Source organism: Schistocerca serialis, chromosome 4, assembly GCF_023864345.2.
Source record: "Schistocerca serialis cubense isolate TAMUIC-IGC-003099 chromosome 4, iqSchSeri2.2, whole genome shotgun sequence".
Lineage (NCBI taxonomy): Eukaryota > Metazoa > Arthropoda > Insecta > Orthoptera > Acrididae > Schistocerca > Schistocerca serialis.
This window is the reverse complement of record NC_064641.1, coordinates 120355087-120484597: the sequence shown is the minus strand read 5'-3', so window position 1 is coordinate 120484597 and position 129511 is coordinate 120355087. Positions and strand designations below refer to the sequence as shown.

The 129511-nt window shown below is 39.2% G+C and overlaps 1 protein-coding gene across 1 annotated transcript; it reads right to left on the bottom strand.

The window, feature by feature from the left end:
* Positions 1–12666: 12666 nt before the first annotated feature.
* LOC126473202 (folylpolyglutamate synthase, mitochondrial-like) lies at positions 12667–94436 on the bottom strand. Its single transcript, XM_050100105.1, has 9 exons — positions 94337–94436; positions 94121–94248; positions 87269–87515; positions 74939–75075; positions 67323–67506; positions 52627–52780; positions 35549–35759; positions 16103–16245; positions 12667–13149 (listed from the first exon to the last, which is right to left on the bottom strand). The coding sequence occupies exons 1-9, from the start codon at positions 94388–94390 to the stop codon at positions 12911–12913; spliced, it is 1497 nt and encodes a 498-aa protein (XP_049956062.1). The 5' UTR covers positions 94391–94436; the 3' UTR covers positions 12667–12910.
* Between the last annotated feature and the right edge of the window lie 35075 nt (positions 94437–129511).

Genomic DNA, 129511 nt, shown 5'->3' with positions numbered 1-129511 from the left:
CAGTTTCTTGAGTTGCATCGTCCATAACTCTTCCTCTTTCATACAATTATCACCCATGTTACATTTCAGCTTATTGAACTTTGGCAATTCTGGAGAATCTAGGACAACTATTTCTCATTTATTTACACTCCACACTGCATCTGAGATAGAAGGAAAAGACGAAATGGGAGAAGTACATGAAAATCGCTCTGCTTCATAAAAATCAGGACCTAGACGTAGTGTCACAGTAAGATATCCACAGGGAATAGTTTTATGATAACAATCATGAGCAATATGAAAGCAAGGCAAAAGTCTGTGAAATGAACTGCTGAACATTTTGAATGTATCTAAGGTATTACATTTGTATCTAAAAACAAAGATGATGTGACTTACCAAATGAAAGTGCTGGCAGGTCGACAGACACACAAACAAACACACAAAATTCAAGCTTTCGCAACAAACTGTTGCCTCATCAGGAAAGAAGGAAGGAGAGGGAAAGACGAAAGGATGTGGGTTTTAAGGGAGAGGGTAAGGAGTCATTCCAATCCCGAGAGCAGAAAGACTTACCTTAGGGGGAAAAAAGGACGGGTATACACTCGCGCACACACACACATATCCATCCACACATATACAGACACAAGCAGACATATTGGGATTGGAATGACTCCTTACCCTCTCCCTTAAAACCCACATCCTTTCGTCTTTCCCTCTCCTTCCTTCTTTCCTGATGAGGCAACAGTTTGTTGCGAAAGCTTGAATTTTGTGTGTATGTTTGTGTTTGTTTGTGTGTCTGTCGACCTGCCAGCACTTTCATTTGGTAAGTCACATCATCTTTGTTTTTAGATACATTTTTCCTACGTGGAATGTTTCCCTCTATTATAACCATATCATTAAGGTATTACATTTGATAGATTAATAACAGATTCAACAAAAAAGACTAATATAGCAGAAAGATTGCCAAAATTTCTAGTTACTATTTAAACACGAGGGCATTCTATGACTACATTCTAAAAGGAAGCATGAAGATATAATCAGTTTGATAAATAATGAACCTTAACTGTTGATCACAACATTCAACACAAAAGGAAAACAGATTTTACAAACAGAAGTCTTCAAGCCTTCTGGTGGATATAGGGTATTGCTTCAATTTAACAAATAATATTAATACTGCAATTTAACTCTGATATCTGTATCAGACCTCTACCAAAGACTATGCTCCTTATTTTTACAGATTAAGTATTTATACTATTCTTTTGCTGTTCAGAATAAGACTCCAGCACTGTAGTGCAGATTTACTTCTGTTATTACAAGAAATTATACACCATATAGGTGAACACTAGTTTTTTAACAACATTAAACAATGGGATGGAATAACAATATGAATTAGGACAGACCAGTAAAACACTGATTCTTCAAAGAATCAAACTTCCTTGTGCAAAACTACTTTAAACTTCTGTTTACTTTAGAAATGAGTTAATGTGCTAAATATTCCACATTAAGGATGTAAGTGAGACAATGTGTAGAAAAATGTTTTAAATTATGGTTAAAGTTTGTTGGAAGTTGCCAAGTGCTCTCATTGTCAAATACTAGGTTAGAGTCTACGTCATTTGTACATCGTGAGCTATGCTGCCTCAAGACATATATTCAGTTTCTAAATGTAATACTTGTCTTACTGTGTTAAGCCTTTAATGTAAGAGCATGAGCAGATTCTGACAGCATTTTAAATTTGGTCAGTAATTATATGAAATGCTGAAATTCAAATTTTTGTTACCCTGGAAGCCATTAGATATGCAAGCATCAACTGGGTCTGCACACCATGAACCACCCAGTGTGGAGGCGACCATGGCACTCTCTCTCTCTCTCTCTCTCTCTCTCTCTCTCTCTCTCTCTCTGTGTGTGTGTGTGTGTGTGTGTGTGTGTGTGTGTGTGTGTGTGTGTGTGTGTGTGTGTGTGTGAGAGAGAGAGAGAGAGAGAGAGAGAGAGAGAGAGAGCGAGCGCGAGTGTCCTAATTCATATTTTTATTTGTACTGTACCAGGCCAGGACACACAATAATGAAGAGATTCGTTGATACCTTACCTATGAAACTGTGATCCATATTTTGTTTTACCGTGATGTATGGAATTATGTTTTGTCAGTTTACATGTACAGTTTACTGATGAATATGTCACAATTTATTACTACACAGATAATGTTTCATTAAAAGTATAATAATTATGTTGAGTGTACTGAAAACATACTTGTATTTTACGTTTCAAAAGTTACTTGCGACAATTTTTACACTAAATGCAACCAAGTGTTGATACGAGGTGACAAAAATCTTAGTATAATTTATGACTCAGTAATTGCATCTATAATTAAAAGTAACATCTATGCATTGTGATTACAAATTTTTAGATTTTTCTGATGAACGCTTTCTATATTGCATGATTTTATGTAATTAATCTCTGCATCATGATAGTGTTATTCATAAATTTGTATGTAAAGAACAGCCATGTGACCCAGGACTGGAGCAACTGAATTACATTCTCTGCCAGGGTTTCGACTACCTCTCAACCTGCCCTGAAATGAGATATGTCCTACCCATTATCCTTCCTACTCCTCCTGCAGTGGTATTCTGCCGCCCACCGAACCTACACAATATCCTCATCCATCCATACAGAGCCCCTGCTCCCAACACCTTGCCTCATGGCTCATGTCCCTGTAATAGATCTGGATGTTAAGGCCTGTCTCATACATCCTCCCACCACTGCCAACTCCAGTCCAGTCACAAATATCACCTATCCCATCAACGGCAGGGCTACCTGTGAAACTAGTCTTGTGATCTCCAAGCTAAGCTGCAGCCAGCAGAATTCGTGGTTGTGTGTGCGCTGAGTTGTGGTCAGTGGGTGTGTGTCTATTTTTGACAAAGGCTTCGTTGGCCAAAAGCTTATCTTGTGACAGTCTTTTTGTTGTGCCTATCTGCAACTCAGCATCTCTGGTATATGGTGAGTAGCAACTAACCTTTTCATAATATTGGCAGACAGCTCTCAAATGCATTTGTTGAGCTGAGGGATGGTGAGAAGCATATAAAATAAACTTCAAATATATCAGATGGAATAATGTTTTGGGTTAACTCCTCTTTATGAAAGGAAGTGTTCAATACTAAAAAACGCACTGTAAGAATATTATATGGTGCTCACCCATGATTGTCTTGTTGACAATCTGTTTAACGAGTTGCGCATTCTGACTACTGCTTCGCAGTATATTTACTCCCACATAAAGTTTGTTGGAAATAATCCACTACAGTTCAAAAGGAACAATGAAACACATATTTACAACACTAGAAGGAAAAATGACATTCATTACTCCACTAAGGTTGTCCTTAGCACAAAAGGGTACATAATGCGGCAACAAAAATTTTTGATAACTAACCCTGACATAAAATGTCTAACAGAAATTAACGTAAAATTTGATAACAAACTTTTATCCTTGACAACTTCTTCTATTCTATAAAATAATTTCTATTATTGTAATGTAAAAAATGTGGTGGGTAGGAATACACACACACACACACACACACACACACACACACACACAGGCAGAGAGAGAGAGAGCTTATAAATATTCAGCATGTAACCATATGTACAAATTAATTTGCAATGTGTATGTAAAGTGACTCATTCCATGCATTATGATTTATCGAGCAAATGATCCATGGAACATGAAACTAACTAACTACGAAAACAAAAGACTGTAATATAGAATCATTTTCATTATTTATTGCCTTTGTGGGTTCTTACTGAGATTGTATCATGGCTGAAGTGGGTCACTGGCAATTATAATTCTTAAGGGTACAGCTGAAGTGTGTGGCCAAGTTTACACAGCATAACCTGCACAGACAGCACTATACAGAGCTATATGTTGAACTCTGGAAGTTGAATGTAAAATCTCTTTGTATATGAAATGTTTGAAGTTTCTATGTACTTTCATGAAATTGTTTTAAAGGGCTTCATTATCATCGTTGACTATAAATTTGTTTATTGATAAAATACATTTTTATTGCAATTTTAGCAATAAGACAATCATCAAGTGAAGTTCTTTGAACCTGCAGACCCTGAACGTACATACAAAATTGCAGTTATATAACTGCCATGTGCACGGCAGTTATATAATAAAATGACATATTATTCATTTTATGCTTCAGCACATGTAAAAACTTAAAAAGACATGTAAGTATGTCATCTCCACAATTTTATGTTCAGTTTTTAACTAAAAACACTTCTACATTAATCGAGACTGAGACTCTGTACATAATAAAAATGAGATCATTTACATGCAGTGTTATTGTTGCTATAATCTTTTACATAAATTACATCAAATAACTACACATATATAGTGTATTAGCTGCCATTAACTGACTTTCTGTCCAGACACAAAAGTGATGTTGCTTCAATCAAATGATGCAATGCTCTTCAGACCACAAAATTAGAAGTAGTGTTAATTGAAGAGCTATCAAACACTAGCACAAATCTTGAGCACTGAAGAATACACACACACACACACACACACACACACACCCACACACCCACACACAAACCAGGGAATACAGAGTGTATTAGCATTTAATGTATTTTTACAAATACAAATACTTCAGTCACCTCCAATTTTAACATCATGGCCATTTTTGTGACGTGTTTGTGGTAGGAAGTAGTATGATCATGTTATATATATATATATATATATATATATATATATATATATATATATATATATATATATATATATATATATCATCCAGAATTAAATAATCAGAAACTCTCAAGAACACTGCACCTCACCTAATTAACAACAAAAGGAGCTTATTTCTTGAGAATGGGAAGCAAATCATTTCAAATTTAATAAGCTGACTGTTAAGTCATTACAGGTTCTCACAAACACTTGTGGCATTTCCAACTCTGCTCTGAAATGATGTTGTAGACAAATTTGAAAGTATTTAATGGGAGTATTATGCAAGTTAATATTACATGAAATATTACTGAAAATATTTTTTTAATAATGTTTATTTAACATAAAATATACTATTAAAATGTAACATATAACAAGACTTCTTAGTTTCTATCCCAATTATAAAAAGCTTATATTAATTTTAAAATTAATCACAGAATACATCTCCTGTCACCTCAAATTTGTCTGTAAAAAATGTCACAGAATATTGTTCTTCCAGATTTGTCTGAGGCACTAATGACACTGCTGGCACCCTCCTCGAGTCACTCTTAGATATGCAGCACCTTGTGTATGGTAGGAGTTTTCATGCATAGATCCACTGTATATTATTGAACAAATGATAACAAACTAGATCTGTTGTATTGACTGGTTCTATAAGAGACTTCCACATTAAAAAAAAAAAAAAAAAAAAAAAAAAAAACCTACAACTGCAATGTCACATGATTTAACATAGATAAGTACACTTACTATACTAATAATGCCTCACTGTGCGAGTAACACATTTACAAAGCAGCCATGTGACTTAAACAATAACAACTCACTTCCCTATAAATGAGTCTTACAACTTTTATAATGAATTACAAAATTACAATATGTCTATTACACTTCCCACATTCTTAGTGCTATAGATGATCACACATTGACTCTTATCACATTTTGATAAAAGAGTGATTCAAATGATCTATGGAACAAACTAATCAATGAGACAGCAAACATGAGACAAAAGAAGAGTCTTCTTGCATTCAAAATGACCATTCATCATCATTTATTGCACATGCAGATAAACAGGCCATTTAGGCCAACGGTAGAAGACAAAATATACAAATACATAAACATAAAGCATAACAAAATGATCAACGCATACAGTCCACAAATCATGAGTAAATACTCATAGAACAGTAAAATCATAAAAATTGATAACATATGCTTGCCCATTTGATTTCAAAGAATTATTTCATTTTTTGTTGGGTGATTGCAATTACTATCTAAATTCCTGATGATATATCAATGAAAGTAACCAGTTTTTGAAAATGTAATGTAATTGGTTAGATAAAAAAATCTACTCAGGAAGTGGCAGCAGGAGAACACATATACAAAGGTATTAAAGTTCAATCCTTTACACATGTGTTCTCTTGCCACTGTTTGGTGAGCAGACTTTTTATCTATCCAATTACATTATAAATTCCTAGGGAATATGACAAGAAAATACTGTGTGATGATATCTGTTTCAGTTCCAAGAAGTCTACACATTAGAGTCTGACGCCATACAATGTATCATGCTTACATTATAACAGCATAAAATAAAACACACAGATAATTAACCGACAAGTAATACTGATGACAAATGGTATTGTTTGCTACAACTAAGAACCTTTAAGCTTCTACAGTTGTTTCATAAGGCACATATATTTTTTTCCATACAGTGTATGTAATTCTGATGAGAAACTGTTGAGCAAATGCATTTATCATTATACATCAGAGTAACAGTTTGAATGAAGAATAAACATTAATAGCATATGAGATAGGAAAGTTATGTCTACCTATCAATTGCTCAAGCAGACACTGTTGGAGAAGGGTTGATATAAATTAATATAACTTTCCAACTCTTTTACTTCACACAGTTGACTAATTATTTCATCGATTCTGCCACCTCACCATGGGTGTTTTGGCACGAGCATAGTTATATCACCAAAACCAGTCACCAAGTAGAAATAAATAATGATTTTACCTGTTTTAAGATAATGTTTTGATTATCGCTTACTGAAAGCTCAAATCCAAAGACTGTGTGTTGCTTAAGTATTTCCTCTGGTCATTAACCAACCTTTGTTATCGAACAATACTGTACGACATTACTACCAACTGATAAATACTGTATTTCATTTACCGGTGCTGTGTTCAAACTGTATGTGCTAGAATGAGTGCTGGAGCAGAACAAGATCCTTCTGATAGCACTTATGACTCCTCTTAAGAGAACAAATTCACAGTGCACACTGTCCATAGAAAAATAGCAAGAAAATTGTAGCTAGGAAGGGGGTGGGGGGTGGACATCTGTATGAATTGTAGAGGAAGAACAAGATTTGCCTGCAGTCAGATGGATGCAAGTTGCAGTAATTATGCAAAGGTGAACACTGCTTAGGACAGGGTAGCATAGAGCTTATTCCCTCTGTCACACTCCTCTTTCTGTAGTAGTCCACAGTTTATTGTTAAATCAATTTCAGAGTATATGGTGATACATGTGTTCAGAAGTATATGTAATGTGGAGTTCACATGAAGTTTAGAGATATCTGTTTATCAATTGATAATGGTCATAGAGAACAAAATCTGTTGTTTATGTTAAGCCGTACACAGAGTGTCCCAGGAGGAATGGTCAATGTTCAAGAACATGAAATGAATGATTATTCAAAGTGCAAAAGCCTAGTAAACACTGACTTTCAAATCCATATCTTAAGAACTATGATCACTTGTTCATCTCTGCTAATGTGAAACACATCTCTTCTACTGAATAAGTGCCCATAACTCTTAAGGTATGCACTTTAGAGCCCATGTTTACTGGACTTTTTTTACTTTGAATGATCTCCCCTCTCATACCCTGGAGTACTGAAATTTCCTCTTCGGACACCCTGTAGACATCTGTCTAATAACTGAACTCTATTAAAGAATGTCTGCACAAAAATGTGACTGCAGTTACACAAGTGAAGGACATGAAAGGAAGTAGTAGCTGAGAAGACGACCATCGTCAACGAATATGGCGGCGACCTGGGGAGAGGTCCCATTCTTACAATATTCTGGAGAGCCACAGCGGTGTTACCCCTGGTGTCAAAGTGTGGGAAGCCAATGCGTATCACTTCAGGTCATGGCTGGTAATGATTGTGGGAACTCTGACGGAGACCACAAATTACTGGTGGGATAATGGAAAATGAATCAGTGTGTGAAAAATAGAAAACAGAAGAAAATTGTGAGGATACAGGATTAGAAACTGAAGGAGAGTGAAAGTGCTGTGTAGTATGGAGAATTAATCACACAAAAATTTCCAAAAGAAGTTTTCTGCAATGCAGAAAAAGAATGGAGTTTCTTGAAAGAGAATTTAGTCGAAGCAACACAAAATGTACGTGGTAGAACATCTGGAAAGGAAAAAGTAAGACAGGCTAGTCGTTGGGATGATACCACAATCCAAGCAGTTAAAAAAAAATGGAGCATGGAGAAAGTGCTGGAAAACTAAAAATAACAAGGACCATAAAAGATATATAGAGGAAAAGGAGACGTGCAAAGAAATAGTGGAAACAGCAAGGAAAAAGGCATGGAAAGAGTTTACAAAAAAAATTGAAGAAGATGTAAACAGCAATAAGAAAATGTTCTATAAAATGATGAAAAATGAAAGGAAGGCTTCTGAAGTACCAGTAAAGATGGAAACAGAGGACGGTACTGCGATTGAAGATCCAGGGAATATAACAGATCTCTGGAGAGAACCTTTTAAGAAACTGTTAAACACTGAGAAGCACGTACACGAGGAAACAACAAATAGTGGAGAAATTGAGAGAAGTTGGGAAGCGGAAGTACGACAAATTACTCGGGATAAAATGTAAATAGCTGTGAAGAAGATGAATGGGGGGAAAGCCCCAGGACCTGATAAGTATCTGTGGACAAGATAAGAGCAGCTGGTCCAATGGGAATGCAGTGGCTGTAAAGAGTACTGCCAAGTGACGATTGGCAAACAGGAGACAAGTTCCCATCTTCAAAAAAACGGAATAAAAGACTTTGTAAAAACTACAGAGGAATAACCCTTATGAGTCATACAGCCAAGATTTTTGAAAGAATTTTGCTAAATTGAATAAGTGAAAAGATAGAAAAGGACCTGAGTGTAGAACAGCATGGGTTTAGGGTAGGAAGAAGCATGATCTACCTGATGTTTTCTATCCGTCAACTGATGGAAAAAAGTTGGGAGTATAAAAAAAGGGTGATAATGGTTTCTATAGACCCAGAAAAGGCGTATGACTCAGTTAACAGGGAAAGACTCTGGGAAGAAATGAAGAAGATAGGTGTAGAAGATAGATACATTAAAGACAATATACAGAGGACACAATTGTAGAATTAGAACATCACTGGGGAACTCTAAATACTTCTAAATAAGACAAGGACTTAAACAAGGAAGTATTCTATCCCCTGAACTTTTTAGTGTTGTGATGAATGGAATGAAAAGGGCAGTTAAAGATATAGTAACAGAAAAAGGCAAATAGATGATTTTTGCAGACAATATGGTGATATGGGGCGATAAAGAGGTAGATGTACAGTTACAAGTTGATGTGTAGAAGGTAATAATGAAAAGGTATGGATTAAAAATAAATAAAGATAAGAGGGAAGTAATGGTGTTTGGAAGAGACAAAGGGATAAACAGGAACATTACTTTGAATGGAGAACCCCTCAAATGGTAGACAGTTTCACTTATTTAGGGAGTGAAATGTCTAGTGATGGAAGAATAACCAACGAAATTAATGGGAGGTTACTGAAGGGAGGCAATTTCTACTGCCGGCCGCTGTGACCGAGAGGTTCTAGGCACTTCGGTCCGGAACTGCGCTAGTGCTATGGTCGCAGGTTCGAATCCTGCCTCGGGCATGGATGTGTGTGATGTCCTTAGGTTCGTTAGGTTTAAGTAGTCTACGGGACTGATGACCTCAGATGTTAAGTCCCACAGTGCTCAGAGCCAGTTTCTACTAAACAATGAAACACCTGATTTGGAATAAGGAAGTTTCAGAAAAAGCAAAACTCCTTATGTATAATAGTTATTATTTCCCTATTGTCACCTATGGAGGAGAAACCTGGACAATGACAGAAAGGGACTAAAGCAGACTGCAAGCAGGGGAAATGAAATTTCTCAGAGCAGTTAAGGGAAAAGCAAGTATGGCCAGAGTAAGGAATGTAGATATTAGAAAGGACCATAAACAAGAAAGTATGAGAAAAAAAGAGATTAAGATGGCACAGCCATATTAAGAGGATTTGTGGGCGGAGACTACCCAAAATTATGGAAGAACTAAAGATGGATGGAAAAAGACCAAGAGCACGGTGGAAAACAGGAGTGAGAATATCTGTGGAAAGGAGAGGTGTGACCTGACAGCTAGTGGAGGAAGAAACATGGTTGGGGGACAGCCAAATGGAGAGGACTCGTCAGCACCCAGACCCGGCAGTAGCTGGATAAAACAAACAAAAAAACAACAGGTATCCAGGATGTCAAGCACCAGTTACACCAACTGAGAGGCAGCTTCACACAGGAGAGAATAAGACAGCATTACAACACCCTTCCCAACTGAATCAGTGCGTGCATCCAGGCCAGAAGGGGTGCAATGTCATATTGATAAGTAGGCTCATGCTGACAAGTTCCTAGTAAACTAGAATTGATTTTATAATGACTGAAATAACATCACATATCCTCTCAAGCCACAGAGTTATTTCTTTTCCTCCTCCCCTTCTGGTTGATTCATTTCTTTTGCAGGTAGGATGCAACTAAGCTAAAAGGGGACAGAACAGGAGGGGAAATCCCCTTGCTGCCGACTGAGACACATAAGAACTACCTCAGTTTTCAGAACTGCTAAGTTGTTTCCTTATGGTGGATTAGAAAGGAATGCTAGAATTACTCAAACCCCAGGATGAAAGGGCGCTACCATCTCTGACGTTGAGACGAGACGGTTGAGAGGAAGGTATCAGAGAGTTGGATAACATTGCAGACAATGTTCTTTTTGTCTGAGCTAACCAGGCACAACTCAAGACATGCCCTCATGGCTTCAATTCTGCCAGAACCATTTTCCTACTTTTCATACATCACAGAAGCTCCTATACAGTAGAGCTCTGCTGGATTACCAACTGTTGAAGAAAGCATATTGTGGAGAAGTGGCTTACTGTTTCCAGTCTTTCAGTCTGCAGCCAATTGGGTGCTAGGTATGCTTTCTCTCTTACATAATGCAAATGATTTTGCTTACTAAGGACAAGCCTTTAATTAGCATTTTTTGCCTTCTTTACTGATCTGAAAAAGATTGCTAACAATTGAAACTGGTTATGAGGCTTATAGTAGTCATTGTTATGATTAATAGTTAAAATTATTATAAAATAAATAAAGGATTACCAAGGAGTGTGTTACACAACAATATCGAAGACAGCACAACCAAATGACAAAGTAGAGACAGTGAACACTAAGGTGTACCACAGTACTTAAGTATTTTACACCCCCCTATGCGCTGAAGATCTACTGAAAACCAAATCAAACGTGAAAGTAATTCCAAGGGATTACAGCACAATGCAATCAAATTTTGGACTACAATGAAGTCATTTAAAAGACAAGCAGTGACAAAGAAAGAATAAATATAGGAGTCTGTGTGTAAGGTATACAATATGCCCCACAGATAAATTTTAAGAAGAGAGTTCTTGAAGGAAAAAATTAGTATTTTTAATCTTAGTAAATAAAACCTGTCTGTTTCATTACTTCTGTCTCAATCTTGTGCTGCAGGACACAACAATATACAGACTGATACTGTAAATTCTCTTTTAAGAAATGTGTTTACTAAAGGCGATATACATTCCGAATGTTCACAATGTAAATGTCCATGCTGTAAATGTTTACTGGATCATGAAAGTCTTTAACAAATGCTGTTAAAAGAGAAAATGGCTACACAACATGAACAAATTATTGTATTTGTTCTGGAATGAATACTGACTCCTTTCAGTGTTTTAACTTGAGGGTATACAAGTCTGTAAGACAGCCTAACAATAATCCCAAAATAGTATTCTAAACTCTTAACCTGGAGCCAAAAATAAGTCAGGCATCAGAGGGCCGTCGTTTAGTATTAATAATATAAGTGACATACTGGACAATGAAATAAGAGCTCTTATATTGCTTTTTAGTGTATTTACAGGACATGGAAAAATATTTTGAAAAAGAAAAACAGCAGAAAAATCTACGATGACTTGCACAGAATTTGGATTTTTGTAACAATGAGCATTATTTTAACTGCTGATAAAATGGGGACAACGCACATAATGTAGTTACAGTATGTGAAATAATGAAGATGAAAGGCAACCCAAATTTCTCAATACTGAGTTAGATTCAGCTTTCTGGAAAGATTCCCAAAAATATTTTGCAGAAAAGTTATGTAATGCATATCAAATGTCTGAGAAGATCCTTATTTTAATGTAAATAATGAATTCAGGATGTAAGCTTAAAATCTGAATGAGAATGGTACAGAGTGGCTAGATAATAACGGTGGAGGATGAATGTAAATTATAATCACCAATAAAGTATTGTGAGGAAAAAGTTACCCTCAAAATATTTTGTGCCTGCACCTTCCCATTTCACTTGGAAAACAAGTATAATATCACAAAAACTGAAGCACATTTTTTCTGTCAGTGGACTTCATACTCATTAACACATTTCTGTAAACACTTCTTCTGTCCAGAAATAATGTGTTGTACATTAAACTTTTTACCTGAATTCCTTTTTTGGCACACTTTTCACCTCTCCAAGAACATGTAACAAGATAAAATAGTTTATATGCTGGAACTTAAGGTTACCTCATTTTGAATAGTTTAAACACAAGAACATGAAGTACATAAAGAACGAGGGTACAAACACTGAAACTGCAAACTCACAAATCAAATTAACTTTCACTTTTAGAAGTATTTACAATGTCTTCTCATTTCACTGAAACCTTTATCATGAGCCCTCATCTACTTAAACACAACACAAATGGAATGTTTTTATTTTCAGCAGCAAGGCAAATGTTGTCAACATGTGCCTATCAGAGACAACATTTCTGTCAGAAGCATAACTTGCAGTATTCCATACTACGAGTTCTTGAAAATAACCGTATCAAGATATGCCTTCACGATCCATTGCATTGTACAAAGCTTTATCCTGTTCTGAGTATACACATACAGCCTCCTACTTCCTCAGATGCCGCTACATCACTGTCGGGACTGCAGCAGCTGCTCCTCTGGGTCCAGTAGGCTGAGTGCAGCCCCTACCAGGTGCAGGGATCCCGTGACCAGCACGTGGCACGGACCCAGAGTCCTCACGTGGGACAGCGCGTCCTGCATGCAGTCCAGCCGGCACACACCTGTCATGCACAGTGAGAGCCACGCCTCGCAGTTGTGATCGCAGCGCTCCAGTTGCTGTGCCAGTGTAGTCATCAAATTAGCTTGGTCTAAAACAAGGAAATGACAGTCAGAAGCTGATGCATAAGGTAAGTTCGCTGAAAATGCAATTACATCCCAAATGGGGACATTTATGCACTGAGCAGTAAAATGAAACTTTCTGAAGGGTAAAAATAGGACGGGTTTGATTGTGGTTGAGTCAAGAAATACTGCTGTTGCTGTTAGAATAGTATTTATCACATCAAAATCATCTAATTGCTACAATATCCACCTTACCAGATTTGAAAATTTGTTGCCATCTCCAATTGTGATAGTTAACCCACAAACAAACTTCATCATTACGTACAAAAACTCAGGTTACATGCATTCTGAATATCGTGAAATGACATAAAAGATGTCAATAAATTATACATTGTGCTGTTAAATGGTACGAATAGATATGATGTATAATTCATTGACCTATTTTGTGTCATTTCTTGAGGTTCAGAATGCATATAACTTGAGTGTACACAATATGGCAAAGCTGTTTGTGGATTAATTATCACTCCTGAAGATGGGAATATACAGCAGAAACCGATGATACAAATACTGTAATACTTAGATTGTCCTGATGTAACAAATTACTATATAAACAATGATCTACTTTTTTCTAAATGCAAGCATTAATCCACGAAGTGATGTTATGAAACCGTGAAACATATTCCTGATGTGGACCCATAACACATGTTTCAACCTTCGTAACATGTATCTGCAACAATACAAACTGAGACACAAATGCTTAAGTATCTCATGAAAATGCCTACTTCGCCCACAATGGACCACAAATTGTCCACAAATTGACAGTATAACATTAATGCCAAAAGGGTGGCAGTGGTTGGACAGGACGCAAAATACTGCTTAGCCGAAAGTCTTCAGACTACTGACAGTCCAACAATCAAGTGATTTAGAAACAATAAGTAAAGTTTGCACTCTTTAACTTAAGGCATAGAGGAAGCAAATATCTCAAGCGAGAAGAGTGGTATGGAGGTAGTGCATAAGCAATTATCCTCACTGTAGGCAGTGAGCTCTCTTTACTGAGTCATTGTAGGTAGCACCTTCGATGGACCAAAAACTACTTTGCCATTCATTCTGGCATACATACAACCCAAAGACAGAATCTTTACTCACCCCACAGCCCAAAAGATTATTTTAAGACAGCCACTATACAGAAAGTGCTACATGGAGGGTTTTCTGTTAGTTTTTACTTGAGGAAAAGTTAATTTCCTGTGCCTGAAGTGAGCCAGGAATGTCATTTTATGAAAGATTAGTTTAACACAAAAGAATGAGATGGTGTCAACTGCTGCAGTTTTTAACACGAAGGAAGGAAGAAGGAAGAAAGGGAATTGGGGGTTTAATTTTTTGTCACTTAGAGGTGGAGCACAAGTTCAGAGAGGACAGGAATAAGTAAGGAAATTGGCCGTACTTTTTTTCAAAGAAACCATCCCAGCACACAATTCAGTGAAACAATGGAAGACCTAAAGAAATTTCTCCATTTACAATCAATGATATGAAATAAACGCCTAAGTGTGAATTTCAGTCAGCAGTGACCACCTTCAAATCTGAATACAAGCACAAAGTAATGAGATAAAACATGGATATGCCAGCATAATCATGTAAGGTAACAACATATGCACAGTGCGATGATGATAAAAATCATGTGTTTTCTAGGACTGTTACAAGCATACGAGATCTGTTCGAAAAATTCTGGAACTTTACCTGCAAAATTTTTCTATGCTTATCTTTTACTTTCTTTGCATGTCTCCTTCGAAATACTCTCTTTGACAATTGATACTCTGCTCCCAATGCTGTTTCCACTTCTGGAAGCAGTATCGGTATGCCTCTTGCTTTATCTCATTTGTTGCTGCAAATCTTCATCCTTTCAACAGGGTTTTCCAACTTTGGAAATAAAAAAAGTCTGCCGGGGCCAGGGCTGGAGAGTACGGAGGATGAGGCAGCACAGCGATTTCATGTTTTGTGCAATAATCATGCATGACTCACGAGCCATGGGACGAACTTGGCAGTAACGCAATGCATTCCATGATACTGTGTCAGGATTTCATGAATGATCCAACTGAAATGTTACATTCTTCTGCAATCTCTCGGACAGTCATTCTTTGATTGGCCAACACAATTCCTGATATGAATGTCGTCGGTAGACGTCAAAGGGCGTCCTGAATGAGGGTCATCTTTAACTTTAGTTCGGCCATTTCCAAACCATGTGAACCATTTGTAACACCGAGTACAGCTTAAGCACTCCTCACCATATGCTTACTGTGTCATTTGGTGTGTCTGTAAAGGTTTTCTTGAGTTTCGTGCAAAATTTAATGCAGATGTGTTGCTGCTCTAACTCTGCCATCTCGAAATTCGCAAACTGTGTAACACAACATTCACTCAATACAGCACTGAACAATAACTAACAGACATACAACAATGAAACTTCCGACAGTTACACATTAAATACAGGTGTGTGCAGGTATGCCAATCGCATTCTGCTCCAACACACCACTGATACGAAATTACGAATGTGCCAGAATTTTTTGAACAGACCTCGTACATTACAGACGCTACCTGCAGTTCTAAAATGTTACTTAGTTAAATGTGTCATAGATCATTTGAACGATTCTTTTATCAAAATGATATTGAACAAGTCAGTTTACAGGATACATACACATGATTAGTATTAACATCAATGAACACATTATTTGTAGTTCTTGTCGGGCAACTACTCTTTTTTAACTGGATACTAGTTTAAAAGTCAATGAAATAGAAAGTGTTGTCCAGTAGAAATGATTTTAACACTTGCTTCACACTCTGTCAGACATGTTATGTTATTGGGAAAATGCACAGAAGTGAGAATGTGCTGTAAAATCTTCAGTGTACACAATGACCAATATTTTTACAATACTAGAACAGTGACTTAGAAATTTCCATGATTTAACACATTTATGCACCTCAGCAACTAACCTGATGAGGAATCTACTGTTTTGCAGACAAGATTGGGGCAGAATACACACAAATCAAAGTTGCACTCTGTTAATGGTGCCAACAGTTGCACTGCATCTCTATCACCAGTTGCATTGAAAATCAGAACTCGCTTTGATGCATCACTGAAACAAAGAATTAGTTTTTAGAAAATCTGACAGTAACAGACTTGGAACAGAATTACATTAACTGTAGCACAATAAATAAATGATATACAACAGTGACAAGTGGACAGTACTAACTGAATTAAAGGCAAATGAAACGACCAAGTGGTTGGGAAATGGCAGATAGAAAGGGAGAAAATTATATAGTGTCAAGCAGTTTTCTGGAGATCAGTTCACAGAAATGAAATTAGAAAAAGAAGACTACGCAACAAAATTGAGGAGAGATCTTTCAGCATTTCAGATAGACATATATGTAGATAAAACACACACACACACACACACACACACACACACACACACACTGGACTCGCATTCGGGAGGACGACGGTTCAATCCCGTCTCCGGCCATCCTGATTTAGGTTTTCCGTGATTTCCCTAAATCGTATCAGGCAAATGCCAGGATGGTTCCTTTGAAAGGGCACGGTCGATTTCCTTCCCAATCCTTCCCTAACCCGAGCTTGCGCTCCGTCTCTAATGACCTCGTTGTCGACGGGACGTTAAACACTAACCACCACCACCACCACACACACACACACACACACACACACACACACACACACACACACACACACACAGAGGGGGGGGGGGAGAGAGGGGGGGAGAGGGGGGGGGGAGAGAGGGGGGGAGAGAGGGGGAGAGAGAGAGAGAGATATTTGGGGGGGGGGGGGGGGACAGAAAAATAACCATGTCTTCCCATATTTTGCGTTGATCTGTCATGAGATTCTCACCATCACGTTTCAGAATTCTTTTGAATTTTTACATCTTATACTTGCATTCTGCTGTCCCTTAAACTTAAACAGTATTGCTTTAGTAAAGATGCATCTAACACTTTTTTAGTCAGACAACCCCAACATAGTTGCTCTTCTACTTTCTGAATTCAAGGCATCATTTTTGTGGTGTATACTTGTCAGCTACAGAAACACCAAAATTTCAACAGAATTCTAAAATCTAAATAGCATTAAAATTTCATACTGTGCATGAATCTGCTTTACTGTGCTAATACAATAACACAACAGGCAAAAAAGAGCTTTGGAACGAAGTGCCTTGAGAGAACAGATGGATACATACTGTGGTATAACATGCTGATAAAAGTTAACTTATTTTCATTGGAAGAACACCTTAGTAAACTATCTCCTTACTTCAATTTGGTAACTTCCCATTCCAGTGTGAAAATAACAGTGGCATTCTTATTTTCATTAAAAACTATATTAAACTAGAGGACACAATTAAGGAAAATCTATCAAGCAGCTGTCGAAACAAGAACAAGACAAAAATTAACACACACCTGAAGGATTTCTAGCTTGTAGAAATCACAAATGGTAAAGACTGAAAACAGATGAAAACAAGGTTAAGATTATGATGAATTTTGCATGTGGTTCATTAACAACAACAAGAAGGAAAGGATAGGTTGCTACTTGCCACATAGAAGAGGCACTGAATAGCAGACAGACACAATGAAAAAGAATCTCTAAAATGTTATGTTTTCAAACTACACCCCCCATGAGAAGTAAAAAACACACATCCACACAAGCACAACTCTCACACACACGCACACATTGCTATTGTCATCTCCAGATGCTAAGGCACGACTGCAACTGCATCTGAGGTGAGCAGCAACCTAGCTGTGGTAGGTGGCACAGCCTCACCTATCAACCCTATCCTATCCCACCACATCCCTGCATGCTCCCACAGGCACCACTATCATCTCCCCCACCCTCCACCCTATTATCCTTCCTCCTTCCCACCACACACCTCTTCCATGCCTCCACTACCCACAACAACTAGATTAGTGCTGACTTCAGTCACAGTTGCTTTGGGCCTTTTCTACCTCTGATGAAGGATGTAATCTAAAAGCTAAACATTTCTAGAATTCTTTTTCATTGTGCCTGTCTGCTACTCAATGATGAGTAGCAATCTATCCTTTTCATATTGTTATTCCTACGTGGAATTTCCATAGGTGGTTCAATGCTAGAGAATACTGAATCTCCTTCGTTCCTTTTTCATTTAAAATAAATGCGTGGGCATTTCTGTGGGTAGGAAAGTATAGGGTTCTTTGGCAATGTACCACTCTGAGTTTATCTGTACCATGATGAGGATAGTATGCATGACCTTGTGTTTACACTTGGTTATGCATGAACATCTATCAACTTAACAATGACAACAGCAATATGATGCAAACAGTTTCTAAGTAATGTAAATTAAGTTCGTCACTTATTAATATACTGTTTTCTGGACGCATCACTTCTGTACAGTGGCTATCATAGAAAGAAGAATCTTTGGGGTGGGGGTTGAGTCAATGCAAACATTAAAACAGAAGTAGATTAGCACTGTGTTTTGGGCTGGAGCTTGAATCTTTTGCACCCAAGAGTTCTACTGATTGAGCTATCCAAGTATGATTCACAACCTGCCCTTACAGCCTCAGTTCCGCCAGTGCCCAGAGATGGCAGTGGCCGTGTGTGTGTGTGTGTGTGTGTGTGTGTGTGTGTGTGTGTGTGTGTGTGTGTGTGTACGCGCCTCGAGGGATTAATAATTCTCAAAGAAAGGATACAACAAAGAAATGACTTAGCCATGGTCTAGGAGATTTTTTTCTGAAAATGTTTTCACTTCACAGCAAAATGTGCGCTTTGTTTGAGTCACAGCTTGCACACAGATCCAGTCTTCTATTGTCTTGATTCATACCTTCACTCACACCCATATTCCAAAAAATCCTTCTTTCTAAGACTGACACAATGAGCAGAACTTGCGCATCCATAAAACAATGTGTAAACAAATGATGAACGTAATTCGTATTTTCTAGGAAATGTGTGCATCATATTATTGTTATCATTATTATGTTAGCTTTTCATACTTGTAGAAAGTTGTAAAACTGTTAGCTTACGGGGTCGCAGGTTGCTTCACACACAGGAGAGGAAAGGGTAGGATGAAGAGGAATAGTAAGGCTCAAGGCCACAAGACAAGTCACCCAGGATCCCGATGATGATGACGACGACATTTTCAAGGCACTCAATGGCACAGTTATCAGCATCCTTGCAGAATATGAGATAAATGCTTAGTGAGAATAAAGTCTTTCCTCAAAAGCAATCTTCTTAGTATAATTGTCCATGGACATGCCAAGAAACTTGAAGACTCTGGTAATGGCAAAAGATTCTTACTGATATATTACAATCATGCACGAGAGTGTGAATGTGTATCTGTTGATTCATTCCCTACCCTAACAGTTAGGATATAATCATACTCCATAAAATGACAATTAGCAGAAAAAAATGCTGCAAGTTAATCCCTGGGTACAGATGTCTTGCTGACTACTAACAAAAACTGAGAAACATCCAGGTACTCGGAGAACAGGTAAATGTTGGATAACAGTTAAATACCAGGCTATTACAAGGGCTTCAATAAAACCCTGAAACTCAGTTAATAATGTACATCAAAAGAGAAATCAACAAACAGACAATCAAAATTGTAAAACTGTGATTCACATAATCACAGCTAGTTTGATTACTGAAAAAGAAAGAGTGAGCCAGTCACTCAGAGATACATTAAAGTAGTTTACCCAATTGGGACAGAACTCCATACAACACAAAAAACCTTAAAAATTATTTCCCACACCTGTTTCATTGTTATTTAAACAGTAGACAAATTGTTATCAAGAAAACTGCAGCCTTCTTGGCAGATTACAAAATGTGATCAAGTAAGCTGTGGCACACCGACAGCAGTATACAACAAGCACTGCACTCCGGTGGTTTTTCCTGCCAGAGGTGATGCCTATATGAAAGAGGACTGTGCCCTATTTGCAGTTGTTTCCAAGTCACTTCTTTCCATTTGTGTGGCTGGAACAATGTTCACCATGGCAAAACTGCAGGCCTCACCTGGCCTTAATTTGTTATTTTATATCTGTAAGCACACTTTCTCCCACCATGGATACTGAGTCAACTGCCACTAAGGGAACCTGGTTGCAAACTCCATGGTTTTAAATTTGTCTACATTTTCAATCAACTACCATTTGGTGAACAGCGTGTCTTCTAGTTACATTATGAATATTTTCAATTCTGAGAAGATGTTAATTAAATGTCACATTTCAAAAGATACAAATAATTATCTAATTCAAACACAGATCATGTCATTATATTTTAAAAGCACGCTAGAGGCTTTTCCCTATATCATTTCACCATTTAATTTTAGCTACACATGATAATCCTTTTGTTTTCATCCAAGTTTACCACATTTTCAAATATTCCACCAATTGCCAAAATTAATAACATTTCAAGAAACTGGCAAACTGTTTTAGAAATCTGATTACTGTCTGTATAGCAACCCTGTCAGGGTGTTTCAAACATACTTTCATGATCTTTGGGGACAAGCTCCTTACATCAAAATGAGAAAAAAATTTCATATAAATCCATATAAAAAAATCCTGCATGTCAGAGTTACTAACGAGAGTTGACTTTCATCACCTTCCACGGAAACTTCTTTACATTTGTCTGTCTTCAATGTGTCCATTGTGCACTTGTAATACAGATAGTGAGTTAACTGCCTTTTGTGTTGTGTACTGTTGCATTGCCGAGACAGGACCTGTAGCACCACAGATTATGGACCGAGGAATACCGTGCGTTGCTCATACAACTGACTGGGAAGTTCTATGGGCTGTTGAAGAAGAGTCAAGTATCAGTGCAAGAAAAATGGTGCTAGCATATGCTACATCTCCCAGTTCAGCACGGAGAATACTTCAGGAGCATCTCACGTATCCGTGTGGCCTCCAACATATGCAGGGCCTTCAGCCAGGGAGTAAACAAATTTCCAAACCAACACATATGGACCAATTACAATCCTCATGCTACAGTACAGGTTAGACATCAACATCGTTAAAGATTGATGTGTGGGGTAGAACTGCAGGTGACTGGTAAGGTCACATGTTTTCTCAGCACTTCTTATAGAACTTTTCTCTAGGGACAACTTAAACAATTGGTCTATGTGGCACACAACAAAGATACAGAAACTTAATGACATGTCACAGAAGTTGCGGTATCAGCCCTTATCGTGTCAGCCGCACTTACTAATATGTTTGCCGTGAGTTACACCACCGCATTTCCTACAGCCACCCCCGTGGCACGAGGATGCTGACACCGACAATTGTGCCACTGATGATGAGATGCAAGTGTTCCTTCTTTGAAGCTCCGGCAACAGGTCTACTCGAGTCTGAACATTCGTGCACTGTGCCCATTTTGTGTGTTTGCCAGTTGAATAACATTTACAGACTTTCATAGTGACCACAGCTCGATATCTTCTGAATAGACATTGCATTGAAAGAGTGCCAGTTTTATAAATATTTTTACCCGTGTATATTTCTACATTCAAATCAACTGTTCACAACTGACGCTGCAAATACAGCAACAAGATTATGCATTATTTTTTCTATTTGATATTAGACATAGAATAAATTAATATCCAAATTCTTTGATCATGAATGGCATCCACATGCAACAAGATATTTGTCAATTTACACAGTAGTATGTCACATAAAAGGTTAAACTCCTCCAAATTTTTACTCACAAAGAATATCTTATCACTAAAGAAGAAGTGGACTGTGGCCAAAAGAAAGACTGCGGCTCTACTGAGAGCTGGCTTGGTCAACTGACTACGTACAGCACCATCCATTTAAAGCAGGGCATGTTGTTACAAGCCTGCTGCTAATAACATTAACTTTACTAGCTTTGCTTTCACCTTAATTAGGTTGGTTACAAAATAGATAACAAAGAGATAAATATTGATTTAATTAATATACAACATGTGTATATGAATTTATTTATTATGTTATGATTTACAACATTTAGAGTGATACTTACCATATGAACACTGGTAACAGAAATTTTTCTTGCACCTTGAACACTGTATGGACAATTTCTAATAAAATGAAGGGGAAAACATATGTCATCAACATACCACAATATTGGTTTCCCTATCTTAATTTTGCAGCAAAAAACCAGAATCTAATGAAGTCAATGAATGGTCTTTTTCTTATATTGTTGCACACATAGTTAATTTCTTGGAGGGGGGAGGCCAGTATGATATTATACAAACTGAAATATCTAACCACTGTTAATAGGGTGTCCGTTTTAATGGATTGTACAAGAACTTATCTTGTCCAATTTTGGAGGATGGTCTCTCCTGTATGATGTGTGAATAGCTTTAGTGAGAGACAGCTGGCTCCTAAAGTTACATCACAATTCAGTCTGTTCTCCGATCTCAATCCCTGAACAATGTCCTGTTGTTAGAGGAACTGTTCTCTTCATGAAAGATTTTTTTTAAAATGTGCCAGAATGAACAATTTATTATGTATACAAGAGATGATACAGTTCAATAAAAAAGGCAAACTACAGTAGATCTATACAAAAACATGAGGCATGAGAATTATGATGGATAGTGTCACAGGTGGCAGTGCACCACCTGTAAGGAGAATGAGTGTATGCTGTCACCGCCTCCTCTCATATCTTGAGCATAAACACAACAATGCTACCACTCCGGCCGTGTATTCAGTCTGCTTTTCCGAGTAATAGGTACACTACGTGATCAAAAGTAACCGGACACCTGGCTGAAAATGACTTACAAGTCCGTGGCACCCTCCATTGGTAATGGTGGAATTCAATATGGTGTTGGCCCAACCTTAGCCTTGATGACAGCTGCCACTCTCGCAGGCATACATTCAATCAGGTGCTGGAAGGTTTCTTGGGGAATGGCAGCCCATTCTTCAAAGAGTGCTGCACTGAGGAGAGGTATCAATGTTGATCAGTGAGGCCTGGCACGAAGTCGACGTTCCAAAACATCCCGAAGGTTTTCCATAGGATTCAGGTTAGGACTCTGTGCAGGTCAGTCCATTACAAGGATGTTATTGTCGTGTAACCACTCCGCCACAGGCCGTGCATTAGGAACAGCTGCTCGATCATGTTGAGAGATGCAACTGCGATCCCCAAATTGTTCTTCAACAGTGGGAAGCAAGAAGGTGCTTAAAACAACAATGTAGGCCTGTGCTGTGATAGTGCCACGCAAAATAACAACGGGTGCATGCCTCCTCCATGAAAAACACGACCACACCATAACACTACCGCCTCTGAACTTTACTGTTGGCACTACACACGCTGGCAGATGACGTTGACCAGGCATTCGCCATACCCAAACACTGCCATTGGATCGCCACAATGTGTACCGTGATTCGTCACTCCACACAACGTTTTTCCACTGTTCAATCGTCCAACGTTTACGCTCCTTACACCAAGCAAGGCGCCGTTTGGCATATACCTGTGTGATGTGTGGCTTATAAGCAGCTGCTCGACCATGAAATCCAAGTTTCCTCACCTCCCGCCAAACTGTCATAGTACTTGCAGTGGATTCTGATGCAGTTTGGAATTCCTGTGTGATGATCTGGATAGATGTCTGCCTATTACACATTACAACCCTGTTCAACTGTTGGCGGGGTATCTGTCAGTCAAGAGACTACATTGGTCTGTATGCTTTTGTGCTGTAATTTTTTTAAGAGCTGTTCACATTACAAATTTTCTGTTTCAGTTTTTGCTTACTTGGACTATCATCATCATCATCATCATGCACCATACAGAGTTTTCTTTTAATTTGTCCCAAATGCTTTTTTTTTTTTTGTTTGTTTTGTTTTTGTCTGGAAATGCTTCATATTTGTAGCATTATGTTGGTTTCTGCCAGAAGGTGACTAACTCCACTATATGTTGTTCTTGGTGTACTCACTTTCAATTCATGTGATGGCAGATTAAGCTGATCACTAGATCCCTCACATACTGCTGAAGAACCAGTATCAGATGTAAATTTTAGAGACACTCCTATGTGTGTAAGCTGTTGCTTTCCTGCTGTTCATGAATGCTTTCTCTTCAAAATGAGCACCACAGAGGTGTCTGTTGTGCAACTTTTCTGGGTTCATATCCAGCAGTCTGACACAGCCTGTAATGATAACTGTCTACCAGAAAAATCAAAATATAATTTATATTTCATTAATAACTTTAAAAGCTCAAGCAGTGTTAGCTTCATGAAAAGAAATCTTTATCACGAATTTTCTAAGAGTTCTTTATTTTCACGCCTTGTTGTAGTAATTTGAATACTTTGATTCCCAGATCATTACATAATTCAATACACATTCTTCAAGACTCTGTCGTACATTACATTTCAGTCTTTCAGTTCTGGAAATGTTATCTCTACTGCAAGAATATTTTAAGCCTGGTTAATAGTAAATGCTGATTGCATTCTGTCATGTGTAAAAGGTATGCAGGTGTTAGCAAACTACATTCAAGTCAAATTCTGCTTAGTAGTTCACTTGCTATCTACCATACATCTGATGTTTCTGAAAAAGTTAAGAAACAAGTGATTCCTAATCTCTTCTTGTATGTGACATTACTTACTTCATAGTGAAACAAATTCTGTTTATAACATGTTTTCCCTTTAGTTCTTACTTATTTCTTAGTGGGAAACAGTCCAGTAGCTAATGCATAATCTCAATGTTTGCAAGCATTTGCGCGATGAAGTCCTCATTTTGTCGTATCCCCTTCCATTCACTGGAACAGACACAAAGTAATAGAAAAAAAATGGCAGAGAACACTAACAAATTGCTCAATTTGAACAAACAAGTATCAGTGAATCAGAATTCTATAAGGTACGCAAGGTGGGTGAGCGTTAGAAAAGACTCCTTCATGTCTGGTACTCATTCACTGCTGTTCACTCGTCTGCAGCTAGTTGTTGGCCTTTTCATGTAGCTTCAAAGAAAGCTGCTTTGACACTATGATCACGAAAAGTAGTCTTCCGTTGCAAACTAATTTATTTTCACTGTGAGTAATTAATGCTCTGTTTTTAAATTTCCTCCTCAACTATAATGAGGAGTCAGTGGAAGGCATCAACTGAAAAATGTATAAAGTTTTGGAATGATGCTAAAGAAGGTTACAGCTGCAATTCAATTTTAAGTGTACTATTTTGATGTGTTTCACAATTATGTAGGAATTCAGAAATGTACATACCTATTTTCCTATTCCATTTAGCTTCCTTCATCAAAACACCAGGCAAAATAAATCTATCTCAACATCAAAGATTTACATGGTAGCTATAACTAGTGCTGCTATCATGTGAAACTTGTGTGATGATTATTACCAGTGGGGGAATGGGTGTGGGGAATATGCAGCATCAGTAGAGTTAGCACGCTATGCTCATTCTTTCATGTTCTCCTCCCATCCATCTATTATAGAGTGGACGCTTGTCCACAGGTACAAACGACTGCTAGTGAACACTGGCAAATTGTAAATGGTTGTTCACTTGTGTTCACTTCCCTTCGCTGGGCTGTAAATGAGGCTGTACACTAGTTCAGTCAAGTTCACTCCAGTATACACCAGGCTTTACAGTAGGGAAATGATGTCATATGATGATTTTTCCTTGGCTGGGTCCCATAACCATTACATACTTTTTAAATGAAATAATTGCTGCCATTTGACAGTAAGTTTTTATTATTCATTTATTTCAATATCACAATTTCACCTGTAGAGCTATTTTCAAGTGCAATGTGACAACTCAAGTACTGCTCCTTAACCGTTATCACATTATGCCTTGCACTTAGTTACCCATATGTTTTACAGGTTTCAGTTCTCACCTTGTACCTGAAAATGGCTCTACGGCCAAAATTGCAATAGTGAAATAAATAATTAAATTCAAATGACAGCAATGCTTTCAGATTAAAATGCCAGATAGTTCTTGTGCAGGTAGTGCAATTGCTGCAATAGTTCAACATGTAAGCTCAACATAATTTAGACAGAATTGAGTGTGTACGGCTCTTTATTAATTCTTACTTGTAACTAGTTTATTTATTCACCTGAATTCCCAATCCACTTATATAACCTTTCTTCATATTTGACAAGAAATCAGAAATTTTTACTCTGGGACTTGTCTGTCTGCTCCTTCTACAGTTAAGGTACTTCAGGCACTAGCAATGCTTTTTTAGCTGTACTTTGCAGCCACTAGCCAGCACTTAGGGGAGCCTTGCCTTTGCACAAGGTTGCTGTTTATTTCACCAAACGGAATGCCATCTAGTCGCTGGTGCAAAAAGTAAGTGTGCAATGCTGTCGCCACCTGGAGGCTTTCACCGCTCAGGGTTGCCTGTCAGAATAGGTGCTCAATCTGTTTATTACCTGATCTGGGGTGTCATAAATCAGCATGTGTATAAGTTAACTTTAAGGAAATTTCAGTTTCAATAACAATAAAAAATACATAGAAGTTCGTAATTACATTTGTAACGTGCTATACAACAAGCAAAAAACACAGGCCCGACTTCTCTTGTTGGCATGACTAGAAGACCAATATGGCACTTATCCCTTCTATGCCGCACCAGCTGCTGCAAATACACTACCTGACAGAAAATGTGAAGCACCCAAAAGACATGGTTAGACATCAGCGTAAATTCACACACATACACATCATCATATCTAAATGAATATAGCTGTCATTCTCTCTGACAGGCAGAATGGTTGCCAGTGTGTGTTCATGCTGTTCCTGTTTGGTGTTGTTTCCAGGACTGGTAGGGTATACAAGGGATGTCCATAGTATTACATGATGTGTGATCATTGTGAAGGGCACACACTGCCACATACTTGTGGGAGGCAGCATAATCAGCTTCTGACAAGAGTTTTACAGAATCCTCACTGTGGATCTCCTTTTAGCCAGCTGGTTGAAATGTGCAATATAAAGATTTGTGGGGCATTCGGATGCAACAGTGGCCGAATGTTGGACCATGTGGTAACGTGTCGGCAAGCATACTCATTGTCAAGGTTCTGGTCGACCACGTCTGACCACAAGGGAGGATAGGCATATTGTTTACCAAGCACATCATAACCCTTTCAAAACTCTGCTTGCCACCTGAGAACAAGTAATGGAGTCTCTACAAACATACTGTGTCGTCCTGCACCTTTGGTTGAAGACTGGCAGTAGACGGATTATGAAATTACCGTCACGTGCTTAGACTACCATTTCCAACACAAACAGCTGCATTTGGAATGGTGCTATCACCAGGAAGCACGGACTGTTGATGAACAGCATCACATTGTGTACAGCGGTGAATCGCGTTCTGCACTACCCTGGATGACTGCAGCAACATGGGGAGATGTCCCATTCTTCCAACATTTTGGAGAGGCACCTTGGTGTTACTCCTTGTATCATGGTGTGACTCAGGTCACGGCTAGCAGTGACTGAGCGAACTTTTGACAGCACAACAGAATGTCTATTACCTAACATGCTACAATAACATGGACCATTTCACCCACACACGACACCTGCCTCTGTGAACTGTGCGTCATGTTGAGGTATTCCCCTGGCCAGTAAGATCACCAGAAATGTCCCCATAGGACACATGAGGGACGACCTTGAACGTCAACTGTGCCCCAGTGCCAGTGTCCAGCGAAAAGCAGCGCAATTCGTCATGGGGACATTTAGTCAGCGCGAGAGCGTTACGGAGATGCTGAACAAGCTCCAGTGGCGGACACTTCAAGAAAGGCGTTACGCAATACGGAGAGGTTTATTATCGAAATTACGAGAGAGCACATTCCGGGAAGAGATGGGCAACATATTACTACCGCCCACATATATCTCGCGTAATGATCACAACGAAAAGATCCGAGAAATTAGAGCAAATACGGAGACTTACAAGCAGTCGTTCTTCCCACGCACAATTCGTGAATGGAACAGGGAAGGGGGGATCAGATAGTGGTACAATAAGTACCCTCCGCCACACACCGTAAGGTGGCTCGCGGAGTATAGATGTAGATAGAAATACAACAGTTGTAGGCCAGCTGGCCTCAGGAGAGGATACAACAACCTTATGACACCATTCTGAAATGAATCTTTGGATGTATCCAGGACGGAGGGGGTGCTATGTTATACTGATAAATCAGCTCATAGTGTCAAGTTCTTTGTAAGTTTGACACGATTCTGTAATCCCTGCAATAACATCACACTCCCTCTCAATCTGTGAAATTTCATTTCGGATTCTCCTCCTCTCGTGGATGTTCTCCTCCTCTTGTGGATGCTTTTCAATTTTTTTGTCAGGCAGAGAATTTGGTACAGTTTGCTCTCTCCACAGCTACACCGTCTCCCACACCTCTCGTGTTTCAATTCCACTTTGAGTGCCGACATAACCGAAAACTAGGAAGATGCAGCAAGTTGTGCACCTCCTCATACATTTTGAAAGCCTTTGGCTGTTTCAAAATAGCAATCTAAATATGAATGGAAGAGGAAAGGAAACGACTGATAGTGGTACAAGATAGGCTCCGCCCACCGCACATGGTGGTTCGTGGAGTATGTATGTAGACGTAGATTTCAGTAATTTCATAAATTTCGGAACTTCAATGAACTTTTCTTACATATTTGAACAATAATGACCTCAAGTTTTGCCTTCTACTTGGTATGCTTAAATAAATATCATTGTTTCAAAAAATATCTGGCTGAGTTGGCTTTAGTAACTAGGCCATCTTCATGCTGCACCTCTGAACAGTAAGTTCCTTTCTTGCCTACGAGTCATCAACTCACATGCACTAAGAAACAAATTACCTATTACAGCAGCAGTACCCCTAACTTCACTGTGTGCTAGTTCTCCATGACATGGCTCTCCCCACAACCAACAGTTTAATTTATTCCTTTCATAAATGAACCTTATGGTGCAGTCAGAAACATTATAATATGATTGAAATCTTCCTTTACGTAGCTGGATAAATGCTCTCAGTATGCAGCCAACACAGTTCCAAGTACACAACTGAAAATTATAAACCAGAAAATTCTTGAGTATGGGGAATACTATTACTCAGAAAAATATAGGATGAAAGGCCATTTGGAGCTAAGCAGTTTTTTTCATTAAGTAATTAGGTGTTTACAAGTAGCCAACAATCACAACAGTCAATCAAAACAGCTAGTAAAAAGTTAAAACTGTGTACTGGACTAGGACTCTTCACCAACAGCTTTGCTTTTCTCAGAAAATTAGCTGCTAGCTGCTTGATTTGTAGCATACTGCCTATGGAAGGCACGCATCCTGGTTTGAGTCCTATTCTGGCACACAATATTAGCTTATAGGGACCAGAAAAAATGGTTTTATTTTTTGGCCAAAATCTATGTCATTTTTTGCTCAATTTGGTGTAATTGTTTCACAGTTTTAGTATTATTTTCTAAAGACTTGTATTCCAAGTATGTTCTTTATTTCTGTCTTATTTATACCTAACTATCACATTATACTTATTGGCATCACTATCTCATTTATTTCCATTATTGTAAAAGCAGCTAAATGGAGGTAATCAGATTATAATAGGGGACCTCAATGCACATGTTGGCACAGACAGGAAAGGATTCGAGGAGATAATGGGACCAGAGGGCTGGGGGAACCGAAATAGAGAAGGAAAATTGTTGCTGGAATTCTGCAAGAGGAATGGGCTGACGATCGCTAATTCCTGGTACAAGAAGAGAAGTAGTCACAAAATAACTTGGTACAGTGGGGACTGGTCCCAAACTTCACTAGTAGACTATGTACTAGTGGATAGGCAGATGATGAGCAGCCTCACAGATGTTAAGGTCATTCCATCTGAGGCCTTAGACAGTGACCATCGGCTGTTGGTAGCCACCCCGAGAGAGAAAAAAGATAGGAGGGCAACAGATATACAGGAGAAAAGGTTGAAGACATGGATGCTGAAAGAGGATGAACGGAGGACCCAGTACCAGACACTGATCAGGAAGAAGCTGCCAAAGGAAGATCAGAGAACAGTGGAAGAAGAGTGGGGGGATTTTAAGAGGGCCCTAGTTGAGGCAGCTGAGACTGTGTGCGGAAGAACTAGCACAAAGAGGAGAAGTAAGGAAACCCCATGGTGGAACAACATATGTAAAGAGGCAGTACTTCGAAAGAACAAAGCCTTCAGAGAATGGTTCCAGACCCGAACAGAGGAAGCTAGGGTAAAATATAAGGAAAGCAAGAAAGCGGCACAGACCATAGTAAGGGCGGAGAAGAAGTAGTGGATGGAAAAATGGACAAGAATGTTAGAAGGGGACAGTGAAGGGAACAAAAAAGTACTTTACACCATGGGAAGAAATAAGAGGAACGACAGAAGCGAGTGCCTGAGGATCATGGATAACAATGGAAGAGTTGTGGAGGAAATGCATGAGCTCAAAAAGATTTGGAAGGAGTACTTTGAAGATCTGTTGAATGCCGCCAAGTGGGTAACTAACAGTGATGGAGAGCCTAAGGCAGTAGACGATGATAATAGTGGGGAAATTGATGATCTAACTTGGAATGAAGTGGAAGAAGCCATAAAGAGGATGAAAGGGGGCAAGGCACCAGGTTGGGACGAAGTAACAGTGGATATGATACGAGCAGCAGGAGAAGTAGGAACCCAGTGGCTATACAGAGTGCTGAGGGTGGTGTGGAAGGAGAACAGAATTCCTGAGGATTGGAAGAAAGGAATTATAGTCCCGATCTTCAAGAAAGGGGATAAAAGGAGATGTGAGAACTACAGAGGAATCACCCTGCTATGCCACTGTGGAAAAATCTATGAAAAGATCCTGGAGAAGAGAATAAGAAGCAGTATTGAAAGTAGACTGCAAGAGGAGCAGTACGGTTTCAGACCGGGAAGATCAACAACGGACCTCATATTTGCGGTAAGGCAACTGCAGGAAAGGCACTATGAGTACGGAAAGGACTTAATCATGGCCTTTTTAGATATTGAGAAGGCGTATGACAGTATCTGTAGGGACAAGCTCTGGGATGTGCTGAACGCAAAAGGGATAGATGAAGAGACAACACGAAAAGTCAGAAAAATGTATGAGGGAAGTGAGAGTTGTGTGAAAGTGGGGAGGGAACGTACTGCATGGTTCAAGCTGGAAAATGGGCTGCGACAGGGAAGTGCACTTTCGCCTTTATTGTTTATTATTGTTATGGATAAAATCCTACAGCAAGTGTCAGATGCAATTGGAGATCATAAAATGAAAGCAGTGCTTTTTGCCGATGACCTGATGTTATGGGGAAATTGCGAGAAGGAGGTGCAAGAGCAATTAGATGCATGGGAGGCAACGGCAGCACAATATGGAATGCATTTCTCTGCAAAGAAAAGTGAAATAATTGTCACTACAAGGAAGACGAATAGGCCAAATGTGGATATAACTTGTGGAGGGGAAAAGCTACAAGTGGTAGAGAACTTCAAGTACCTGGGAAGCGTGATTGAAAGTAAGGGGGGAAACGCAATGGAAATAAATGAAAGGTGCAGAAAAGCAGGGCAGTTCTACAAATGCATTAGGGGGCTTATTTGGAGCAAGGAGGTGCCACAGAAATCCAAGGGAATTATATACCGAACCTACTTTGTCCCCATATTGGCATACGGAAGTGAGACATGGGTAATGCACAAAAGCGACAAAAGTAGAATACAGGCTAGTGAAATGAAGTTCCAGAGGAGCAGGTTGGGTGTAACAAGACGAGACAGATTGCGAAATGTGTATGTGAGGGAAAGACTAAAGGAGGAACCAGTACAGGACAGGATAGAAAAATCAAGACTGCAGTGGTATGGACACATGAAGAGAATGGATGAGGGAAGAATTCCAAAGAGGATGTTTGATCTGCAACTGGAGGGGAAGAGGCCCAGAGGAAGACCAAGAGATAGATGGGTGAAGGGAGTGAAGGAATGTGTGACGAGAAGAGGAGAGAACTGGACGAAGGTGGAAGAGGGGGAATGGTGGAAAGACAGAACACGATGGAGAGGCTTGTGTTCCCGACAGACCCAGCCAGTGGCTGGAAACTGTCCAAGATGATGATGATGATTGTAAAAGGAAACCATGTTAAACCTTTCAAATACAATCCATTGAAGAATAGTAACTCTGCCACTAGACAAAGCTGAAATTTTTTTGAAAGAAAGTATTGTCATAACGCCCAAGTTCTCTTGTGAGAGACAATTCCAGCAACCCATGAACACTTCACTATAAAGTGAAAAATGCCACTCGGAGCCTACATTTAAACATAGAAGCCTCGATCACAGCAGTAGATATTTGAAGTGTCCACAATAATGACCACATCTCCTGCTGGCATGGAAAACCGCTTTTTCACTAGATTCCGAGTTAAACTGTCATATTGGATGGTTTTTGTATTTATACTTGCATTTCACAAAAATCTGCAGTTTCTCCGATGCACCACACTAAAGATCAGCTGCAACTAGTGAGTTAGTATTGAAGCCAGCTTACTCTCCTTCAATTATTATTCCACTGTTCCACATCACTCTGCACTCAACACAACACTGAACAATCAAGCCCAGATTTTGATTTCAACTCAAGTTGTTTATTGCTCACCATTCATTAATATAGAATTACTCACTACAAATAGGAAATATCACACACTTTTAAACTGCTCCCTACAACAATGCATAAGTGCAGAAGGTGCGAGAAGTCAAAAATACTCTCTCGACTTAGCTACAGAAATTTTATAAAACCACACAATAACATGTTAGGTTGGTGCATTAGTTTGTGATGTTTCTCATACGTTTAATAAACACAACAGATACACATAACAAGAGACTTTAGTCATCAATAACATAATCTCCTTCACTATTTACAACAGCCTGCCAATGCAGGGGTAACTTTTCGATTCCACAACGGTATAAATCATGAGGTTTTGTGGCGAAGAACTCTTAGAGCTATGTTCAGGTCACATTTTCATCTGGAAAGAAGTTCCTTGAAGGGTATTCGATAGATTACGGAAAAGGTGAAAGTCTGATGGCACAAGATCAGGTGAAATATGGTGGGTGCAGAATGACTTCCCAACCTAACTCCTATATAGTGTTTTTCGTCAATATAGCAGAAAGCGGGTGGGCATTATTCTAGAACAGCATCATTCACATAGTGTTTCTAGCCATTGTTCTTTGACTGCAACTGCAAGATGTCTCAGTTGTTGACAGCAAATGTCAGCAGTGATGGTTACACTTTGATGAAGCAATTCATTGTACAGCACATTGTTACTGTTCCACCAGATGCATAACATTATCTTTTGTGGGTGTGCGCAGATCTTTGTATGGGGAGTTACTGCTTTTTTTAGGCTCAACCATTCCTTTCTTTTCCTTATGTTAGCATAAAGACACCACTTCTTATCACCAGCAATGAGAAATAGTTGGTGTGGTTCACAAGCGAATTGATGACGAGCAAGCAGACACACACACAAGGCCACACGCTGATTTTCATGATTTCGGCTTTGAGCATGCGGTGTCCATGCACCCAGTTTTTGAACCTTCCCCACTGCATGCAAATGGTTCATAATAGTGGAATGATCACAGTTCATCACATTTCCCAGTTCTCTACTACACTGACATGGATCATTGAGAATAATTAATGTGATTAAATGATCTCCATCAAGCCCCACAGGTCTTCTGAATATGGAGAGACACTAATGTCAAAACAATTCTCCTTAAAACAAGCGAACCATTTATTGCTGTGCATATTATCCCCACACACAGCGCAAATCTTTCTGGTTGTCTCCACTGCTGGCATCCCTCTCTTGAAATCAAACAGAAGATTGTTCTGATTTCTCCACCTAGCATTCCATTTTCTGGCATCAACAGCTCCACTCACTATGTCAAAATGACAAAATGTAAACTCAAATAGTAGCAGTGAACCACAAATAAAAAATGACAATGATAAATAAACCCATTAGCAATTGGAATAACACTAAGCAAAACAAAATCTCTACAAACTTATGCACCACCCTAATAGTATAGTAACATTACCTGCAAAGATTCATACTGGGGGAAGGCACTCTTGATGTTTCAAGGCGACTGGTTGCCTTTCCCTAATTTTATGTATTGTTCTATCCTGGAATTTCCTACATAGTGTTCCTACCAGGAATTTCCACTATTGCTGATCTTTACATACACTACGTATGCCTACCTAGAGCTCAGAATGGAGTTCCATATTCTAATTGAAATACCTACAACACGTTTCCTGTAGAGATAAGGGCGAAAACTGAAAATCTCCAAAAACGAAGTAAAGTCATACATCTTATTGACAATTGTACCTATAGTTTACCAGACTGTTTAGACACAGTACTGTAAGTTACAGTAAATCCTAACTTTCATATTTTTTTGTTTTACTTTTCATTTTTACAGGTTGAACCCAATCCCTACAAACAAAATTTTGGAGATTGTTCAGGGATACTTTCTGGGTATTTTCACATAAGTAACCAGCTGTCTCTGGCAGCTCATCACAAAGTAATTGCATTTAATTTGATTTCTTACACAGCCATGCAAATGTTGGCAGTATGCACTGTGTGTCTTGTTTGGGAACAAACATGGTTCTTTCACTCACAGTACTTGATGTTGTCCTCAAGTTTTCATTCAGTAATGCCCAGTTCTATCTAAGGTTTGTGTTTCTGGCAGTGTTAGTTGTGTGTTGACAGTGATATACAACAGTATGGGTAGTTTTACTGATGAAGTATTGGCCAATATACATCTTGTGTCTGGGTTCACCAAATGCAATGGAAGAGGAGGACAACAACCCCAAACTGAGAAGTTCCCACAGGGATGGCAACTGAATCAGAATACTTCCAAAAACTGCAACGTTTCATCAGTAAACCTATCCTTATTATTGTCAATGACTGTTAACATACAACTAACACAGGTGGAAAGACAGTACTGATCAGTGCTGAATAGAATTTGAAAGCAAAGAGTGAAGTGGGCATAACTGTTGTCACCGTCAAATGGAGAAAGTTTCCATACAAAATCTGCAATGCAAACAACTGACATTTGCACTGTTGTGCAGATATTTTCACTACAATACAGATATCAAGATAATTGAGGAGCAAGAAATTAAATGAGATACAATTACTCTGTAATAGTGGATCCTATATATCAAAATATTCAGGAAATATCTCTGAACAACCTCCAGAATTTTGTTAGTGGAGTTTGGATTCACCCTGTGTAAACATTTACAGTGGTCTCTGAAATCAGTACAGTTACATAAATGTTTCATTTGGAGTGTCAGATAAAAACAGCAACTGAAAGTGGCACTGGCTTTTTTTAAAGTAGCTGCTTGTGTTCAAATCTTTAACTATTCATGTAACTTTACTTGTTCTACACCTATTCAGGCTCTTCTTCCTGACGGGAGTTACAGAACATAAAGTATGAAACAATAATGCAAGGAGTAGGAATTTTCTATCTTGTCTACTAGTAAATTGCTAATGTTGCCTTTATCAACTTTGTTACTGCTTTTCACTTACTAATCTGGCTCCTTGGGTGAAACATTTCGGAACCACTGGGAGCAGAGAGCCATGCTTTCAGCTGTGTGGGCTCCGTCCAGGAAGAAGGTGATAGGGGGCACCCTCAGCACCTGCATCCTGCCCGGCCACTGACACTGCGTTAGACCCCGCTCAGTGCTGCAGGAGATGGCAAACGTTGGAGCGACTGGCAGCATTGTTGACTGCAGGATGGCTGCAAGCAACCGAGCAAACGGCTAATGTACAACGTGACTGAGAACACCATAGTGCAAACTGCAGAGTTATATTATAATTTTTTATACTCATTACAAGCAATTTGTTTTTGGCACATTGAAGAGTACACAAGACAAGTTTTTCACCTTCACTCAATCTAGTCTGTTCTGAGGAAACAACAACAACAACAACAACAACAATAATAATAATAATAATAAAATAGAACAAAATTATCAATCAAACTTTTCCTGCATGTATCACAGAAATAAAAATGACAATACATGGATAGAAACTTTCCGTTCAAAGGAAAGATGAAACCTTAGCAACAAAAATGTGAAAAACCAACTACTCTAATTAGTTCTAATGGACCAAGAGATCAGAATGAACCTTCACCTCCCATGAATTGCAAAGAGTTCAAACACAACATCGACTAAGAATCAATAAGCCTGCTGGATCCTATAATAGCAAAAATCGTGGATCGTGGAAGTTCGCGCATGAAGAAGCAAAGATGTACACAAAACAATAATAAACATATGTGAGAAGGAAGAAGTAAAAGATGACTGGAAAATAGCCTCGATTCATCATCTGCATAATAAATGCATAAATACATAGGTGAATAACTACTGTGGTATCTCACTACTTCCAGTAATGTACCAGACATTGTCACTACTCACCTTAAATGACTATAACAAAAAGGCGAGCATAAACTGGGAAAATATCAAAGAGGATTCCAAACAGGTCAGTTGACAGTAGAACAAATATTGAATCTGAAAACACTAAGAAGGTGGAGCGCACTGAGAGCAGTTCCTTGCTGGCCTCAGTGTCATGCTCCGCTGATTGCTCGTAGCTCACTTATACATAGGATGGCATGAGCTTCACTTTCAATACTGACTGATCTGATTGCCATGCATGTATGATTGTTTTTAATTAATTATTATCACCTGATGATTGTGTAATGCTCTGAACTTGTCATGCAGTTAATAAACAAATTTTCATTACAACTGACGCATATTCTTACTTTATATGTTACTCAGTAGCAGATGTCCACCACATCAAATCCTTTGTAAGAAATTGAAGGTAACATGACTCTATATGGTGAAAAAAAAGTACACTTTCACCATAACAATATGCCAGCATATTTTCTTGTTTTCAAACAAAGAAATGGAATTTTGACAGTATTAGGAAAAGAACAGTTTTCTGTTCAATGTAAAGATGACACATTGAGTTGAAGACAGGCACAACAAACAAACTGCAGTCTGAGCTGCCAGATAGAGTGGTCATGCATGCGTGCATGCCTTTTCGTTGTCTTACACAGCACTGCGTCAGAGGAAGCTCAGTTGAAGATAGTCATCCATTTTTGATGCACAAAAAGTAAATTAAAATTAAAGGAACTGTCTGACTGGCTGTTAAACTGGACAGTGGGAGATGTGCTACAGTCATACTGTAAACACAGTGGTTGCACTACAGGCAGTCAACAGTCTTTTCACCTTGCACTCAATCTAGTCTGTTCTGAGGAAACAACAACAACAACAACAACAACAACAACAACAACAACAATAATAATAATAAAATAGAACAAAACTATCAATCAAACTTTTCCTGCACGTATCACAGAAATAAAAATGACAATACACGGATAGAAACGTTCCATTCAAAGGAAAGATGAAACCTTAGCAACAAAAATGAGAAAAACCAACTACTCTAATTAGTTCTAATGGACCAACAGATCAGAATAAACCTTCAACTCCCATGAAGTGCAAAGAGTTCAAACACAACATCGACTAAGAATCAATAAGCCTGCTGGATCCTATAATAGCAAAAATCATGGAAGTTTGCGCATGAAGAAGCAAAGATGTACACAAAACAATAATAAACAGTCTCTTCAGTCTTTTTATTGTTCCTGTCTACACCTCAACATGTCATTTTTACAGTGAGTGCTAATCTATTCTTTTCCTAATATTGATGATATTACAACCTGGATTTTTCATTATTTGAAATGGAATTTCGATGAGGCCTGGGTCCACAGCCTTAGTGCAGTTACTGAATCAAGCTGTTGAAAGTACTTATTACAATTGTAAATCGACATTTTGCCACTGTCAAGCATTCTGGGATGCTACAGACGTCTTTGCCGCATTCTGTAACGAGTGCTGCTCTGTTGTCAGCTGACAATGCTACCTGCACTGAGAGACCACGTGCGGGCCACTCCTGTAACTGGTTTTCCTGCATAGCCTGGCTCTCCTTTGCTGAATATTTTTGGTGCTGGGTGTGACAAATTTGTTTGCTGCTCTGGGTTTCGCCACTATTGAAACAAAATAAATATAGTTACTCTGACAGCGAATGTTTTTCATTTAAATGCTCCTCTAGAAATCCAATACTGCAGAGATAAACACAAATGTAAGTAAATATTGTTTCCTGCCTCAGCATTACATTTTTCCTGTAATTTTTAGCAGAATTTTAGTAGCTTGTTATAATAGCAATGTGTTGCTTCAGAGTAACTTCAGTAACTTGGTGTTCTTGCTTAGTTACTCTTCCATGATACCTGCTTTCCTCTAAATATCCCTCACTCTAATAACCCAAGGGAAGGAGGACTCTACCTGTGATATCGCTCTAATACATTGGCAGTCACTGCGAACAATAATAACAACTTTTTTACTTCACTTTTGTTGATTGCATTTCGCAAGCCGTCTTTGACAATTTCACATACAATTTCTTTCATGTATGATAATAAATAAAATGCTTTTGTCACAGGAGGAGGACAAATTGGCTGCCTGTAGTGCAACCACTGTGTTTACAGTATGACTGTAGCACATCTCCCACTGTCCAGTTTAACAGCCAGTCAGACAGTTCCTTTAATTTCAATTTACTTTTTGTGCATCAAAAAAGGATGACTATCTTCAACTGAGCTTTCTCTGATGCAGTGCTGTGTAACTCTTAGTTTTTTGATGGGAAGTCTTGAAATAAACACTGTAAAAGTGGAAAATTCAAACGTTTCCTGTTTGTCTGTGCTAATGCAACAGTAATCCAAGCAACTTTTGGGGGACACATGTCTCTGTACTGGAGAATTCTTTGTATGTTAAGAACATAAACCCAACAAAATTTCTCTAGGCAACCTCCAAAACCATATGTTTTCAAATACTTTCTATTGGTGTCCGAATAATAGTTGCATATTGGGAATAGGCTGTCATATATAATTTTTTACATTTAATTTTTGTACTTCATGCACTAAATACATATTACGGCATCTGGAACCTATGATGGTTTTTGTGAGCACAGTAATTCACCTGGAGAGAAGTTCTGAAGTCAGGCTATGTAAGTGTTCAGGTATTTTTCATGCCTTCTGTATATATGAGGGTGAATCAAATGAAAACCTTAAATTTTTTAAAAAATATTATTAATTGTGCAGAAGTGGTACAAATCTGTATCACTTTTCAACATAATCTCCGCCATGCTCAATGCAAGTCCTCCAGCGCTTACAACGTGCATAAATTCCTTTAGAAAAAAATTATTTTGGTAGTCTGTGCAACCACTCATGAACTGCATGGCGCACCTCTTCATCAGAACGGAACTTCTTCCCTCTCATTGCATCTTTGAATGGTCCAAACATACGGAAATCACTTGGGGCAAGGTCTGGTGAGTATGGTGGATGAGGAAGACACTCAAAATGGAGGTCTGTGATTGTTGCAACTGTTGTATGGGCAGTGTGGGGCCTTGCATTGTCATGTTGCAAAAGGACACCTGCTGACAGCAATCCACGTTGCTTTGATTTGATTGCAGGCCGCAGATGAGCTTTTAGGAGATCTGTGTATGATGCACTGGTGACAGTGGTCCCTCTAGGCATGTAATGCCCCAAAATGACGCCTTTTTCATCCCAAAAGAGGGTCAGCATAATCTTCCCTGTTGATGGTTCTGTTCAAAACTTCTTTGGTTTTGGTGATGAGGAATGGCATCATTCCTTGCTTGCTCTCTTTGTTTCCAGTTGGTGGAAGTGAACCCAAGTTTCGTCCCCAGTAATGATTCTTGCTAGGAAGCCATCACCTTCTCGTTCAAAGTGCTGAAGAAGTTCTTCACAAGCATCAACACATCGTTCTCTCATTTCAGGAGTCAGTTGCCGTGGCACCCACCTTGTAGACACTTTGTGAAACTGGAGCACATCATGTACAATGTGGTGTGCTGACCCATGACTAATATGTAAACATGATGCAGTGTTCTGTGGAGTCACAACTCGTTGGACCTGACCTGGACGAGGAGTATCTTCCACTGAAATCACACCATTTGCGGACTTCCTACTCTATTTGTAGACTTGCTGCTGTGACAAACATGCATCACCGTACTGAACCTTCATTTGTCGATGAACTTCCATAGGTTTCACACCTTCACTACGCAAAAACCGAATAACAGAATGCTGTTCTTCCCTGGTGCAAGTCGCAAGTGGAGCAGCTATCTTTATACTGATACTGTGACACTATGTGTGCATCTGCACTATGCTGCCACCTACAGGGCATTCTGCATGCTGTTCGTAGCACACTTACCAACTTACAGGATAACGGCGCAAAATTTCGATTTGTTATTACAAATTTAAGGATCCTCCTTTTGGATCCAGGATTTGAATCAGCACTAGAAGTTAAAAATATATTTTTATTTTGTTTTTGTTTTCATTTATTTTTAAACACATTTTACTCTAATGTCATTTTTCCTGTGCTATAATCACAGTTAATGATTTTTTTTTTGTACGATAAGCCTCGAAACATGGCACAACTTACAATGGTATACTGCACGTTCTGCATTCATAGCACATTTCTCGAAGCACTTTCTGTTTGGAGCAAACAGCACATTTAAACATTGACATACTCTTCTTTGGAAGTTCACTCTCAATAATATTTCAAAAATGCCTCCCAGTAGATCGTAGGGGATTACCATCATCAAAGCACTTTTCTCGGACAACTTTCCTCCTTTCTGTGGGATAAGCTTCAACAATTTCTCTTACCAGAGACAGATGAAAATCTGCTACTGACGTTTTTTGCCCTGTTACTACCTGATGGAGAGCACGAGTATTTAAAATGCACAAGGTGAGCAAGTGCAAAAATAGCTTTTTATACCACTTCGCCATCTTCCACATTGATCTGAGTGAACTCAGTAATATATCAGTATGGTCAACTGTCCCCATACTCTAGTTATAATGTGTAACACACTGCAGTTTTTTGATTCTTACACCTGTCTTTCTATTAGTCTTTTCCGTCTGAAATATTTCTATAGTATTACAGGTGGTCAATATCCATGTTTCTCTTTTTGTCACACCTTTTCAGGGCAAGAATTATACCAGTGGACATAAACTGGATGTCTCCTCATTTCAGCTGTGTTGCGCTAATGCCACAAACTTTCCCCAAATTCTGGAAGCCAATTTCTGCAGTTAGACCTGTAAACGCAATAAAATCCAGAACATAACCAGTCCAACAGTCACACAGCACAAATATTTTTTATTCCAAATCTACTGCTTTTGGACAAAATACACTGTTTGAAAGATAATCATCCTTTACACAGCAATAGGCTTTCATCAATGCAGAGCTTCTGATATGCATGAAACGCACTCTGGAATGGTGTGTGAACTTTACCCTTAATGTTTCTAATATTGAATAACCTGTCTCCTTCATTGTTGGTAAAGTTTTCACTATAATGAAGCATTTAAAAAATTAAAATAAAATGTTCTCTGAACATAATTTTGCCGAATACCAGTGTGTTCAAGAGTATGTCCTTGTACCAACAGTCACTAATTTTCAGCTTTTTCATACGAGCCATAGGCAGATAAAGAGCAATGAAGGACTAGAGTTCCACAAATTCCATTTCTTTCCATCTTGAGAGATGAAAATGCACCAAGCATAATTGCATTGGTCTATCAGTAAAATCTGCTGGTTTCAATTGCAAAAGATTTCATTAGATCTTCTGCTAACTATATGGGGGAAAGTGTCATACTGCTGCAATTTTGAGCTAATCCACACTTGTGCCCTGGAGCTGAATTGCCAAACGCATGCACAAATGGATGAAAATCACTTTTCTTCCAGTCAAACGTGTCGCTAAAATGTTCTCTTTTTCCACACATTTTGCTCTCACAACCAGAAAACTTCAGGTTCTGAAGAATTTCCATGTCTTGTAGAGACAGAGGGACACACTGGTCAGCTGATTTACTTTGCTCACAACTGCTACTTCGAGACTCTGTAGAAGAGTCATCTATCAAAGATTTCACTCTCACTGTTGTTTCCCATTAGAATCTCCACAATTTCTTACTCCATATAATCATGACAGTGTACCATTTTCTCAATCCAAAATGAAGACGAAAACAGCAACACAAATAAGATCACAACAGAAAATGCACTACACAGACTAAACATTGGAAAGCTACCGAGGACTTGGGCAGAAAATGCAGCTACTTGGCCACTCTACCCAGCCATTGGGTGCCTTGCACATTAATGTGTCTGGAGCAAACAGACCTGAGCAGCAGCCCATCTCGACACATCGGGAGCAGAAAGGTATTGGCAAGTTGGCGTGTGTACACACCTTCTAAAGCACCTGACGGGAGGAACAATGGCACACGAAAACACGTTCAGAGTACCTGGGGACAGCAACAGTGGCATGTGTTAGCAGATCTAGAGCAGTCAAAGGTTAAACCCAGATCTAGAACATTATAACCTGTTGGAAAACAGTTCACAGCAATCAAACCACATATGAATGGTGGTATAAGTATACTCACTGTTCCACATACCATGTGGGCATGAGCCATGTCATGCTACATGGTGTATGTCAAGATGAAAAAAAGAGCAATATCATTCAATTAACTGCTTCTAGCTTTTCGATGGGAAAACTTTAGACGAGAAAAAATGACATTCGATGCCGTTTATGGTAACATCTCAGTCCCTCACATGGTGTGTGGGACTGTAGGTATATTTATAAAACCATATGTATTTGGTTTCAGACTTCTCCAGCACCTCGTCTGAACTGCCCCAGCATGTAACAACTATATGTTGTAGAGTAGGCTTGAACATCCCACAATGCTTGATAATAACAAAATGTCAAAACTGCAGTTGGAGTAAATATTTTTAACAGCAATTTGTAGAATGACTTCATTCAGTAAAGAAATGAATCACAGGTAAAAGACGTCTGATTAAGTGCAGGAAGGGAGGGTGGTGTCATCACTGAGACACTATTTTGAAGAGTTTGACAATTTCTATTTTTGGAGACATTAAAAACTGACTAAAACACTGGGAAACATATATACACTGACGAAAGGAAATCAGAACGCTAAGGAGGAGTTGAGGAACATAAATGAAAGTTGGTAGGCACATTCCTACATCTTAAAGACGATGTCTATTCAAATTTTGATTCATATAACAACGAAAACAATCAATTATTGATAAAATTATTTACCTGGATAGATAAAAAAATCTACTCATCAAGCTGCGGCAGAACACACAAATAAAAGACTGTTGTGATTGGCAAGCTTTTGGATGCAGTGGCTCCTTCTGCAGGCAGAAGGGTTGAAGGGGAAAGAAGAAAGGTGTAGGAAATGGACTGGTGAGGTCTAGGAAAAGGGGTAGATTTTGGGAAAGTCACCCAGAACCGTGGGTCAGGGGAGACTTACCGTACGGGTTGAGAAGGAAAGACTGACTGTTGGAGAATGCATTGGACAAGAATTGAGAACCTGAGAGCTTAAAGGTGGATGACAGGGTAATATGCAGGGCAGAGATTACTACTAAAACATCGTGCTCGAGTGAATAATAGTGAGAAGCTAAGTGCATTGTATGTAACAGAGGTGGGAGGGGGCGGTGAAAAATAAACGGAAAAGACAATGAAAGATGTACGAAATTAAAATGGAGTGAAGCAAAGAGTAGCTACAGTGAAGGAAAGCTTTTCTTCTCATCCCATATGGCAAGTCTCCCCTGACCCGCGGTTCTGGGTGACTTTCTCAAAATCTACCCCTTTTCCTAGACCTCTCCAGTCCTTTTCCTTCATGCTTCTTCCTTCCCCTCCCGACCCTTCTGCCTGACGTTGAAGCCACTGGCTTCAAAAGCTTGCCAGTCACAACAGTCTTTTATTTGTGTGTTCTGCCGCCACTTGATGAGTATTTTTTATCTAACAAATTTCGCTTAAGTCGTGTAAGAGTGGTGCTAGTAGTACCACTATGAGGAAGCAAATCAGGTTTGCTTTAAAAACATACTGTAACAATTGTGAGCCTCAGGCTACATCCTACGTAAGCAATGGAAGCAACCAACAATGCGCAACAGCTTCAGATGACAAAATACAACCGCAAGTACGGTTACGGAAGTGTCCTAGGTGAGTGACGTCCGTGGTGCTGCCTGTCCTCTGCTACACCTTGTGATGTTTGAATTTGCTGCAGCACGCATGACAATGAGAGCGACAGCTACGAGTCTTCTCGGCAAAGTACTGGATCAGACATGCTAGCTGCTATGAAATACACTCCTGGAAATTGAAATAAGAACACCGTGAATTCATTGTCCCAGGAAGGGGAAACTTTATTGACACATTCCTGGGGTCAGATACATCACATGATCACACTGACAGAACCACAGGCACATAGACACAGGCAACAGAGCCTGCACAATGTCGGCACTAGTACAGTGTATATCCCCCTTTCGCAGCAATGCAGGCTGCTATTCTCCCATGGAGACGATCGTAGAGATGCTGGATGTAGTCCTGTGGAACGGCTTGCCATGCCATTTCCACCTGGCGCCTCAGTTGGACCAGCGTTCGTGCTGGACGTGCAGACCGCATGAGACGACGCTTCATCCAGTCCCAAACATGCTCAATGGGGGACAGATCCGGAGATCTTGCTGGCCAGGGTAGTTGACTTACACCTTCTAGAGCACGTTGGGTGGCACGGGATACATGTGGATGTGCATTGTCCTGTTGGAACAACAAGTTCCCTTGCCGGTCTAGGAATGGCAGAACGATGGGTTCGATGACGGTTTGGATGTACCGTGCACTATTCAGTGTCCCCTCGACGATCACCAGTGGTGTACGGCCAGTGTAGGAGATCGCTCCCCACACCATGATGCCGGGTGTTGGCCCTGTGTGCCTCGGTCGTATGCAGTCCTGATTGTGGCGCTCACCTGCACGGCGCCAAACACGCATACGACCATCATTGGCACCAAGGCAGAAGCGACTCTCATCGCTCAAGACGACACGTCTCCATTCGTCCCTCCATTCACGCCTGTCGCGACACCACTGGAGGCGGGCTGCACGATGTTGGGGCGTGAGCGGAAGACGGCCTAACGGTGTGCGGGACCGTAGCCCAGCTTCGTGGAGACGGTTGCGAATGGTCCTCGCCGATACCCCAGGAGCAACAGTGTCCCTAATTTGCTGGGAAGTGGCGGTGCGGTCCCCTACGGCACTGCGTAGGATCCTACGGTCTTGGCGTGCATCCGTGCGTCGCTGCGGTCCGGTCCCAGGTCAACGGGCACGTGCACCTTCCGCCGACCACTGGCGACAACATCGATGTACTGTGGAGACCTCACGCCCCACGTGTTGAGCAGTTCGGCAGTACGTCCACCCGGCCTCCCGCATGCCCACTATACGCCCTCGCTCAAAGTCCGTCAACTGCACATACGGTTCATGTCCACGCTGTCGCGGCATGCTACCAGTGTTAAAGACTGCGATGGAGCTCCGTATGCCACGGCAAACTGGCTGACACTGACGGCGGCGGTGCACAAATGCTGCGCAGCTAGCGCCATTCGACGGCCAACACCGCGGTTCCTGGTGTGTCCGCTGTGCCGTGCGTGTGATCATTGCTTGTGCAGCCCTCTCGCAGTGTCCGGAGCAAGTATGGTGGGTCTGACACACCGGTGTCAATGTGTTCTTTTTTCCATTTCCAGGAGTGTACTTATCATCCAATTTTAAGAAAATTATTTGTCAAAAGAATTTGATTCTTCTGCATCTTACACATTGCTAAATGAAGGACAGAATTTATTTTCATTATTCGTCATAGTAACTGTACTGCATGAAACTAAGTAAATGACCGCATGAAATTTTTAAGACTGCACAGGCCATACATTATTGCATATGAAATGTAGCCAACATATCGAAATTGTACTTAAAAGGTGAGAGAGGAATAATCTCTTAGATATTGCTTGTTACATCCACAGATGGGGCGCCCACAATATATCCGAATTGCTTCATGTGCATCAGGAATTGCTTCCTGTGCTTTGGGAACCAAGTGATCGTAGAAACTGTGATATTTCATAAATGGTTCAAGATATCGAAACGAGATTTTTTGACAAAGACAGCACACAGAAAGGACTTATTCTGTTGTATGATTAACACGCTAATAGTTTTGGTGAAACGATCAAGCAGAGCAAAAACAAGACTCCCTATAAACTACGCAATGAGTATTTGTCTGAATTTACATAGCCAAATAAACAGTGTGGAAAGGCCAAATGGAGTATCAAAGTGACCAGTGTGAGGTCTAATATTGAAAGAAAATATTTAATTGCTTGAAAGTAATCAGGATAATTAAGGAAATATTAATTGCCAATTTGAGAAAAACAAATATTTCATGAACAGCTGCTGCTAGCTATGTAAATGAACAGTCAAAAAGTTCATGTCTTCAAGGTCTAGCTATCTTGTGTGTAAGAAGATAAATTGTTGTGATATTTAACTGTCAAAAAGGCTTCCCTTGAATTAAGTGCTAAATTTAGGAATTTCGAGAAGAAGCTAGGAAGGCAAATGAAGTATCAATAAGATCATGCTTTCTGAATGAAACATGAAAATATAAAAAGAAAGAAATCAGTCAAATATTTTTTGAAATGATTTGTCTAAAAGAAAACAGATCTGAGAAATATTTGATGTGCCTTTGAATGATGCTCAAAATCATGTACAGAAAATGAGGCGCAACAAATATTTCTCTCATGAGTGTTATTTCTTACTTTTAGACAAATTGTTTTGCAAAACATTTGACTTTATTTTCAAAAAATTGTATGCTTCACCTATGCAGACTGTTCAGATTAATTGAAACGCTTGGCCTTAACACTGATTCCTGATGAATTATGTTCCGAACAATCAAATATTAGTAATAGTTTATGGTTGTTCACAGTGTTTTATTTGGAATTTAATGTGTATGATGTTCTGGGATAGGTGTGAACACACTTAAAGATAAAGTACTTTGGCAAGACCTTAAAAATATACATTGAGATGCAATGTCAACAGTACAAATAAAACTTAGTAAACAGCACTGGTGACAGGATTGTAACAGAGTCAGTTAAAATGTAAGTTGGGGGCAGGATTGAACCTGGGTCCCAACAATGATCCTGACTGCTAACATATGATGCTACCGTTACACCATGCTTATCTTGTACTGAAGGTCACTCATTCTTCCATATTTACCCTAGATAGTCACACTTCCGCATTTATCGGCTGTTAAAAGTTCTCAGTCATGTAAGAAACATTTGTTTTTAATTTCTTGATTAGACAGTCAATGTCTCTCTGCTCATCCATGTATTTTCAAAGAATCTGTCTGGTGATCTTTGTAGTTGATGAAATAAATTATGAAATCCTCTGTGAAGATCCTCCCTTCATAAATAGTGCTCCATTATTGCCTTATTTTCCTAAGCAAAGCTAATTCCGTTGCCTTACTCTCAAGCTACAATATTTTACATTTTAGGGCACTGTTTTAGAGAAACGGCTGGTTGACTCTAGTAGCCATCTTGTACCGGGAGATCGTCGCGCACATGCAGAACACCCGAGCATATTGCCCAATGCTGCCCCTTGTTGCTGGAGTGTCATGTATCCAGGTGTAACCTGCTGTCGGATGGTGGCCAGAAGAATGTACAGTTGCAAGAAGACATGACTCCAGATGGCAAAGTACCATTACCAAGAGGAAAGACCATCATGTTTGGTGTACTGCTCCAGTGCATCACACTGCGTCTGCAGCAGCAATATTAGCAGCAGTTGGCACCACAGTGACACAACAAACAGTTACAAATTGCTCACTAGTTAATACAACATTAGGTGAAGTTACTCTTTTTTCTACTCTATCTTGGATAAGCTTAATTTCTCTCAACACGTCATCCATACCCTTCCTGGTATCATTGCGTTCAGAAGAAGAAATAGGCAATATGTTTCCAGATGTTATTCTCTCGGTAACCTTTTGATCTATAATTTCTCCAAATTGTTCCTTTAAACTAATTACATTTATAATATTAGAGTTAGCTATTTTCTCTTCGAAATTTCTTTCTATATTATCTACCCATGTATTGACACCTGTAATTTGCGATTGAATGACTGGCATTAATTCACTCTGCTTATCTACACTCTCTTTCAAAGTATTCACCCCTGCCTTACATCATTATACTTAACATTGTACACATTTTCAAAAGATCCTAACTTTTCAGTAAGTTCGGATTCTACATTATTACATTTGTTCTCAATGTTAAGTTCTAACCTTTTTGATAAATCTTCAAAAGTGTCCTCCTGTTTCTGACTAAGGTCAGTAAACATATGATTCATACGAGTGGTCAAAGAATTTGTCAACTTGTTATTTAAATCTACTTTTAAATCCTTTACTTTATTACTTACAGCGTCGAACTCAGTCTTCAAAGCACCCATGCCTTCACATAGATTACTAATTTCTTTGCTTTGAGACGTGTTTAACAAACCTAAATTTGTCGTTTGAATATTTACAGTTTCACTCTGATAATTTAAAGCTTCACCCTGGGTATTTAATTGAGAACTTAATGAGTTTAACTTAAGAGTCTGAGCTTTGATTAAATTTATCAACTCATTCCAGTCAGGCTCTTCTTTGCCAATTTTCATGGCCAAGCCGGTTCCCGAGTTTCCCCAGCTTCTTGTAAATTTTTCATACTTTTAAATCCTTTAGGTCTTGTAAGCATTTAAAACTAACTTTAAATACGATAATTACACAATAAAAGTTCATTCAACAGTATCTTGTACCACTTCATACTAAAGTAATCAAGTTATGTTTCACGCTCACCCAGCACAGAATTCATATTGCGTAGGTGAGCGGATGTGGAGGCAAGTCAGCACAAGGGAACAGCAGCTGGTGCCGGCGGCGTTGGATGTATAATGGTTTCCGAGTCTGCATCCCCTTGCGATGTGTGTGAGAGCTGTACACTCTCCACACTGGATCTTCTTGGTCGAAGCATTCTATGCATACTACTTCTTAGACAAATACATCGAAATCATCTTTGCTGTTTTAGCATTGTGAATTTTTTAGTTCTTCACTGTTTTTCCATTTAAATTTTGCTCCATTGCATACTTGAACATATTCCTAGTTTCACCAAGTTACCTACCATTCAGAAAGCTGTTGCACTCAGTGACTGTTATATTGACTTGTAAATTATAGATTGCAGTGATCAGTCATTCTTTTTAAATTTTATTGTGCAGATCTAGATTTTGGCAATAAGCCAAGTTTAAACGCAGCCAAAACCTCTCAGACAAACAGAAGCTAAACGATGTCAAAGTTAGCGTAAGGAGGGCTATGCGTGAAGCGTTCATTGAATTCGAAAGTAAAATTCCATGTACCGACTTGACAGAAAATCCTAGGAAGTTCTGGTCGTACGTTAAATCAGTAAGTGGCTCGAAACAGCATATCCAGACACTACGGGATGATGATGGCATTGAAACAGAGGATGACACGCGTAAAGCTGAAATACTAAACACCTTTTTCCAAAGCTGTTTCACAGAGGAAGACCGCACTGCAGTTCCTTCTCTAAATCCTCGCACAAACGAAAAAATGGCTGACATCGAAATAAGTGTCCAAGGAATAGAAAAGCAACTGGAATCACTCAATAGAGGAAAGTCCACTGGACCTGACGGGATACCAATTCGATTCTACACAGAGTACGCGAAAGAACTTGCCCCCCTTCTAACAGCCGTGTACCGCAAGTCTCTAGAGGAACGGAGGGTTCCAAATGATTGGAAAAGAGCACAGATAGTCCCAGTCTTCAAGAAGGGTCGTCGAGCAGATGCGCAAAACTATAGACCTATATCTCTTACGTCGATCTCTTGTAGAATTTTAGAACATGTTTTTTGCTCGCGTATCATGTCATTTCTGGAAACCCAGAATCTACTATGTAGGAATCAACATGGATTCCGGAAACAGCGATCGTGTGAGACCCAACTCGCCTTATTTGTTCATGAGACCCAGAAAATATTAGATACAGGCTCCCAGGTAGATGCTATTTTTCTTGACTTCCGGAAGGCGTTCGATACAGTTCCGCACTGTCGCCTGATAAACAAAGTAAGAGCCTACGGAATATCAGACCAGCTGTGTGGCTGGATTGAAGAGTTTTTAGCAAACAAAACACAGCATGTTGTTATCAATGGAGAGACATCTACAGACGTTAAAGTAACCTCTGGCGTGCCACAGGGGAGTGTTATGGGACCATTGCTATTCACAATATATATAAATGACTTAGTAGATAGTGTCGGAAGTTCCATGCGGCTTTTCGCGGATGATGCTGTAGTATACAGAGAAGTTGCTGCATTAGAAAATTGTAGCGAAATACAGGAAGATCTGCAGCGGATAGGCACTTGGTGCAGGGAGTGGCAACTGACCCTTAACATAGACAAATGTAATGTATTGCGAATACATAGAAAGAAGGATCCTTTATTGTATGATTATATGATAGCGGAACAAACACTGGTAGCAGTTACTTCTGTAAAATATCTGGGAGTATGCGTACGGAACGATTTGAAGTGGAATGATCATATAAAACTAATTGTTGGTAAGGCGGGTACCAGGTTGAGATTCATTGGGAGAGTGCTTAGAAAATGTAGTCCATCAACAAAGGAGGTGGCTTACAAAACACTCGTTCGACCTATACTTGAGTATTGCTCATCAGTGTGGGATCCGTACCAGGTCGGGTTGACGGAGGAGATAGAGAAGATCCAAAGAAGAGCGGCGCGTTTCGTCACTGGGTTATTTGGTAACCGTGATAGCGTTACGGAGATGTTTAATAAACTCAAGTGGCAGACTCTGCAAGAGAGGCGCTCTGCATCGCGGTGTAGCTTGCTCGCCAGGTTTCGAGAGGGTGCGTTTCTGGATGAGGTATCGAATATATTGCTTCCCCCTACTTATACTTCCCGAGGAGATCACGAATGTAAAATTAGAGAGATTAGAGCGCGCACGGAGGCTTTCAGACAGTCGTTCTTCCCGCGAACCATACGCGACTGGAACAGGAAAGGGAGGTAATGACAGTGGCACGTAAAGTGCCCTCCGCCACACACCGTTGGGTGGCTTGCGGAGTATCAATGTAGATGTAGAAGCTAGCCATTCTCAATGCACTATTGTTTTCGTTCAATGCGTTGAGAGAAAATAATAGTGCATTGAGAATGGCTAGCTTCTAGCCGAAATCAAGATCTGCACAATAAAATTTAAAAAGGACAACAGATTGCTGCAATCTATAATTTATAATCAATATTCAAATTTCTCAGAGTAATTTCCTTGTGTTATTATGTCTGGTTGCTATGGCAACACGTAACCGCTTCTTCTCTCGTTTCTGACTTATAATTCCTGTTTTCTCAGTCCTTTCACACAGGTTGCCACGTTCTAATGACTTAAAGTGTGAATCTGGGTTATATCAGTTTATTCCCCAAACCACCTTCCACTTCTTTATAAGGTGACTTACTAGGAACTTGTAGACACTCTTCTTTACTGGCTAGCTGGCTGTTGGAAACCCTCTTGACTTCTTCTCCGTCGAATAACGCTAGGTACAGGAATTTTTTGACTCTTTCTACTTATGAAATAGGTAGACTTACAAACTTTACTTTTTGTCAATTAACGATGTATTTGCCCTCCATACACAATAAACTCTCACTTTCCACATAAATATGTAAATTCCTGTAAGTCTCTCATACAGCCAAATGTCAGAAATAAATTGATTTACAGTTAAAAGAAAGTTGGCTTAGATACCATAACTTTTCTTAACATGAATCAGGAAATAAGTCTAGCCTACATCAAGCTTACGTAAAGAGTTTTCAAGAGTTCTTTTTTAACTGTCTTTGCTTTAATAATTATAGTCAGACACAATAAGCACAGAGCTGCATATAAACTCCAGGGTTCTTCCTTACACACTCACTAAAACATCTATGCATTGCCTGACAGGTACTTGTTGGTGCTGTTCGTCCGCCGCGTCTACTTTCTTCCCACCACTGATTTTAAACCTGCACACACAAACATATGACAAGCAGTAGGTAGGATTCTAACATCCCACACTCATAGCCAGAATATAGTGTGTTTGAGACGGTACAAGGCTGAGTGGTTCTAGAATTTACACAGAAATTCTCGAATCACTACACCACCTGTGACTTCTGAGATGTCAAGTGAGAGCTCATCGGATAGCAGCATGAAGGTCTGTCATGTTTCCTGATGAAAGCTGGTTCTGCCACAGTGTTGGTGACTGCTGTGTGGTGGTTAGGAGGCAGCCAATTGATGACCTGCAACCAACCTGCCTGCAAGGTAGACACACTAGACCTACACCTGGAGTTACGGTCTGGGGTGCAATTTTGTATGACAGCAGGCACACACTCGTGGTTATCCTAAGCATCCTGACTGCCGATCTACATCTCAATCTGCTGATATCAGTGCATATCTAAAAGGTAACTGTAGTGAAAACTAATTTGTTAAATGAAACTGACTGCTTCATTCCTAATACACATACATACTGAGCCATTCTCATTAGACACAGGATATATAGAAATATCATATAACATCACTAATTAAAGGACAATTACTATAACAAACATAACAATTTATTTCTGAACATGTACCTTCACAATGTGAAACATTCTGAGAATTTATCAAAAAACTAAAATCTCAGTCAAAGGCTCACGTGTTCACTTACCTGTGGCTGGTGGTTTGGTAACCATTCCCAGACAGATTGCTGTCAGCTGCAAGGCAAGGGAGGCATTAAGCTTTTGCACATCCACACTCAGGTCTGGCACCCTACCACATGGCCAATTGTATGCTTCCAGTGGAGGTGCTTCGAACAGTGGACACTGTCATTAAAAAAAAAAATTAAAAAATCATGGTAAGTTCGATATTCTCAATGCATTACATGTATACTGCAACTATAGAAAGTTAGGAAAAATCTGAAACAGTCATTTCATTACTGTAACTACTTTAAAAAGAAAAATATTGAAGTGTAATCAGCAATTAAAGTCATAGTTATTTTTATTGGCCTCAACTCAGTCTATGATAAAGCACGAATTGAGTGATTCCTAGTGAAGCCCACAAAGACAACCAAATGTAAGCAAACACATACTTTATTCAAAAGCATGCCAACTGAAGGAAAAGCTTAAGTTACACTTACTGGGAAAGTTAAAGAGAGAATAATGATGAATGAAGGTTTACCGCAAGGATCAACACTGTGTCCTCTTGTTCAATTTATAAATACCAGATATGATGAAAGTGTTATCTCATAAATACATACTGTTTGTCCACGTTAAGCTGACGACTGGAACAGTGGCTTTCGGGAACGCCCATGCCCCCCACATTACAGTAGCAAGGGGAGAGGAGTAGTGGGGGGGAGAGGGGGGGGGGGAAGTCAGCATTGGCTGCCTCCAGTGCTGGCACAACTACCGGCTTTTTGTGCGTAACATGAAATCGGAGGCAGCACTCGCAGAAATATTGCCCACTTAAATGATACATCCGCTGGATCAGAAATCACCTAATTTGTTGACATACTCCTTGTTCAAGAGTTTTACCTATAACTTATGTGTTATTTATTTACTGCAAATAATGAAACATGAAAAGTAGATGAATGTACAACTTATGACACTATCAATCGAAAGTTAAGAACTGATTTTTGGAATCTTTTTGCACATTGCATTTATTTAACACAATGCAACAGTAATGTTTACAAAGTGTAATTAACTGTGCTTGAAAGAACTGTCAAAATGATGTTGACTAAAGAATATTGTCATTTGTGTTTGATTCAAGTTCATCACTGTTTGATTCCAGATGATCATTATCATTGAGGGCATGGCATTCATGAGAACTTAATCAATGTCAATTTCCATTATTACATCTTGTGTCCAATACTCTTGCACCAGTTGCTGCACTTTCCTACAGTAACCTTGCCAGTCCTGTGCAGTAACTGAAAGGAAAGCACAATTAATAAGAGTCTGCAATTTTCCTTCAACATGTCACCAGTGACATTGTGTTTTATTTTGGTCCATGCCAATTCCATCAGATTTAGATCACAGTTGTAGAGCAGTAAACGTATTCTGTGGCCTCGGCTCTCAGCAATTTTATACACGAAGTACACATTCACGGTTGGTTTGTTTTCCTTTCTAGGCAATGGTTCAGTTTTCCTCATTGTGTTGTTGCAGTTTATTTTTCCTATCTTTCAACTACTATAACACTGTAATCCTGAAATCATATTTATCAGGCATTCTGTCAAACTTTTTGCTGTGGTATGGCGCATTATCCAGACGATCGCAGAACTGGGTGGAATATAGGAACCAACAGATCTGCAAACAGCCCCCATCCCCCCTCCATCTACACATCCAATAGTTTCAACTTCAAGAAATTCGCAAGTTAGTGAAAACAATTTCTTGCATGAAATTTCTTGACAAACTATAACTGTGTGCCAGGTTGGGTTTCCAGGTTCGAGTCCCAGTCTAGCACACAGTTTTAATTTGTCAGGAAGTTTCAAATCAGCACAAATTCCACTTCAAGGTGAAAATTCGTTCTACTTTCTTGCATCTTGCAGAAAGTACTTGCCGAATTTCTCATTTGTTTTCCCAAACTAACAGAAGTTGTCTGTGTTCAGTGGCAATGCAAAAATGTCAGTGTTGAGAATGAGAATGGCACAAAGACAGATGGGCCAAAACAAATGTACTATTGGAACCCCTAAACACACACAATTGGCACCACCAGTCAAGGAAGTATGAAATGAGTTTACCAATCAATTTGTTTCACCATAAGTGAAAGCAGAATGGCAGTATAGACGTCTTTTAATTTTAGCTGATTTTGTAATGTAAGCATAAACATAAATGCATTTCACATATGATAAAAGTAGTAAATACTGCCGGCAAAAATTGAAGGGTAATTAAAAGGCAGTCTCTTGGTTGAGATACCGCTCATCATTTTTGTTTCCTATTATCAAATATTTAATTATACAGTAGACAAGGGATGTTCAAGTTTTGCGTATGACATCCTCAAATTTTTTAATCTAAGCAAAATGCTCTGACTTTAGTTAACTGAACAGTGATTCTTGGTAACATCATTATGTACTCCTCTAACACTTTTTCCTACTCTTTTATTTTTGTGTTTCACGATTTTTATCCATTAATAATAATAATAATAACAATACGACAACAGTAAAGACTGCTTTGGTTTTTAAGAATAACTGCACTTCTGCAACAAGTACTTGCAGAAAGTTCCTGAAATAAACTTGCCCAGTAACTTGAACAAGTAAACTTGAGTAAGATTTTGTTGTACTGTAAACACAGCAAGTGCTTACACAGGTTACTTGCTAGTAAACTCAAGCCTCTTGGAATACTTCGTGTCTAGGGGCAGCTTGACGCTGGCAGCAGACAAATGAATATATTTCAACTGGTGCTGATTTTCTCTTATGATGGTTGCTATGAAAAATAATCATTAGTAACATAGGTAGTGATGGCGCATTTCACAGTCCTACGTAGTGATGGCGCATTCCATAGGCCTAACAATTAGCATCAGGGCAGAGCAAATGGAAATCACATGTTACTTGTCATAAGCCCCTCTGTTTGACTTTTCCATGATTATTCATGTAATAATAACTAAACAGATAAATCATCACTGACAATACAGAAAGAAGCACTACAGGTCTTATTTTCTCTGTGAGAATACCAATGAAGAAACACTAGAAATCGAACCTCATCATGATATTTATTGACAGAGAAACGTATAAATTGGCCACAGACAGCAGATCTGGAAATGCTTGGAAAATATACATGTACCAATCTTTCTGAACAATAAGGCAACAATGTTATTACAGAGATGCTAAAGTGGTGTTCAGGAAGCAGATGGAGGATCTGAGTGGTTTCAAATACAGAGAGGATTTCAACAAGGAAACGTTTTATCACCACTATTTATCACAGTTTGAGACAGAACAATAAATTCAGTTCCATAGAAAGCAGGTGCTGGCAAGTGTAAATATTGCCAAACTATCAGTTTAATAAGTCATTTGCAATATACTAACACAAATTCTTTACAGAAGAATGGAAAAACTGGTAGCCAATCTCAGGGAAGATCAGTTTGGATGATAGAGATTTGTACAAACACACGAGAGAACAATGACCCTACAACTTCTCTTAGAAGATAGGTTAAGGAAAGGCAAAGCTACATTTATAGCATCTGTAGATTTACAGAAAGCTTTTGACAATGTTGACTGGAATACTCTCTGAAATTGAGAAGGTAGCAGAGGTAAAATACAGGGAGCGAAAGGTTATTTACAACTTGTACAGAAACTGTATGTCTGTTACAAGAGTCTAGGAACATGACACGGAAGCAGCGGTTGAGAAGGGTGCGAGAAGGGAGACAGGGTTGTGGCCTATTCTTGACATTATTCAATCTGCACACTGAGTAAACAATAAAGGGAACAAAAAAAAAATGTGGAGCAGGAATTAAAGTTCCATCAATATGAAACTGATCGCCTCAAACCTAAGCGTACAGCACTTAACTGGACGTTTCTGGATCACTAGAATGCTTGCTCCTCTAGTCCAAATGTATTTAGATACTTATGAGATTACAAGGAAGTCATTGGAGGATTTGGACTAGATAGTTGTAGCGTACCACTACCACTGGAATTGGCTAATGTGTACGTAACAAATGGAATTAATTTTGATCACAGGGCTCACATTAACAATAAAACTTGACACCATTCTTCAAGATAGTATCTGGAGACAATATAAATCTATATTAATGACTCCAAAACCAGTGGCCATCAAAAGCATGTACTGTGTAACATGTTTGCAGGAAATTTGAATGTTCAAATTAATGGCAGAGCCAAGTATTGTGACCACAGAACTTGTTGTAATACCAGAAGCACTTCGTTTCTGATCCTAGATGACAGCATCTCTATGTTTGCTACTCAGTGACACTGTTCTAATGGTACTTCACAATTTTGACACCTATAAGACTGAAAACCCCATCACTGAAGTGTTGGAATCAATGCGTGAAGGCCCAGCAGTTAATTTCATTTGGGTGGAACAACATTGTGAGATCACTGTCAATGAAGCTGCTGACCACTTAGCCAAAGAAGCTGCAGTGGCAGAGCATATGACCCGGATAAAACCTGCAGTAGGGATTACCGATACGTCCAACACAGGCACACGACAGAAGACTGGCAAATCCATACCTGTATATTTTATGTAATTACGAGCTGACTGTATGGTCTACGTTAAGGGCCAATAAATTTAAATTTAAACAGTTAGAAAAAAAAAGAAGAAAAAAATTGGCCAGGTGTGAGTAGGACTCTTGCTCTGAGCATTCCATACAAACTTGATTACGTATATGGAAAGTTTATTCATCCTAGGAAACAAAAATTTAGACTATTTTTGCCCGGTCCTGATACTAGGAAGACATTGGCTCCAGGAATGCCAAAACTTCCAAGAATGTTTTAATTTTAAGTTTAATTTTTGTGTAATTTTGCATTTGTTAATGTAATTTTTCACTTACTGTATTAATCCTGCAGTTATATTACCATGCTGTGCTAATTAGCAATACCAATAATTTAAACTTTTTAAAAATTTGCTACTTAATTTGTTTGATTTGAGAACTTTTAACATTGCAGCGCATTAGCAATCGTGAATAATTTAATGATTATAAAGTATCCGCCTCAATTGCAAATAGAAACTGGATGTTGACCTAGGTTTACCTGAGAGCCCGCAGCCCACCGAACATTGGCTGGGGTGAGGAAGCACGCTTCTGACGTTTGAGCTAAGTACAGCTATTGACATGGTACACACGTACCATTTATTTTACATTTTATGCGAGTCTTTTTGCCCTTTTGGGCGTTCTATATTAATGTTGGACCATGTCTCTTTAGGCAGTTTGTAATTTTAGTGTGATCCGAAGAAGGCGTGGTTATCCGCCAGCGAACACTAGGTCAACATCCGGTTTCTATTTGCAATCGAGGCGGATTTTTTATAATCCTTGTTTGATTTGCTGAATCAAAATTTAAATATCAGTGAGCGTAATTATTTGTAATCCTATGTGCTCGCACATCATTTAAGTTTTTAAATTATAATATATGAAGTAATGCAATGATAACAGAAACTGACTAATAGATACTTAAGACTCATACTTCACTTCAAACCACAAGTAATTTAGAAATTTAATCCACAGACTTAAATTCCCAGCTAAACTGGAAGTAGATATCCTACTAATTAATATTTCCCAAAAAAAAGGGTCCCCCTAAACATATAACCATAACACTGGGATCTTTAAGCCTATAGTGATCATGTATTTACAACATCAGAGGACCTTTGACATTACCTTCACTCATAATTAGGTGAAATTGTGGTCAAACATGGGTTTAATAGTTTGTATGAAAGTCGAAAACTAAATTAAAATTATTATTTAGGTATTACAATTGAACCAAATTGTTAAGTGGTGACTGGAAAAAGAACTAATAGTACCACATTGTACATTGAAGTTGGAAATAACACTGTCAATCATCATGTTAGCTCTTGTAGTGCCTTGGTTTATAAATGGAAACATTTCTTTGGAGGAGAGAGATAGTAAAATTGTGTTTTGGGGTTTGGTTTTAAAATCTAAGTTGAAGTCTCCTACAACAATCAGATGAGAAATGTAACTGCTGTCATTGTTATAACTTATCACACTGTCTATGGATTCTATAGTAACATTGGTTAGACATTGTGACAACCTTTAAACAGCAATCAACTGGACTGAACCTCTAACATTTCAAAATGTACACATCCATAACAGTTGTAGTGCTTCGAGAATTTCCGTGTAAATTCTAGAACCACTTGGCCTTCCTCCATCTCGAATACACAATATTTTAAATGGAAGAGTGAGAGAGACGAATCCGACCTACTGCGCACTGCATGTTTGTGTGTGCAGGTCTAAAAATAGTCACGAGCAAAATGTGGACTTGGTGACCGAACGGCGGCCGACAAGTACCAGCTGTACTATCCATAGAGTTTCAGTGTATGTGTAGAGAAGAGCCTGTGCTATTCTTTGCTGGTTTAGTGACTGTGATGATTGTTAAGAACAAATAAAGAAATGAGATTAGACTTTTAAGTAATTCATGTGTTGGACTTGCTAGAAGCAAGACATTTTCATATTTTCTGGTGTTTATTAAACCAACCCTATTGTAAATGTATTCTAACAGGGTCTAACGTTTGACGACTTGGTTGACTCACACGAGTTCAAATATTTATATGAGAAGTGTTGAATTTGTTTTTTTGTGGAAGTTGAAATATACCATCACTGAACTAAAAGTATTCTTCGAGTACCAAAATTATTTCAAGAGTAGAGAGAGAGAGTCTGATAAATTCCCTTAATGAGCATTATTCTTCAGAGAAGAAGTTTCTGGAGACCGACATGTTCGGCTATCCAGAGAAGAAGATCGGCTGTACATACCATCGCTTCTTGTCGTCTAAAGCGTTAGACGGTCGTTTGCATCAAACGGGTTATTTAACCCTGTAATGTCCATGGTATGTTTGATTATACATTACACTTATTTTTATTTGCTGCTGTTACCATTAATTGGAATTGTGTCGGTTGCTTACAGCTGTTTCTGTGGACAGTCAGTTGGAAGCTGCTCTTAACAACGGTTGTTTTTAGCAACACAAAATACTGTTAAGAGCACCGAAAGCCATTTTCTCTTAGTGTTCCTCTGAACTGACAAAATATTGTGAGAGGTAAGCTGTTTTATGTTTGGCTTATCGTTTTAGTATTTACTCTGAATAACAATTGGGCACTATGTTGTTTTTAGTTGCAAAATAATCTTTATGTACGCTTATGTGATATAATACTACTTTGTCATATCATATATTATACAATGGGAAACTATCACCACTATTATATCTAATTCACTTAACATTTCTTTTTGTACTTTTTGAGTAAATTAATGGATACAATTGTTTGCGGAGGCTATTTTTAACTCTTGACATGAACATCAAGCTGTTACAAGCTTAATGTGTGTGTGTGTGTGTGTGTGTGTGTGTGTGTGTGTGTGTGTGAGCTGGTTTAACAATGATGGTTCTTAGCTCTGTCCCATGAAGGTCTGTTCAGTCATTTAAATTTCATCAGCTACATTATGTAAAAATGTTTCCACCAGAGTACTCTCTTGATATACACTATGAAAGACAGAACACATGTTTATATCTGAGAGTTGACCAACAATTATGATTTTTGTCTTTTGAAGTTGTCTGTTTCAGCACCTACAATGGAAAAAAATGAAAACTGTGAATCAACTGTAAAAGACAAACAGATGTTCTTGCAACCGTCTTTGTAGTTCTTTTTGAAGTCTACAATTCAGTACCAAATCAAATGATTTTGTCCCAACAGTTTAGGAAGCCTATTGCAGTTGGCAGCCCACTTTCTTCTGACTTGATTTAAAATTATTGCCACTGCTTATTGCTTATGTTACATAAATTAGCTAAATCAAACAATGGAAACTCCAGGCTGGAGTATCAACAATGTAGGAAAAGGTAGATTGCTACTCGCCGTAAACATGACATGTTAAGTTGCAGACAGGCACAACTGTGGCCTTCGTCAGAAGGCTGTGGCCACAAGCTTATGAGAAAGTGTCTTAACTGTGTCTGTCTGCAACTTAATGTGTCATCATTATGGTAAGTAGCAATCTACCTTTTCCTACATTGCTAAATATACACTAAAATACAGTCAATCAATGTAAGTGTGAATTAAAAAAAGGAAACACGTAAATCAAATAAGTAGAAAGATCTCGAGTTTCAATTTCGTCCTGGAAAGTATTTCCATGTATGTGGGCATAGTGTGTCCATCATACCATGTCTACTAGTAAAATATAAAGTTTAAACAAAACCAAAAATTAAAAATTTAAAAAGCCTTGACACAAAAAACCACTTAAAAACAGAATACATATAAAAACAATAAAGTATGAAATTTAAATACATGTATGCTGCCTAGGCAAATATTCCCAGGTATATATCAAAACAACAATATCAGATAACTGAGTCTAAGTCTTAATTAATTTACACTGAAAAATTCGCAATATAGATACAACCATCAATGACCCCTGCCATCACGCAACCGCCCATTTGGGTCACCGCACTTGGTCAAGCCCTGTGCACCATGAACTGCACACTACAAAATTCGTAATTCAAGGAAGCATGAGTTAGTATGATATCATCACACCACTGCAGGACATAGGCCTTGACAGGCAGATTAATGGATGAAACTAAGTCATATGATATAAAATAAATAGGTAACGCTATTCTTTAACAATTTAAGCTAATTAAAGATGGATTTAATATAATGGAAGGAAACATTCCACGTGGGAAAAATTATATATAAAAACAAAGATGAGGTGACTTACCGAACAAAAGCGCTGGCAGGTCGATAGACACACAAACAAACACAAACACACACACAAAATTCAAGCTTTCGCAACAAACTGTTGCCTCATCAGGAAAGAGGGAAGGAGAGGGGAAGACGAAAGGAAGTGGGTTTTAAGGGAGAGGGTAAGGAGTCATTCCAATCCCGGGAGCGGAAAGACTTACCTTAGGGGGAAAAAAGGACAGGTATACACTCGCACACACGCACATATCCATCCACACATGAAATATGTCTGCTTGTGTCTGTATGTGTGGATGGATATGTGCGTGTGTGCGAGTGTATACCTGTCCTTTTTTCCCCCTAAGGTAAGTCTTTCCGCTCCCGGGATTGGAATGACTCCTTACCCTCTCCCTTAAAACCCACTTCCTTTCGTCTTCCCCTCTCCTTCCCTCTTTCCTGATGAGGCAACAGTTTGTTGCGAAAGCTTGAATTTTGTGTGTGTGTTTGTGTTTGTTTGTGTGTCTATCGACCTGCCAGCGCTTTTGTTCGGTAAGTCACCTCATCTTTGTTTTTATATATAAAGATGGATTTATTTGTATATGTTATGCAAAAAGTAATTACAACTTCACTAGCTAGTTTGAGGTGTGGATGCTGCGTCATGCAGGACTGGAAGAGATGAAGCTGAACAGAATAGGTTTACACCCAGCAATAATGAAAGTATGCTGTTCTAGAAAGGATAGCTGCTATTAACTTCTAATTTGTTTTTTATTTACTTAGCAGCCCCTGAAGCAACAATGCTTGTATCCAAATATTACTACTTATATTAAACTTAAAGGGGCAAAACAGTTTTTTTTTAAATTTTTAATTTAAGTTTTAAGCTAGATCCTTTTGTAGCATATTTTATTAGGAGGTCAAACAAATACTATTACAATTCAGATGATTCCTCTAATGCAGAAGAGTGTCTAAAAATACTTGAGAATCTCAGTGATGAAGATAGTATCTGCAGTGAAGTAGAATGAGGAGATGATCTGGATTTAGTCCTCGTTCCATCATGTGATGGAAATGATTCTGATTGTGATGGTGCTCCTAGTAAGGACAAAAGACTCGTTATTTCAGTGATATTGATAAAGGAGTTCATTTGCAGCCAATGGAAGTACAAGCCATTTCAGACGGGAACAGAAATGATGATGTGGAGCCTGTGACAGAAAGCAACAATGGGTATAACGACACACCAGAACAACCAAAGAAATCTAAAACAATACCACGAAAGTGGATATCAAAGGAACTGAATACCCTGAAAGTTGGCAGTCAAGTAGATTTCATGGATAATATATCAGAGCCTTTTTTTGTGTCTGACATGAAACAGTCTCATAAGATACCTGTAGATATATTCACAGAAGTTTCAATGAAAAATTTGTGGAATCCATTTGTAAAGAGACAGTGAAATATGCTGCTCTGAAAGGATATTTATAAATACAAGTTTCAGTTGATGAGATATACAAATATTCTGGAATTCTTATTCTTTCTGGTTACAATCCAGTCGCATTTCAAAGAATGTATTGGGAGACCTGTAAGTAATTCACTCAGCAGAAATAGGTTTGAATAAATCCATTGATTTCTGCATTTCAATGATTATACAACTACAGATCCAAGTAATAAAGCTTACAAAATTGATCCTCAATTGAAATGCCTCAACACCATATTTTTGTAACTTTTTCAGCCACTAGGATGTATATTCTCTTTAGACGAAGCCATGGAGCCCTACTGTGGGCATAACAGGATGAAACAATTCAGGGAAAAACATATTTGTTACTGGCACAAATTATGGTGCCTTGCAACATATGAGAGCTTTGGTTGTGAAGTTCAGTCAACACACTGGTGTTGGTGACAAGGAAGAAGAAAAACATTGGGAATTTCAATTATAGAAAAATTCTGTGCAGTGTTTCTTCCTCCTCATGCTGCAGTCACTGTTGACAACTCTCTACAACTCTTGGAACCACTGATCTTGCATGAGTTTCACTGCATTGGCACTGTCCTAAGAGGCAGGATTAAGAAAGCACCACTGAAAGACTTATGAGGTTTCTATAGAATCAGGATCCGGTCCAAGAAATAGTACTGGGTGCTTGTTAGATTCTGCCTTAATGGTAACCTAGTCAGTATGTGGATGCTGTATAGAAAGGTGAAGAACATACATTTGTTGGAGCTCTAATGGAGTATTGTAACATAGCTATTTAAATTGCTAGAAATGGATAAACCTCAACAGCCCATGTCAAGATCCAGAAAAGGTGTATCAAATTATATCCCCAGAGAGAATGCTGGACACCTAGCGAATAAAATTCTCGCTCAATGGAGATATGAAAATTGTGAAAAATGCACGCAATTTCATTGTATAAAATGTAATGTTGGTCTTCCCCCAGATTCTTCTTTTTTACAATATCTCAGGTAAAAATTGTGCAAAATATAGAACATTTTGCTGATATAATGTGATGTTCAGCTTCATACAGATTTTTCCCCGCAATACCATTAGTGGCTGAATTACAAATGGGGAAATCAGTAACATGTCAGTCTTCTATGAATAAAATAAGATCTAACATTGTTTTCTTGGTACACAAAAAATTACATTGTGCTACTAAATTGTAAATATTAATGCCTGGTGTACGTTTTACCGTATACAAAATAAATCTGTGTAAAAATTAAAAAAGTAATATTTTTGTCACTGATACACACTGCTACTCTCAAATGAACTACTTTGATCCAACTTCATCATAATCGAGAACAAGAAAGTAGTTTTGGGGATTGATGGGTTAAGCAATACCTTTTACATGACCCACCTGTCACAGGATCTCTTAGATTGTGATGTGCATACGCAAAAGATCCAAAACCTGGATTTGCAGTAGCTACTGCCAGGCTGTCTACTCTGCACACCTCATCAAACCTATCAAGTTTAAAGGTGTTTCTTTGGCATCCCCAGTTTTCATCATGATGTCCGGCAAAGGGATGATAGACCTTATTATGCGACAAATTTCTGCTTGATATATCTAACCATCCCTGAGAAACAGGGGTCTTAACAAACGGACAGTCATAATTCTTGATTCACAGGCGGTACCCTATCAGTTTCGATGAGCAAGTTTGCAAGCATCAAAATATGTAAAACCAGTAGCTGCATCTTTTGATTGCATTAATGTAAAAGCTTAAATTTTCTATGCCACAACAGGACTGCAGTCCTAATAATATGACATAAATTTTAATTCCATACCTCTACCAGTTCCCGAGAAAAAGGTGTCTTACACACACACACACACACACACACACACACACACACACACACACACAGAGAGAGAGAGAGAGAGAGAGAGAGAGAGAGAGAGAGAGAGAGAGAGAGAGAGAACAAAGTGGTCTCACATTTCTACAGCAAAGTGAAATCTACTGAAGGGTAACAAAGTATCCAATGAAATTAAAGTAACCATGTTACGACCCATGGGCTGGTACATATGTACCTTCATAGCCACAGAAAAGAAATTCATCGGCCCGACCAATTCAGAAGACTGAGAAAGACAGGGGGAAAAATGAAATAAAGGGGAATGCATTTCTTATTAATTAAGCTTGCGGGATATGGACAATTTGTGAAAATAGAGAAATGTAGAACAGCAATAAAGTATTTCGACACAGAAGTACAAGTGAAAAGACCACAAAGGAAGCCAATGAAACTGTGACTAAAGACAGTGAATTTATGTTAGGAAAAAACGAGCTAAAACTGAGAAGATATTACGGACCATATATTATATAATAATATGAAGAAATGTTAAGCATTTGTGCACCATGTCTGAGAAGATGGAGTTGGGAAACGATGTTGACATAGTATTTTGCAATCTACACTACATACTGATTTATTTAGTTTCTCAATAGTCACTTGTTTTCCAGCAACCAACATTCACTGATAGTTTCAATTTCTACTTGACACAACCATTTTAGCATTTTAACATGACCATGAACGCAACAATACAATAAATAAATTATAATTACGGTCAAACACCGGAGCTGGCAAATAAAAATGATCACTCATGAAAGAAATAGTTCTGGGTAGTATCCAACCACTTAACCAAAGAATTTATTCCAAAAGCGAGCATGTTTCTTCTCTCTTTTGTGTGTGCCTGTTGACAACAGGCTGCTTCTGCTATTCGGCGAGTGGTCTCCTTTACTCATAATAATAAAATGTAATATGATAAGCTATTTTACAATCATATCCACTACTACAGTAGCAACTGTCTTCTCTACGTAAGGTTCTGCGGTGATGGTTCCTACACAGTGAGCATGTGACGCAAAAATGAAATGATTGTGTGGCATTGTTGGCCAGGATATCCCAGTTGGGTTCAGCTGCCAAGTGCAAGCAGTTTTTGACCTTGAGAACCGTGTCTTAGCTTGGGGAGAGAGGGAGCTGAAAAACCGCAAAGTTGTGGCACATTTTTCAGTGTTTTGTCTATAGCTTTTCTCCTTGCTTTCCACAACAAAAAGCATTTAGACCTATCTTGTATACTGTAAAATTTTCTATAATTTACATTGGTTAATCACAATCTTATAACAAATACTTACAAAGAGAGAGAGCTTTGAGGGAACAGTACACTTCCAAAAATTGCAAGAAGTAGTCAGAGTGATGATAATGAACATCACTATCCCATACACTGCTGCATATGATTGTGTTGCCGTCACAGATGAAGACACATATCCCGGTACTGCTGATGGTTTTAGCTCTATTTCCAAAAGAGTGGGAAGGATGTCCAATTTGATTCCCAGCATTCTGTACTTGTTCGGATATTCTTTCCCCTCACATATCAAGCAAGTGTGACACTAGTAGAATCCCCTTTGGACAAGAGAATACAAAAGTTGGCAGCATTTATGACAAAAACCCTACCACGCCTGTCTTTGTACTTTTGAATACTCATTTCTGAAGCATGAGGAAGGCTTCTTGTGACATTGTAGGGTGGAGATATGAACAGAGATACCCTGGACAGTTTTCTAAATCTGGAGCAAAATGAAGAATTCCATCAGTTCGTGACTGGACACTAACAAGAGAAGGGGTGATCACCATAACAAAATGCAAAATGCAACTTCAGATTCCTTACTGAAAAATCATTTCCTGCGAAAGGATGAAAGGGTGTAGAACAAGGAACTGTAACTGCAAAAAAGCAGAACTCCAGTACTCAGCAATTGCCAAACATTGTTGTGGCCATGCATTCGAGAATTCTCCCATGCCGGACATTTATGAGGAGGATACAGAGAGGGATTATAATGAAGGGGAAAACCTAATTGACAGCATCATCACTGAGAAAGAAACTGATGGCTAATTTGACTTTGCATGTGGGCCAATGAGGTCAAAGCATAAATTTTGTGAGCTTCTGTACGCTTTTACATATTCTTTTCATTTGTAATACTTCTCACTTTTAAAATATACTATCAGCTGGTATTAGAAATGGATGGTGTTCTGGCGGTTGTTAAGCTTTGGCCATTAGAAGTGTCTACCACAAAAAAAACCTGTGTTTTGTGACTTTTTGGACAGCTTTACAGAAATGAGTATCCAACTAGGGTTAGGTCTTCATGTTACACACTGACCATTACAGAGACCTACCATGACCCTTTTTTTAAAAAAAGTTCTAATATTAAAATTATAAATCTAAAACCTGTCCTTTTTGCTTAAGTTTATGTTAACCTGAGCATTCTGCCATTCCTTTGAAGCACGGAATTCTTGGCAGCATAGTGTAAACGTACGTTTGACTGGTGCAAATTGTAGAAAATTTTGCGCTCTACAAGAAATGTCTGAATGCTTGTTGTTGTAAGATGTAGGGCAAAAAATTTATAGAGAAAAACTGGAAAAATTCCCGAATTCCCACCTGATAAGGTGGCTTGGTCATTTGTCAAACTATAGCACACATGAAGGGAACTGTCCAACTGGTTGGTGACCCTAAAGCAATTCTTCATATAGGTCTTCCAGTAAATAGAATGGAGATTCCAAGACAAAAGGATATGGAAACTACAAGTGTGCTAACTTACCCGCTTCTCCTCTGCCCGCGCCTGCAATACCCTTATGGTTTCGTGTGGTTGCCCAGGCACCGTCACAGCAACCGCACCTTCTTTCATAATTCCTGCCTTTTGCCAAGCAATCTTCTCCAGAGTATCTCCCAACAGGCTTGTATGATCAAGACCAAGAGAAGTAATACCTACTGCTTGGACCTTCCTGAAAATAACGAATTGTGATTGGTTGATTATAATCGTGATGCAAAACTGATATTGTACGAAAACACTGTTTCAATGTTATACACAAGTTAGCTCTAATATTTCAAATTCAGATTTACCAGACAACAGAACAATTTTTCCTTTTTTGAGTTTAAAATGGATATGGCCATTAGGCGATCTATTATACGGGTGATAATTAAGCTTGCAAATACATAAGCAAGTAGGAAATTTTGAAATGGTTATGTCGTTAAGGAAAAACAAGACACTAAGTAAGAAATGAATTTAATTTCATTGGGTCCACTGTTAGTGAGACATCCATATGGGAATTTTCCAGCTACTGTTTAATTTATTCCAGTAAAAATGTCAATTTTTTCATTCAGCTGTATCACATAAGACAACAAATTGAACAACAAATAAACTGCGGGTTATAGCAGAATGGAGGATCTGAAATTGTTGCTGAAATAAAAGAAATAAATGGTACATAATAACAAGTAACTGAATAGTGCAGCAGTATTTCATTAGATAATTGCCCACAGGGAATTTCTGACAATGTCCACTGAAAAACAGCAATTCAATAATGAAACTGATACTACAACAGTACAAATTGTAATTTATGAGGACAAGTCAGTAAGTAAAGCCATTTTTTCTGCTCCACAGAGTGACAGGCATGACTCTACAGTGGCATGCATTAAGCTCACTTTTGTATTTGCATGTTAGGTGTCTTGGTACAGTGACTAGTTCTACCCGCAATGATTTCAGAACATGTTATTGTAAGTGCCCCATTGCCTGTAAATACCAAGGAAGAAATCTACATCTACATACATACTCCGCAAGCCACATTACAATGCGCAGTGGAGGATACCTTGTCCAACTACTAGTGGTTTCCTTTCGTGTTCCACTTGCAGATACAGAGAAGGAAAAATGACACCCTATACGTCTCTATGCAAGCCCTAATTTCTCTTATCTTGTTTTTGTGGTCTGTACGTGAAACGTACCATGGCAGCAGTAGAATCATTCTGTGTCAGAATGCCAGTTCTCTAAATTTCTCAATAGTGTTTTGCAAAATGGATGTCATTTTCATACCTGGGATTCTCATTTGGGCTCACAAAGCATCTCTAACACTCATATGTTGATCAAACCTGCCAATAACAGTTCAAGCAGTACACCTCTGAATTGCTTCAGTGTGTTTCTTTAATCAAACCTGGAAAGGATCCCAAGAACTCTAGCAGAATTCAAGAATGGGTCACACTAGTTTTCTATATGCGGTCTGTTACGAATGTGCTACATTGTCCTAAAATTTTCCGAATAAACTGAAGTCGACCATTCATCCTCCAACAGCCAACCCCAACTACTTGCCCCGTTTCACGTCACTTTGCAATGTTACACCAAATAAAACATTTATCCATTATGCATGTGGAACACTGCAACTGTGATGAATAAAAATTTCCAAAAATTTCTACCACCAATTGCATTTTTTAATTCTTAAACTTTTCAATATTTTTTCTTCCAATTTTTATTTACTATTCTCATACTATTTGTCATCTCATTTACGTATATAGAAAACAAAAGTGGTCCTATCACACTTCCCTGGTGCACTCCTGATGATACCCTTGTCCCTGATGAACACTTGTTGTGAAGTACAGTGTACTGGGTTCCGATACTTACAAAGTCTCCGAGCCATTTAAATATGTGGGAACCTAATCTGTATGCTCAAACCTTTGTCAACAGTCTGCAATTGGGCACTGTGTCAGACACTTTCTTTGAATCTAGAAATACTGACTCTGCCTGTTACCTTCATCCATGATTTGCAGGACAATGTGTAAGAAAAGGTAAAGCTAAGTCTCGCACGAACGATGCTTTCTAAATCTGAGCTGATTTGCACACTGAAGCTTTTCTGCTTTAAGGATATTTATTATATTCAGACTTCGAATATGCTCAAGAACGCTGCAGCAAATCAATGGTAAGTATATTCCGTATTTTTACAGGTCCTTTCTTATACCCTTCTTGTGTGCAGGAGTCACCTGTGGTTTTTTCCAGGTACTTGAAACTCTGCACTGGGAGGGAATTTGTGATGAAAGAAAGTCAATTAAGGGGCCAATGTCGAAGAGTGACCTCCACAAGAGCAAATTAGGATTCCATCCAGACCTAGTAACTTATTTCTTTCCAAATCTTTCAACTGATTCTTAACACCAGGGATTCCTATGTCCTCCACATGGGATTCTGTATGACATTCCAACAACGGTATGTCCATACGATACCCCTGTATGTATTATTTTTTTAAATGTAAATTTTGAAACTTTGTCTTTGCTTTGCCAGCCTTCTATTGCCACACCAGACTGGTCAACAAATGAGTGAGTAGAAGCCTTTGACCCATTTACTGACTATGTAGGACTAGAATTTTCTCAGGTTCTCACCAGGATCTATCGCTTAAGTATGGAGGTGCATCAATATTTTTATAGAGACACAAGTTGCTACTAACTTTTGCCTGTAGACATTTCAGCATCCTTTTTGAACCAGGAATGCAACAATCTCAGATTCCTCAGAATTTTCCGAATTTTGTTATTACCCATTGTGGCCCTTTTCCATCCTTAATATACTTACTTGGAACGTACTTCTCAAGAGCATGATTTACAATCACTTTAAACTTTGCCCGTAAGTCCTCTGCATCCAGCATATTTAAATTAAATGATGTTCTTCCACAATCTAAGTAGGGAACTAACAACTACTTCTTGACTTTTTCAAGCATAAAAACTCTTCTAGCCCTCCCAATAGATTTATAAACTTCAGTAATCATTGTCTATTGGATTTGGCATGATTAATTTAAGAGGTGGCCAGATGCCATTCCTGTCACCACCCCATTAACCACCACCCGCGGCCCCCACCTCACCCCACCCCCATTCGCAGGATCAAATATCTATACCCCAATTGTTTGGATATAGTGTTATTCAAGTGTAAGAGAGAGAATGTTTTCTGAATGTTACGGAATTGTGTAAGTGAGGGGGGCCTTGAGTGCCAGCTCAGTACTCATGTAGTCAGATGTGGGAAACTGCTTCAAAGCCATATACAGGCTGACCAGCACATCAGCCCTCGTTGTTAGTCCAATGGGGTGATTTGATGCCGTGCCAGTGCACCTGCCTATTATGCTAACATATATAGCTATCCTGGTGGGTCACATCATTATCACCAATCTCTCTCTTTATACCGACAGTGTCAATATGACTGGACTGATTCATTTTCTGTACTCTGAAAGGACTAAAGAAGCAGATTGTTTGTAGAATGGGACTGTAGACTGGTGATAGCTGTCTTAGTGAACAAAACATTTACTAGTGACTACACCGCTTTAACAATTAAAGTATCTGTTTGGAATGAAAAGCCTTCAGATGGGTCATCCATTTCGAAAATGGTCAGGAACATTGAACTGACATACCTAAGCAAATGATCAGTGATGCCCATTGTGCCAGAACTGATGATATTGCACATTAACTGAACATAACCCACAGTACAGTATTTTCACTCACCCAACAATATCTGAAGTATTGAAAAATTTGTCTGCATTTGCTACCACTTTGACAGACAAGCACAAACAAAGAGGAATGTAATCTCGCCACTTTCAACGTGCTCTGAAGAGAAATAAGTCTTTCTCATTCACGTGGTCACCACTGATGAGACGTGGATCTATCACTATGAACTACAGAGTAACTGGCAGAGCATGGTATGAAAACATCCATTTTCAACTAATGCCATCTGATCATTTCATCAATCTTCACCTAAAAAAAAAGTTCTACGGCCAAACTTCTGCAGGAAAGTTGATCACAGTGTTTCAGGTTATGAAATGATCAGTTATGATACATTACACTCTCAAAGGTCAGTTAGTGAGTGGTAACTGCTACTGTAAACTACTGTGAGATCTGAGAAGCAAAATCAAAATGAAGAGAAGAGGGGAAACTTTCAGATGGTGTGACTTTGCCTCAGGATGATTCCCATCCTCATACAGGTGGAAAAACGACCCAGGGCATTTAAAATCTTGGTTGTTAGGTGCTGTATCACCAACAGTACAGCCCTGACCTCGCTCCAAGTGATATGCACCTTTCTGGTATCGTGGAGGATTACTTGTATGAACCTTTGTGTGAATCCAAGTTGCTGAGGTTGTGGAGGTGGTACATGAGTGGATACACACAATGGCACAGAACTTCTGCCAGTACAGAATTAGGAAGCTTGTCAAAAGATGGACCATTGCAATGTAGTTTTTAAAAAAATCCAATTACCTTGCCTTCACTTTTTGACTTGTCACATATTTGTTTTTTAAAGTAGTTTCAGTTACACATTGCTTCAGTCAATCATTGTCCAATGTTCCCTTTGAAACACTCCAAGTGGTCCTTTCAAATCCAGGTCTCATAACCTCCGCAATTTCTTCAGTTTTAATCTCAGTTCATGAGCAATAAATTATAGTCAGTGTCCACATCTGCTTCTGTAAGTGTTTAGCAGTTTAAAATCAGTTTTAGAAATCTCTATCTCAGCATTACATAATATGTCTGATATCTCCTGGTGCCCCTAGGTCTTTTCTAGATATACAACCTTCTTTTATAATTCTTGACCCATGTGCTAGCTACGCCCTGTGCATAATTCTGTCGTGTGGCTGCCCCTTTCATACCTCCTTCCACACACTGCCTTGTTGTTCTACCACTTCTCCTCCTCCTGCTATCAAAATGCAGTCCCTCACCCCAATTATATGGTTCTCTCCCTTATTTTACTGAATAATTTCTTTCATTTCACAACATATTTGTTTAATATCTCTACTCGCAGAACTAGTAGCCATATATATTTTTACTACATGGAGGAGTTGGCTCCATGTCTACCTTTGCTATGATAATTCAGTTATTATGCTATTCAATATAGTCCATCCATATACCGATTTTCTTAATTAGACCGGCTTCTGCATTACCCCTGTATGATTTGATGCTGATAATCCAGTACTAGCAGCCGTAATGAATTTTATTCCTGCCACCACACTTCACTAACTCCCACTATATTCAACTTCAACTGATCCATTTCTCTTTTTCAAATTCTCAACTTACCTAACTCATTGGGGGATCTAACATACCCCACTTTCACCAGCAGATCATCAGATTTGTCTTAAGCCAAGTAAAAAGACGACCTGAGAAGGAGGAGGAATGGCAAAAAAAATAAAGTAAGAAGAAACTGTAGGGGCTGCGATGGAGGTGACTAATGCAAGTTGAATCCAGAAGGTGGACACAGAGAGATCTGAATGTCTCCTATATCACATCAGGTTTTTTTTCCTTTATGCGAACATTTTAGGTTAGGCTTTACTGTGACTGTTATTGACATTAAATGGAACAACAAGTATACTGTTACCAGTCACTGTTTATTTATCTCCATGATGTGTTTCAAAGGTTTAAACCTCCATCATCAGGTGGATTTACATTTGTTAGTATGACATTTGTGTGTGTGTTGTGTTACGATTTTTTGGAGAAACTTATGGCACTGTCTAGTGGAGAAACAAAACACTATTTCAGAACATGGTTTTGGGTTTCTTTTGTCAAAAAATTAAACGTACATATAACGGTAAACTGTGGCCACAGGTACCTTTCACTATCTTAAAACATCACATGTATACTGTCATATTTTGTAAGCAAATGTAGCGTATGGAAACTATTGGGAGCAAGGATTGTATAGCAGAAGAGAAAACATTATAACAAAGAGCAAAGAATATACATAACAACAACATTATTACAGAATAAATTTTAAAGGATTTGGAGGTGTTTGTTTTGAGGTGTCGAATACATGGGTTGGAATAAATACTTCAAGTGGTATATAAATCCGATTTTGACAACTCAGAATAGTTTAAACTTCATACTCGTTTATACAATCAGGTGAAATGTTACAAACTTTAAGTACAATAAGCATATCGGCTAAAGTGGTAAAATTATACACAAATAACAATTTTGGTTGGGATTCATAGATAGATATGAAAGGCTAGAGACAATACCAGAGAAGGAAAGTTGCTACTCACCATACAGCAGAGATGCTGAGTCGCGATAGGCACAATAAAAAGATTCACACAATTAAAGCTTTTGGCCTTTAAGGCCTTTGTCAGCAGTAGACACACATACACATACACATACACACACACACACACGCACACACACACGCACACAAACGTAACTTGCACACACATAAATGCAACTTGCACACACATCTTCAGTCTCAGAGAGCTGAGACCACATCGTGAACAGCAGCACCAGTGCATGATGGGAGTGGCGACTGGGTGGGGGTAAGGAGGAGGCTGGGGAGGGGAGGGATAGTACGATGGGAGTGGCGAACAGTCAAGTGTTGCAGTTTAGACGGAGGGCAGGAGAGAAGGTGCGGAGGGGGGAGACGGTAAGTAGCGGAAAGGGGAGAAATAAAAGAAATTAAAAGACTGGGTGTGGTGGTGAAATGGCGGCTGTGTTGTGCTGGAATGGGAACAGGGAGGGGGCTGGATGGGCGAGGACAGTGACTAATGAAGGTTGAGGCCAGGAGGGTTATAGGAACGTAGGGTGTCTTGCAGGGAAAGTTTCCACCTGCACAATTCAGAAAAGCTAGTGTTGGTGGGAAGGATCCATATGGCACAGGCTGTGAAGCAGTCTTTGATGGGATTGGTGATGTCAGTGACCGGAATGGAGTAGGTGGTGGTAGGAGGATGTATGGGACAGGTCTTGCATCTAGGTCTATTACAGGGGTACGAGCCATGAAGTAAGGGATTGGGGGAGAGACAGAGAGAGAAAAAGAGAAAGAGAAAGTGAGAGGGAGATAGAGTGGAAAGAGTGATTGTATGAGAGCAAACTTTACAAAGCAAGGGGTCTTAAGATTACATCTGTAACATGTAATAACTGCTTAAAGATTGGGCTTATACATTGGTTAATGCTTTAAAATATGCAGATGGTGTACAATTTGTGCCAGTAGTTGATGTACATATAGTTTCAAGTTGACAAGGGGTGAAAGCTGTTGGTGTGATGATATAACATAACTAAATATTTATAGTAAATATTCACATACGTGTGTGTGTGTGTGTGTGTGTGTGTGTGTGTGTGTGTGTGCGCACATTGCAATTTTAATGACATAGGTAGTTGCTAAAAACAGAGATGATAGTATTGTAAATATCGTAATTGTTCGCATTTAAGGTTAATCTGCCCAGTCAGGCAATCAAGGCTATTTTTGAGTACCAAAACACATGCGTGTGTGTGTGTGTGGGGGGGGGGGGGGGGGGGGGGTGGCTATTTTTGACAAAGGCTTTGTTGGCTGAAAGATTATTCTGTGACAGGCTTTTTGTTGTGCCTATCTGCGACTCAGCATCTCCGCTATATAGTGAGTAGCAACTATCCTCTTCATAATATTGTTAGAGAAAAGAAATATTTACAACTGGTAGGACTTACCTTAAAACATTAGTACAATCATATTCACCACCTATACCGACTTCAACAATTGCTACATCCACCTTTTCATGTAGGAACACATTAAATGCCATTATTGTCAGGAATTTGAAGTAGGGTGGCATATCAGTATCACTTTCCTGAAAACATTCATACATTTAGTTCAAAATGTGCAGTCACAGTGTTATATATGTTTATTACTTAGTGACACATTTGCATTAGACAAACACGGCTCTTCAAACATTCACTTACAGGAGACCTGATATTTTGTTTCCAGTGTAACCTCATGTATATGCATTTCTGAGAGTTGCTGAATACACAAAGTAACTAAAAGGAATACAAAAATTTTATATAATAAAACAGTTCCAACCACATAAAGATGTTTATGAATTTTCTAGTGACAGAATTCGATCACTGTTCTAGTTATCATCCGACTGCTTATTCTGTGATGAGATTAACATGAATGTACTTAGAGGAATGTAAACTACAAGCACAAAAATAAAAAAATAGCAGATAGACAGCTGTACCCATGGGAGTCTGCTAGGTGGCATATAACTACTGTTGCATGACAAGCAATTTACATCGCTTAAATAGTGGAAGCTCTGCCCAGCGTCTCCAGCCTACATCACTGTCAGTCAATGGCCATAAAACACATTAAATAAAGTCTAAATACAATTATTTGTGTACAATATTTACTTACAGACCATACGTATATCAAAAATACAAATATGTCTTATCAAACCATAACATAAAACTTAAAACTGAGAAAAAAGAAAAGAAAATAAGCTATTAATGTATAAGAATATGTGCGAGGCCTTCTATGGGCCCTGTGTGTAACAACCATTAGGCAAAAATGTTTAGCAGGAATCCCACAAAGTAACCATGGTAACATTCTGAAGAGTGATGTATTACAACTACACATCAAAGATACAATCTTTGGCCTACAATCTTTGTATCACCAGTAATCGAGGTACCATCATCAACATCAATATGTTATTGCTACCGATCAGAAAACAAAACAGTTATTATATTTTGAAAATTATTTCTGTCACAATTATACTCAAAAATTAATGTGGCCTTTAAATACTAATAGGAGTTACAAGCAAACAATAGCAAGATATAAAACATTAGTGCCCTTCTATAGGGACAATTACACAGCGTATTTCAGGAACAGATGTGAGAAAATATTACTTATACTCATGGTAATCATATGAAGATTCATATGCTCCTATTCTTAGTATTATGTACAACATTAGATGTGAGGTATTAACCCCAGAATTTACAATTATGTTTAAGACATTAAAAACATTCAAGAACATTAGTCGAATAATACAAAAATAAATTGAAATAAACCTTTGACGTTCACATCAAATGTCCACAATGGTAACTTAACCATACATTTGGTAATAATGATTAGGAAAATGCACCACCAGTACTCCAGCAACATCATTATACCCTCATTATACACTAAACGCTCACCTGCTATTCCATCTTGGTTTATGCAAATGTTACACCATGATTTGTAAAACAAAAATAAATAGTGTTACATCAAATGTAATAGGAGTGAACTAGTCCTTTTGTCAAAACCAATATTCCTGAATATACAGTGCCTTCAGCATGAAACATGTGCTAACATTGGCATGCAACGGTATTTCAACATTCCAATCAGTATTTAGACATTAGTCATTAAAACTTTGATTTAAATTGTAATTAGCTATAGCACAAAAATGCGAATATAGAGTAATAAAGTGGACTATTACTGAAACTATACCTCAACTTAACACAGTTGTTTATTAAACTTAGGTCAGTCCCATGATATTAAAAAAAAAGTCAGTAAATAAAGTGCCCAGGACGTTGGCTATTAAAAGCATCACCAAATACAACAAGGATATATTCACAGGATACTTTTGCCACAACAAAAGTCTGCTTGTGTCTGTATGTGTGGATGGATATGTGCGTGTGTGCGAGTGTATACCTGTCCTTTTTTCCCCCTAAGGTAAGTCTTTCCGCTCCCGGGATTGGAATGACTCCTTACCCTCTCCCTTAAAACCCACTTCCTTTCGTCTTCCCCTCTCCTTCCCTCTTTCCTGATGAGGCAACAGTTTGTTGCGAAAGCTTGAATTTTGTGTGTATGTTTGTGTTTGTTTGTGTGTCTATCGACCTGCCAGCGCTTTTGTTCGGTAAGTCACCTCATCTTTGTTTTTATATATAATTTTTTCAAACCTATATTAAAACAGACAAGCAACGAAACCTAGAGTAAATCCTCAAAGAGATTGAAAAACAATTTTTCTCTGAAATCTGTTTTATTAAGTAATGATAGTCTTTTTCTTTTATGATGAACACAAATTTCTAATTTTTCTTTGACACTATGGTAGATAGTCAAAGTGAAAAAGTTTATAAATAAGTGCAAAGTTCATATAGTGTAGGCTTACTTCTTTGTTTACTTTTATTTCATCACAGACAATACAGACTTAATTGTTTCCATTTCTATTCAAGTTTTGAATTAGTATCCAAACTTTAGGCCTGAACTTTCTAAGAAATTTAAGATATTAATTGATTAGACCAGGAAGTTAGTCTTGTTTACTTTAGACTAAAGCTGAAATTTGTTTGGCATGAGTGAGAAGTGTATGATTTGCATAGAACTGTTAGTTCTGGGGTGTGGTGTGAGGATTGTTGCAGTTTCTTTCATGTGGGTGGCTGTAGTGGTGTGGGAATTAGAGAGATAAACAAGGCTTATAGGTTTTGCTATAGAGATAGGCAGATAGTGGAACAGGAGGAGGAGACTGCTGACCTTCAGGTGGAACTAGATAAGGCAAAATAAGATCTGGAAAGATTAATGGGGGAGAAGAGAAAAGAGGTGGGAAGTGGCAACAGGTTATAGAAGAAATAGGAATAGAGCATTCTCAGACAGTTAAATTTGTTTTGTTTGCAGATGATACAAACATTGCAATTCTTAGCAAGTCAAGTACAGATTTAGAAATGGCTGCTGATCAAATTTTTAATAACATTAATAAATGGTTTAAAGCTAATTCATTTTAATTAAACTTTGAAAAGACCCTCTAAATGCAGTTCACAATGTGTAAGAGATTTCCTTTTAGCATGTATGTAACATATCAAGACATGCAGATACAAGAGGCTGACTGTGTAAAATTTCCAGGATTACAACTCAGTAATAAATTCATTTGGGAAGGGCATACCACAGAATTGCTGAAGCACCTACACAAGTCTGCAATTTGCAGTGAGAATGGTGTTAGATGTAGGAAATAGAAAGAAATTGCATACTTTGCTTACTTTCATTATATTATTTCGTGTAGGATCATATTGCGGGGTAACACGTCAAAGTGAAAAAAGTTTTTAGAGTGCAAAAACATATATAATGAGACCCATTTGTAGTGTACATTCAAGAACATCATGTAGAAACCTGTTCAAGAAACAGGGTATTCTAACCACTGCTTCTCAGCACACTCCTCAATGAAATTTGTTGCAAATAATATGTTCCGAAGACCTAAAATCACTTACCTTGGACCAAAATGGGGTCCAATATCCAGGAACACATGTTTTCAATAAATTGCCAGCAACCATTAAAAACTTGGTTTCAAGTAAAACAGAGTTTGAAAGACTTTTTGGCATGCAACTCCTTCCACTATATAGATGAATATCTTAACAGGGTCTGTAAGACCAATTTACGTAAAATTGTCTGCTAGACTTCAGTTTTGTCAGCATTTGACCACAACAGTCAAAATTAGGTATTTTGTGTACGATGAATTTATTAAAAGTGCATAATTATGTTTCATTCTGACAGTGTATTAATTCTGCAAATACTAGCAGTTCCCATTTTCTGTAATAAATCTACATATTTTGACAATCTCCTGACAAATGATCACGGAAGTGAGTATTATATTCGAATAATCTATGTCTTTTATGTCATACTTCCTGACATGTTCCACACTTGTGAGAAACATCTCATTTTTGGGTCTATGGAACAAAAACTGAATGTAACCTAATTCCAAATGTTTCTATTTTCTTCTTGTCTGTTCAACACCATGCTCTGTTAACTGCTCATCACTATTCACAACACCCCTATTCCATCACTGTTAGTTTTATAACACTCTAAGTGAATGCCTTGGAGTGTTATCAACCTCTGATAACCCTCCAACATCCAACTGTTGGCATTGTTGGGGCTGAGAGGGTTGGCTCTCCTCACAAATCTGGCCCAAAGAGATGGTCTTCTTTGTTCTCTAAAGTGTTGGTGGTACTAGAGGGTCTCTGAAAATGAGCTAGTGTGCCTCAATGGAACTCTGTGACAGTAAGTCTGCTTGTGGAGAATGACTTTGTTCGTTTCCTGAATTCATATAGTCAAGAATGGTGCTGATAATCATGCCCTCGAATGCCCTAAAATCAACATAGCCATTGGCATATATGAGTTTCACGTAAAAAAAGAAATAATTGAGGGAAACATAAATTGGTTGATATGAGTTGCTCAAGTAAATTCCACAGTAGTATTGAGCAAAACTATAATACTAAAACCAGCTTGGCATGCTAGTTATAACTCTAGCACTTAATAAACTTGCTCTCTTATAAAGGTATGCCATGAACAGAACAGGGTACTGCCAACTGCAAGTGGTGGCTGGTGTTGGTACTAACAATGTCTGTCTCTTTGTATTGGAAGAGATTCTCTCTGGTTTCAGGGAGATAGCTAAAGCGGTAAAGACTTGCTTGCAAGATGAAGGTGGAGCTAACCATCTGCAGCATCATCAGCAGAACCGACAGTGGCCCTTTGGTAAAGAGGTAGAGGGTTTCAGGAAATCACAGAAAGCGTGTCAGTCTAAAAGGGCGCCCAGCAAACAAAGTACGAAGAAGATCTAGCAGCAATTTGCATCTACATCGATACTCTGCAAGCCAATGTACAGTGCGTTGCAGAGGGTACCCTATACCACTACTACTCATTTCCTTTCCAGTTCCACTTGAAAATAGAGAGAGGGAAAAATGACTGTCTATATGCCTCTATAAGGGCTCTAATTTCTCATATCTTATCTTCATGGTACTTACACGGAATGTATATTGGCGGTAGTAGAATCATTCAGCAGTCACCTTCAAATGTCAAATCTCTAAATTTATCAATAGTGTTCCTCGAAAAGAATGTCATTGGTACTACAGTTGTAAATTGTCATAGCTTTGTTGGGAAAGAACCAGAGCTCCAAGCACTGACAGAAAGCACTAAAGCTCAAATCATTATAGGTACGGAAATAAGTTCAGCGGAAATTTTTACAAAAGGCCTAACCGTGTTCAGAAAGGATAGATTAAATTCAGTTGGTCGTGGAGTGTTTATTGCTGTCAGAAGCAATGAAATTGAGGTAGATAGTTACTGTAAGTTAGTATAGGTAAAGGTTATGCTTGACAACAAGAATAAATTTATAATTTTTTCCTTTTACGAACCTCTAGGCTCATATGATACAGCTGCTGAAGATTTCGGAGGAAACTCTAGTGTCATTTCAAATAGGCACCCCACTCAAACAATTACAGTTAGTGCTGACTTTAATTCACCTTTGCTATGTTGACAAAAATACATGTTTAAAGTGGGTGATAGGTATAAAACATAATCCGTAGTACTGATTGCTTTCTCACAAAATTATTTTGATGAACTAGTTCAGGAGCCCACTTGGATTGCGAAAATGTAGTTGACTTCTTAGCAACAAATATGTTGTTGTTGTTGTTGTTGTTGTGGTCTTCAGTCCTGAGACTGGTTTGATGCAGCTCTCCATGCTACTCTATCCTGTGCAAGCTTCTTCATCTCCCAGTACCTACTGCAACCTACATCATCCTGAATCTGCTTAGTGTATTCATCTCTTGGTCTCCCTCTACAATTTTTACCCTCCACGCTGCCCTCCAATACTAAATTGGTGATCCCTCGATGCCTGAGAACATGTCCTACCAACCGATCCCTTCTTCTAGTCAAGTTGTGCCACAAACTCCTCTTCTCCCCAATTCTATTCAATACCTCCTCCTTAGTTATGTGATCTACCCATCTAATCTCCAGCATTCTTCTGTAGCACCACATTTCGAAAGCTTCTATTCTCTTCTTGTCTAAACTATTTATTGCACATGTTTCACTTCCATACATGGCCACACTCCATACAAATACTTTCAGAAACGACTTCCTGACACTTAAATCAATACTCGATGTTAACAAATTTCTCTTCTTCAGAAACGCTTTCCTTGCCATTGCCAGTCTACGTTTTATATACTTTCTACTTCGACCATCATCAGTTATTTTGCTCCCCAAATAGCAAAATTCATTTACTACTTTAAGTGTCTCATTTCCTAATCTAATTCCCTCAGCATCACCCAACTTAATTCGACTACATTCCATTATCCTCATTTTCCTTTTGTTGATGTTCATCTTATACCCTCCTTTTAAGACACTGTCCATTCTGGTCAACTGCTCTTCCACGTCCTTTGCTGTCTCTGACAGAATTACAATGTCATCGGCGAACCTCAAAGTTTTTATTTCTTCTCCATGGATTTTAATGCCTACTCTGAACTTTTCTTTTGTTTCCTTTACTGCTTGCTCTATGTACAGATTGAATAGCATCGGGGAGAGGCTACAACCCTGTCTCACTCCCTTCCCAACCACTGCTTCCCTTTCATGTCCCTCAACTCTTATAACTCCCATCTGGTTTCTGTACAAATTGTAAATAGCCTTTAGCTCCCTGTATTTCACCTCTGCCACCTTTAGAATTTGAAAGAGAGTATTCCAGTCAACATTGTCAAAAGCTTTCTCTAAGTCTACAAATGCTAGAAATGTAAGTTTGCCTTTCCTTAATCTTTCTTCTAAGATAAGTCGTAGGGTCAGTATTGCCTCACGTGTTCCAACATTTCTACGGAATCCAAAAAGATCTTCCCTGAGGTCGGCTTCTACCAGTTTTTCCATTCGTCTGTAAAGAATTTGCGTTAGTATTTTGCAGCTGTGACTTATTAAACTGATAGTTCGGTAATTTTCACATCTGTCAACACCTGCTTTCTTTGAGATTGGAATTATTATATTCTTCTTGAAGTCTGAGGGAATTTCGCCTATCTCGTACATCTTGCTCACCAGATGGTAGAGTTTTGTCAGGACTGGCTCTCCCAAGGCTGTCAGTAGTTCTAATGGAATGTTGTCTACTCCCGGGGCCTTGTTTCGACTTAGGTCTTTCAGTGCACTGTCAAACTCTTCACGCAGTATCATATCTCCCATTTCATCTTCATCTACATCCTCTTCCATTTCCATAATATTGTCCTCAAGAACATCGCCCCTGTATAGACCCTCTATATACTCCTTCCACCTTTCTGCTTTCCCTTCTTTGCTTAGAACTGGGATTCCATCTGAGCTCTTGACATTCATGCAAGTGGTTCTCTTTTCTCCAAACGTCTCTTTAATTTTCCTGTAGGCGGTATCTATCTTACCCCTCATGAGATAAGCCTCTACATCCTTACATTTGTCCTCTAGCCATCCTCTAGCCATCCCTCCTGTTACCCAAGGATTTCTACTAGTTCTCGTCTTTTTACCTACTTGATCCTCTGCTGCCTTCACTATTTCATCCCTCAAAGCTACCCATTCTTCTTCTACTGTATTTCTTTCCCCCATTCCTGTCAATTGTTCCCTTATGCTCTCCCTGGGTTGCAAAATTCTACCAAGCAGCTTCCTCTCATTTTTTAGCCCTAATCCATATTCACCTACTATGTTTCCTTCTCTTCCTTTTCCTACTGTTGAATTCCAGTCACCCATGACGATTAAATTTTTGTCTTCCTTCACTACCTGAATAATTTCTTTTATCTCATCATACATTTCATCAATTTCTTCATCATCTGCAGAGCTAGTTGGCATATAAACTTGTACTGCTGTAGTAGGCGTGGGCTTCTTATCTATCTTGGCCACAATAATGTGTTCGCTATGCTGTTTGTAGTAGCTTACCCGCATTCCTATTTTTTTTTATTCATTATTAAATCTACTCCTGCATTACCCCTATTTGATTTTGTATTTAAAGCCCTGTACTTCACCTGACCAAGTCTTGTTCCTCCTGCCACCAAATTTCACTAATTCCCACTATATCTAACTTTAACCTATCCATTTCCCTTTTTAAATTTTCTAACCTACCTGCCCGATTAAGGGATCACACAAACCTAAAGCCTGAAAGTTCAGCTAATTACTTGGGGATTGCGATTATGAATAACTCAAATTTGAACGAACACATAGATGTTTTGGGGATGACAAACCAAGACTCTGATCTTTTGGCAGAACACTTACAAAATGTGACATGTCTACTAAAGAGACTGCTTACACTGTGCTTGTTTGCTCTCTTCTGGAGTACTGTTGTGCAATGTGGGAGCTGCAACAGAGAGGATTGACAGAGGACACCAAAAAAGTTTGGGGGCAGCTTGGTTTTGTATTATCGCAAAATAATCAAGAGTGTGCAACAGATAAGATACACAAACTGGGGTGGCAATCATTAAAATAAATGAGTTTTTTGCTGCGACAGGATCTTCTCGTGAAATTTCAATCATCAACTTTCTCCCCAAAAGTTGAAAATATTTTGCTGGCACCCACCTACATAGGGAGAATCAATCATTCATGAACCCTCTGCCAAGTACTTAACTGTGAAACGCAGAGTAATCATGTAGATGTTGATGTAAATAATAATGCGTAATGGAGACAACTTTTAAACACTTTTATTTCCATTCTTATAGTATCATTACTGTTGTGGCCTTCAGTTCAAAGACTGGTTTGATGCAGCTCTCCCCATTAGTAAGCCTCTTCACCTCAGTATATCTACTAAAACCTGCTTACTGTATTTACGGCTTGATCTGGTTTAGGAAAAATATGGTAAAATTTGACTAAACAAAGGGATAGATTGATAGGACTCATCCTGACACACCGAGGAATAGTTGATTTGGAAATGGAAGGAAGTGTGGGAGGTAGAAATAGTAGGAGATCAAGGTAATTAATAAAATTCACAGTGAATGTAAGCAAAGCTAAGGGAAGGAGGACTGAATATCACTTCTTATTAATGTACCTGGCTGCTCACTTGGTAAGAAAACTGGGTGAGACAGCCACTCTGCTACACATTAATATTTCCTCTTAACACCTTAGTGATGAGGCTATGGTCATCAACAGAGCAAGTTTCAGCTTGCCCAAACTGGCTCACCTAGCAAGCTGAGTTCCACAGGCGGAGGGCTAGCAGGAGAGCCTACTGCACTGTGCCCTTCCATTACACCAAGCACTCTAGCCCATTACCTGTGTTGCGTCGCACTATGCGTCTTGTCTGCAACTGTCCAAAACTTACGGATAGAAAATATGACTTTGGTGTTATGTTCTACTTGATTCCTACTGTGCATCAATGGATTCTTGAATTGCGATTATCTGTGGTTTCATCCTATAATATGGCAATTATATTACCGTATTTACTCGAATCTAAGCCGCACTCGAATCTAAGCCGCACCTGAAAAATGAGACTCGAAATAAAGGGAAAAAAAATTCTCGAATCTAAGCCGCACCTGAAATCTGAGACTCAAAATTCATGGTGAGAAAAAAGTTTTAGGCCGCACCTCCAAATCGAAACAAAGTTGGTCCATTGTAATATGAGACACAATTTAGGTCGAGTGAATGACGATGCAGCTACAGTAGTTTGGTTCGAGTCGTAAGCTTAGCAGTTAAGCTTTACCAGGTAGCCATTGCTATGCGTCAGGCGCTCCATCCGTATTTATACGGGTACCCTTCCTTTTTCACGCGCTTCGTCTGGTTTGAATCGATTGCTTATTTTGCTTTGATCTTATAAGTGCCGTTTTCTTTGTTATAGGTGTTTACGTCACTCTAAGCTGAAAATGCATTACTGTACTGCGTCATGCACTGTTTGTCGCATTCTGATAGTTCGTGTTTACGGCCTGTCGCCGCTCGCAGCATGGCTTGCTTTTGTGCGCGCTACCGCCGCTTACAATAATAAAAAAGAGAGGAATTGTCTCATAACCGAAACAACGGCAAGAGACTGCTATTTGTTGTTACTTACACTGCTGCTTTCTTCGATAATGATCAACAAGAACCAAATAATAGACTGCGTATGATAGAACATAGTTCTGAACGAGAGTTAGTCGAAAATTTTTCTCCGTTTGAAAATCTTTGCGGCCGCTTCTTTAGTACATCAAATTCTGCACAGTAATTAGAGTCGCCTTAGATTTAAAAATCTAGTCAGTTGCCGTACTTCATTTCTGACTGTGTCACTATTAGGCATAAGAATAATACGAATATAAACATGAAACGATACGTATATTCTTCCGCGTTTGCTGTTGTCTCACTCTAGTTACGTAGTTTATTAGGCAGACAGGATTTAAATGAGATAGCAGCAAAAACGAAAGAATACATGGCAAAATGTTTATATTCGTATTATTCTTATAGTGAAGAGAATACTGCATGTGATTCACATTTCATCAGGTTCCTATTAGCAACCACCTCTTCTCACAGGTAGGAAAAAATTCAGAACGTAGAGTTGGCCATATTGACAAACATCCCGAACAGTCTTGCCAGTCGGATTTTCGTATTACATTGAAATTCTGCTACATTCGAAGATGAACAATACGGAATTTGTATTTACTTCGTTGAATAATGTATGAAAATGCAGTGGTCGAAACTCGGGGCGGAGAAAAAAGCTCGTCTTCCACCTTTTTTTTTTATTTATTTACTGACGCAGAGGTTTTGGCGCCAGTATTTATCTTTGTGCCTACAAAGCATGCCTATGTAGCGCTACATATATTCGACGACAGAAGTTAGCTGTGGCGGCACCTACCAACATTTTGCAGAACTTCCGCTTGCTTTGCACTCGATTCTAAGCCGCAGGCGGTTTTTTGGATTACAAAAACCGGAAAAAAGTGCGGCTTAGATTCGAGTAAATACGGTAATTCTGTCATTGTATGCTTCATTTTCACTATTTGGAAGTAAAAAAGAAATATTCATATCAATGATTTATAATTCTTATTGCTGCCATATACCCATATAACACAAGAAATATATATATATTGTAAATGTCTGGAACGAATAAAATATGAATACACTGGGACTACACTGAAGCATGGAGGCTCTAACATTCACTGAAACCATTGCCAACCTGTCCCTGCATAGTTACTGAAACTCAACATGGCCGGACTGCCGGCGAATTGCACTTGGCTGCAGAGTCTTCAGAACCACACGCATGGGCCTGTGTACCACACACACTGGGCATGTGGAAATCAGCACTGTGCATAATTTTGGAGGGACCCCAACAACAAGGCTGCTCTATTCCCAACAAATAAAACCTGCCTAGTAACAATAATAGGTATACATGTTGCACTGTACACATTGCATACTGGTTGGCATTCCTGTTTAATACTTTGGAGATCGAGCCCGAGCGTAGCTCGGGCCACAACATTGTGTCATAAAGATCGTGCCCGAGTACAGGTCAGGCCGCAATTTTCTCAATGCGCAAGCCACCTACTTCTTAAAAACTGGACTGATTTAATATGATCACAATGTACGGACATCTTGCAAACTGTCCCTTGACTGTTGCTGCCTGCTGTTGTCAATTTCTAGAATTATTTTGAGAGAAACAGTACCAAACATAACAGCTGCTGTCGTGAATGGCAGAGCCGACTGTGATCACACTGCCATAATTTCGTGTGCATACTCATTCAGTTTCTCAATTTACTGTAATTCTGGTACAAATACATCACATTTGTTGAGTGAACGAGAAATTTTTGGAAGCTCAAGAGGAAGAACTTGCTCAATAACCGACCTTGAACTTTTTTCTTGAAAGGATAGTTATACTTTCTTTCATCAGTATTTTACAGTTTATAATCTATCAAAGAACTAAAGTAAATATGAAAAATGAATCTTGAACTCTGATTTTTTTTTTTAGTATGTATTACTCTTAAATTACCTATGTGCCAGCAATGTTTTAAATAACAGCAAAAATGACCAGTTTCCTAGGCCCAACATTCTTCTAAGTGGCTGGTCTCCAAAGTGTTAAAAAGGGAGCTTTGGGTCATAAAGCAGTGGCCTATTCTATGTGTGCTGAGCACCACTTACTTGCATCTACATTGTGGGAGCTTGTGAAACTAAGGTTATATTACTCACAATTTTTCCCCTTCTTCTGTGACAAGGAATGTAAAACAATTGAATGAAGCAACAGTATCTGCCGAACACAATAATGAACTTAGTTTGGTCGCTTTAAGTTGATACTGCGATAACTATTTACCTCATTACTACATATAAAAATTAGGATATGCAAAAATTTCAAAGAAAATAGTTAAAATGAGGCCATTTTAACTTACCTTCTGGAGATGCAGTTTATTATAGACATTCCAGAAGTGCTGTGTAAAGTCCTCTTGACTGAGGGGCTTTCCATTAATTCTAATCCTCTCCCGCACCGCCACCAGATGAGGCGATGAGAAGAAGCCAGTTTTAAGTCCATACTGCCTGAGCAGCGAATCACAAAAGGCACAAACAGACCCCTTCCCCTTTGTACCAGCCACATGGATTGCTCTAAGCGTATCTAGCTGTTCCAAAGTCACACCAGACCTGTAAAGATCAGAGTAATTGGTCACAACAAGTTTAATATACATTTAAAGTAATGCCAAAACATTGTCTTCGAGAGAAAAGTGCCATCATTGGTGACAACTTCAACAAATCCTGATTTTAGCATATGGTTCCCCCCCCCCCCCCCTTTTCTCTCTCTCTCTCTCTCTCTCTCTCTCTCTCTCTCTCTCTCTCTCTCTCTTTTTCATTTACTCCCTCTCACTAAGCTACAGATCACAAATTTTTTTTATTCCATTGCTTGTTGTGTTTCGCATATTTTTCTTCTTGCTGAAGCATACATCATGCGTCACGCTGCAAGCAATGCCTACTAATGAAAATCATACTTCTTATAAGTACTGTTCTGGAGCAATCAACAACCATGTGCAGTTTCAAGGAGTGCCTCGGAGCAGTGGGAGATTGCATGGATGATGATGATGATGATGATGGTGGTGGTGGTGGTGATGATAAAGAGTAGCATGTAAAAGATGAATGTAAGATCTTAGTTTATAATTGGCCATGGTAACGATTTGCATCATAAAGCTTGAAATTATTATCCAGCTGTTTTGCAGTATAATGTTCTCCATAAATAACAGTTGTACAGTGGATTAATTCTAGATACATTAATCAATATTCACTGAAGATTCTATTCCATTTTCTATAAGTACATTTTATCATCTCTAAATTCAATCTGTGAAAGGTGTACATTGCTGAAAAGAGGAAATCTGGAGATATCCAATTCAGCTGTAGGAGAAAACAACATTAATTCCTTGGAGCCATTATAGAATGGGAGAAGATATTGAAACCACTTTTCAACATACAATGTACCGAGATGTGGCGATGTGTAACTCCTGTAATCGTTTTCTTGTGATATCTTTCATAATCATGGTAGCTGGCAAGTGCACTTTCAATACATTCACATGGAACACCCAGTCAGCTCATGTAAAGGTCCATTGGTGTCACTACCAACATAATTTGTCAACACTGTCAAAAGCACTGTGGATTTCCAAACACGAATCCTGACATTCTGGCAAAAGCTGTAACGGCAAACTATATAGTTACTGTGGTTGTTACTTAGAAGCGTGAAATGGCAAAGGCCACAAGGCCCACAGACTTACCTCAGCACAAATCAAAACAATGAGTTTACAAAAACCCTTATGCCAAAAAAAAATATATAGGTTTTAAGATACAAGCTCAAATTTCAAGAGTAACCCCTTGAAATCCTTATATTAAATGAGACAAAAGAAAAATTCAGTTGAGAAAACTACTAAAGTACAAAGAGACACAAAACTCCAAGTACTGCAAACAGAAATACTTAAAACTATAAAGAACAACAATATAAGGAAAAGATAGATTGCTATTTACCATAAAGGTGGCAAGTTAAGTTGCAAACAGGCAGAATTAAAAGACACTTACACATCAACTTTCAGTCACAGCCTTCATCAGAAAAAGGAAGAGAAACACACGCACCCATTCATTCACACAAGCAAACACACCTCACGCACACATGACCACCATCTCCGGCAACTCAGACCAGAATGAAAGTTTCGTGTGGAACAGAAACAGCAATCTGGAGGTGGTGGGCAAAAGGAAGGGATAGCAGTGTATGGGTGGAGGGAGAGAAGAGCACTGTGTGGTGGAGTGTGCAGCGACTATACTCCCAACAGGTGCAGCATTGGGAGGCTGTGGGGCAGGGAGGTGGGGATTGGGGGGGGGGGGGGGGGGGGGGGAGGAATGGAGTGAAAAAGTAGAGGAGTGTGGAAACATGGGTGGATGTGTTGGCATCGGGTGGCACACAAAGAGGGTGGAAAATGAGAACAGGGAGGAGATGATAGGACAGAGGTGGTGGGAACTGTTGGGCGGAGGGTATGGGGTGTGCTTACCTGTGTGAATGAATGCACGTGTGTTTCTTTCTTTTTCTGACAAAGGCTGTGGCTGAAAGCTAATGTGTAAGTGTCTTGACTGTGCCTGTCTCCAACTTGACGTGCCATCTTTACACTAAGTAGCTATCTATCTTTTCCTTACATTGTTGACAAAATTCACAGAAGCACAGGTCACACACACACACACACACACACACACACACACACACACACGGCCACTGTCATCTCTGGGTGGCTACTTTCTCTCTCCTCTCCCCTTTCACACCACCTCCCTTCCCCCTCCTCCCCAGCACAGCCTCCCAATGCTGCACCTACCTGTCCCTATCACATCCCTGCACACCACTCCAACAGGCAGCATTAACATTTTTCCATCCCCCACCCCAACCCCTATCCTACTATCTTTCCCCCTCCCCATCCCATGTCTCCTCCACAGCCCCACAATACCCCCATTCCAGTTATGTCTGCTGCTCACCTCAGACAAGATTGCAGTTGGGCCTTAGTGCCTGTAAATGGCCCATTGACACTCAGTCAACACACATTTCGAAAACACCGTTATTGTGAAACACAACTAGCTCTTTACTTGCATGAAGTGTTGAGTGCTATTGATAAGGGATTTCAAATTGATTCCTCGTTTCTGGATGGCTTTGGACACTGTACCACACAAGCAGCTTGTAGTGAAATTGCACGCCATCTCAGTTATGTGAGTGGATTCGTGATTTCCTGTCAGAGTGGTCACAGTTCGCAGTAACTGACGGAAAGTCATCAAATAAAACAGAAGTGATTTCTGGCGTTCCCTAAGGTAGTGTTATAGGCCCTTTGCTGTTCCTTACCTATGTAAATGATTTGCGAGACAATCTGAGCAGCTCTCTTAGGTTGTTTGGAGATGACACTGTCGTTTATCGACAAGTACAGTCATCAGAAGATTAAAAAAAAAAATTGCAAAATGATTCAGAAAAGATATCAGTATTGGCAATTGACCCTAAACAACAAAAAGTGTGAGGTCATCCACAGGAGTGCTAAAAGGAATCTGTTAAACTTCGGTTACATGATAAATCAGTCAAATCTAAAGGCTGTAAATTCAACTAAATACCTTGGAATTACATTTATGAAAAACTTAAATTGGAAAGAACACACAGAAAATGTTGTGGGGAAGGCTAATCAAAGATTGCATTTTATTGGCAGGGAAGATCTACTAACGAGACTGCCTACACCACGCCTGTCCTTCCTCTTTCAGAATACTGCTGCGCGGTGAGGGATCCTAACCAGATAGGATTGACAGAGTACATTGAAAAAGTTCAAATAAGGGCAGCATGTTTTGTATTATCGCGGAATAAGGGAAAGAGTGTCACTGAAATGATACAGGATGTGGAGTAGACATCATTAAAGCAAAAGCGTTTTTGTTGTGGCAGAATCTTCTCATGAAATTTCAATCGCCAACTTTCTCCTCTGACTGCTAACATGTTTTGTTGATGCGGACCTACATAGGGAAAAATGATCACCACAATAAAATAACGGAAATCAGAGCTTGCATGGAAAGATATAGGTGTTCATTTTTTCTGGACGCAATACAAGACTGGAATAATAGAGAATTGTGAAGGTGATTTGATTAATCCTCTGCCAGGCACTTAAATGTGATTTGTAGAGTATTGATGTAGATGTAGATGACATGACAGTGACCATGTGTGTGAGAGTTGTGATGACATGAATTTTTTTTACAAACAATGAAGAACTGCGTTCCAAACCTGAATGTTTCTAGCATTCTTTTTCATCATGCCTGTATGTGATTCAACATCTCCTCTATGTGCTGAGTAGCACTCTATCCTTTCATTGTTGTTGTTTTACTATTTTGATTGCTTCTGTCTGCAATACAGCAAATTTCACTTTCTGAAAGTAAGTACTGGCCAATTACACTGTTTCTTTGTAATTTCTCAATACATATTATGACAGTCATACCTGAAACTGTTTAGAAACTTACTTTATGAGGGAATTCTTCAAATGAAACCATTTCTCCATGTACTTAGGAATAAAAGCAATCTTCCCAACATGATCTTCATCCCATTGAGTCTGAGGAGCAGATTTGAGTACTGGCATTGAGCTTCACAGAGAAAAACAAAGGTATCTTTTATGGAGAGCTGTGACCCACTTTACAAGTTATTAACTGCCTGCCACATACCTGTTTCCAATTAATCACAATTTGTGGGTAACTAAAATACCCCTTAATGTGATATTCACAAGGGATGCACAAGTTAAAAGTATTTTCGTCAGCAATATGTACATGATAACTAATTTATTTCTGAATGCCAAGGCGTGAATCAGCTCCTTTGTATGCTGTTAGGTATACAGTTATTCACACATTTCTTACTTAAAGGAAGCAAATAGCAGACGCATAATACCATGTTGCAAAAACTAAATTAAGTTCATCACTTAAGAGATCTACAATGACAAAGTCTTAATGACCTTTGGCTGCTCTTGCACAGCATTGCCCACCTGGCTGAATACCTGCAGGAGGAATAAAACAAACTTAGGATTTAATGTCCTACTGATTACACTTAGAGATGAAGCACAAGTACCAAGTGGAGATACAAACTGGTCATGGCCTTTCAAAAAAATCATCCTGACATCTGCCGTAAGCGATGCGGGAAAAGTGTGGAAAATCTAAAAGATGATGGTCAGGTAGGCATTAGAACTGCTGTCCTTCCAATTATGACCAAATACCTAAGAGCATTTTAGTTCAAGACCACAATGCATTGCACCAACCATTGTCACTGCTGCTTCGTGCATGTCTCGTCTGGTTAGCAGATATTACTCATAAATTCTTCCTTTCTATCCTAACCATTCCGTCTCTAATAGTTTATATATATATATATGCATGCTGCTCTCTCATTTTATCCCAGAACAATTCCCATGGGGGTTGCAACATTTTGAAGTTGCCATTTTACACATAAGTGAGTCAATGAGAGAAGATACCTCACACCCCAAAACAAAATTTTACAGCATACACAAGAATCTCATCACATCTCAAACAATTTATAGTTACCCACTCAATATTAGAGATACAGGTAGATTACTACAATACCTGAAAGGTAGAGATGAATCTCTAATATTCACTAAATTCACTTTTTATAATATTAATTTCATTATTGATGTCATTTTTTCAACTGCAGTATTTTAAGTTATTTGCTCATATGACTAACCTAGAAAGTAGCCAAAAAATGATAAAATTAGAAAATGAAGATACATACAACCACAAAGGATATTTTCATCTATATATTATCAATGATGTCAGGTTCAAACTAAAAATTGAAAATCTGAAATAAATAATCATCATTAAAAATTAGTAGCCACAAAGTGCCATATGCTAACTTTTCTCAAAAAAAAGCTATGCTATCTAAGCAGTGTTTCTGAAAATACTTTGAACAGGTATTCATTGCACCAAAACAACAGGAGTAGATCAGAAAACCAAATGCCAAAAATTTCTCCATTGCTGAGTCACATTGAACATTTCAGACTAGACCAAAGGTCAAAATTCAACCACAGAAACTTGCTAAAAATAAACAAACTTTATGTTGTCACAGTATCAATATAAGTCAATCTGCTGATGCACATGCTCACTGTATCCTAGATGACAATTTGCTATTATGTAGAAATATTTATATTTAACACTTGCATATGTTTGAAATTAGTTTATCTTTTAACAAGTCATGCATCTAAATGATACACGTAATGCACATTTACTAACTACTGTTGGCTATTCATTTTTTGCAAAGTTTGTGTAAAGTTCTATGAATGTATACCTGACCACAAAAAATGTATACTACTAAGATGAGCCAGCTACCAGTACATGCCACATCGCCATACCATTTGATACATCTTAGTAAACATTAATAAAAACCATTACAGCTGTATTTCAGGTATGTTTAATACATCACAAACTGGTTTTGTTCTAACTGAATGTCTTCAGGAGACTACAAATTCACCAACAGTCTTTGTAACTAGTTCTCACAAAGTGGCAGAAATGTGCTAGTATCATGCCTATAAATGTCTGATCACTAAATACAATGCTAAATCGGATATTCTGGAATAAGATGAGCATGTTGAGTTGTGTTGTGTAAGTAAAAAACATACCTAATGCAGAGAGACCTGGTCACATTACCATGGACATCTACAAAAGCATTTGACACAATTCAGAAGTGTTGGGAGAGTTGTATGTTTGTGCCTCAGCAAGCAGAGGATATTTTGGGTATCTGGTACCAGTTGTTGATCTGCAAACTTTTAAGAGTGTTCTTTCATTAGTAACAAATGATAGAAACATGTTCATATATGACATTATGTTTAGGAGAGAGAAGACCTTTATAAAGCCCCAGAAATTTACACTGCTTAACAGCACTACATCACATTATCACCATCCATTTGGCAGCCACGGAATTAAGAAAATCATTTGCTGTTATCATCATCACCACCACCACCACCACCACCACCACCACCACCAACACTACCACCATTGTGGAAAATATGAAGGAGAGAAATGTGTAGCTGCCTGCACAGTTTCCTTGTTTACTACATACAGACCATCACAAAACAAGACCGGTACCAGGTGAAATATTAACCCAGAAAATAAGATGCATTCCAGCACATAACTTAAAGTATTTTATCAAATCATACATTCCAAATTCAAAATATTGAAAAGTAATATCACAGCATCTAGCAAGAATTTTGTACTTGTCTCACCTTATTAAATACTTTTTCGTGTCTTCAATGTTCTGTCTCTGTTCAGAATGAGTTCGTGAACCTTTCTTTCTGTACTCCTGAAGTAATGCTGCACTTGTCTGCAGAGAATTTAGGGTCTTCACAGCTTCCTGCACAGGAAATTCAAGTCCAATAACATAAAAACAATACCACTTATTATTAAAACAGAAACAAAGACACCACGAGTATAAATCTTACATCAAACCTATTCCGTACATTGTGAGATGCCTCTGTTTCTTGTCTGCACACCATTATAATGCAAACAAAAGAAATAAAAGCATCATATCACTGATTCAAAGTACAGCACTCGGAGGAAAAAACGTCACTGATATCAACAGTTGTGTAATTGATGCCCACAGCTCAGTCAAATATCTTATCATGTATGACATAATAACTGACAATGAGTGATCACACAGACTGGGATTTACATGAAAGTAATTTTAGACAGAAGCCAGCAAAAATGCACAGTGACTACAGTAATATGTTACATATTTCTGCACAGTCATGTAAAAAACTTTCAACCTCTGATCACTTTTAGCACTTCGAGCTGTAACAACAGTAACTTTACACAACATATATGCTGAGGCTAGTTGTCACTAATATGTAGAGTGTGCTATTAGCTTTCACAGGATGTTTTAAAATAAAACGTTCTCCACTTACACAATAAAATCCAAGTGAATTATTCCAAGTCGGTTTCAACATAAACTGAGAAGATATCAGTTTACTATTTATTCAACATAGAAAATTAAGTAAATCATCCAAATTTGGTTTGAGCTGGGAACAACCATTGAAGTATACATGGTATTAACACTATGGTCTATATAACTTTGTCAATTTTCGAGTTATCTAACACACAGTTAAACCAGATTATTAATTGAGTCACTGTGTTTCCACTGCCACTAATTTTGACCTTCTTCTCACTGTAAATCAACATGTATTTTCAATATCTGACAGTTATCCATATGCTCATCTGTAAGTAGAACCATTAGGCATTATTTCAGCAGTCTGTCTTTAGTCATTAACATGTTAACATCTCTGCTCAAAGTCTGCATCTCCATGTTGTCAGCAATCATTCAGGCTGTACAAGAGTCCTCATCTAGTGACAAGCTCGGGAACACCTATGTCCAAACGTCTTAAACAATCTGTGGTTAGTATTTACTCAATTAACATCTCTGGACCAAATGTTTTACTAGAACTTTAGTGGCACATTCTATGAACAGTTAAAAATTGGCAATCATCATTTAATTGTGTTTGTGGGCATTTAAAATGTGTGATTTTAAGTTCTTTATTGAGATTGTTGAATAAGTACTGAGCCCCTGTCTAAATTTGTTAAATGCAGCTGCTAGCCTGTGTTTTCTCAACTCAATACAAAATCAGAAGAATGGTCATTCCATGGTAACTCATGTTACAAGGTGATGTTTATAAGTTTTGGACAATTAACAGAAGGAAATGTTTCTATTAAATATTTTTTATACCTCAAAACATACTTTATATAGAACGCTCTGTAAACCTATGTCACATTGTTACATTTTTATATTTATAAAACCAAATCTGATAATTATTCTTGGTAACTCGCGTTACATTTCCAAGAAATGGCTTTTGCATGTGATAAAGAAAATACAAAAGTATGCTCTGTTTTATTTGAACATTTCTTGTAAGATTTACACACAATACCAGAAGATCTTATAAGTATTTTAACAAAGTTCCGAACATTTAATCTCCAATAAAATAAATATTAAAACATAATGAACAGGTAACTTGCATTACAACATACGGTAACTCATGTTACATTATCACAGTCAAACCTGAAATAACCATGGGAATTTACAACACTGGGAGGGTTCAATTTTCTGACAAACTTGTCCTTAGTGTAGTACATCTCATCTTTAATTTCAGGCCACTTCCTATCTTTCATCATAACATCGGTTTTACACTCACCATTTTCAATTTTAGTAACAGTACCAAGAAAAAATAAATTGTCATATTTTACCACCACCCAGTCATCTACTTGTATATCTAGTGATTTTTCTGTTCTGTTAGTGTTTCCCTCTGGAGCCAACGAAGTAGTGTGTCTCCTACAACTTCAGTATTATAGAGTTCCAAATGATGAATTTTAGAAATGTTCAAGAAAGGCTTGAAGTTCTTGATTAAGGCTGAGAGGTGTAGTTTTTTGCTTCTTTGGCTAAAGTCTTCTTCACCCATAAAAACTGCTGACACCTTAGAAGAAGAATTCAACAATGCTTTTACAAAATCTGTTTACAACACATTTCCTGTTTTTCACCCGAGACCAAACTTGGCGTTTGACAGCCCCACCAATTCCATCCACTGGCCCCTTCCCATGAGAAGTTGCAAAGTACTTCCATGTAATTATTTTGGCATGACTCTTACTTAGAACTTTTATAGCCTCTGCAATACATCTGTTTTTAAACTGGGAAGCAGGACCATCTAACCAAATTGTAACTTCTCTAATATTTTTTGGTAGTTCTTCAAGAAGTCTATCAACATAGTGAATGACATTGTTTTTTGTGTGGTCCAGATTATCAGATACCAACTTGTAGGCGTGAGAAGTGCCTGAATGCGAAATCATGGCAGTAAAAATACTAATTTGATTCTGCTGCCAATGTGCACTTTGCACTTCATCTTGACTTACACATGTAAAAATTTCAGAAAAATTGATTTGCATCATGGCAGTTAGCATCGCAGAAGACAGTAATTTCTTGTCACTCTGATAGTTCTTTGATTGTTCTCTCTTAAAGTAGAAGTGCTCTAAACATTTAGGTCCCATGGTAAGAATATGATCAATAAGATTCTGCAATGTACCTTCTTCCTCTACTTTCAAAATTTTGCCATCACTCTCCTGCCACACATACCATTTCATGCTGTACTCTTGTACAGCAGTACATAAATCAAGAAGTTTAACTGCCAATAAATCTTTACATTTCATGCACTTTCCCAACCAACAATCAGCTGTAGGCTCTGCACATTGAAAAAATTCTGGCCAGTTACTGGTGTACTTAGGTATTTGAAGTACTATGCTATGAAGAGAGTTAATAGCACAGATGATATCTCCAGAGACATACGTTGTGTGGAAGTTTATTTGCAAGCATGACATGTATGGGTGTTAATCCTGCGAATTTACTTTTACCAATCACTTTGCCATTTCCTTCACAAAACACTGCATGGGCTTCTTTCAAAGAAAACATCAAGTGTCATACTTGCAACTTACCTTTCTCATCTTTTACAGTCACAACATCTTTGCATCCAGGGGCCTGTCTGCTAATGCCATCCCTTTCATACATTTTTCTCACTGCACTTATTATTTTTCATCACTTATTTTTTGTTTAGAGATTCTTTCTGCTTCTAAAGGTTCATCAAATGTATGATACAACCTTCTAATAACACATTTTTGTTTTCTGGGTGATGCTGGAAGTACACGTTTCAATTTTGATATGGCGTTTCCCAATGAAGAGTATTTTTATGTGGTGGAGAGGCAGAACTACTTGGTGTAGCTGAAGATGCTTCCTTTAGCTGCTTCCTGTCCTTGGCAACTCTTTCTCTAACATTCCATTTCCTGTCTGCAGCAATCCTTTCTTGTTCTCTTTTATTCAAACATTTTTGCTTTTCCTGCTTCTTTTTCCTGAATTTTTTCATAGCTTCCTTGTGTTTGATTTTATACTCTTCATATGTGCCTTCATCTTTCAATTTCTGCCTTCTTCTTCTTCTCCTCATCTTTTCAGCTGCACTTAAAGGCATTCTGCAAGAACTGAAAACTGTTGTAAAATAGAAATAGCTATTCCCTATGGGATTTTATGTGGCATATGGAGATAAATATACATTAAATATGTTGAAATATATTGTTAGTTGTGTTGTATGGAATTCAGAACCAATCTGACTGCTCAAAATTATAACTAATCCTACAAAAATTATGGTAACTCGTGTTACATAAATAAAGGTAACTCACGTTATGTGAATTAAATATCCTATACCAGGAGAAGACTTCCAGGAGGAAATTTATTTGAGACACCAAATTATCAGGTACACTTATGTGAAGGACAGCATAGCATATAAGATTCTATACTGTAATGTATTTTGTGAAAATCTTAAAAAAATTGGCATTTGGTAACTCGTATTTTTTGGGTTAGGTTATACAAATGTTTTTGTATTTATTATGCTTATTGTTTGCTTCTAAAAATATACCAAAAAGAAGAAGAAGTGATGTATAAACCACAAAGAATTATTATAAATTTCATGATTTTTTCTTACTTTGAAATTGATCAAATCTTCTGCATGAACAAACTCAACAATATAATCTTCAAAACAATGGCTCCCACAAGTAAACAATAGGTTTTGGAGGGAAAAATAAATCTTGCCAACAAAATTCAGTGCCCAGCCTACATATGTAACAGGGGAAAATATTCCCACAGAAAAATTAATTTTTTGATAATGATTCCTCATTTACATGGAATGACCCAGACGCTGATAAATAGTAACATGTGTTGAGAGTAATAAATGTGATAGAAGATTCCAAACATATCTCAACAGTATTGTCAAACATTTAACAACAGCATTACGAGACCAACCAGTTTCGGGAACAGACGCAGCGTACTTAGAACAATATAGCTCTTCAGCTAAAAAGTTTCCAGTTTACTTCTCATTCTCTCTAGTAACTAAAAACAAGCCAATCCTCTCATCTGAACACACTGGTAAAATCATCCACTGATCAATGTTAATTTCTTTGAACTTAATAGTCTTTCTTACCCAAAAGTAATAACTGAATGGTTACAGTATTTATGGCTAGAATTTAATTTAATTACAATACAGAGTAACATTCACCATTAAGGCTGTGTGTGTCAGAGGAGATAGGCAAGGTACATACTTAACTATGAGACAGTCAAGACACTTGAATGTGGAGTGTGGGGACATTTCAGACAGTGGAAGATGCTGTAAGTAGGCTTTGCACCTACCCAGCCAGCAACTAATGATACATCCAAGGGAAGCAGTCACATAATTCATTGATGCCAGTCTTCCCACAGACAGATGCAAACTGACAACGATCCACCCTGCCACCAGACAGTATCCCAGACATCAATGGAGGTCACTGGCCCCATAGACCTATTCTCCTCTATAGGCCACATGACAAAATGGTGCCTACAGTATCCTAACACCCGGGCTGTTTTTAGACTGGCTTTCGAGCCCCGACGGACAGTTCACTCCGAGTGGGCTTCCTGGACCAGTGATGAATGGAGTAGCATTCCATTAATCAGGAACTCACACTGGAGCTGCCGTATCAATGTCTTCAATTCCTGAGTCAGTGATCAGCTAGTGGACTTGCAAGATTTCAGATCTTTTTTTCCATTAGTGCTACACTGGATTTGCTGTGTTCCATCATACTGAAATTCTGATCCTTGACTGTCCTTCAGGGACTTTAACCTGTATCAATTCCAAATTCACAACTATCACGATACTCTTTGGATTGTCCTATCGGGACCTGAATTTTTGCTAGTAGTGCATTGTGTATTTACTAATTAGTGACATTTTCAGGTAGTAGTTATGTTCTAAAGACCTTAAGTCTTCAGTCAATACTGATGTATATTCTTTAACCCAGATGTGACTGTTTTGCTCAGGCCTTCAGCCTCCATATAATTGCTGCTGTTATTTCCATATTCATGAAGGCACTGTTTATGCATATTTGAGAAGAAATCGTCTTTCTAAATTAATCACTCCTTAAGTGGTACTCAACACACAACAGAGAAATTGTATTCTTTCTTGTTAATTAAATTTGTTCTACCAAATTTGCACGAATATTTCTTGTCTGTCAAACCAGGCAGATACAACAGGAACTTCATCCTTGAGCTACAGTAGAAACACCCACACAAATCCAGCAGAATTATGCATAATTCAAGTGATAACAATTACTAAATAAGTTATTAAAAACCAAGCTGAGCATACAGGAACCCTTTACACACACTGAGTTTTCATATTTGTAATACTATTTACTACAAAGAACTTCCGGAAGATAAACAAATAAGTCAAATTAATGTGACGAATGTCAATGGAGATGCCAATCTTCTACAAACATGTTCTACGTAGTCAAGTGAGAAACTGTTCAGTATGGTCATTACACAGCATAGCTGAGGATTCGATGCTGTTAATCCATAACTTGTTATCAAATTACCATTTTGTACTTAAAAGTAAAATAAATGTTAAGAGTGCCTCATGTGACATTTAATGTAATATTACACAACTATCATGAAGATATAGTGATTCTATGTACAAAAGTTGAAGTGTTCAATATACTCGTAGCGATTAGGCAATATAACCATAGCACTGACTTACAGATTGGTCTCACACGGCACTGATTTTGCCATATAGTTAGACAGATGTGTTTGTTTAACACAAGTGAAGAAATAAAAACTTAGCATATTATTGTAGTGGCAATAATAGTGATGCCATTTACTTTCATTGTAGAAAGTAGTTATGTTAGAAGCTGCAACCTTAAAAGAAGAATTACAATGGGAAAAATAAGACAGCTTTTGGAGACTTAAGCTGAGCAGGTCTCTCTTCCTACATCAGCAAAACCACTGAGTGCAGATTGTTGGGATTTACTCTCGCATTTTATCCGTCACAGCCCTTCATATGCAACTTAATGTAGGAAAGAACTTATGGAATTAGCATATTCATATGCAGTAACATATCACAGCTTAGCAGTCCAGGAATCACAATAACTAGATGAGAAGATTGGATTACAATCAGGCCTTCCCAGTAGTGAAAATACACTGTGTGATCAAAAGTATCTGGACACACCCAAAAACATTCATTTTTCATATTAGGTGCATTGTGTTGCCACCTACTGCCAGGTACTCCATATCAGCGACCTCAGTAGTCATTAGACATTGTGAGAGAGCAGAATGGGGCACTCTGTGGCACTCACGGACTTCGAACGTGGTCAGGTGATTGGGTGTCACTTGTATCATACATCTGTATGCGAGCTTTCCACGCTCTTAAACATCCCTAGTTCTACTGTTTCCAATGTGATAGTGAAGTGGAAACGTGAAGGGATATGTACAGCACAAAAGCGTACAGGCCAAACTCGTCTGTTGACTAATAGACACCGCCGACTGTTGAAGAGGGTCGTAAAGTGTAATAGGCAGACATCTAGCTAGACCATCACACAGGAATTCCAAACTGCATCACAATCCGCTGCAAGTACTATGACAGTTAGGCAGGAGGTGAGAAAACTTGGATTTCATGGTTGAGCAGCTGTTCATAAGCCACACATCATGCTGGTAAATGCCAAACGATGCCTTGCTTCATGTAAGGAGCGTAAACATTGGACGATTGAATAGTGAAAAAACATTGTTTGGAGTGACGAATCACGGTACACAATGTGGCGATCCGATGGCAGGGTGTGGGTATGGTGAATGCCCTGTGATCATCATCTGCCAGCATGTGTAGTGCCAACAGTAAAATTCAGAGGCAGTGGTGTTATGGTGTGGTCGTGTTTTTCATGGAGGGAGCTTGTACCCGTTGTTGTTTTGTGTGGCAGTATCACAGCACAGGCCTACACTGATGTTTTAAGCACCTTCTTGTTTCCCCACTGTTGAAGAGCAATTGGGGGATGGCGATTGCATCTTTCAACATGATCAAGCAACTGTTCATAATGCACAGCCTGTGGTGGAATGGTTACACAACAATAACATCGCTGTAATGGACTGGCCTGCACAGAGTCCTGACCTGAATCCTATAGAACACCTTTAAAATGTGTTGGAAAGCCGACTTCGTGCCAGGCCTCACCGACCAACATTGATACCTCTCCTCAGTCCGGCACTCCGTGAAGAACGGGCTGCCATTCCCCAAGAAACCTATTAGCACCTGGCTGAATGTATGCTTGCAAGAGTGGAAGCTGTCATCAAGGCTAAGGGTGAGCCAACACCATACTGAATTCCAGCATTACCGACAGAGAGCACCCAGAACTTTTAAGTCGTTTTCAGCCAGGTGTCCGGATACTGTTGATGACACAGTGTATTTATGAGATTACACCAAACATGAAAATACGTTCAGAAGCATCCTGAAAGTAAAGGTGATCTTATTAGTGGGCATGTGCCATATTCATGGATCGGGACTTTCAGAATTGGCACAGATCTCTTGAGGCTTCACCTGGTCCTCATCCCAAGAGGCCACCTTCCTCATGTTGACCTCCACTTTAAGGATGGCGACGTCAGTACCTCTGTGCCCTAAAATGAGAAATATCCTCACCACTTTTGTTCTGCTGCCCACCCGACTTAAGCAATATCCCTGACTGTTGCTACTCCATCTCTGGTTCCAGCCCCTTGCTTCATGGCTCGTATCTCGCCGGCAATAGCCCTAAATGCACCCCCCCCCCCCACCCACCCACCCACCCCACCCACTCCAGTCCGATCACAGGTATTTCTTACCCCCATCAAAGCTAGGGCTACATGTGAAAGCAGCCCATATATGATCTACAAACTAAACTCCAACCACTGGGTTACATGATACGTGGGCATAACAAATAACAAGCTATCTGTCCTCATGAATGGCCACCGACCAATTGTGGGTGAGAGAAAGCTGGACCAGCCAGTTGCAGATTATGCTGTCCAACACAATGTGTTTCTTTTCAATGACTGCTTCACAGCCTGCGTCATCTGGATCCTTCCCACCAACACCAGCTTTCCTAAACTGTGCAGGTGAGAACTCTTCCTATGACAAATCCTTTGTTCCCGTAAACCCCTGGCCTCAACCTTCGCTAGTCACTGTCCTCCATCTACTTTCCCCATTCCCAATTCTCACTTCAGCTCTACACATCAAATGGTTCAAATGGCTCTGAGCACTATGCGACTTAACTTCTAAGGTCATCAGTCGCCTAGAACTTAGAACTAATTAAACCTAACTAACCTAAGGACATCACACACATCCATGCCCGAGGCAGGATTCGAACCTGCGACCGTAGCGGTCGCGCGGTTCCAGACTGTAGCGCCTTTAACTGCTTGGCCACCACGGCCGACCCCTACACATCTTCAGTCTCATCTGTTCACCTGTAAAGTCCTTTCTCCTTTTCTGTTTCTCTCACCTTTGTGTGAAGACAATGTGTTGAGTCGCTGTAAAAGCCACATCTGGGCTGGTATTCTAACAATTTTACTGATTAAAGGATTTTCATTCTAATACCCCTAAAAACTTGTGCCGTTATCTGTGAAGTAGTAATAATGTGAATAATAATTGTTTTGACCACCTATAAATAGCTATAGGATTTGAGGCTTTCGCAGAGAATATGCCGCTTCAATGGTTTGCGCTTGTACTGCTGGATCGGATCATCAGATGTCCACAATATTATGGAGGACAAGTTTTTCCCCATCATCAGATGATGCTGATGGAATGAAATGTCTGAGTTCAAGATATTTATACCTGCCAGTCCAAATCTCAAGCCTAGACAGCCCCGCCACATGCTCAGTGGTTGGAGTGTGTGCATCTGCGGCAATGGGGGGAAGAGTCTCAGTTACCTTCCAGATTCCGTCCCTGTTGCATCTCGTGTCCAGGTGTCAAAGTTTGCTTCAATTGAGCTTAATATAAGCTACCATGCCTTGCTGAATTGGAAGTCAATGACCCTGTCGATTAAATTGTTAGTCACAAGAATTTCAATTGCTTCTTTGAAAATGTAGTCTCAAAATTTATCAGTGGTGGCCAGGACTTTCACTTGCTGGTATTTCATTTGATGAGCAACTGCAATGTGGTGTTTTGCTACTGCAGACTTGCGTATACCTTAAGCCAATTCAGACGGCTCTATATCTCCATGCCTCCTGCTGCCACCATCCCTCGTGTAAGAAAAGCATGCTCAACACTCAGTACACGAGCCAGAATCCATCTCATATGAACAAAGTTGGATGGTGCAGCTGCGGCACCTGGAATCCCTCTTCCACAAGAATGACTACAGCAACTGACATATTCAGACAGCTCTGTGATGAACAAGCCCCAAGAACGACACAGAAGACGAAAACACGGAAGAAGAAGATGAGAAGACGTTTTCATATGTCAAACGAAAGACATGGCTACCACCAGTAAATTTTGTGATTGCATCTTCAGAGAAGCAACTGAAATTCATGTGACTGATAATTTAGTCAACAAGGACACTAACTTCCAATTGAGCAAGGCATGAGAGGCAATACCATGGTTCATCAAAACATAGCATGACACCCTAAGTGACACTCATGGCATGTGGAAAGCAACCAGGTCTCTCCCCCCCCCCCCCCCCTCCCCGCTCCCCCACTGTTGCAGCAGCATGCACCTCCACTGAAGTCATGGACTTTCAACGGTCAGATCCGGTATTACACCCAAGAACCCTGGAAGCACAACAAACATCTAATTTTTATTTTCTAGTATTTCCTTCTAATAGCTGGAAGGAACTTTGCTGGCATAAAGTTTTTCTTCCATACAACATTAAAGAAATTCACATTTATGTAAAACCAAGATATTAATTTGTGTGTGTGTGGGGGGGGGGGGGGGGGGGGGGGGTAGGGTAAGGAAGGTTATGTTTTAATACCCCAACATTAGTGGAGAATGTCAGCAGAGTCCTTAACATCTTGCCATTTGGCTTAATCTATTTAGTGAAATCAAGGGAAACCTAAATCAGGGGTTTAAATCTTGCTAGCCAATGTGCTAACATCCTTGGTATACATTCAAGAACAAGGATGGGATGATGAACAACATAAATATCTGGTTGCATTAAATTTGGAGACTGAGGCGGTGATACTTGTATTTGCACCACACAGTGGTGCACACGTGTTATATGTTTGCTGACTAAATCAGCAGGTCAGTATTTGTTCTGCCTGCTCCAATTACAACAGGCAAGAGTAATGGTCAGAACCTGACCTGTTAAAACACGCAAGCACCACAGCGGACAGATGAGATTGTTGCCATTTGGAACCGTAGTAGGTTACAACATTACTATCTGCCAATAACAACTCATCTTGATCTTTTTTCTCTCTCTTGAATGAACTAACAGTTCTGAATATTAATTATTATTGTTTACTGGCAGTTCTTGGAATTTAGTCTCCTGAAAGTAAGTGCTCACCAGCCATTTTGTTTCTTTTAACTTCAATTTTTTCAGTTGAATTTTCCTTTTGTCACATAATGTTTACTGTATTTTGCTCTAATTACTTGAGAGTCACACATCGCAATGTTCCAGCAAATTCTTCTTGCTCATTTCTCCTCTAGCACTAAGAGGTACTTTGTAAAATGTCTGTCACTGTGGCATATAAAACTCTAGTCCTCATAATAAAATGTTTTCAGCAGAAAAGTTGTCCACAGAATTAACGCAAGACAAATCAAAGAAAACAGAATCCAAACCGGTACAACAGAGGCTCAGGATGAGCTTTGCCACAGATTCTTCAGTACTTCTGAATCTCATCGTATTACATATTTACCATGCATAGAATTTATTTACAATTATCCATAAATCTTCATAGTTTTCATGAAAATGCACGTATTTGTTTCTGTGCTACAGCTGGGAGAAGCAGGTTATTTATTGCCTTGAATTCCAGTGCAAATTGGTTTAAAAATAAGGTATGTGGATGGATGAGAACATTAAAAGGACTAAATGTCAACAGAAGCAGAAGAAAATCTAATGTTATTACACAGATGGTCAAACAGTGATAACACTAAGCAATTAAATGTTAGTAATAAACTGCATGGGAAAAGAGGAATAACTATGATGGTTAGGAAGCACAGAACTAAAACTATCAATGGCTTGATTTAAATGTTTAAAAGTGTAAAAAAATGGATATCAAACAATGGAAAACTACTAACTAAAAAACAAAACAACACACACACAAACTTGCATGCAATTTAACAGAAAGAAAGAGTTCTAGCATTAACTATGTGAGTTAACATCTACAAAAACCACGCAAGTGTACTAGTCACTGTAAAACATTAACTTCGTAAATGGCTAGTTTGAGTTTGACATGCTTCTTACTCATTAGTACTCGTAATTTATTCCCCATGTGTGGATTGGTGTACACCCGTCACATGTCGTGCTGGCTTATGGAAGTAGATCTTTGCAGATTCTGTTAATTGGAATAAAAAGAGAAATAAATGTATATAAGAATAATATGTAATTTACTCTCTGACATGCTTGACATTATATTTCAACAATGTAACTATAACTCCTCCTCCTCCTCACCACCACCACCACCACCACCACCACCACCACCACCACCAGCACCATCATCTGCCTCCTGACATACGCTGGAAAGTGTTCTCCCCTTAGTATGTGCAGTGGGGAATATTTTGAGCAAACTTATGGAGAACCCACAGGTAGGCTGCTTTCTCCAGTGGCAACAAACCTATTCATGGAGCACTTTGAGGACAAAGGTTTGCAGCTGTCCACATGTAAATCTAGTAATTTTTATTCCACTATGTGGATGATACTTTTGTCACATGGCTACATGGATTGGAGAAATTAATTGGGTTCCTTCAACACCTCCACTCACATGGTACCAATATACTGTTCACTGTGGAACTAAAGAAGGAAAGACAGCTATCTTTCTCAGGTGTCCTTGTAAGATTGGACAGTTCACTTGGCCACAGCCTACACGACAAGCCTATGCACGCTGACCTATGCCTTCATGCAAAGAGCTGTCATGTTCCATAACAGAAGAACAATGTTCCCTGAGCTTTGGTCCACAAACCTATAAATCAATGAGATACTGAATTGTGACATCGACATGAGGGTTTTTCAAAATAATGAGTATTCCGCTCATCTAGTCAAATGAACACTTTGGCATGATGTAACCAAAAAGGGGACAACAAACAAGGAAATCCCAAGACAGAGATATAGCTCCCCTACATGGGTGTGATTTCGACGACACAGGATTACACAAGCCTGGAAAGCATTGTGTGTCCATGTGGTGTGTCATGCATCAGCCAAACTAATTGGAAAAATGGAGAGACCCAATATCTGGAGCAAGAACACCACACACATTTCTTGAAAAAAACTTCTAAAGATTCCAAAATTCTGGAATGGTCTTATCAGAGAGGCAACTGAAATGAGATTAGCCACAAGTTCAGCACAGCCCAAGATCCCACCATACAATCAAAAGAAGAGTGGAAGTGGACTCACATGAGTCCAAAAACATGAGAACTGGCTCCTATCAATCCATTTGAATATCAATAACCATTCATTCATAGGAACACACTGATGGACCAAAAACACTTGAGGTCTTCTCAGGGAATGCCAGTGGGTGTTAGGGAAGCAAAAACGCAGAAGAAGGAAGGAATCAGTGGATATAAAGGGGAGAGCAGCTTCCTCGGATGAGCCAATACCTCAGGTCGCATCTAATGATAATCATGAGTTACACTGTTGAAATGTTGTGCCAAAAGGACATGACATCCTGGCTGCATACCTGATAGACACTTATGTATCATCAGTGGCAGCAGAACAAGGAAACTTACAAAAAACAATATACTACTCTGGCATACATACAGATTTCACTCTGTGTGAAATATTTTTTTAAAAATGCGACATAGCAAAATATGGAACTTCTCATTCCATACAATAAAATTCATTTTTAGTGTAGACTATAGATTCAATGGTGCCCCTTTCCTTGTTCTGTTTGTCAAAGTTAAGTAAAGCTACAAGTTACGTCACTTAGAGAGAGAGAGAGAGAGAGAGAGAGAGAGAGAGAGAATTTAAGTGTTAGGACGCCTTTTCGAAGGTATCTGTCTTGAGTATAGCCCTTCATAGTAGTGAAATGCATATGATAAACAGTTCCTTTAAGAACAGAATGGTAGCTTTTTGAAATGTGGTGATACAGACAAAAGGTGAGGATAAGATGGACAGACCAGGTAACAAACTGTTAAAGCAGATAGCACTTTCTTTGCTGATGATGCAACCATCATAATCAAGACCAAAAGACCTTCAACAACAGAATGAGCAGTAAATCAAATATTCAGATGTATAGTCAATTAGTTCGCAGTACATGGTCAGTCACTTGGAAAAAATAGTGTTATTCTGTTCCGTATACAAGGCAAGGTACACAGTCAACAATGATAACTGAACACGTGAGAAATGAAATATGTAAACTTGACTGTGCACGATTTCTGAGAGTGTATTTTGTTTAAATTGTAATCACATGTTACAGATTTTCACAAAACCTTGAGTTCGAAATTTGCTCTATGTGAATTGCTGATTTTAGAGTTGAAAGGATTAATAAATTATCTTACTTAGCATACTTCCATTCATTTATGTCATCTATACTAATAATAAATCTGTAAAACTGCCATGTCTTCCTATCTCTTTGAACAAGCTAATCTCCAAAACCACTAGACAAACTTTCATGGGGGTTTTGCAGGTATCTTGAGTGTAGCTTTGGGCACCATATAGGCTTTATTTCATCAAAATCGGATCATGCAAAAAAGATGTCCATACATATTATAAAACTGTATATATGTGTGTATATGTTCCACATCACATCTGAAAGCACTGTCTGAAAGTATTGGACAGGTTTCAACCAAACTTGGTGGACATATCACTTACTGCCTGGAGAGAACTGCTGTGGGGGTAAGAATCACCTACCTACCAAGGGGTGGGAAGGGGTGGCAGAGGCAAGGGTGAAAAAGAAGTGCAGACCACAATGTGTAAATGCTAAGATTTTATTCATCTACATGGATCTCTGAAAATCACACTTAAGTGCCTGGCAGAGGGTTTATCGAATCACCTTCAGAATAATTCTTTATTATTCCACTTTCTAACAGTGTCCAGAAAAACAAACACCTATAGCTTTCTGTGCGAGATCTGATTTTCCTTATGATTGTTTCTTCCTATATAGGTCAGTGTCAACAAAATATTTTCACATTCGGAGGAGAAAGTTGATGACTGAAATTTTGTGAGAAGATCCTACCACAACAAAAAAGTCTTTGTTTTAAAGATGTGCACCCCAAATCCTGTATCATGTCCTGATATCCTCTCCCCTATGTCGCAATAATGCAAAACGTGCTGCCCTTCTTTGAACTTTCTCAATGTACTCCATAAACCCTATCTCATAAGGATCACACACCTCGGGCAATACTCCAAAAGAGGACAAGCAATTGTAGTGTAGGTAGTCTCTTTAGTAGACCTGTTGCATCTTCTAAGTATTCTGCCATTAAAACGCACTCTCTTGTTCGCTTTCCCCACAACATTTTCCGTGTGTTCTTTCCAATTTAAGTTTTTATTAGTTTTAATCCCTAGGTATTTAGTTGAATTTATGGCCTTGAGATCTGATTGATTTATCGTGTACCCAAAGTTTAACAGATTGTTTTTAATACTCGTGGATTACGTCACACTTTTCATTATTTAGGGTCAATTGCCAATTTTTACATCATACAGATATCTTTTCTGAATCGTTTTGCAGTTTTTTTTATTTTCTGATGACTTTACTAGACATTAAATGACAGACTCATCTGCAAGCAACCTAAGACAGCTGCTCAGATTGTCTCCTAAATCGTTTATATAGGTAAGTATTTGAGAGCAAGAGCACTTGCAAGTCTTCTTCTATAGTAGAAAACACGCATGGGCATGGGCATGTGCGTGTGCGCGCTCACACCCACGCATACATGTGCACACCCGCGCATACATGTGCACACGGACCCACGCATGCACGCAAGGATGTAGGTTGCAGTAGGTATTGGGAGATGAAGAAGCTTGCACAGGATAGAGTATCATGGAGAGCTGCATCAAACCAGTCTCTGGACTGAAGACCACAACAACAACGGAATCATCTGCTACTTGCATACAACAGAACTGCTGAAATAACTAAACAACTTGACATGAATGTTGTTAAGACACAGGTGCTTCAACAATAAAAAGCTTGTTACTTCATTTATATTCGTTCCAAATGTTGTAAGTTAATATACTTTGGGATAGCTCAATCATCCAAGCAAGTACAACAATTTCTTTTTAGTCTGAATTCAATAACACCTAGCACAAAGCTGTTCAGAGACCTGAATAAAGTAGCTACCGATCCTTACTACATTTAGTCCTAAGTGAAAATTGTCACAAGTAGAATTTATGTTTCAAATCAACAGCTCAGTTCACAGACTCAATACCAGGAATACGAACAATCTTCATATAGACAAAGCCACTCGCTTTTGTTCAGAGAGGTGTCCATTACTGAAGAAGATAGAATTTAAATAATTTGTCAGATGCAATCTAAATAGTTTAACACCAATCATCAGCAGTTAAGCTACTAACAAAATACATTTTAAAGCTACTAACAAAGAACATTTTAAGAGGAGCATATTGAATTTACTGGTTGCCAACTTAATCTATCCAGTGATCAATTTCTTAGAAAAACTTATATGTTTTGTAGTAAATAACAAAACACTTAAAATGAAATTATGTAATACCTGACTTCGGCACAGAATCTATGCAATAAAGCAATTTGCATAATTAAGCCTTTAAACCGTTTTTAGTTTTTGTAGTCATTGGCTACAATGATCTAGGAATATCTGGTGCCCTTTATTGTTGTTATTGTGGTCTTCCGTCTGAAGACTGGTTCGGTACAGCTCTCCATGCTACTCTATCCTGTGCAATCCTCTTCATCTCCAAATAACTACTGCAACTTACATCCTCTTGAATATTCTTACTATATTCACCTCTTTACGCCCCTCTACAATTTTTAACCCCCCACCACCCAATACTAAACTGGTGATCCCTTGTCTCAGAATGTGTCCTGTCAACCAATACACTCTAGTCAGGTTGTGCCACAAATATCTTTGCACCCAAATTCTGTTCAGTTCCTCCTCATTAGTTACCTGATCTACCCACCTAACTTTCAGGATTCTTCAGCAGAACTACATTAAAAAAGTTTCCTTCCATTTCTATAATATTGCCTGCAAGTTCATCTCCCTCGTATAGACTGTCTACATACTTCTTCCAACTTCCCCTTCTTTGCTTATGACTTTTTTTTCATCTGAGCTCTTGATATTCACACAGCTACTTCTCTTTTCTCCAAAAGCCTCTTTAATTTTCTTGTAGGCAGTATCTATCTTTCCCTAGAGAAGTATTCTTCTAAATCCTTGCCTTGGTCCTCCAGCCATTCCTGCTTAGCCATTTTACATTTCCTGGCGATCTCATTTTTTTAGACGTTTGTGTTCCCTTTCATCTGCTTCATTTGCTGCATTTTTATATTTTCTCCTTTCATCAATCAAATTCAATATCTGCTGTTTTATCCAAGGATTTCTATTGAGTCTTGTCTTTTTAACTGTTTGATCCTCTGCTGCCTTCACTATCTCATCTCTCACAGCTACCCAGTCATCTACTACCATAATCCTTTCCCCTCTTCTACTCAACCATTGCTTATTGCTTCCAATAAAACACTAAACAACCTCTGGTTCTCTCAACATAACCATGTCCCATCTCCTTATTTTCCTAACTTTTTTCAATTTCTTTAGTCCCAATCTACAGTATATTACCAATAAATTGGGGTCAGAGCCCACATCTGCTCCTGGAAACATCTTACAATTAAAATCTGGTTCCCAAATCCCTGTCTTAGCGTTATATAATCAATCTGAAATTATGCTCTGTGCAAAATTCTAAGAGGCAGCTTCCTATTTCATTCCTTTCCCACACTCCATATACACTTACAACTTTTTCTTCTTTTCCTTTTCCTAATATCGAGCGGCAGTCACCTGTCACAATTAAATTTTCATCTCCATTAACTATCTGAATAATTTATTTTACCTCATCACACATTTCTTCAATCCTGTGTCATCTGCAGAGCTAGTTGCCATATAAACTTTTACTATTGTGGTATGTGTTGGCCTTGTGTCTATCTTGGCTACAATAATTCATTAATTATGCTGTTCATAGTAACTTAGCCATATTCCTATTTTATTATTAATTATTAAACATAATCCTGCATTACCCCTATTTGATTTTGTATTTCCACTCTTGTAGTAACCACACCAGAACTCCTGTTCCTCCTGCCACTGAACTTCACTAATTCACACTATAACTTTAACCCATCCATTTCCCTTCCTACATTTTCTAACCCACCTGCCCAATTATGGGATCGAACATTCCACGCTCCGATCTGCAGAACGCCAGTTTTGTTTCCCCTGATGACGACATTCTCCTGAGTAGCCCCTGCCTGGAGATCTGAATAGGGGACTATTTTATATCTGTAACATTTTATCCAAGAGGCTGCCATCATAATTTAACCACACAGGAGAGTTGCATGGTCTCATGAAAAATTACAGCTGTAGTTTCCCCTTGCTTTCAACTGCTTGCAGTACCAGCACAAGCAAGGCTGTTTTCGCTGATGTTACAGAGCCAAATCGATCATCCAGACTGTTGCCCCTGCAACTACTGCAAAGGCTGGTGACCCTCTACAGGAACCACACATTGTATGGGCTCTCAACAGATAACCTCCTGTCATCATTCCAACTGTTGTACAGCTATCTGTACTACTGTGGCACGGAAGCCATCCCAACAATGGCAAGGTCCATGGTTTAGTAGTAAGCTTTTTGATTACCGTGTAGATTAATTTTCTTACTCAGTACCCTTGAGTGCTGTTTCATTTAGGATGTGTGGAAAGAATATTAGTGCATCAGCTGTTTTGCAAATATGTATTACATGTTTTTGTTTTTCTGACTTGTTGCACATCCTAAATGATGCCAACTACATTGAGCACTGAAACTGTAATGACAAGCAGGTGGAAATTTAAGGAGACGGAACCTGAATAAACTGAAAGAACCAAAGGTTGTAGAGTGTTTCAGAGAGAGCATTACGGAACAATTGACAAGAACAGGGGATAGAAATACAGTGCAAGAAGAATGGGTAGCTTTGAGATGAAATAGTGAAAGCAGCAGAGGATCAAGTAGGTACAACGGTGAGGGCTAGTGGATTGGTTGGTTGGTTTTTGGGGAAGGAGACCAGACAGCGAGGTCATCGGTCTCATCGGATTAGGGAAGGACGGGGAAGGAAGTCGGCCGTGCCCTTTGAAAGGAACCATCCCGGCATTTGCCTGGAGCGATTTAGGGAAATCACGGAAAACCTAAATCAGGATGGCCGGATGCGGGATTGAACCGTCATCCTCCCAAATGCGAGTCCAGTGTCTAACCACTGCGCCGCCTCGCTCGGTGAGGGCTAGTGGAAATCCTTGGGTAACAGAAGAGAGATTGAATTTAACTGATGAAAGGAGAAAATATAAAAGTGCAGTAAATGAAGCACACAAAAAGGGATACAAACGTCTCAAAAGTGAGATCGGCAGGAAGTGCAAAATGATTAAGCAGAGATGCCTAGAGGACAAATGTAAGGATGTAGAGGCACATATCACTTGGGGTAAGAGAGATACTGCCTACAGGAAAATTAAAGAGACCTTCGGAGAAAAGAGAACCACTTGTACGAACATCAAGAGCTCAGATGGAAAACCCATTCTAAGCAAAGAAGGGAAAGCAGAAAGGTGGAAGGAGTATATAGAGGGTCTACACAGGGGCGATGTTCTTGAGGACAATATTATGGAAATGGAAGAGGTGGTACATGAAGACGAAATGGAAGATACGATACTGCGTGAAGAGTTTGACAGAGCAATGAAAGACCTGAGTCGAAACAAAGCCCCGGGAGTAGACAACATTCCATTAGAACTACTGATAGACTTGGGAGAGCCAACCCTGGCAAAACTCTACCATCTGATGAGCAAGATGTATGAGACAGGCGAATTACCTTCAGACTTTAAGAAGAATATAATAATTCCAATCCCAAAGAAAGCATGTGTTGACAGGTGTGAAAATTACTGAACTAACAGTGTAATAAGTCATGGTCGCAGTAGAAATGTCGGAACACACAAAGCAACACTGACCCTACGACTGATCTCAGAAGATAGGTTAAGAAAAGGCAAACCTACATTTCTAGAAGTTTGTAGACTCAGAAAAAGCTTTTGATAATGTTGACTAGAATATTCTTTTCAAATTCTGAAGGTGGCAGAGGTCAAATAAGGAAGCAAAAGGCTATTTACAATTTGTACAGAAACCAGATGGCAGTTATACGAGTCGAGGGGCACAAAAGGGAAGCAGTGGTTGAGAAGGAAGTGAGCCTATCTCCGATGTTATTCAATCTGTATATTGAGCAAGCAGTAAAGGAAATGAAAGAAAAATTTGGATAGGAATTAAAAACCCATGGAGAAGAAATAAAAACTTTGAGATTTTCTGACGGCATTGTAATTCTGTCAGAGACATCAAAGGTCCTGGAAGAGCAGTTGAACGGAATGGAAATAGTCTTGAAAGGAGGATATAAGATGAACATCAAAAAAGCAAAACAAGGATAATGGAATGTAGTCAAATTATATCAGGTGATGCAAAGGGAATTAGATTATGAAATGAGAAACTTAAAGTAGTAGATAAGTTTTGCTATTTGGGAAGCAAAATAACTGATGATGGTCAAAGCAGTGAGGATATAAAATGAAGACACAATTGCAAGGGAAGCATTTCTGCAGAAGAGAAATTTGTTAATATCGAGTATAGATTTAAGCGTCAGGAAGTCTTTTCTAATAGTATTTGTATGGAGTGCAGCCACGTATGGATGTGAAACATGGACGATGAATAGTTTAGACAAGAAGAGAGTACAAGCTTTCAAAATGTGGTGTTACAGAAGAATGCTGTAGATTAGATGGGTAGATCACATAACTAATGAGGAGGTACTGAATAGAACTGGGAAAAAGAGGAATTTGTGGCACAACTTACCAAGAAGAAGCGACCGGTTGGTAGGACACATTCTGAGGCATCAAGGGATCATCAAGTTAGTATTGAAGGAAAGCGCGGAGGGTAAAAATCGTAGAGGGAGACCAAGAGATGAATAAACTGAACAGATTAAGAAGGATATAGACTGCAGCAGTTACTCGGAGATGAAGAAGCTTGCACAGGATAGAGTATCATGGAGAGCTGCATCAAACCAGTCTCAGGACTGAAGACCACCACCACCACAATCACAACAACAACAACATGCAGTTAAGTGTTGCTGGGTATACCTTTTTGTTGGAGAAGCAAACTGTGTATGGAGTGCTGTAAAGAAGTATTTTAGTATAAACACATTTCAAGTGAATGGCAAAGCGTAAACACCGTGCTAACGTAGTAGGTTTAACCACTCTAAACTTATCTCCCCCACCTCCCACCCCACCATGTGCATCAACTCACTTTCCAAACACCACATAACAGCGCCCCATTAATGAGATTGTGGCAACATTTTACTGTGCAAGTTGCCGGCAGAAGAGAGAAAAGGTGAACCGCTGATTTAGCAGAGTATTTACTGTTGATGTAGAGTTTGTTCATTATTTTTTTGTATTTATGTTCATACGATTTAGTGTGTAATGAAGGTCTGTATTGAGTAATCATCGTATTCTCAGTTTATAAGGGAATTATTTCTTGTTGTCTAAATACCCATGGTGGTGTTCCTTGGGGAGGAGACTCTTTTTGTGATTATAATGAACGCGACATTGCAACTGCCAGAGACTGATGATAAAGTGAAACAAACCACATCTCTAGCTACGTCACAGCCACTGACACTAATTGGCAAAACACGTATTCCACGACTTGTTTTAGTCATGTCAAACTTCAACCTTTATGGTACAATCACCCATTGATGCAGTTTATGTACATAAAGTGCACCTTTAAAAACATTTCATAATGAGCAGCTAGATAACAGATGCCCATCTCAAATCTTCGTAAGTTACCAGCTGGTATTTGCACAGTCATGGTAACACATCAAGATTTGTCATTGCAGATATTGGCAGAGATGGCTGATGCAGTACTGAAGCACCAGTAGGTGCTAAAATTGGGAGTACAACTGACAATGGTCAGGGAACGAGCGTTGAAGTAGCAAGCACCAGCACTACCACTGAAATGCGTATCATGAGTGCTGCTGTGACAACACAGGAGGAAAGAGTGAAACAGTTAGAAGATCAAATCATACACTTGGACTGGACGCAACCAGCACAGCTATTAGCATGCTCTTGAGTGTGGACAGGGCACTGGAAAGATGAACGGCGTAGATTTGATACAACTACTGACCAACAGCTTTGGTATAAAAAACTTTTAGGAGATGCGGCCCACCATAACAACAACCTCTGATGTCACCGAAACGCTGTACACATACATTAGAAGACACTGACGTTGTCATCAACAATGCATGTGTCCGCAAATGAAGGATGAGAGACACCGTATAAATGCAACACTGTCGGCACTGCACTGGTGACTGAGGTTACTTGTGTACAATAGCATCTCCAGTAAAATTTCCTTGTAGATTCGGGGTCTGAACAGTGTCTACCCCCAAATAGCTGAGAGTTGTGCATGCCACACCGACACAGCATATCCTCACCAATGCAAACAATCCATGGATGAAACTGGATTTGGGCCTTCAATATGAGCCTACCTGGATATTTATTATACCAATGTCACTGGCACCACACTCGGAGCAGATTTTTTTGGCTCATTTTCACCTATCAACGGATTTAGTCAACCATCATTTAATTACAGTGAGCTGCAGTGCCAATCTGTCAACTGCGTCATCTGTGATGGTAAATGAGGAGCCAACTCTGGCTGTACACCAGTGCACATGATGCTGACCACAGGTCAAAATGGCTTCTGGTCGATGGAAACCTTTATTACAGTAAATGATGGCAATCATTCTGTCCACATACTTCGAGAATTTGCACCACTCATCGATCTGACCACACCTGGCGGGAAGTGTCACCAGTCGACAGTGCACTATATCCATACATCACCTGGACAACCTGTTGCAACTAGTCTGAGTAGCCCTCCACCTCTCAAGCTGCTGGCATCACAAACAGGGCTCGAGGAACTTTTGAAAGCAGGTACTGCGACAAGATCTGATAGTTCTTGGGCATCCCCATTCCACATGTTGTGCAAAAAACAACAGCTCCTGATGACTATATGGGGAATACATGGAACTCAATGCAAGCACAACTTCTGATCATTACCCTGCACCTTACGTTACTGACTTTAACAGTGCCACCGCTCATGCTCAGGTGTTTAGTGTGGTCAATTGTACAAAGGCATTTTTGCAAATTCTGGTGGTGCCGGAGGGCACTAAGAAAACTGCTGTAATAATGCTTTTTGGGCTTTACCTATACAAATGTATGCCTTTTGGATAGAGGAATACCATGTAGACATTCCTGTTCTGTTACATGGATGATATCCTCATATTTTCACCTTCTGTTGTGTAGCATGTGGCCTTATGTGATGTGATTCACCTTTGGCAACTTTTCCAGTGCCTACAAGAGTACGACATAGTGATTAACACCACAAACAGCGCTTTCGGCAAATGAGAGGTGCAGTTTTTGGGATATGTAGTCTCGTCAGCCAGTCTGTCACCACTTCCTGGACATGTGGCAGCAGTGCAAGGTATGGTTGGTTGGTTGACTGATTTGGGGGAGGGGACCAAAGTGCGAGGTCATTGGTCCCACAGTATTAGGGTCGGATGGCGAAGGAAGTCAGCCAAGCCCTTTCAAAGGAACCAGAAGCGATTTAGTGAAACCACAGAAAACATAAATCAGGATGGCTAGATGCAGATTTAAACTGTCGTCCTCCCAAATGTGAGTCCAGTTTCCTACCCACTGTGCCACCTCCTCAGTTGCAAGGTATGTCTTTGCCGACAACCTACAAACGATTGTGCAGATCATGTTACATTACTATCAGCTACACCTTCCAGGACTGGAAAGTGAGCAGGAACCACTTAGCCATGCCACTCTCAGGCAAGCAATTGGAACAACTTTGACAAGTGAAGCAGCATTTCAGAAAGTCAACCAGTTTGGCACAAGCAGCACAGCTGGCTCTCCTGCAAATTAGTGTCCTTTTGGCTCTAATGGTAGATGCGAGCCAAGATGCAATCGGCACAGCACTGCGACAGAGTGTAGATGGTCAATGACAACCGCTCACCTTTTACTCACAGAACCTTACACCACAGCAGAAGAAACTGGTTTCTATCGACAGGAAATTTCTGGTGTTCTACACTGCCATTAAACATTTTTGACATGTAGGGTACTGTTCAGTTTTTTGCACATTCAAAGGATCATATTTGTGACAACTTGCCATGATGTGGAACATGTCAGGAAAGGGACAGATGACCTCAGCAGTTTGGTCCCACAGGAACTTACCACCATGTCAGAAAACAGAGCTTGTACTGCAAGCTCCAATTAAAAACCTTGTTTTCAAGGAGTACAGCATCAAAGATATTCCAGTTGAACAGTAATGCCAATCCATGTATAGTGCAGTCATTACTGTGGTAAGCCCACAGTTGTGTGCCACAACAATTACTTACATAAAAACATTTTTAACATGATCTGCCTGCATTGAATCTTTCACATTTAAGGGATTTACCATTTGGCAACAAGTTTGCAGCCATCCAATGGCATTCAGCCAAAACAACAGCACAATAAAAGTCAATGTGATGAATTCCATTTTTACACATTCTTAAAAAAAATCATGTTGCCACATTCAACAGCTGTGCCACTGGCAAGATACTGACATGGTCATTAGTGGTGGTAAAGAGTAACATGAATCATCAAAACTCAATGGGGCCCCAGGGCCCAATCAAGTTCCTGTTTCACAATCTCTGTGTGATAGTTAAGAATTATTTGGGAATAAAGGGGATGACTCACCAAAAGGAAGAAGTGCTGCATCGCCAATAAGCACACAAGCAAAAGGTGCAGAGCATTGCTAGCTTTCATAATGAACTTCCTTTTTCAAGCTTGTAGGAAAAATATGCATGCACACACACCCGCGCGCGCACACACACACACACACACACACCCACGCACGCGCACCCGCCCACGCGCGCGCGCGCACACACACACACACGCACACACACACACACACACACACACACACACACACACACACACACACACACACACACACACACACCTGTCCCCCTAAATTACGCTTAGTCGACTGCCAGCTCTTTCCTGGCCCAAGGTGAGTGTCCTGGGCTGAGGAGAGGCTGTGGGTGGGGTGGGGTGAGGGATGGAAGGTTGTGGGAGACAGGGACGGGATTGTTGGGGCGGGGGGGGGAGTGTCAAGCAGCTCATGGGAGAGCATATAGCCGTCTGTGGGGTAGCGAGGGGTGCAGGTAGAGGGGGCAGGTGGCAGACAGCATGGCGCGCGTGCACACACACACACACACACACACACACACACACACACACACACACTACTGAGTAGGAATGGGGAGCCAGCGAGTTAGCTTAGGTTTAGGCCAGGAAGGTTACGGGAGCAAAGGGTGTGCTGTAAGGATAGTTCCCGTCTGCACAGTTCAGAAAATCTGGTGGTGGTGGGGAGGATCCAGATAGCATGGGTTGTGAAGCAGCCACTGCAATCTCACATGTTGTGTTCTACTGTTCGTCATGTCGCTGGGTGGTTCACCTTGTTTTTAGCAACAGTCTGGCAGTGGCCATTCATTCTGGTTGACAGCTGGTTGGTTGTCATACCAATGTAAAACGCTGTGCAGTGATTGCAGCAGAGCTGGTCTATAACATGGCTGATTTCCCAGGTGTCACTGCCTCTGATGGCATACGATAAGCCTGTGACATGGTTGGAGTAGGTGGTGCTGCATGGGTGGAATGGGCAGGTCTAGCATCTCAGTCTCCCACAGCGGTATGACGCCCACAGCAGGGGACTGAGGGTGGGAGTGGCACAGGAATGGATTAGGATGTTGTGGAGGTTAGGCCTTTGTGAGACCTTCAGCATACTGGGTGAGGGAGTTCTCATCACTGCAGATGCACCTACCACGAGTGGCCAGCTTTTATGGGAGGGATTTTTTGGTGTAGAAGGGGTGGCAGCTGTCAAAGTGCACGTACTGTTGGTGACTGGTGCGTTTGATGTGGAGTGAGTTGTGGGTAGAGCCATCTGAGAGGAGGATATTGAGATCTAGGAAGGAGGCACGATGGGTGGAGGAGGACTAAGTGAAGTGGGTGAGAGAGAAGATATTTAGGTTGTGGAGGAATGAGAATAAGGTGTCCTGGTCGTGGGTCCAGACTATAAAGATGTCATCAATAAACCTGAACATAGTTATTGATTTGGATGTAGTTGGTTAGGTGTATGAGGAATGAAGTGGTGGGTTTGGAATCTGCAGAGCACTGGGGGAGGTAGCATACAATCGTGGCAAGTCCATGGCCATGGCCGTGAGGGGTGTTGCTGTATAGGGAGGTTGCATCAACAGTGCCAAGTAGGGATCCGTGAAGTAAGGGTATGGGGATGGTGGAGAGTAAGTGCAGGAAGTGGTTGGTATCTTTAATGTGAGAGGCTAAGTTTTGGACAAATAGTTGGTTATGTTTATCAACAAGGGCCAAGATTCTTTCAGTGGGGGCACTGTAACCAACCACAATGGGGCACCCAGGATTGTTAGGTTTGTGGATTCTGGGGAGCAAGTAGAAGATGGGTGTGCAGGCTGCTGTTGGGGTGAGAAAGAAGATTTATTCAGGGGAAATGTTCTGGAAAGGGCCTAAGGATTTCAGCAGTGATTGGAGGTTATGTTGGACTTCTGGGATGGGGTCACTTTGACAGAGCTTGTAGGTGGAGGTGTCAGGCAACTGGCAAAGGCCGTCTGCCAGGAAGTCACTCCAGTTCACAACAATGGTGGAACCTTTGTCTGCAGGGAGGATAAGGTCAGGACCCATTTTTAGGTTGTGTAGGGCAGTGCTTTCTTCTGTTGAAAGGTGGTTGTTCTTAGGGAGGGACCTGGAAAAGCATGGTGAGGCCAGGTTGGAAGTAAAACATTCCTGGAAGGTAACCACGGGATGCTTAGGTGGGACTGTGGGAGTGTAACACTTGGATGGTGTTATGAACTGGGACAGGCAGAGTTCAAAGCTGGGATTGGATTGGTTTTCGTTGGAGGAATTGGTGGCAAAGAAGTGTTTCCACTGTAGGGAGGGGGAGAAGGAGAGTGGGTCTTTCACAAGTCCAACATGGTTAAACCTGGGAGTAGTGCTGAATGTGAGGCCCTTGGACTGAAGCTTCTGTGGAGCTAAGGGTTTTGGTGGGGAGGTTAACAACAGTGTTCTGGGACTGTTTCAGCTCTGGATTTTGTGGAGTATTGGTAGGGTATTTTAGAGGATGCGGTAGCTTGAAAAGATCAACTAGGCACGGTCTGGATGCTATGAGGGGTTGACAAGGAGGAACACTGTGGGTAGGATGGGGGTTGGATAGTGGTGCCCCAAGGTGGGAGAAGCATCTCAGCAGGCTGGGTAAATTGTGGAGATGGTGTCTGGAATGTTCTTCTAGCTGTTGGAGAGTCATGATTTCAATTTGGATGATGAGTTGTAGGTAATGGGGATTGCATAGTAAATTATTCTGCGGAGGCAGGGGAGGTGGTTCAGGGATGCTTGTGCCATGGAGATGTGTTTTTGTAGAACCAGGTGTGTGAGGGAAAGGAACTGGCAGAATCTGAAAAGATGAAGGCCATTGTGGAAGGAGGAGTGGGATCCACATGTAGGGATTTTTATGGTTGGGCCATTGGGGGAGAGGGGATGGGGAATTCCATGGCTTAGACACTCTTTAAGGAACACAATATGGGACACAGTTTTTGGCTAGGGATAGGGGAAACTTTCCTGAATTGGTGCAGTTAAATAGAGCAGGGGTCTATTGTGAATGGAGGGAGGGGTGTGATTTTGGATGGGGGGGGGGGGGCGAGAGGGAGGGATGGGGGAGAGGGAGGGATAGTGCTGAGGAAAGAAGTTGGGGTTCGAAACAGCGAGTAAAGATGTCAGGTGGTGATGGGGGGGAGGGGAGGCGTTGAATAATGTTGATGGCTGTAAGGAATGAAAAGCATTGTTCTGGGAGCCGTGGGTGGTACTGTGACTGGGGCATATCCAATTGCACGTGATGTACCATCACACAAGCGAAATAAATATGATTGCACACGATTTATCATCACACATAAGAAATAAAAAGGAAACAAGTACAAGCAAATCGGGAGCAATACCTGTGAGTGAATTAACTCTGCTCTTGGTCATAACTTATCATATGTCCTTTCAGCAGAGATATCTCTTATGAGTGGAAAAGATGACAGGTCCACTCACATACAAAAGAAGACAGTAGAAGTCGTCCACAGAACTACAATTCTCTACCACTGACACAATTGAAGGAAGTACTAGAAGATATTAAGAGTTCAAACACATTAAAACCTACACAGAATAAAATAGCCTTCTCCACAGAAACCAGCACAGGTTTCAAAAACACTTATCATGTGAAAAACTCAACCCTCTCTTCACATGTGATATCCTCAGAGTGAGGTTAATTCAGTACTTGTAAGCTTTCACACAGCCTCTGATTCAACACAACTCCTGAAAAATCTATGTTCCTATGGGAGGTCTGGATCAGAAAATTCTTGACAGGCAGGGCATAGCATTTTATCCTGGGTGAGATTCTCCGACAGACACTGCAGTAACATCAGATGCACCCCTGAGGAGCATAGTAGGACCCCTGCTGTTCTCGTTATACATGGTAGTATGGCAGCTCCGACTGGGAGAGAAAAAAGAATAACTGTAGCACATGCCAAAAATTCAAAAGGGTTCATTTCTAATTTTCTGCTGTTATTCACTTCAAATAAGGCTTCCAAATACCAAGAAGAGACGAACCAGAATATTTTTGTGAAATGGTTTGAAGACACTGTGCTTCAAAACTTAATGAAAAACTCTACAATTGTCACGGGTAATGCTCCGTATCATCAGTTATATAAGACAAGGTGTCCACGAAGACAATGAACAAAAATGACACTGTTTGCTGGCTAGAGAAGCATAAGATAATGTTACACAGTAACTTGACAAGAGTAGAATTATTAGAAGTTGTCTCACAACACACGCCAAAGAATCCAGTTAACAATGTGGATGAAATAGCAAAAAAATATGGACATAAAGCAGACTGCCTCCCACTATTGCGACTCCAATGCAACAGAACTGATTTGGGCTCAGTTTAAACACCATATTGTTGCAGAAAATGAAAAAAAAATTACATTGACCAAAATGCAATGGCTCTTGAAAGAAGCAGTTAAGAAAATGACGCCACAAGACTAGCAAAAGGTAGTGAATCGAGTGAAAGGAGCGATACAGGAAGCATGGAACAATTAGGTGTGTTACAACAGTGTGTCAAACTCTTGTAATACCTGCCACTATGAGTAGTGACACTGAGATACACTAGCACTGACTCTTAATTGAGCAGTGTCTTCCCACTGTCTGTAGTGTTTAGTGTATGTTAATGAACATCTTACTTCCATTAAAGCTTGCATTTGTGGCTATTTTGATCAATTTCTCTTTCCTTTTGTCAGACTAAGGAATACTGTTCATCTCCTTATGGTAAGTTAGACTCCATTTTAAATACATTTCATTTTGTGTAGACACACAGACGTTATGAGATATTCAACAATAAGAAGGAAACTTTACCGTATGTGGAAATTTCTCCTGTTTCAATAACCAACATTACATTGGCACTAATTAAAATTAAAAAAAAGATTTTTGACAAGCTTAGAGAGAGCACTGAGAGTGATACTATACATAAATTTCAGAATTTGTACATTACTTTTGTAGGAGATAGTGACTTTAAACTTGACACTTGTTAAGCTTTAAATAGTGACACAACTGCATAAAAAACGCAATGAGGTACAAAAAAATTTTAAACAATTTGTCGCCAAGCGAGGTATTTTAGTAATCGATGAAAAAAAAGTATTGCTGTGAGAGCAATAGTTTTTCAGATGTGATATGATAAGTTCGAAGCAGTTTATGAATGGAAAAATTTAATCTGTTTCAAACAAATTAACGTAACTACTTCCATAATTAAAATTAAGAACAGATTCTTGACATGCTAAGAGACACTACAGAGGTCTACATTTTATGTGAATTTCAGATTTCTTTTACTTGATTTTTGCAAAAGATAGAGACTTTAAAGTGATTTTCTTTCGCTGAAGAGAGCACTGTGCTGTGGCGGCTGCCTGCTGACAATACTAGACATGGCAATGTTACAACTCTGGAGCTTGAACGTCAAGTGGCCACCGCTTTAAAACCAGTTTAGATGTGGCTTGTAAACTGAGAGGATTTTATTGAAGCACATTACCACCAAAGACTCCAAGGAAACATATGATAAGAGTTACCTGGAGAAAACTGCCTGTAAACCAATGAACACAGTACAACACAGGTCAACCGAATGAGGCAGTGAAGTTGTTAAGACACAGACCTCATATTCTAGAGGTTAATGATCGAAAAGTCCACGGGTGTACTGCTGGTCCACTGTATCAAATGGGCATTATGTATAGTGACCATTGGACACTGAGGACTGGCAGTACACCTATGGACAGTTCAATTGACAAATATGCTGCCTATAATTGTGAAAGTGTTATCAGTGAAGTATTTTGTGCACAAACTGACCTCTCGATTATGTCCCATAAATGTTCAATGGGATTCATGCCGGGTGCTCAATGTTCTTCAAACCAGTCATGGTCTGGTGATATGGTGTATTCTCATTCATAAAAATTCCATCTTTGTTTGGGAACATGAGGTCCAGGAACGGCTTCAAATGGGCTCCAAGTAGCTGAACATAACCATTTCCCGTCAATGATCGGTTCAGTTGGACCAGAGGACCCGGTCCACTCCAAGTAAACACACCCCACACCACAATGGAGTCACCCACCACCAGCTGGCACCGTGCCTTGCTGACAACCTAGGTCTATGGCTTTGTGGGGTCTGCACCACACTCGAACCCTACCATCAGCTTTTACCAACCGAAATTGGGACTCTTCTGACCAGGCCACAGTTTTCCAGTCCTCTAGGGTCAAACCAATATGGTTCAGAGCCCAGGAGAGGCGCTGCAGGCGATGTCGTGCTGTTAGCAAAGGCAGTCACGTTGGTCATCTGAAGCCATAGCTCATTAATGCCAAATTTTGCAACACAGTCCTTATGGATGTGTTTGTCGTATGCCCCACATTGATTTCTGTGGCTATTTCACACAGAGTTGCTTATCTGTTAGAACTGACAACTCTATGCAAACGCCACAGCTCTTGGTCATTAAGTGAAGGCCATCAGCCACTGTGTTGTACACGGTGAGAGGAAATGTCTGAAACTTGGTATTCTTGGCACACACTTGGTACTGGATCACGGGACATTGAAGTACCTAACAATTTCCAAAATGAAACATCCCATGTGCTTAGCTCCAGCTACCATTTCGCGTTCAAAGTTGTTAATTCCTATCGCGCGGCCATAACCACGTCAGAAGACTTTTCACATGAATCCCCCCCCTCCGAATACAAATGACAGCAATGTCCTTTTATATGTTGTGTACACAATACTAAAACCATTTGTATACGTGCATATTGCTATCTCTCTACTTTTCTCCTCAGTCAATATATTCTGTGTATGCACATTTTTGAGCTATTTATTTTCATTGTCTTATGTGACAAATCCAGTATATTGTAAGATGATCCATGGATGGATGGATGGATGGATGAATGAATGAATGCATAAATAAATAAATGTATCTATCAGAGTAGTGACATTTCTCCAAGAGGTAAGTATTGGCCTCACAACTTTACAGTTTTCTCGAAAAAATTACCTCAGGTACACAAAAAATATTATCTGGAACACACTCCAAGAAAGGCTCTGTAAACTTCATGAGAACCTGCTTATAAAACTTTTAGTAAGTGGAGAAACCACAAATATGCTTCAGTTCTTTATTTATCCATACAGTGAAGATTTGAAAATTATATACAATCTGTTACAGTTGTTATTAGCGGTCTTTGATTTTCTCAAAATAAAAATTAATTTACCCAGTCTTTGGCTTTTACAGACATTTATCTGCTCATTTATAGCTAAGTAAGTTGGTCCATGACAGTCACAGTGGGCTGGGCATGGCAGCTTCGCGGGCGAAACTCGACCAATAACGTAATTTGTTTTAGTGAACTACTCTATGACAATGCCTGAGAGTTGTCCCAGAACTATAGATGGCTAATGTTTTCACCTGCAGCCATTAGTGCTTTGCAGCTGAAAGCTGGCAACAGTGCTGGGGGCTGTCAGGGGTCTCCTCGTGTTGTCTCTATTATAGTTATTTCTGTATTGTATGGAATTCACCACAACACTTTTCACTATATGTGAACATGCAACTTTTCAGTTGAAAATATCCAGCGTTTTTATATTCTACAATTGAAAACAAAGTCAAATGGATGTTAGAATCAAACTGTAGCTTGATGGATGTTAAAGGTAAATTACAGTGAAGTGTAGCATTTGTTTTGCAGATAATTCTACATTTCACTTGACAACATTTGCATCTCTATTGAAGTGAATTATGTCATGCTGAAGTTTCCCAACTATGGACTCATCACAAAGCACTGCTTTTAGATAAGTCTGAACTTCTACAGACATTCTGTTGTAATCCTTTTGGTCTAAAGGACTATTATGTGAGATTGGCTTATAGGTTGTTACTTTGGAAACAGCTGATCAGGTGAAAACTATGACCAAGAACAATGTTAAATCTGGTTAGAAAGTTACAACAGAATTCATCTTCATCACCATCAGAAGATGAAGCAGAGGAAATACATCCATCGGAACCACTCAACACCATCTCAACTGTTTATTGGGATCTCTTCTCTGAAATTACGATGTGTGCCAATGAGGAATGCCAGAATGGTAGTAGTGAACTTACAGGGTACCCAGGATTTTCTGTTGTGTTAGTTGGTAACTGTTTGCATAATGAGCGATGGCAAGCGAACACAACGAATCAGGAGGTGGATGATTAGACAATATTGCAGAAATTAGTGTTTGATAAACACTGTCATGAAGCCAAATGTATGATGTTACCTCCTGGCAAAATGGAATATAATGTGCAGAATTCTGTCATATAAAACAGAGCATTCCGTAACATTTAAACTGTAATCTTTGGCTCAGACTGAACCACCACCTCTGAAATTAGAACATTCTGAAAATACGCGATAATGTTTTTGGAACGATCCTCAGGCTATGCTACTGATCAGTCTATCACCACAGTCAATTTTCCTCCAATCACAACCGCTGGCTTCATCATCTCCCAACATGTCTATAATACTGGAATACGAAATAATAATCCAAGGAATCCTGTCATATTCTGAGAAACATATACAAGAAATAAATATGTAAACCTGCAACCAACCTTATAATCCATAACAGCCAGATCAATAGCCACCAGTCTCACACTCTCCATATCTAAAACAAAAGTAATCAATTTGTATCTTCTGCTGAAGAAATTCATTAGATTTCGTGAATCTCGGTGATTACCGTATACTATCACCCCACTGGCTACAAACAATAGCAACAAATTTCCAACAGCAGCGTGCAAAAGAAGAGCGGCGGTACACAGTAAGCACACACTTCAGCCACCAAGCGATTGCACACACCATTGCTGCTGTTGATCAAAAAGATTTTCAAGCACGTAGTACAAGTACAGCATGGCGTTAGAGGTTATTAGATGGCAGGCAGCTGATTAAAGAACTGAAAGAAAAATTGCAGCTTCCAAGGCAGATAGAAAAAGTGCAGATTTTGTCATCACCACCTCAAAGTTAAACTACAGAAGATGTGATGCAGGGATTTTGCCTCAGAAGAATGGTAAAATATTGGCACACAACATGCAGAATTATCTGCAAAACAAATGCTACACTACAATTAAATCTTGCCTTGTGCATACACCGAGCTACAATTTGATTCTAATGTCCACTTGCCTGTTTTCAAATTTTAATCATACAATTGCTGCATATTTTCAGCTAAAGAGTTGCATGTTCACAGATGGTGAATTCCAGGACAGCAAAGAAAAAAACTAAATAAACAGATAAATATTTCTCAAAGTCAAAGGCTGAGCAACTTACTTTTTGAAACTTCCTGGCAGTTTAAAGCTGTGTTTGCGTTTCACAAGCAAGTACTCGACCAAATGAGCTACATGAGCAAGACTCATAACCCCTCTCACATGTTACACAGGAGAAGTGTGAAGTTAGGAAGGCAAGAGACAAGGTACTGGCAAAAGTAAAGCTGCAAAGACGCGACATGTCGTGTTCAGGTAGGTCAACTGGTAGGGCAACTTAATCACCAAACGTAAAGGTCCCCGGCTCAAGTTCAAGCCTTAATCTGCCAGGGAGTTTCATATCAACCCACACTCCGCTGCATAGGGAAAATTCAGTCTGAACATTAATTTTTTATTTTAAGAAAATAAAAAAATTAATAACAAATTCAACAGATTTTACATCATTTTGAAATGTGCATATTCAAAACGTCCATACATTCTTTGCCCATAATAGCAGGCAGAGCACATTCTTTAACTTCTTTACAGCTTTTGAACTGATCTGTCTCAAGAATTAAGCAAAATTTTCCTGATCAAACAAACTGAGGTCTTTTCAATTATGTACAGAAAAATGAAATCTGACAGAACTCTTTTGGAACTCAGACTAACTGATGAATAATTTTTTTTGAATCAACTACTTTTATCCTGGATAACTCAGAAATTATTTGAGTAACCGAGATACCATTTGCACAGTCTTATGACATGCTGGCTGGCTGGAAGTCAGGGGAAAAAAAAAAGTCAGCACCAGGAAGTCATACTATCATTAAGACAAAAGCTGCTAAAACATGATCCAAATTTGTCACAACAAGATTTGTGAGCTACTTTGATGGCAAATTTTGATTATTATTTATTATTATTATTTTTCTGGCCAAATAGCAAAACTGATTGATAACTTTTCATATATCACTTCCTAATCTACTCCCCTCTGCATCACCTGATTTATTTCAATGAAATTTCATTATCCTCTTTTTATTTTTATAAATTTTCCCGTCTCTGACAACTTTGCAAATTCATGGGCAAAGGTAGAAGTTTTCATTTGTTCTGCCTGAGCTTTAATTCCCTTCACTGCTTGCTCAATGTACAGAATGAATAGCATTGTGGATTGAGTGCAACATATCCTCACTCCCTTCTCAGCTACTGCTTCCATTTCACGTTCTTCGACTCTTCCAACTACTATTATATCATCATACATGTTCAACAGTGCTAATGAGTCCAAGTCTTGAAATTTATTGTTTGCTTGTAAAATAAGTTTGCAGATTGGGTCACTTTCAAGTCTCCTGCTTCACCATAAATACACAGTGGAGCCAATGAGCTCTGAGCTGTGTTCTCTACAGAGGCTGCTCTCACACACACACACACACACACACACACACAGTCCACATTGCACATCCGCGGAGCACTAGTCGACCCTCATCATTGGGAACGTACCAGTTTCTAGCAGCTGTTGTAGTTGGGATGAAAATGGTACGTGACAATCTGAGGAGATTCATCAAAACATTCTTGAGACAAGCGTTGTTCAGTTCTACCATT

What these genes read in the sequence shown, in the direction of transcription:
- LOC126473202 (XM_050100105.1), bottom strand. Translation starts at nt 94,390, where the DNA reads ATGGTGTGCAGACAAGAAACAGAGGCATCTCACAATGTACGGAATAGG. An exon ending in ACGAAAAAGTATTTAATAAG is followed by an intron (nt 87,516 to 94,120) that starts GTGAGACAAGTA and finishes TGATCTTTACAG; the next exon opens with GTCTGGTGTGACTTTGGAAC. An exon ending in TACCAAACCACCAGCCACAG is followed by an intron (nt 35,760 to 52,626) that starts GTAAGTGAACAC and finishes GGTTGCTTGCAG; the next exon opens with CCATCCTGCAGTCAACAATG.